Below are 144,179 nucleotides of genomic sequence, written 5' to 3' on the forward strand. Positions count from 1 at the left end.
TTGATTTTATTATGTACATCAATATTATAAATTACTATTTAAAATACATTAAAAAACAATCATGGATAGATAGCATAATAACATATTCGCTAAAACCGGTAATAATGTATGGTAACTTTGATAGACTAACTAAAAATCTACTAGACAATTTCCCTATTGTGTGGAATGTTTTTAACATTCAAATAAATGGTAAAATAAATCACTATAATATCCTAGTTTTTCTCAAATATTTTAAATGATTAATTACTAAATCAACAAAGTTTAATGTGGAAGGTTTGTGAATTGAAAATTACTAAAATAAGAATGGAGGTTGATATTATATGACTATTGAATTATCAATTCCCTGAGTAATGGCCCATTTGTATGAAAATATATTGTTCAGGTTTTTCAGCAAACATACAAGCATCTCAAATCCAAGGATTTGAAGGTGAGACCAGAAAAAATAACTAGTGTTTAATACTGGAAAAATATGATTGATAATGAGAAACTACCAAACTTAAGAGTAGTTAGAAACAAAATTGTCTCAATCAGGGTAAAATATTTGTGAGATTCGATATGGCTGTTATAGCATATTCTTATGAATATGATGCAGCCAAAAATGATTGAAATTTCAAAATAGGTAGATTATTGAATAAAAAATTATTTCAATGGGAGAGAAGTAATTATATGTGACATTAGATATCAGCATATGATAATTTTCAAAATGGGAATAAATAATTTATCAGAACTGGAAAGATGAAGCAATAAACTTCCAAGAGTAGAGAAATAGACTGAATTTGATCAAGGTGATTGGGAATATAGGAAATGGCTTAAATAATTCAGGAATAAGATTAAGATTAAGAATTATTGGTTTGAGGTTAGCAACCAAAATAAAACTGATCACCAAGTACGGTACGCTGAAATCTTATAATGAGTCCTAAAATGTGGGTCGGATACTACAGCATTGTGCTAATAAGAGACAAAGTGGATACAAAATGTACGATCAAAAAACATTAAATCATCAAAACATTCTTACAAATCTACTCTTCAATAGAAACATTTCAGCCTTAAAATTTCATCCATTAAAATAATTTAATATTTTTTATCTCAAAATATTTAGCAACGATCATGTGAAAAATATATTATATTATTTAATGATGCTACTACAGCAGTGATAAAGCTACCCACTTCAAGATGGATATTTTATTAAAGAAGCTTTGTAGCTTGTATGGTATATCCTGGTGCATTATTTCTTCCAAGCTATTCAAGTTTTTTTCAAATTTCAACAATAAGCTGTATATATTTTGAAGTTCTGCATTACAGAATCAAATTTAATCACAACTTATAGAAGTATTAATTCATGGTTACTGTTATCAAAAACACAGTGGCAGTCCCTTCTAGGATGTTCAATCTACAATAGATATAATTAGACTTTCTAATAAAATTCCACATAAATATTTAAAATTTTATCTGGAATAAATGTTCCCTGTCCCCTTAGATCCCTCTTGACTCAATCCTGAATCTGCCACTATCAAAAATGACAATAGTGATGTGCATACGGAAAGTAGAATATGATACTACCGTTACAGCCTGAAGTGAGATCATATATACTTGAATCATCAGATCTTTTTAATATTTTATTCCTCTATTAGTATCTTCCAAACTGTTTCTAAGGCAACAACTGTTTTATGTGGATAATAATCTCTTTACATAAAACTTTAAATTTGAAGAAACACTTGTAACTTATAACAGTAGATCACAGTTATTGATAGAAACTGTAATCGTAGCATAATCTTCAAGTGATGACCAGAAAAATGTGACAACATGTTAACCTGAAGTATAATAGAATCTAGATTTTAGTTGGATGAAGATCTTCAAGAGTGATAACCATATGAACAAACGTGACAACATGGAGTGGAATAAAATATTTGATAAGAATATTGGATGTATAGTTGTTTGATTAGCTTGCTCACAGAAAGTGCAAGTGGCTACCAACTCATACAGGTGATTTGTGACCACTTTACCAGACATCACACCCATGTATTACCTATTAGGCGGATCACCATATTTATAATGCACAAGGGTGAGTTGGAACATAGAGAAAAAATAGCGTAAGAAGATATTCTATGGTATAGGTCGTTTATCATACAAATTTCAAGCCGATTACTGTCGACTACTGTCTATTATTACAGTTTTGGCCGATTAAAAGAACGATACAGTATGAGAGACTATCAGCGTCACATAGCTCCACGAAAGTTAACTACTAGGACTACCGGCTTGAGTTAACAGGGAAATTTGGAACATAAACTCCCTATACCATGAGATATCTCCTTATGCTATATTTTCTCTATAGTTGGAAGCACTTTACCAGATATAACACCCGCGAATAACATTATTTTTGTCACACCATATTAGGCGGATCACCTAGTTTATAATTCACAATGGTGAGTTTGGACTACTTTACCAGACATTACACCCAAGGATCACCTTATCTTTGTCATACCTTATTAGGGGAATCACCGTATTAATGATCAACATTCGAAAACCCTCGCCATCGAATCATAGATTTCAGTTTGATAAAAATATTGTAGACAGTTGTTTGATTAGGTTGCTTACAGGTATCAACAGTCGAGTCCCTTTCCGAGGCCAGTCCAACGATCAGGCACGGGCAGAAAGTACTTGTGCATAGCTGCAATGAACCGATCACGGTATTCGTCAGGCGACACAATGGTGGGCTGCTTGCCCTGCCCTCCCAGCAGCCCGCTGCGCTTCACCATGGTCTCCAGCTTCTTGTCCCAGGTGAAGGTGCGGATGTAGTCGATGATGCCAACCACCAGCTCCTTCTTGGTCTCGTCGAGGCCGACCAGCAGCGAGTAGTCCATCACGCACTGTGCGGCCAGGAACTGCGTGTCCTGGTGGATCGCCTGCATCAGAACGGTCTTCGCGTGCGGCTGGATGTAGAGTGGCGAGTCGCAACTGCCTGAAACACAATTCCGAGCTCGTGAATAACGATTACATTACATCAAAGGCAAACGCACACCGCAGCACCTTATCACTTGAATAAATACTTATATTATCATCCTTAATTATAAAGTTTGACACCTTTACAACAGAACTTGAGTTTTTGGCCTAAGCGGCTTAGGCTAAGCCCGACTTAACATTAAAAACTGGTGTGCCTTTCCAATACTTGCTACCATCGGACTCCCCAAACACTCACTAAATACTTTATAGTACTCAGTCAAAGAAGGGCGTATGTAGACATACGAAGGAAAAATCCCTCCCCAAGTGTTCGAATGTTGCAACGCACACAGAAGTGCGTCTGTCTGCATATGTCTACTCACGTCTGCAATCAGACGTTTGATTTGTTCCGTCTGACTGCATACATATGTCTGTTATTATAGTTACTATAATGATGATTATGAGTATGGATGATAATCATATAGTTTATTATAGAATTGTGTTTTATAGTTTTATAATTATATTAATATATAATATTAATAATATCGAGTGACCTGGCTGGCTCAGGTCTGGTTTTCAGTTCTGAGTTTTCAGGTCGCAACTGATCAATTTTAGGGCCTCTGACATGACCTGACGACTGCTTTTTGGAAATAATAATAAGGTTTCACTTCCGTGAGGTTGCGCTTTTCATAACCAGTAATTTGTTATAGCACTGTAGAAATGAATAATTCAATGCATTATATATTATTTATTTAATACATTCTGATTTTATTGAAGTAATATATGTTGAAATACTAACGATTGAGAAGATTCTCGTCGAGCAACACAATCTCGCCCTCCTGTTCGTTGGGATTGACCAGTCGATTTCTGACTGATCCCTTGAGGTCGAATTTGTGCTTGACAGAGCGCGCGTGGAACAGGTTCTCCATGACTAGCAGGTTTGAACGCAACGTGTTGCTGGAGGTGGCGTTGCGATAGATCACGCGGTACACTCCGACAATCTTGCCCAACAGGGTGGGTGTGTTGGTCGCCACGCAGCCCTCCATGTACTCAAAGTAGTTCGACGCCGACTCCACGAACAGCTGTGTCTCTAGTCGCGTCATCTCTTTCAGGATGAAGCGATCGTCTGCATAAGAGATAATAATGAAAATCTTCATCACATAAAGAAATAGAATGGCTTTTCGTTTGATGACGTGCCGAGTTTTGGACATTAATGTCCACTTTACCACTTTGCCAAAACAAAATTATTGAAATAATAATTGCACATGCAAGAAAAATAAACCAATCAACCAGAAATATAAATAAGCTTTGAGTCCAAAGTGAGAATATAGAATGTCCTTCAAAAATTAATTTCACATCACTAATACTGTAAAATATATATTCAACAAAGGAAAATAGGGAGGATAACACAGAATCTTCTCAGTGGAAAGATTAAAATAAAGCAATAGTTGAAATGATTTATAAATCTTCTTCAAAACACAGAGCTGTCAATGAAAATGACGGGAGGTTTATGAGAAATCATGCACAAATGGCATGGACATAACACAATAGCAATGACAATTGACTCAATAACTCAAGTCTATAATAATAATTCAAGCCTCTTGAATTTAAAAACTTACTTAAAAGTTTCCACACTTTAGTGGGTGTATAATGTCTTCGCGAATTTACAATGTCAATTGGCTGTCATTCGAGAATGTTACAATTATTCTAGTTTTCCATGCTCTAACCGAAATAAGTTGGGGCTGACAACTTAAAACCAACAAGAAGAGGAGGTAATCGTTTAATAACAGTTTAAAACAGGAGGAAAGTGAAAGTTGTAGTATTATTGATTAAAGTTTTGCCAGGCGTCACAACATTGCACTTGGACTTGGAATAATAATTTATTATTAAAATTCTGATTTGTTGTAAAATACACATGAGAATTTAATGTAGGTATAATTTCAATACTTGAAGAGATTTGTCTGTCCCAAGCTATAGTTTGTAGAACTCTTTAAAATATCACATACTTCATTAATTGAAATGTAAAGTTTGAAATGAAATTAAAATTTCGAGTTCATGTGAAAGTTTAGAAGATATTTCCAAACTTATGAAGAACGTTCTGTGATTGAATTGTAGATGAGTCGTTCCTGATAGAAAATACCTTTGGTTTTGCAGAAATTAGATCCGGACTTTCCGCCTCTAGCTGCCCACTGCACACACCGCGACAGAGAGCGCACAAACGCCTCTTCGCCCGCCGGGAATACGGCCGCTCTCAGTCGAGCAAACTGCTCCGCAAAGTACACTTTCACTATAAAGTTGGCACAACTGTCCGAAAATTGAACCTGAAAAATAAAAAATATTAATCTATTTGAACTGTAATCTCGATGATAATATGCTTCTATTTCAATGTGTTATACTCCTTCTCAAATCAAATCAAATTCATTCACTCGAAATTCATATAACATATTCACAAAAGTATAAAACGACAAGTTACAAGTGAACAAGATACTAGTCACAAAAAGTACAGTATGTTACTGGACTTTGTCCGCGAATAGTCAGATACAAAGTGTTATAAGTAAGATTATTTACTTGATTTATCACTTGATATGGATGGAGGTTTAGTAGGAGAAGGAACAAATTAATATCAATTAAACAAGACAATATAATAGTTTCCTACTCTTTTTTAATAATATAGAATTAACTCGAACCTACTCCAAAAAATTCATCAATTGGAAGAACATTCAAACAAAAGTAAAGCGCATAATTCTAACCACATTTATAGTGTGCATAATATCTTGGAGATTTACTCTACATATATCTTACTTCATGTTCAATAGAAACAAAAATAATGTATAACATCGCCTAAACAAAACCATACTGCGTAGAAAAATAATGTAAGGAACTGAAGGTGAGATATTTCTCGTTCACCCATGACCTTGGAATTTTATCTCGTATAACAGTGCAAAACATTTAATAATCATCTTTTACATATTTGTACAAAATAACCCTGTAGTAAGCTCACTATCAAACAAGAAAGACACTCGTATATTTTTATCAATCAAGGAATAGTACCTACAAGATAGGTGATTATTTCTCTGTGTAAGTCAGTTTTTCGTTAATAAACTGATTCCTATCAATTCTGAATGTACTTACTACGGAATGGATTTGTTGCATACTCAAACTCACATCAATTTATGTAATGAATTGCACAAAAATTGTTGCTTTAATTAATTGTTATTAGAAATCTATTTGAATTTGGATTTGCAAATCGAGCATGGATTAGTTGCACACTTGTAAACTTACATAAATCTATTCTATGAAATGTTGCTTTTGAATAATTGTTATTAATTTTTTTTTCATATTCTAGAGAGGTCAAAATACGGTGAGAGGTGAAATCTAGAGAGGAGACATGTCTGAATGGATGGAAATTATGTTTTTTGACCATAAATAACAACTAACAGCAGAAATCATCATTTAAATACAGGATATTTTATAGATTCAAAAACATTCTAATACCTCCAAGTGGAGAGAAGAGAGTGATTTTGCTGATTTTGATTTGTTGCTTTCTGGTTCAGCTCGATTCTCATCCAATTCCTGAGGTTGTGGTGATGGTCCCTCGCTGGGTAAGGCACCACTGCTGCTTTGACCGATCTCTGAATTTTGACGACTGATACTGGTGCCGCTATTGCTAAAAAAAAACAGATTTTTCATAAAAAACGTTGAAACAGATTTTTCATAAAAACGTATCATGTAGAAAAATGTTATCATTATTATTGTTAGGCTGACCACTAACGGTAAAACATGCATGATACACATGACGTCATACATTTTTACGTCATCACAGATAAAGGCTTCGAGCAACATTTTTTGAGGTTGGATTTTTGTATCTCCGATTTTTTATGTTTATTTTTTCTTGGCTGCTCTATTTGAGGTTAAATTATTTTTCTATTATTATAATTTGTAAGTTTCCAGAGGTTTACTTACTGTTATTGGTTGTTTATTTTATATTAGAAGACTTTCACTGATTAGAAAAAACCGCTATTGCCCAAAACTTCTTCTATTTCCTCATTTTGTCTAAAATCGTCCAAATATTATGTTGGTTTATGTTTTTGAAGGGACGGTTTGAAATATGCAAAGGTTCAAAGAACCTCACACGTCAAGCTTATTGTGTGTCCCAAGTATGTTATGTCCCATTACGTCCATTTATTATGTCGTATTATGTCCATTTCAATTTAATGTCCCATTAAGTAGGTTATGTCCATTTCAATTTCTACACCAAATCATCAATCTGAAACTATGAATCAGAATAAAACAAACAATTTCAAATTTAGGTAGATTGATAATGAAACTTTTGAGAAAAGCATGAAACAGAATGTAAATTCGCAATTTAAATTCATAATGAACAAGCATGATGTTTATGTGCATGATAAACATACATGTTTAACTGTTAGTGGCCAGCCTTAGACTGACAATGAAACCCAAATAATATAATATGAAGAACAGAAGAGAATACTATATAAATAACCAAATAGGAAAGTATGGTATAATTAACACTGAAAACAGATAAAATAAGACAATATGGATCCATTAATTTTATTGGTATATCAATCTATTACAAACATATTACGAATTATTGATAGATACTTCACGTTTTACGAATAGATACTGAATACTTAATGTGTTAATACAAAACTGTTATGAAAAAATGTCATAGCTGCTTGCACTGTTGAATTTTCTGAACAAATCAACTTCAACTGAGAATACTTACCCCAGATTGTTGTTTGAAGCGGCCGCTCTAAGGAATGACAGCATTCCGGATCCGGTGCGCCTGTGCTCGTGGGTGGACGGCGCTTCCGATATCGACTCCCTCATCGATTCCGATGTTCCGCTTTTTCGCTTATTCACAGGACTGACAAAAATAGGAAAAGTGTTCATGACATGGTATGGCAGTGTCAATTCTATAGCAAATATGTATATCATCCATTGAGGTAATTTTTAAAATGGTATTTCAAACATGTAATGAGATGCGATAAACATACCATACGTGTCTACTAAACATAACTTTAAAAATACCGTACAGTATTTTTACTATTGATGGACTAAAATCTTAGTTTACAGGTCCGTATTGATTTTTATTATAAGGTTTTCACAATAATATCTTAAACAAAAGTTAATAGATGTTTAGTCCAGGCAATGAATGCTCAAAAAAGAATATAGAAGGAAAAGTTTTTTTTTTTCAATTTATTGAATTTATTTTTACACACACACACATACAAGTTTAATACAGAGATTAACAAAAAGAATACATGCAAACAACAACAACAAAACACATTAAAACAAAATAAAAAGAAAGTGGTGAAAAAAGGGTAGAAGATTGAAGGGTTTTTCCAACTATGGATATCCATGTACTAGCAAAACCTTCAATCCTTGAGAAGGCGAAACAGGTATCAGGAAAACTAAATAGACGGTAGATATGAAAGGATGGGATGGGGGAAGATTAATAAAGGAAAGGATGGAGAAAGAAACCGAAAGTTTGGAAGACAATTTTTGACCCCGCAGTTCTGTTTAGGGTAGTAAGGAGGTAAACATATCTAAAGTCCCACCCCTACCCCCTGTTCTAAGGAATCTCCAATTTTGCAACAATAGACCAATTGACAAAGGAATTTGGAGGGAATGTTTTGAACACAATTTTTGACTTTGCAACTTTGCTGGGACTATTTGGGAGGAAAGTATATCAAAAGCACCCATCCCTACCTCATGTGCTAAAGATATGAGGGTGGTTTATAAGTTGCATTTCTCAGCTTTTTGCTTCCACGCAAATCTTGGGAACAATGCGTTCAACCGACATGACTAACTATTCAATAATAAAGCTTGATAAATTCTCTACAATATTTGTTTAGTAGAGTTTTATGATGTTTTAAACAGTTTTCAAGATATTCGCTCTTGAAAGTGTGAAATTGTAAAAATAACAAGTTTTTATCCAATATTTTGCTCTTTCAGGGCTTATAACTATCCAACAAATGCATCGGTAAAATTCTAGAGCAATGTACTACAAGTTTACAATAGATTATCTCACCTTGGACTAGGCTGTTCTGAGGGCGGACCTTTATTGCTGTTTCTCAATTCTTCGAGATCTATCCTGTAGTCGTGACAACTCAAGGCATAGGCTATTATAGAGCTGGGCTCCCTCTCATACACAACAACCGGCACAGACACACCCAGAGGTAAACAATGGTGTTCTTGTGGACTCATTGGAGACTGAAATACAACATCCATCATAAGATAACAATTAAAATCTAGTGTAAATCACAGTTTTATCAATGTGAAATAAAAAGTGACAATCAGAAGTTTTATGAATTAGTGTGAAAAAATTTCATTCGAAAAATCACACTCTTTATAATTACGAAATAAAAACCAGCTTGGATTGAAGATCAAATGTACAGAAACCTTACACTGATGTGATCTTGGCATTATGACAATTTATTTCAGAGTAAATAAAACGAGAATCAGACTCTTCAAAACAGTCTGGCCTATCCCACGTATCATTTTTGAGGAAATTCATCGTGAATCTCCAAAACTTTCAGAACTCCGAAAATTCAAAACTGATATGATCAGATTTCCAGCTTTGACGAAACATTTTGAGTTATAATATTTACTAAGTGAATCTTTCACGTTTTTTATCTGTTTTGAACCTCGATACCGTGTTTTTAACATAATAAAGTTAGGTTTCCACATAGGAAATAAACGAACTAGAAACTATCAAAAATATTCAATACAGTTGAGAATGAAACGTACTTGGATAGGAGCTGCAATTTGTTGAGTAGGTAACAACTGAGATAGTATTGTTTTGACAGTCTTTTTGTCTGCTTTGGAGCCATGTTGGGCATTAGCTGCTGCCTCTCCTGTAATCAAATAATAATTATAAACCGAATGAATTAAATTTAGAATTCTATCAAACGAGCAAACACTACATATTAATTCAGAATATCATCTCATCAAATCATCCCCTCACTCTCCATTGCCCACTCACAAGCATAAAGCTCATATGGACATCATTCACAATTGAAAAAATACACGATTCTTATAATGAGAAACATGGTCGATAACATTGAATTTATTTTTTTTTCAAGTTGCAGAGTTGAGAAAAATTTAGTTCCGAGATTCGATCTGATATAATTTATCATTGGATTGAAAAATTTGAATAACTCGATTTGAACCACATCTTATATATGAATTGGAATGGTGGTTCAATTTCGCTATTTTTATACTCCTAATAATATTCGAGGAAGATAAAAAACCAGATATTCCATCTAAAATACTAATCCTGTTTTCTCATACAGGTAGTTAGAGAAATATATAAATAAATTGGAAAAGAGAAGCTCTTTGTTAGGTGAATTGGTTGGATGAGGTCTAAGATGAGATTCTTTCTTTCAAATTTTCCATAACAAACATGAGGTGCCACTTGGAATTTCAATACTTTAGTAAACTAGAAACACAGATTGACCTATATGGGAAAAATATTCACAATGTTGTTCCCGTGTATTTTTGTTCCTTGACTATTGTACTCTGTTCTTAATTGTGAATAAAATTACATTCTATTTGATCTTTCAAAAATGTATAAAAGTCAGACTTAACTATTTTATTTATTCAATCATGTCATGGAAAAGCAGACTCTGCTCATTTTCTAATCACTCTGCAAAAGGAAACCTAAGAAATGTTCTTAAGTCAAAATCGTAAAAGTAAATAAATTCGTATGGCTTTTTGTTGGTGGGGAGTCCCTTGCGGGAAGGTCCCAACGCCTGAATATATCATTTAAGCCGTCAATGGGCCTTACGACTGTCATACTTCAGCCGGGACCGACAAATTAACGTGCCCATCCGATAACACGGGAGTGACCTGGTTAAAAAACGTTTGGTAATGAGAGGGTTTGAACCCGGGATCTCTATGCTACTAGGCATAATCGTAATGCGATTTTGAATATTTGTTATAAATAGTGATAAGTAGTAACTATACTCTTAAGTATAATCTATAATCTATAGTTATAACACTATAACTATAATCTTATAAATAGTAACTGAATAAGACAAGGAATACAAAATTGGATGCACTATAAACTATGAGCCGGAAGACACAAAGACTATCTGAAAACTACTACATAAACAAACATTCATAAAAAACAGATTCCAAACAAAATAATACCATTACTAAGAATGAAGCCCTACCTTCATCAGGTTCGGCGGGACTTTCATTGACCTCCGTATCGATCGTTCGATCAGTTTGCACAGTTGATACTTCCTTCAAAACATCATCCATCCTAGGCACTTTGCTTTCAGTTTTCACCACATTACCATGTGACTCAACCAGGTTCAGTTGAGCATCACTTTCAGCAGTTGACTCTCTGCCGGCCGCCGCCTGTCCCTCGGTTAGAGTGAAGGCCGGTTGATCCTCTGTGCCATCATCATTGTCAACAGCAGCAGCAGTAGAGGTGGCATCAGCAGTCTGCAGTTCGTCCGTTTCCATGGCAACCTCTGGCTCCGAACACATTGACGTCGACATGCTCAACTGACTCGGATGCACGGTCTCCTCGATCGGAATCAGATCGGCCTGCGTGTCGGGGAAATGTGACGTTATTACCTGCAAATATGAAAGATCAGTCTTGAATTGTTATCTCATATATCTATCCTATTATAAAATCACTTTGCTTATATGGGCTACTTGATTCAAATAAAAACTACATATAAAAACTTTTAGTACCCTTTTATAAAAAACTTTAAAATATTCTAACAACTAGTTTCGACCATCACTTTGCTTATATGGGCTACTTGATTCAAATAAAAACTTCAACAAAAAAGTGCTCCACATTGTGAGTAAAAAGCTATTGAATAATTACAAAGCTTTAATTACAATGTGGAGCGCTTTCGGCCCTTCTGCAACACTTGTGTAATAATGGAATTTGTTCAAACAGAGTGTTGGAGATGGAAATGGCATCCGAAATCACTCCACATTGTAAGTAAAAAGATAGTAGCTATTATTCATAAATAAAGACTGCTATGTCGTATTTAAAGTTTTGAAACAATCTGCTCTATCTAAACCATCATGTTCGAACAATGACCAAGTGGCGTAGCCTCATAACTTAACTTGCGCTATCTCTCCTAGCAAATTAACCCCCCCCCCACATTAATTTGAGGATTATCTACATTTCAAAAGTGAAACGCCATCATTTTACGAGTCATAGTGCCGGTTGTACAACAACGCCTTCTCTGATTGGTTCTAGTGAAAGTGATCACGGTTAAAATTTAACCGGCTGTTGTGCAACCGGGCCTTAGGCGTTAAGTCTAAGTCTAAGTGATAACTTGGTTAGAAAATTCATCATACGCTTATTCAATTTTTTCCAAAAAGATTGTGAAAAATAAAACATACTTGTAAAAACACGCTAAAACAACATCGATCCAAAACTGGCAACATATAAAATCAAACAATAACATTCCAGCATTCCAAGCCTGCATTACCCTCGCATCGGCGTCAATCAGCAGTTGTCGCCAGTATTCAGACGGTAGCTTGCTATCGCATGAGCTTTGGCTCAGATTCACTGCAATGAAATAGCAGCCTACTCACTCCCCACCACTCCTCGAGAATAACATTGTCATTATAGGCCGCTAGACTATCGATCAGAATGAGATAGCTTCGCATCGCGAACGCTAAATTTGAGTTAAAACAGAAAAGTGGAAGTAGGAAAGTAGTTCCTTCAAAAGTAGAAGGAATTCATTCTCTGTGGTTAAAACTTGAAGTCACTACTGCTTTAAAAAACGTTCTACTTCTTTGAATGATACATGTGCAATATTTTTTATTTCTTAAAACTACTTGTGCTTAGCAGCTAGCCTAGCTTTGAGAATTCGCCACTGAACTGACCCCCTCAATGATGTCGGTGAGGCCAGCAGCAGCGGTGACTGACACCCTCTGCTCAGTGCTGTTCTTCTTGGCCCTCTCATCGCGCCTGCGCACACTGCTCTCCAGGTCCAAGAGGCGCGCATTCCAGTCGGCCACTGACTCAGCCACCAGGCGCTTCAACAGCACCAGTGAGTCACACAGCTTCCACATGCTCATCTTCACCATGTCTGAAACCATCATCACATCACATCACATCACAAACAAGCAACCAATCAACTTCACAACCAACTTTCATCTCCCCTTTCAACAATACGAAAAAAATCAATTCACTAGTTTCAGAATCATACTATCTGGTCCGAGAGATATTCTATCAACATGGAGAGGAAAAACCAGTTTTTCCTTCCACAGTTTGTAGCATGGACAGAGTAGTGTGTAGTGGAGAGGAGTAAAGGTTCGAACCCACTAGAACGTATCAGACACGGACCGTGTCAGACCATGCCAGGCACGTAAAATAACAACTATGCCCACTACACCGGATCAACAGCGGTCTATGCCAGTACATTACGCGTATGGTACGCGTATGATACGGGTATGATACGCGTATGATACGCGTATGATGCCCGGTCAGAAGTTGTTGGGAACGCGTCAGTTAGCAAGAGAATGTAGCGGTGAACTGGTTACCAACGCGGTGCATACGCGGTTACAACGGGGTTTGCAGGCGTCACGTGCCATGCAAGGAGCGTTCCGTCACAGACAAAATATACTGGCTGACAAATGTTGACCTGGACGTGCATGGCACGCTCCGTGCTTGGCCGGTGACGGAACGGTCTAATGGGTGCATTACATATCAAATGATGCAAAGAATATTTTTTTGCATGTGTCGGTACGGGCACGGTCATGGTATGATACGTTCTAGTGGGTTCGAACCTTAAGCATGCTGCGCACAATTGAATGCTGACACAAAAGTAGGGAGAATGCTTTTAGGTAGTGGGAGTGATTAGTGAAGGAAAGATTATCGGCCTCTCTGTCTTCGAGTGAAAGCCGTGTTGAAAGTAATATCTCTCGGACTAAAGCAGCAATTGTTTGTAGAAGCTCTTATTCATAAATATAGACTGCTATGTCGTATTTAAAGTATTGAAATAATCTACTATCTAAACCATCATATTCGAACAATGACCAAGTGGCGTAGCCTCATAACTTAACTTGCGCTATCACTCCTAGCAAATCAACCCCCCTCTCCACATTAATTTGACGATTAAGTACCTTTCAAAAGTGAAACACCATCATTTTACGAGTCATAGTGCCGGTTGCACAACAACCGGTTAAATTTTAATCGTCTTTTCAAAATCGCCTTCTCTGATTGGTTCTCGTGAAATCGATCACGGTTAAAATTTAACCGGCTGTTGTGCAACCGGGCCTTAGGCATTAAGTCTAAGTGATAACTTAGTTAGAAAATTCATAATATGCTTATTCATTTTTTTCGAAAAGGATTATGAAAAATAAAACATACTTGTAAAACAAGCTGAAAACAACATCGATCCAAAACTGACAAAATATAGCCTCAAACAATAACATTCCAGCATTCCAAACCTGCACTACCCTTGCATAGGCATCAGACAGCTGCCGCCAATATTCAGACGATAGCTTGCTATCGCATGAGCGAAGCTTTGGATCCGATTCACTACAATGAAAAAGCAACCTACTCACTCCCCACCACTCCTCCAGAATAACATTGTCATTATAGGCTGTTAGACTACCGATCAGAATGAGATAGCTTCGCATCGCGAACGCTAAATTTGAGTTAAAACACAAAAGTGGAAAGTGGAAGTAGGAAAGTAGTTCCTTCAAAAGTAGAAGGAATTCATTCTCTTTTCAACTCTTTCATTCTCTGTGGTTAAAACTTGATGCCACTACTGCTTTAAAAAACGTTCTACTTCTTTGAATGATACATGTGCAATATTTTTTATTTCTTAAAACTACTTGTGCTTAGCAGCTAGCCTAGCTTTGAGAATTCGCCACTGAACTGACCCCCTCAATGATGTCGGTGAGGCCAGCAGCAGCGGTGACTGACACCCTCTGCTCAGTGCTGTTCTTCTTGGCCCTCTCATCGCGCCTGCGCACACTGCTCTCCAGGTCCAAGAGGCGCGCATTCCAGTCGGCCACTGACTCAGCCACCAGGCGCTTCAACAGCACCAGTGAGTCACACAGCTTCCACATGCTCATCTTCACCATGTCTGAAACCATCATCACATCACATCACATCACAAACAAGCAACCAATCAACTTCACAACCAACTTTCATCTCCCCTTTCAACAATACGAAAAAAATCAATTCACTAGTTTCAGAATCATACTATCTGGTCCGAGAGATATTCTATTAACATGGAGAGGAAAAACCAGTTTTTCCTTCCACAGTTTGTAGCATGGACAGAGTAGTGTGTAGTGGAGAGGAGTAAGCATGCTGCGCACAATTGAATGCTGACACAAAAGTAGGGAGAATGCTTTTGGGTAGTGGGAGTGATTAGTGAAGGAAAGATTATCGGCCTCTCTGTCTTCGAGTGAAAGCCGCGTTGAAAGTAATATCTCTCGGACTAAAGCAGCAATTGTTTGTAGAAGCTCTTAGTTTTCTGTTGAAATAAAAATGCATTTTTTTGTCTTGTGTATGATACTAATGAAAATAAAAATCAACTTTGTTAGCCTTTCAATACCAATAGTCTAGACAACCTATTAGTTTCAGAATTTATACTAGCGGCAAGGGTGACATTCACTTCATCAAGTTCTCAGTCAATCACGAATGATTGATCAATGAGTAGAAGCGTCGCAGCCATCGAAAACTCAGTTCCTCAAGGTCCTGTTCCTTTCAGAAAGTCTAGTTGATGCAGTATCATATTATATTTGAATGCTTAAAGCTGACAAAGCATATAAAAATGTCCTTTTCCTGCAGTTACCTTGAAAAGTGACCATTCCTGCACTGATTACAGAACGCAAAGAATCACTTTTCCGCTCTAGTGCGCAAAGTATCACTTTGTGTACTCTTAATACTTTGCGTATTATCTTGCAGCCATCCCAATTTATGTTGTTGACATTGTTGGCGTGTATTTTGAATGCGAATTTGTTCTATCTAATTTTTTCTGATTTTCAAATAAATAAAAATGAGAACTCATTAAATTATACATTTTGAATATTATTAATTTTTCATTATTTCAGATAATACTTTTTTCATTCATAAATTGATTGGTTGAAAAATTATTTAGAAATAAATTAACATTTACTCAAAATTAATCAAATTTTGAAATTAATTGGATTAATTTAATTTTCAATTTGAATAAATTATCGATTGTTAATTTTCGATTGGATTATCAAATTAGAAATAAATTAAAGTTGTTATTAATAACAAAATTATACATGCAAACATTTGATAGATTTCAGCCATCATTTTACCCATAATCAACCACTTCTCATATTCAATGGTAACTGTAGGAAAAATTTAATGTGAAATACGTGCGCAAAGTTCCTCTGCTGCACTCAAGAAACCATTCCGCCCTCGCCTACGGCTCGTGCGTGAACGTTTCTTTCGGTGCAGCAAACTGTCACTTTGCGCACTAGTTGCACAAATAACTATTTCTATACGTCAGCAATGTTACAAAATCGTTTGTTGCCTATGAAGAAACATGATGAACTACCAGAGTATTGTATCTGTATTATGAAAAGGAAGCCTATTGTAGGCTATTATCATGAGAAAATACTGTAGATTTCCTTGAAGAATAAAATATATTTGAGATAAAAATCCTACTGGAAGTATCATACTCAAAACATTATTAAAATCATAAAAAATTTGAAATAATACCAGCATATTGCCATCTAAAAGCAAAAGCCTAACCCCTTAACCTACCCTTTTACCTTTGAAACATTTATTAAACATAACCTTTTAGGTTATACTACTATTATCAATAAATCAGCGATGCAACGGTGTAGCAAACTTAACTTAACGAACTGGTAAGCTTCCTGTGTATCACCCTGCAACGTAAACATAATGCAGAGAGATTCGACGGAATGAGCAGCTCAACTTCCCACTTTGTTCAGTTTCTCAAGAAATGGCCGAAATAGACACTTAATGAATCGAAATCGTGATGAACTGAGACCCTCCCTAGCGGCAATTGTTCATAGAAACTCCCAGTTTTCTGTTAAAATTAAATCCAATTGTTTTTCTTATGTTGTTTTGTTCACTTTGGAAACTAAACCCTTCACCGAGCCACCCCAGGTAAAAATGATTGTACTTATCATAACTTAACAGGCTCGCCTTTGAGTATCAAATTTATTTATCTATGAAATGTAAATTTGTAAATTTAGATTTCTATAATTAAAATCGCTTAATCATGAACAATGATTGAAAGAGAATATAGAATATTTGAATTGATTTACTCACCGCTATCAGTATCAGGAGAATCTTCAAGTGTTGGCGAAGTCATCTTCATCTGTATCTCATCAACCCTTGACTTGAATACTGTTTGGTCTTTCTGTAGTTGTTGCTTCAAAGCAGCTATTGTGATAGCTGAAAAAATCACATTTATATTATAAATTTTCAAGAAAAAAACGTAAATCTATGTAAAAAACAAAAATGTATATTATATCATGATGAGAGTATCAAGTTGAAGAGTTAGATAGACTATAACATCTATCAAGGTGTGATCTAAAATCAATACTTATTGAAGTTTAAGAAATCTATATAATAAGAGAGAGTAGGGTTGTGTTTGTTCGAGTGTTCGTTTGTTCGCATCAAAACATATCAACTTGTGGTTGCATACCGGAAAAACGGGAATGATTTAGATCTCCAAATTTTTAACATGGATTCTAAAAATATCAATGTCGTGCACCTGGAAGCCCAAATTTCAATTTTCCTTCTAGATTTTTCAGAATTAATGTTCAAATTCATCTATGCTACCGTACATGAAGTTTCATAGCCCAAAGTGTGTTTTTTTATGAGGAGGGTATAATGCTGTTACAAGACTAACATTTTCGAACAGCAGTGTAGCGCAACGGTAAAACGCTAGCTTACGGAGCGATGGTTCCTGGATTCGAATCCTGATGCTTCCCAATTTTTTTGTTCTTAATTTTTTTCCCTCGAAACGTATTATTATCAATTATTTTTTGAAGGAATTTGTTTTCATTACAATTGAACTTGGATTTTATCAAATAATTATTTTTAATGTAAAATTTTGCCACCAGTACAAATTAAATGGACATAGTCTTCATGCTGTAGGCCTATCATTGGCCTTCGTTTGTAGCATTCGTGATGTAGGAAAATTATGTTGACACATCATCACGTCTGAACTACTGGACTGATTGATTTGAAATTTTACATAAAGATTCTTCATAAACCCAGGATGGTTATAGGCTTATTTTCAAATTTCAAATTTTTTATTACGTCAAGTTTTCATTTTGCAGTTTTAAAAAGACCCTTGCGAAGCACGGGTTACCTACTAGTGTTCCATAATTAAAAACCTTTCAAGAAGTAAGAGTAATTACGTCTAAAAAACCCATTCATATAGTAGCCACGTAACATTTATGTGTCATACACTTAACTATATAATGACAGTACATGATTCAGTGAGAATATAGAATATTTGAATTGATTTACTCACCGCTATCAGTATCAGGAGAATCTTCAAGTGTTGGCGAAGTCATCTTCATCTGTATCTCATCAACCCTTGACTTGAATACTGTTTGGTCTTTCTGTAGTTGTTGCTTCAAAGCAGCTATTGTGATAGCTGAAAAAATCACATTTATATTATAAATTTTCAAGAAAAAAACGTAAATCTATGTAAAAAACAAAAATGTATATAATATCATGATGAGAGTATCAAGTTGAAGAGTTAGATAGACTATAACATCTATCAAGGTGTGATCTAAAATCAATACTTATTGAAGTTTAAGAAATCTATATAATAAGAGAGAGTAGGGTTGTGTTTGTTCGAGTGTTCGTTTGTTCGCATCAAAACATATCAACTTGTGGTTGCATACCGGAAAAACGGGAATGATTTAGATCTCCAAATTTTTAACATGGATTCTAAAAATATCAATGTCGTGCACCTGGAAGCCCAAATTTCAATTTTCCTTCTAGATTTTTCAGAATTAATGTTCAAATTCATCTATGCTACCGTACATGAAGTTTCATAGCCCAAAGTGTGTTTTTTTATGAGGAGGGTATAATGCTGTTACAAGACTAACATTTTCGAACAGCAGTGTAGCGCAACGGTAAAACGCTAGCTTACGGAGCGATGGTTCCTGGATTCGAATCCTGATGCTTCCCAATTTTTTTGTTCTTAATTTTTTTCCCTCGAAACGTATTATTATCAATTATTTTTTGAAGGAATTTGTTTTCATTACAATTGAACTTGGATTTTATCAAATAATTATTTTTAATGTAAAATTTTGCCACCAGTACAAATTAAATGGACATAGTCTTCATGCTGTAGGCCTATCATTGGCCTTCGTTTGTAGCATTCGTGATGTAGGAAAATTATGTTGACACATCATCACGTCTGAACTACTGGACTGATTGATTTGAAATTTTACATAAAGATTCTTCATAAACCCAGGATGGTTATAGGCTTATTTTCAAATTTCAAATTTTTTATTACGTCAAGTTTTCATTTTGCAGTTTTAAAAAAGACCCTTGCGAAGCACGGGTTACCTACTAGTGTTCCATAATTAAAAACCTTTCAAGAAGTAAGAGTAATTACGTCTAAAAAACCCATTCATATAGTAGCCACGTAACATTTATGTGTCATACACTTAACTATATAATGACAGTACATGATTCAGTGAGAATTGAAGCATTGTGAAACGGTATTTGCGAGACAATGGATATGAATCATCACTTCATAATCACACAAGCGCAAACGTTATTTTATTGTTGTCTCTCCTTTCAATAAATAGACTATAGTATTTGAAAAGACCCTTAGATTCCTCTTCAGATTGAAAACATAATTCTATCTTTCAAATAATCCAATACTTCTTTCTTTATCTCAATACTTTATCTTTCTTCTCCAATACTTCCCTTTTCTTCTCCTCTTCACCCTTCATTCCTTACTTTTATACCCTCTACCTGCCTATTACATGGGAAACCATAGTTGGCTAGGTATTTTTCCTCCTTTCTTTATTTCCAGCACACCCCGCCATGAAGACTGTTTTTGTATTTTATTAGAAATTTATTTTTGATCGTGATTTTTTTGTTTTGATTTCTTTTATGTATATTGTATTGTGTTGATTTGAATTGAATTGATTAAAATTGATATAACTGCTTACCATCACCACCATTCTGGCCCATGTTGCAAAGCCTGTTCAAAATTCCGCTGAATACTTCGTGACCAGCTACTGCCCACTTTTTCATCTCATCCAGAACATAGTTTTGATGATAAGGCTCTGATTGGGTAAGCAACAACGATGGGGGCAACGATATTTCCCACACAAGAATTTTTGTATACCTGAAAAAGGAACATCAGTAGTACTAAAAACAAACACAATGGGTTACATTAGGTGAGTTGAATTTCAACTTGTAAAAAATACTATATTAAATACTGTAGCAGGTTCAATGGAGTTGATAACGGTTGGTCCAAGCCTTGCTCTCTATTGCATACTTCGATTCATTGTTATAACAAAGTAATAAAACGTGTATTTATTGTAGAGTCCATATTTTAAGAATTTTAAGGTTAAATTATTTAATGAATTGAGGATTTTTATGAGATAGCATGAATATCTATAATGAGAGATGGCATGGACATTTGTTCAATCTATCTTAAACTATCTGCCGGCCAGATAGCCAAGTTGTATAAGGCGTTGCATCCTTGAGTCTGTTAGTGCAAAATAGTCGCGGGTTCGAGCCGAATTCCATCGAATAGGCATGGACGTTTAATCATCTCATAATTCACCCTCGCATTTCCCATTACCCATGCACAAGCAAAAAGCTCATGTGGGCATCATCCGCAGTGAAAAAAAATAAAAAAATTATATGTCAGAAGGGATTGACAAATAAGCATTGTGAATCAAGCTTCTAGAGAATGATTTTTATTACAGAAAGTGGGTATGACGTCCATAGATAGCATTTGGGTTTGCAGTCCCTAGCCTACCATTTCTATAGGAAAATGGACCATATTAAAGTCAGATAATACAAAAACTATTTAATGGTACTATTCAACCTTTAATAAGATGCACACACAATAATAATTTTGTCTATAGGTACAACCGAAAATGTGCTAACACACGGCAAACATTGTATAGTATAACCTCCAAGAGCCCAGCAGGTCCTTACTTATGTTTGGTAGATTGAAATCAAGTGAAGTGGATTTAGTAATCTAGAATTATTTTAAAATAGAAACTGAACCAATCTTGCTGTACGGGAGTGAAAGCTGGCCCAAGAGATCGGCATGAGCTTGCCATGAAAATAAAATAAGAACGGTGGAAATGAAATGTCATAGAAAAACATTGGGAAAGACAAAAAAAGATAGAATCCGAAACACTAGAATAAAAGAGGAAGTTGGCATGAGAGATGTAAGTGAGAGGATTGAAATGAGGCAGCTTAAATGATATGGACATGTAGTACAGCGGATGGATGACAGTAGAAAAGCGAAACAGTTAGTGAATTTGAGAGTGCAGCGAAGGAGAAGTGTAGGACGACCGAGGTACTCATATGAGGGCAGAATTGAGGAGATTGGAAGGAGAAGAGGGAAGACTGTTCCGGAGATGAGAAGGATGACGGACAGACGGGTATGGAAGAACTGGGTCGAGGCTACCCCAACGCTGTAAAGGCATAGTGGGGAGAGACAAAGAAGAAGAAGAGGTACAACCGAAAATGTGCTAACACATGGCAAACATTGTATAGTATAACCTCCAAGAGCCCAGCAGGTCCTTACTTATGTTTGGTAGATTGAAATCAAGTGAAGTGAATTTAGTAATCTATAATTATTAAAAAAAAGTATTATTATTTCTATTAAAACTAGTCACTAGGACTAACCATTAATTTTGTTCTCTTATTTTTCTTATCCTAACATATTAATTTCTATTGCTTAAGTCTTCCAGTGAAGCCTAAAGTTCTAATCTATAATTATTTCTCTACTTTAAATTCTTTCGCTACACATTTATTTAATTTATACTTTTTTCACTTCAATAGCACTGCACCAACTCGAAGGGCTTTGTTCTCTTCAACCTCCTTGTGAGTTCAGTGCTGTCTAGTAGTTATTTTAAAATCGAAACGTTTAAATAGTACTTACTTGAAAAATGCTACCATGTTTTTGTATCCGAAATATTGTATATGGTTGTGATGCAATGAGTGATCGCACTTGGTTTCCATAGCTCCACCTCTGGGCGTGTACATGTCACCGTGGAAACGCAGCTCCAAGTATTTGGCAAATGAGAACGCCCACGTATCATTCGACAATACCATCACAGGAGAATCCTGAAATCAGATTTCACAGTACATAAATATTCTAAATGAGGTGTACAGAAAACCAGTAACTCAAGAGGAATTTCGAGCAAAGGCTGAAATGTGAAGGAAAATTTTAAATTCCAATCTATTACTAAATTTATGCAGTTGGATTGATATAACTAAATATAACTAAAATGAGACATTTTGAAATTTGAATGTTTAAAATATTCTATTTTTGAAAACCACATTCCAAAAATGAATATAATTATTATATTATCAATTAATTAATTATATTATTGCATAACCCTCCATCAAAACAACTAAAATGTACATCATAAACGAACATTTAAATTATAAATATGTTCCTTCAAGTTCTCTATGCTTTGTGAGACCTCAAGATATTATCAAACTTGTAACGCATGGAAGTCATGGTAGAAACGATAAGCTTTAAAGCCCACGGATTAAATGATAATGGTCAATATGAAACAGCCCTACTCCTTATTCCTATTTTGTGAGAATCCTCAGAATAGCTGCCTTGTTAAAGTGGTCCAAAGACTGATGATATTGAGAGTCTACTATTCTTTACAATGGCCAATTGACACGTTCTGTGTAATTATTGAACTATGTAGGAGGACAAGTTAGTGATAAAAATTAAAATTTTCAATATTCTTGTACCAAACAATATTTTAAACAACAAAAAGCCATATGAATTTACTCTACTCAAGGCCATAATACCACATCTCATCTACCATGAGCTTCAACTCATTTTTATTCACAGACAGTTGGCAGAAAAACTACTTGTATTAAATCTTACAATGAAATAATTATCAAATATCACATTGAAAGTACCACGATTGATTCACTTGACGAGAAAAATGTATATTACTGTACTTACCAACTTAGTTATAGGACAAGAGTTCCACATGAGAATATTTTCGTCATCAGTGGGCGCAGTCTCCAGCTCTTGGAGAGCTATATGCACAGCTCCGCCCGAGTGCACAAACCTCCTTATATGCTGCACCATCGGCGTATCACACGTTTTCGAAGGACAAAAGTACGACTTTCTAAAACAATACTTTTCTAGAAAATCGCCCAAAGGTATGTCGTTTCGACCATAGAAATCCATGTGAACAACCCTGAAAAAGGGAATAATTATTTGGATTTCAAGACACTCAAGTTTCGAGACAGCCAATAGTGAGTAATTACGTCATCAGACCAATAAGGGCGAGACCACATTGGGCATTTTTCCAGTACGATAGGACAGGAAGCTCTCTGATTGGCTGATTTGGTTGCCGTCTCGAAAAAACTTCCTGTTCAGCAAATCACAGAGATTCCTGTTCTGTCGTGCTAACTGAAAAAAACCCTAATGTGGTTTCGCCGTAATTGTCACATCAAAATACTATACCTTGTTTAGATTATTTAATTTTTCTAAAGCTGGAGGTTCATCTAATCTATTATTTCAACAAATTCAGATATATTTATCGCATTCTCCATAATAGTTGATGCATAAAGACCTCTGACTAGTTTACACGTAATCCAATACATGATCCGATTGCTACACAATGCAGCCATATTGTGTACACGACTGGACTCAATACGCATGCGCGTATTAAACCGAAGTAGCTCCGTAATCTGCATAAAAAGTTACTCTTAATGGCATAAGCATGTTAAGTCAAAGATCAAATTACTTAGCTAATAGTTATGGCAGTTGAAAGCTGCAGATTAATGATTTCCTAGCTTCGGATGTGGTGGGGGGACTGTCTCTGTGCTCTCTGTCAAATGCTCTTGATTTCTGTGATGTGAAATTGATGAAGGCAGGAACCGGTCCCTTATATACATTATGGTACCAACTTATAACATGATACCACAGTATCTATGACGTGTTTATTCTATATTTGAGAGACCTGATGTTCCAAGCAGGTACTGACATTGTATATTGAATGTCTGGGAGCGGTTAGTTATATTGTTCATCATAAACTGAATTTTAAGCCAACATATTGTATTATTGATGAGTAGAGTGGAGCTACTTTGATACGATACTCGTACATACCATGGGTTAACACAGAATGCAGGTGCATTGTTGGAGTGATGCGAGTAGCTGCAGAAGAGCATGGCCAACTTCTGGTGGTTGGAGGGGTCGAGGGCGTCGAGCAGGGGAGGAGGGAGCACACTGGCCGAGGGGGGTGGCGGGAGGACGAAGGTGTTGGAGGTGGAGTGGGATGAAGAGGAGGAAGAGGAGGAGGAGGATCGAGGTAGACGGCCGCCGCACGCGCGGAAGTTGGCAAGCAGCGTTTGAATGTCGGCCGTGTCGGCTGATTGCGTCAGTTTGGCTGTCGTGAACGGGTGCTTGGGAGCAAGCTGAAAAATAGTCATTAATGAATGGAAATTGCCTCGTTTCAACTGGGGGAATGTAGGCAAGTTGATAAATATTTCTAAAAATAGATGTCGTTTTTTGCCTAGGAGTGTGAGGTTAGGGCGCAACCGGCCTTTGTGACAACTATTGATAGAAATCATCATTTATATCTCATTCGGTGAATCCTTAAAGTCAGACATACTGTAGAAAAGTATATAATTCTTATGGATGACCGGGGGTCATGTGTTTCTGATGCAGCTAGTTTCACTTCAAGTTGTGAGCAATATCTTAATTTATAAAACAGTACAGAGATTAGTTGTCCTGGCAGCAAGACCATCGTATCGCTCAAATTGAGATAAGTGCCATACGAAGCAATTTATTTTTTGGGACGGTAACTGTCTATGCCTAGATCTAGATCAGATCTAGAGGTTCAAGAACACCTTCCGGTTTTCGGAACTCACTTTAAAGTGTAAGTATATCTCAACATCACAATATGTAGATCTAGATACATAGATTTATCTAAACAATTGAGATAAATCGATTAAGACTCATCTTCGAAAACAGACACCATAGCCTATGTGAAAAATATTCTTCCTCTGTATTTTTGTAACTATTATTCAAACATGTTTGTATCACTGAAGAGGAAATAAATGAATTTGAATTACATTATTCCTCCCATTAGTTCCTATTGTAAACAACATCATAAACAAAAAATCGAATGATTTCAAAACAAAATATAAATTTACTTCACATTGACTGCTAAGCATTCTCTGTATTGAAACTTGGAGAAATGTTCCAATCACCTTGATGCCTTGCAATCTATTTTCTGCGCTTTGAGAATCAGATGCCGTGTTTTTCTGAGAACCAGACTTATCGTCAGAAATCTGGGCCGACCAAAATATTTCTTCCGGCAGATACTTCCTTAGCTCACAGTTACGGCCAGTTTCAGTTTCAAGATACGGCACAGGCACCTACAAAATCAAATAAGTGGTGTTTATCGCATTGATAGAAATCTAATCATTCATATATATGATCTGATAATACTAGGATGACACAGACCTCATTGGTAACAGAAAATGTGAGGATATTTTTCCACATTAATTTTTAATAGTGGGCTTACGTGATGAGCTGACAATAAAGGAATGTCACATAGGTAAACTTTTCTGACCACATATGATGCAGAACTGCTGAAAATATTCTCCATATTTTATCAGTCTTCCAACGTTACGAAAGTCATTGTGAAAAATATTGATATTGTATACTATACAAAAAATATTCATAGTTTTGTATGATTTATGCTTAGTATTCAAAGTTATTATTATTATTATTATTATTACTGTACACGTCTATTGCCTTCAAAAGTAGAAAACTCAAATATTAAGTTGTTACCCTATCTAATAAATGAATAAACATTCAATAATGGAAATTTCAACATGTTGGATTTATAGGTATGTTTATTAGGTATAAGCAAGAAATGGAGTGAACAAAAAACTTACGAAATGTACGAATTAGAAGTCTTGAGAGTCTTTATCCATTTCAAAGAGCGAAATTCTATAATTCAAAACTATTATGACGATTTGAAAACAATGTTTACATGAAAAGGATTCGAACGCTGCGAAAGCACGCCACTGTCATTGAATAAATTGAATATAATTTTTTCCAATTGAATAATGATGAATGAGTCGTTAAAGGTGTTGTAGTAAATTTATGTACAAATTGGATTGAAAAAAGTTAGTGAATTCTATCTACAATAGATCCAGTGTAATATGTATTTTTTAAATATCTAATTAAATATAACAACAAAAGATACAAATAAGTGAAAAACAAGAGAATGATAATTACAGGAACATGCAATTACCTTGATGAAAGGAGAAATACACAAGATCGTGTCATCCAACGCCTTCCGGAATTTATTAACAACAGGCAGCTCAGCCACAGCCAGCGCTTGACTCGAGTTGTCTCCGAAAACCTCATCCTCGAAATTCAGGTACAAATGAAGTGGATCACTAAAATCACTCACAGATTCAACATTTATTTTCCTATCATCACTAAACGACTTGTCTTTTGAGCTAGACACATTCGTAGTTTTCAGTTTCACAGAGCCCAACTTACTATTATCTAGGGGTGATTCACTAATAACGTTTGTTGTTAAATTAACGCCCAACTTACTACTATCTACGGGTAGATTAGCAACGTTTGTTGTGAGGTTTTCTTTGTTTTCGATTGGTGACACTGGGTGATCTACACCGTGTTTTCTCACCCGGTTTGTAGTACTGGGGACATTCGAAGCTGCGCTATCTGTTAATGGTAATCCTTCACTATTTTTTTCACCTAGGTTCAGATCTTCTTCGTTTCCTTTTTGGTTTGATTCGTCACCAACCACTGTTCCTTCCACATTCAGTTCAGCGGGTGGTTGGGAAGTAAGTGCGGTGTTGGATTCGTCGAAGAACGTGTCCATGTCGGGTGGTCGGGGAGGGTTGGCGAACTCATCCATGAGAAAGGACACCTCGAGCCGCCAGTTGTAGAGCGAGAATATCATGCGGTTGACGACCCGCTTCAGCTTGGCCATTTCGTGCAGAGTTCCGCCTCGTAGCAGCACTGTGCAGCCGTGATGAGGGACTGGGCAGCCTTCCATGAACATCAGTGTCTTTGCTCCGCCTGTAGATAAACGTGCGAAAGAATTACAATGTATCCAAACAAGTAAGCATAAAATTAGTGGATTACAGTGTATGATGGTATCATTCTCCATGAATTGAATTCTTTATAATTAAACGAGTGGAATAATATCTGGTCAACATTTTGGTGAATTTCAATGTATAGTGAGTTTAATTATGTTATAATTGAACGTGTGGAGAAATATCTAGTCAAAATATTTTGAGAAACTAACTTGCTATGTAAGTAAGTATCTTATGGTGTGATTAATTCATAATGAATGTTCATTTATACTCAACAAAATGTTATATTTGTCATTTGAGAAGGGATTATATTCTGGTATCTCCCTATGAAGAGTTCATATATTTGGTTTCCATAAAGCCTTTACTGCTTTAATATTGTCAATAAAAGGAAACAAATTATCAAAGTCAAATCTATAAGTTATAAGTAATAATATAATCGACGACATCGTTGAAGCCTTTCAGACCTGACGACACCGATATTATGTAGTAAACATAGACTATTATCTTTTATAAAGGATGGGTGAAAAGTCCGAGAACGGCTTAATATCTCATACACAAAGGTTATTTGACAGTGGGTGTGATTGGGGATCCTACTCAAATTGAAAATACTACTTTACTATGACTTCAAAAAAATGGTCCGCTATCTTGGATCCGCCATATTGAATGCAACTTAATTTTTTTAAATAGGAAGGTGGTTATGCGATACATTATTTCGATCGAAATTTTAAGAAAAAATGAATGGTGAAAACCGCACATCGATATCTCAAACCGTTCAGAAGATATTCACATTATTAATCAATACCATTCAAAGCAGAAAGGAGAGAAAAAAGTCCGAGATCGGCTTAGTATCTCATGAAAGATTGTGATTCCAAGGTGGTTGTGATTGGGGATCCCTCTCAAATTGAAAATACTACTTTACTATGACTTCAAAAATCTGGTCCGCCATATTGAATACAACTTTATTTTTTTAAATGGGAAGGTTGTTATGCGATACATGATTTCGATACGAAATTTCAAGAAAAATTGAATGGTGAAAACCGCACATCGATATCTCAAACCGTTCAGAAGATATTTACATTATTAATCAATACCACTTCATACCAAGTCATTTTGTTCTCAATAACCATATACTTGTTCCTTGAAACTTGTAATTTGCTACCAGAGTATGCTGCCTACCCTCAAACTTACAAAATTCTGTTCAAGACTCTTGACGACAGAGTGATAAAGCTGGTTTCCCACACATCAGTATCAGTGACCGTATGCGGTACAGTGAAGATATCACACCCCATGAACTCTAATGGGACTGTTCCCACTCAGCCTGGCCGAACGAGTATCAACCATAACCCATCAACTCATGAGAATATTATACTATAATCGGTGAGTGTGAAGATGGCTAATGAAACGATATCTGTCGTTCAAAAACCAGCGACAACGTTCATGTCTCTGGAAGCTACTTCATTTGACATAATGTTATATCGACATGATGTCGTCGCGAAATCGTTGTGTGTGAAAAAGGCCAATGACACGATATATGTCGTCCGACAACCGGCGACACCTTTCATATATGTGGAAGCTACTTCATTTGATATCATGTAATTTCGACATAGTTTTGTCGCGAAATTGGTAAGTGTGAAAACGGCCAATGACACGATAATTATATATCGTCCAACAACCGGCGACACCTTTCATGTATGTGGAAGCTACTTCATTTTATATGAATTGAATTCTTTATAATTAAACGAGTGGAATAATATCTGGTCAACATTTTGGTGAATTTCAATGTATAGTGAGTTTAATTATGTTATAATTGAACGTGTGGAGAAATATCTAGTCAAAATATTTTGAGAAACTAACTTGCTATGTAAGTAAGTATCTTATGGTGTGATTAATTCATAATGAATGTTCATTTATACTCAACAAAATGTTATATTTGTCATTTGAGAAGGGATTATATTCTGGTATCTCCCTATGAAGAGTTCATATATTTGGTTTCCATAAAGCCTTTACTGCTTTAATATTGTCAATAAAAGGAAACAAATTATCAAAGTCAAATCTATAAGTTATAAGTAATAATATAATCGACGACATCGTTGAAGCCTTTCAGACCTGACGACACCGATATTATGTAGTAAACATAGACTATTATCTTTTATAAAGGATGGGTGAAAAGTCCGAGAACGGCTTAATATCTCATACACAAAGGTTATTTGACAGTGGGTGTGATTGGGGATCCTACTCAAATTGAAAATACTACTTTACTATGACTTCAAAAAAATGGTCCGCTATCTTGGATCCGCCATATTGAATGCAACTTTATTTTTTTAAATGGGAAGGTTGTCATGCGATACATGATTTCGATACGAAATTTCAAGAAAAATTGAATGGTGAAAACCGCACATCGATATCTCAAACCGTTCAGAAGATATTCACATTATTAATCAATACCATTCAAAGCAGAAAGGAGAGAAAAAAGTCCGAGATCGGCTTAGTATCTCATGAAAGTTTGTGATTCCAAGGTGGTTGTGATTGGGGATCCCTCTCAAATTGAAAATACTACTTTACTATGACTTCAAAAATCTGGTCCGCCATATTGAATACAACTTTATTTTTTTAAATGGGAAGGTTGTTATGCGATACATGATTTCGATACGAAATTTCAAGAAAAATTGAATGGTGAAAACCGCACATCGATATCTCAAACCGTTCAGAAGATATTTACATTATTAATCAATACCACTTCATACCAAGTCATTTTGTTCTCAATAACCATATACTTGTTCCTTGAAACTTGTAATTTGCTACCAGAGTATGCTGCCTACCCTCAAACTTACAAAATTCTGTTCAAGACTCTTGACGACAGAGTGATAAAGCTGGTTTCCCACACATCAGTATCAGTGACCGTATGCGGTACAGTGAAGATATCACACCCCATGAACTCTAATGGGACTGTTCCCACTCAGCCTGGCCGAACGAGTATCAACCATAACCCATCAACTCATGAGAATATTATACTATAATCGGTGAGTGTGAAGATGGCTAATGAAACGATATCTGTCGTTCAAAAACCAGCGACAACGTTCATGTCTCTGGAAGCTACTTCATTTGACATAATGTTATATCGACATAGTTTTGTCGCGAAATTGGTAAGTGTGAAAACGGCCAATGACACGATAATTATATCGTCCAACAACCGGCGACACTTTCATGTATGTGGAAGCTACTTCATTTGATATCATGTAATTTCGACATAGTTTTGTCGCGAAATTGGTAAGTGTGAAAACGGCCAATGACACGATAATTATATATCGTCCAACAACCGGCGACACCTTTCATGTATGTGGAAGCTACTTCATTTGATATCATGTAATTTCGACATAGTTTTGTCGCGAAATTGGTAAGTGTGAAAACGGCCAATGACACGATAATTATATATCGTCCAACAACCGGCGACACCTTTCATGTATGTGGAAGCTACTTCATTTTATATGTAATTTCGACATAGTTTTGTCGCGAAATTGGTAAGTGTGAAAACGGCCAATGACACGATAATTATATATCGTCCAACAACCGGCGACACCTTTCATGTATGTGGAAGCTACTTCATTTGATATCATGTAATTTCGACATAGTTTTGTCGCGAATTGGTAAGTGTGAAAACGGCCTATATGTAATTTCGACATAGTTTTGTCGCGAAATTGGTAAGTGTGAAAACGGCCAATGACACGATAATTATATATCGTCCAACAACCGGCGACACCTTTCATGTATGTGGAAGCTACTTCATTTTATATGTAATTTCGACATAGTTTTGTCGCGAAATTGGTAAGTGTGAAAACGGCCAATGACACGATATTATATATCGTCCAACAACCGGCGACACCTTTCATGTATGTGGAAGCTACTTCATTTTATATGTAATTTCGACATAGTTTTGTCGCGAAATTGGTAAGTGTGAAAACGGCCAATGACACGATAATTATATATCGTCCAACAACCGGCGACACCTTTCATGTATGTGGAAGCTACTTCATTTTATATGTAATTTCGACATAGTTTGGTCGCGAAATTGGTAAGTGTGAAAACGGCCAATGACACGATATCTATCGTCCGACAACCGGCGACACCTTTCATGTATGTGGAAGCTACTTCATTTTATATGTAATTTCGACATAGTTTTGTCGCGAAATTGGTAAGTGTGAAAACGGCCAATGACACGATAATATATATCGTCCAACAACGGCGACACCTTTCATGTATGTGAAGCTACTTCATTTGATATCATGTAATTTCGACATAGTTTTGTCGCGAAATTGGTAAGTGTGAAAACGGCCAATGACACGATATCTATCGTCCGACAACCGGCGACACCTTTCATGTATGTGGAAGCTACTTCATTTTATATGTAATTTCGACATAGTTTTGTCGCGAAATGGTAAGTGTGAAAACGGCCAATGACACGATATCTATATATCGTCCAACAACCGCGACACCTTTCATGTATGTGAAGCTACTTCATTTTATATGTAATTTCGACATAGTTTTGTCGCGAAATTGTAAGTGTGAAAACGGCCAATGACACGATATCTATCGTCCGACAACCGGCGACACCTTTCATATATGTGGAAGCTACTTCATTTGATATCATGTAATTTCGACATAGTTTTGTCGCGAAATTGGTAAGTGTGAAAACGGCCAATGACACGATAATATATATCGTCCAACACCGGCGACACCTTTCATATATGTGGAAGCTACTTCATTTGATATCATGTAATTTCGACATAGTTTTGTCGCGAAATTGGTAAGTGTGAAAACGGCCAATGACACGATATCTATCGTCCGACAACCGGCGACACCTTTCATATATGTGGAAGCTACTTCATTTGATATCATGTAATTTCGACATAGTTTTGTCGCGAAATGGTAAGTGTGAAAACGGCCAATGACACGATATCTATCGTCCGACAACCGGCGACACCTTTCATGTATGTGGAAGCTACTTCATTTTATATGTAATTTCGACATAGTTTTGTCGCGAAATTGGTAAGTGTGAAAACGGCCAATGACACGATATCTATCGTCCGACAACCGGCGACACCTTTCATATATGTGGAAGCTACTTCATTTGATATCATGTAATTTCGACATAGTTTTGTCGCGAAATGGTAAGTGTGAAAACGGCCAATGACACGATATCTATATATCGTCCAACAACCGGCGACACCTTTCATATATGTGGAAGCTACTTCATTTGATATCATGTAATTTCGACATAGTTTGGTCGCGAAATTGGTAAGTGTGAAAACGGCCAATGACACGATAATTATATATCGTCCAACAACCGGCGACACCTTTCATATATGTGGAAGCTACTTCATTTGATATCATGTAATTTCGACATAGTTTGGTCGCGAAATTGGTAAGTGTGAAAACGGCCAATGACACGATAATTATATATCGTCCAACAACCGGCGACACCTTTCATATATGTGGAAGCTACTTCATTTGATATCATGTAATTTCGACATAGTTTGGTCGCGAAATTGGTAAGTGTGAAAACGGCCAATGACACGATATCTATCGTCCGACAACCGGCGACACCTTTCATGTATGTGGAAGCTACTTCATTTTATATGTAATTTCGACATAGTTTTGTCGCGAAATTGGTAAGTGTGAAAACGGCCAATGACACGATATCTATATATCGTCCAACAACGGCGACACCTTTCATATATGTGGATTACTAACCGGTATCAGTTTGAAATGTTCAAATCAGTTGATTACTGGCCGATATCAGTTTGAAATGTTCAAATCAGTTGATTACTGACCGGTATCAGTTTGAAATGTTCAAATCAGTTGATTACTGGCCGATATCAGTTTGAAATGTTCAAATCAGTTGATTACTGACCAGTATCAGTTTGAAATGTTCAAATCAGTTGATTACTGACCGGTATCGGTTTGAAATGTTCAAATCAGTTGATTACTAACCGGTATCAGTTTGAAATGCTCAAATCTGTTGATTACTAACCTGTATGAGTTTGAAATGTTCAAATCAGTTGTTTACTGACCGGTATCAGTTTGAAATGTTCAAATCCGTCGATTACTGACCGGTATCAGTGGTGTACGTCTCGATGTGGAAGTATCGACAGGTGCCGAGCTGCGGCCGACCGACGTGTGCGTCCACACTTGTCACGATGTCGGCTCGCGTCACCTTGGCCACTCGCTCGAGCACGCTCGGCTTCACGTTCAGCACAAGTGTGATGCCGAGTGCCAGCAGCGACTCCTGTGCCAGCCGAGACACGTTCTTCTGCACCAGCACCAGGGTGGGGCTCATCGCTGCGATACGTGTCACAACGTGGCGTAGGTATTCTTGCTCCTACACATGTCAAAACAATTAGAATAATAATTATTCATCTATTGGAATTCATAACATGGTATTCATAGTATTGGTATCTATAATATTATTCATAACTTGGTACTAGAGCACAAAATAATGGGAAGGGAAGCTATCTAAGCTCAAACTGACAAAATTCTGTTGAAAACTCTCTATGACAAGTGATGTTGGACGATAAAGCTGGATTCACACATATCTGTATCAGTATATTCCCACCCAGCCCGGCCGAATCTATGTAATATCATCTAAAGAATCTATTTCATAAAAACAAACTAAAAACTTGTAGTACCCTTTATTATTGAAGACTTTAAAATATTTCAACGACTAGTTTCGACCTTAGGTCATTTTCAAGTTAAAATGTAGAAAATAATAATAAACAAGTTGATACTACATTTTAACTTGAAAATGGCCTATGGTCGAAACTAGTTGAAATATTTTAAATTTTTTAATAATAAAGGGTAGTACAAACTTTGAAATATTTTAACGACTAGTTTCGACCTTAGGTCATTTTCAAGTTAAAATGAAGAAAATAAATAAACAAGTTGATACTACATTCCAACTCGAAAATGGCCTATGGTCGAAAGTAGTCGTTAAAATATTTTCAAGTTTTTAATAATAAAGGGTAGTACAAGTTTCTATATTGTTTTTATTAATTTGTACAAAAGTAGCCCATATAAGTGAAGTTTTTTTATAGAATCTTTTTAATATAAGCGCAAGTGGTGCAAGTACTCTTGCTCCTACATGTGTGAAAAATTAAAAGGAATATTTATTTCATTCATAATATCGGCACAAATCATATTCAATGGGAGAGGACACCAGGCTTAATAAATGATATCAATAGATAAAATTTTCCAAATAATAGGTTTATGTTTTCACATGGGGTTATGTTTTTGGGTTGCTGAAAAAAGAATACAATCATTTCGTCGTGAGTATTAATAAACTGTCTTCAAAAGTTCTTAATGATAATATATTTTGGTCTAAATAATTACTGTAGCCTACATATCCAAGAACCAAGAGCATTTATTTAAATTTCCACCACCATCCAAATGGTTTGGCATATACAAATAATTGAAAAAATAGCTCTTGTACTAGTATGTATGTTCTATAAAGTTGGAGTGATTTTTGGCTATAAGATTTCAGGTGAAGTGGAAGTTTCAAGTATTGTTCAATAATTTGACGTGTTAAGTGATTGATTAGTGAAGAAATTCAGAATTTTTGAAAATGATTGATAAAAGGTCTTGAGGGGAGCAACGTATTCTATTCATGAGTTTATTTGATTATAAATAGATGAGAATTCGTTTTTCTCATATACGGCCAACTGTAGTAAATGCTTTCAATATAAATTTTACTTCATTAACATCTAGTAAACACCAATTTGAATATCATAATTTGAGTAATAAACTAATAAATAAAATTCCGGGAGACTTGAAGGATAAAATAACAAAAACCAAATTGAGATTAATAAAAGCGTGGGTAGAACAAAACTATTATTTTGAAATTAAGAATTGAGTTGGCTGAATCACCAATTTTTGGCAATATTAATTGTGTAAAAATAATTAAAACTCGACAATTTTTATAATATTTTTCTGTGCATCTATATTTTGTTTATCAAGTACTTGATTATTGATAGAATTCAACATCCATAGATTATCATCCATCAACAGAATTGTATCATTTGTACTGCTGTTATTAAATTAAAAAACGTATTTCTTGTTCTTAGAACTCGTGGCTGGAGCTCAAGGCTTCTTTTTTCAATCACGCCATAACTATTGTAATTTAATGATTATTTTATTTGTAAAAATATTTCTTGTATTTGGCAATAAATTCATTATTCATTCATTCATTCTTTACTATCTTTTGTATTTCATGCTCAGAGGCCAACAATGAAAATGGGTTATGATACGCTACATTAACAAACTCTGAACTTAAAACTCCATGGTTCAAACACTAAAGTAATATTAATAGGTCTATTTCAGTTGATAAATTGTTTCACATCATCTATTTGTGATTTCATGCCTATATTGAAAATGCGTGTTATATCAAAGTTATACCTGCAGCAGAATAGGTTCAAGTGACATGAACCGGCCTTCGACTCTCTGGTACATGATGGCGCAACTCAGCAATAGAATTCTGGGATTGAGGAGTTTTGCGTTCATTGACCTGTGCGCCACGTTTTTGGAGCAGACCACGCCTCCAACAATGCAGCACTCGCTCCTTGAGCCTCCCGGCACTTTCTTCAATTGTACATACCTGCCACAAACAATTCTATTCAGTAACAAGAAAATTTATAGCCTATTCAGTATTAATTGATATAAACAAATTTATATTAAAAATTGAAGCATGTGAAAATTTGAACTCGGCTTAGAGCTAAAGTCAACCACGTACCCAGCAAACGGTAATGCTAATGTAATGTAGATTAGCGGCTAGCCTAACAGAAGAAAGACATTCTAAAATATTATGTGTAACATTATAAGCTTACTTATTGGAAAAAGTTTCTCTTTTAAAAGGAGACGTAAACATACTGATAGCAAGCTGTATCAATTTGAAGCTTTAAACCTCATCCAAAATGTGAATACATTTACAGGTAAATCATTTACTGTACCTAAGTGAAGGAATCACTTGATACAGTAGACTGAATTCATTATAAACTATAATGCTCTTCAAAAAAGTTGAAAAGTTGATACCAAAGGATCTCTAATAAAATTATTTAAATATAAATAAATAAGGCACTTTCACCTCCGAAAAATGATAATTATTGTCACCTCGCGAATATGCTATTATTTGAGAAGTTAATTGCTATGTCCCAGATGAGAAAGCTTAAAATTAAGCGTTGTAGGCTATTCATTCTATGAATCCCTTGGCAGATGAAACTATACACCTTAGTACCATTTTTGAAATATTTAAATGTGTGATTAAATATTTCAAAAAGGGTACTAAGATTTTTATTTTTCTTTCTATTTCTATAAAAGTAGCCCTATACAGAAAAGAGATAAATATATACACCTGATGTACAATCGTGCATAAAGATAACCTTATCAGTGATAACGATATTCAATATTACTGATATTGTTCATAAGAATGTTACTTGTTCATGCCCTTATTGAAAAGAAAAACATTTCCGAGACCTCAAATGAATGTCACCAAATCCAATAAGCCTGTTATCATATTCTTCGTATTCTGTTTTTGATGTCTAATTGATTTCACTCACTGCCTAATATCCATGTTTTCGTCGTTTCTGAGATCCGGCTTGATGGTGTCAACCACCTGCTGTGCAACTGGGATGACAACATCGGCCCACGATTGTGAAAGGCCTTCAGCATTCAGCAATTGCTTCAGAAAATTCTGGTTATGTTGTTTAAATGCAGACCTGTGAAATTTTATTGAGCGTTAGACAAAATAAACCTCAAGATTATCATACACAGCTATAGTGAGATTCACCTTAAACTATAGCATTGACGTTGTTTTTAATATATAATTTTATTATTTTAAGATAATCTCACTAAAGAATTTCAGATATTTTCAATTGAACTATTTTCATCATCCCCAAATAGCCTAAACATATCTAGTCATATGACTTTCAAAGTGTACTTTGGTGATAAGCTAAGTTTTTTTTAATAATGCACATTACAAATCATATTTATACATAAATAAATTATGTATCATGCATAAATCATCATCATCATTATCATCCTCAGATAAACGTATCTAGCCACATGAATTTCAAAGTGTACTCTAATGAGTTGTTTGAATAATATACTTGAAAAATCATATTTATGCATAGATTATACTTAATTTTATAACAAATCAAGCGTACGCAACAGTGGATTAGTTTAGTTGATAAGACTACTTGACTGTAAGTTCAAATATTTGATTTGGAGAATAGTTGATAATGATAACAATTAAAAAACGTTGAATACGTTTTACTCAAGAATTATTTTCCGACATGGCAATGATAAGCAAAACATTGAGGAAGTGAGAGATTTATCAACAGCAGATTTGGAGCTTGATGTCCTTTCCAGTGACATCCTTCCCATTATATCAATGCTTTATAGTATTCAAGTTTTCTTGTTAATGTAGTAGCACTATATTAATGCTGGACACACCACAATTGACTGTACAGTATTTGTTGACAAGAATCGGGAGAAGGATTTTCCATATTCAGTATTATTGAAAATTATAATTTGAATGCCAATACTTACGTTAATGTTTCGAAGACCTGTTTCACACGACTATCATCTGATTGGGAAGATGCTTTGTTCCAATTTACAGCTCTGAATTTATCATTAGATGAATTTCTGTACAATTGAACCACATCTCTAATGTAATTATCGGCAACGCCTTCAGCTTTTGGTATATCAGTCTCTGTCAGGAAAAGAAAAACAAATGATCACTAAATTTTAAAAAATTTCAAAATCGCGAAACATGATTCATGCAGTTCAACTATTTCTCTACTATCAGTTAATGCTTTGCTTTTGTTTAATTTTTATCATTAATGTTAATTATGTTTTGATTTTAAATAAATAAGTTAAAAATCTCAGCAATATAGAAATAATTAGGATGATATATTCAAGGCATTGTTAGAGTTAGCCTACTTGAAAACGAGTAAAAATTATACATTTTAAAAATGAATATAACCGTTATTTTTGCAATTAAAAACCAATGAAACTCTTTAAAATACTTCGCTTGTATATCAGATTGATACTTGATTTGATTTGATAAATAAGTCAAATGCATTGTAGATTCCAAAATATAAGTAGTTGAATTCCAAGTATCCTACGCCCGATTTCTAAGACACTTGTTAAATCGAATAGACCATTAAATCTATCTCATATATTGAATATTGGTTTGATGATCCATTATATTTAATGAGTGACCTAAGAAACCAGGCCTTATTTCATCATCCATCTAATATTATTGGTATGAATTCTCAACATGGCAGCCAAATAGTGTTTTGTTCTCGACTTACTTGAATTTGATTTGGATCGTTTTGTAGGTCGAGGAGAAGGCGTGGTGGGATTTGGCCGACTGATGTGGACAGTGTTCTCTTCAAGGTTCAAGTCTAGGTGGAAGAGAGAGGCTGAAGACGGCAGACTCATCTCAGACTCTGAATCTGAAATATTTCAAGTCATATTAGATCTGGGCGATTATTTGCAATAGAATAATAGATTTTAAATTAAAAAAAATACTAAGAAATTGTCAAAAACCACAGATTTATTGATACTTAGAAAGACCTGAACTTGATCTCTCTGATATCACTGAATCTCTGATTGTTTATCAGAGATTGACAATGGGGTAACAACCGAAAACGGTCTTTCTGTGAAAGAAATAAATAAATCTGTGGTTTTAGACAATTTCTTAGTATTTTTAATTTAATATGAATAATTACCACAATATCAACTTCTCAACTACACAAAAAAAAATTTTGATTGCCCAGTCATATCTATATTATTATTTGTAATTTATTGTATTGATTAATGAATGAATTAAGGTGGCACATTACTGCAAAAACTAGGCTCAATTCACTTTATGAATGAATAGTTACACACAAACTCATTCTATTTATTAAGTGTACGATTAAAAAATACATTACAAAGTTCAATTTCATTTTCATGGTTCAACCTTGAATTTTCCAATCGAACTTAAAGCAAGTATCAAATTGAAATGTTTTTATAGTGGCATCAAATTTTAATAGTTAATTGTTCTCTGCAAAAGTGTGAAGTCAACTAAATCAAACAGCTTTTAATATCCTACCAGTCTAAAGAGAAAATTATGGTTTGAAGCGCATTTTAATCACACAATGACAAGCATGTATAGTATTTCAAGTTTTTGGTATTTGGCCAGTTGAACATAGAAGTTACATATAGCCAAGTCACAATTCACATTGAAGAAACATATTATTTATAACCATTTATAAGCTGTTAAAGATGATTTTAAATTAAAATTCATTGCATTTTTCCTGGTTTCAACTTCCTTAAAGTTGAGAAAGGTTGGATTCGCAGGTTTTCATCTTGGATCGGCCTTGAAGCTTATTAGATAGATGAAGAATTTTTATTTGCACACTAAAAATTATAAATGATGTAGGCGAGATTGAGACATGTAAGTTCCCTCTTCCACTTGACCCACTAACCTTGTTTTGGGTGATGAAGTGGTGCATAATATTCTATAGCCGATGTCACCTACATAATTAACAATAATCTAGGAGGAAAACAGTAAATTGCTTATAAGTGCGATTGTCGGAGACAATTGACTCAACAATTTCACCTTGCTGATTGAACAAACTGCAAAACTTGGCAATGCATTCTTCATTATTATCATCATCATCATCATCAACATCATCATCAACATCATCTTCATCTTCATCATCATCAAGATCAGGTTAAGTAATGATAAATCGTCGACGACCTGAAAGTATTAATCTAAAATATTTCCTGATCACCCCCGCACAAGTTGTGGAGTTATAGATTTATAGGTGTTTAGTCATAACCAGAAACAATAAGATGATTTAAAAGAACAAGTGACTATGTGTTATCTAAATTTGAGAGAGGAATAGCACAAGGTTACCTTATTTTTCCTCTCCCTATCATTTTTATAATGTACGCATTGTATAAATGAATAAAGTAACCAATAAGCTCTAGATCTCAAATAGGAATACAATGAAATATAAAACAATATTGCCGTTTTCTACAAAAGTAGTACTATTTATACAAAAACTTAAGTTCCTATTTTCATGGCATCATCATAGTAACCAGTTATAATTATATTGAGCTGAGTTTTTCTATATTGTTTACACATGTCATAGGCTATTACAAAATAGCATTGAAAATCGTATTACAACATTCAAAGTTCAATACTAAAACAAACAATACAATATCGTTTTTGATTTAAAATAACCTTATTTTCGAAGATAATGGAAAATGTTGTATTGTTATTTCATTAAGGAAACATTCTACGACATATGTAGATAGTCAATTTGCATAAGAAAATCGTGAATAGCATACGGTGTGTCTCAAATTAGTTTGTGTCCCAAAACTAACAATACAATATCATTTTTTGATTTGAAAAAAAATTATTTTCGAAGATAATGGGAAATATTGTATTGTTATTCATTAGGAAACATTCTAAAACATATTATGTAGATAGTCACTTTGCATCAAAATCGTGCATAGCATACGTGTGTCCCAAATTGTCTACAACATATTTGACAACAATCTTAAATTCACTCTAATGATATACTTGGCCTATTTGAAAAAATCAAATACCTGTAGTCGTAGAATCCTGCTGCGTGGTTTGTGAGTACCACATCATCTCCTCGCTATCAGGATCTCCACTGGACTGTGACATCGGTATCAGAGTGGGAGTGGGGGATATGTCTTGATTCGGTTGATCGAGATACACGCCCTGCTGATGCTGATGATGCTGCTGATGTTGTTGTTGTTGTTGTTGTTGATGTGCTGAATTGACAGATGGCGAAGGGGAAGGGGGACAGGAGCGCAGCCTATACAGGGTGTAGCCGTCACTGAACTCCTTCAGTCCCATGGTCAGCGACTCCAGGTAGCCGGCTTCCAAAAGTGCCTGGCCAAGAGCTCGCCCTTGTTCCCTAAAATTAGGAAGATCACTATAACCACTTCCAACTGCATGACTTACTGTGAAGAAAGCTCAAACTGTTTAAAATTTGGCTTTCAACTCAACGAATTTACTTTTTTGAGCGCTCATAAAAATTTCCAAAGCGTATATAGGCCTCATGGGCCAATACAGAAATTAAAAACATTCAAAGAGTCAATAACTTGTTCGGCCTATGTAGCCGGGAGACATTTCTGTGTCCGGCCTGCAAAAACTGAGCTTCAAATTGAGAGTTCAAAATCCACTCATAACGTAATGCACAATAACACTTTCATTTTAAGGTTGGAATACATTTTTATTCTTGCCTTTGAAATTTCTACATGGGAAATTCACTTCGAAAAAAACTTTTTGTTCTTAAAACCTAAAATTGTTCCAAAGCCTCAAACAAAGGAACAAATTATATAAATCTTAATGGAAATTTCTTCCTCTTTCTAATGGTATTCTTCGAATTAGATTATGACAAATAATTTTCTAGTTATTGCAATTTTTCAAAAATCTCGAAAAATCTATAAACTTCGAGAACTAAGGTCGATATAAGGAAATTTCACTGGTCATTTTTTGTTGAAAATTTTATGTAGAATCTATGATCTTCGCCTGTTACATCATTCGTGGGACACTCTGTATATATTTTTGGACGGAAATTGAAACTGAATTTTCAACAGTAAAAACATAATATTTTTTTGACATGTTATTCATTATCAAAATTTAGAAGATTAATAGTTTTGGGCCAAGCCTGTTGTACTTTCCCAATCATATTCATATGATTTGTAATTGTATGGCTACTAATAAATAGAATAAATAGTTATAATGACACTGTCAACGCCATAGTTATAATAATGAGCAACTTTATAGTATTGTATTCGATAACACTATTCATAGTACACAGTACATTCGATAAAAAATGAAGACTCATCATTGTACAGAGAGGAACTAGTAGTACTTTGATGGTGATTACCTGACAACGACTTTGTTGTGTTTGAGCAGCCATTCGACGAGTTCGCTGCCGGAGAAGCAAGTCTGGTGGACTCGCTTCTGAATGGTGAGCTCGACCACCAGCCCATTGCACGGGTTGGCCAGTTCCTCGTGTAGCAGCCGAAGTGATCGGGAGCTCTGCAGGATCCGACATCTCTCTTCGATCGCAAGGCAGTTGCCAGAATGCACCCTGGAATTAAATTTGATAATATGAAAAATATTATGTTAAATTGAATTGAAGTTGATATGAAATAAAAAATGAGAAATAGTTGAAAATGTTATTTCAGCATATTAATCAAATCGCATAAATGTATTATGGAAGAAGAATATAAGTAATATACAATAATTAATAATTAATGAGTAATAATTGTATGTATGTGTATGAGTAAATTATTGCTTGTTTTCTTTTTGGCAATAAATTATTTTGATTTGAAAAAAATACAGATTTGATGCATGGAATTCCTTATAACCTACACATTATTTATTAGGTTGAATAGATTATTTGAATCAAATGCAGTAGTGAAACGATGCTTCTGTCAACATTTTCTTGTAATAGATCAAAGCGATAATAATATTCGCATGATGTGGAATTTTCAAGGCACTACACATACATAGTATATTGTTAACTTTTTTGGTGAGGGCAACTCGTATTTATTTGTAAATTAAAAAATCAAAGTAGCCTTTTTAAGCATTATTCTATTACTGACAGTATATTGTATATTCTTTGACAAGGCTTATATATCTTTTGATACTAATAGTGTCAATTTTTGTATCTCAAGCCGATTACTGTCGGTTATTACTGTTTTGGCCAGGTGAGAGAGTAAGAATGGCAAGGAATCAAGATCTATAAATACAGGTCATGACACTCGTGTTCCTTATGGAGCGGCCATTTTATGGGGTCTTTATGGCGGTACATTTGAAAATCCAATCTGCTCTTAACAAGATCATGCATTATGCTTTTTAAAAACAATATTATGGTTCAGATAATATGTAAATTCAGGTTTTCGATTTTTTAATAATGAAATTTAATAATAAATGGTTCAATAATTCATTTTTTCAGTTCTTATTCTTGTAACATGTTATGATTCATGAGGAATTGGGACAAAAGGCAAACCTCAAAAAGAGTTTTAAGTTCCCAATCTAAAAATCAACAATTCAGTTCAAAGTTGGAATCTAAATAATAATAATAATATTATTATTATTATTATTATTATTATTATTATTATTATTATTATTATTATTATTATTATTATTATTATTATTCTGTGGAAAGAATTTATTGTACAATTCAAAGCCTTCCTTGAACAGTATAACAAAATAACACATCATGTTGTTCAATCTATAATAATAACAGCTGAGAGATTTGAAAATTGGTGAACTAGAACTTCATAAAATGGCGATTTTGCAATGCATCACTGGATTGTGTCGTGACCTGTATTTATAAACCTTGCAAGGAATGAGAGACTACTAGCGACACATAGCTTTACGAAAAAGAACTACGTGAACTATCATTTTGAGTTAACAGTGAAATTTGAAACATAAACGCCTTATATCATGGGATATCTTATTATGCTATCTTTTCTCTATGGTATTGCTTAGGAAATATTCACATTCATGATATCAGTAAAAACCGTATTCTAATCATATTCAATATTAAACATATTTTATTCATGGTTATACGGAATAATAGTTGACATTGACCTTGCTTGAGCAAATCTCTCCTCCTGATAGGCAACAGAAGGCTTACGCCTGGCGGCATCGGCCTGCTCGCTGTGAGCCAAGGCGGCCGAGTTGGCCAGGTTGACGCCCAGGTCACTCGCCTGTAGCTCACCACCGAACTTCACCTGCAGGTCTTCTTGCAACGCCCTCAGGTCGGCTGACAGGTCTGCGTTCATGTCTGCCGACTGCAGATAGGAGAGTACCACCTTGCCGCAGTATGTGCATACTCGTAGGTCACCTAAAACAAGGATTACGATTGTGATACTGTTATAACATTCTCGACAAAATACATTGATAAAAAATATAAATAAAAATCTCAGTACCCTTTTTTGAAATATTTTATCACAACATGTTTCAACATTCATGCCAAGTGATATAAAGAGACAATACATTGATAATATATTACTCGGAACCAACTTGATGTTGACAAAATCAATGACTTATTAAAACAATTTGTCGACCCAAACCCAAATACAGCATCTTGAATGCCACATGGGCGATTAACAAATGTTCGTATATGCTTGTCTTGTTGAATAAATAATTTCAATTTAAGATACAAATTTAGTTTGTTACACCATTATAAATATCCAGTAAACTGTTCACTAATTGTTTCGTAGCAGTCTAGGAAGCAGTTTACTCAAATTATTTTACAATAGAATTACTATTACCTTTTTGTAATACTAAATAATGGAACTTCCAAGTAGCCCTTTTAAAAGAAATGAATAATGAATAAATAAAATACATTTTTTACTAAAGCTGTGCTTTTAGTACCTAGTAGATTTATGTTTCTTTTATGGTATCAAATTTTCTTCAATAACCCAATATATTCTTGTTTCAAGTGATAATTGAGTAGAATATTTCTTTTTTTATTTAATCCATCAAAATTCAAAATTTATAGTTGTATGATTTTTGAACTCAAGATTGTGTTCAATTTTTTTTTTTGTAATACTAAAGTTTTTTAACAATTATGAGATTGCTATATCTCATCAAATAACAATGAATTCTGTCTTGAATAATGAAGTGAATGCTATACTAGACAGACCTGTGCAGCCCATGATTTTGCCGGGTATTTCCTGATTGCAACACCGTGAGCAGAATATCTGACCGCAGACGCGACAGTGATGTCGCCTCCGGAACGTTGTGAACTTCTCGCCGCAGTCATAGCACTCTTTGCTCACTGAGTCCGGCATCCAGTACTGCTTCAAATCCGTGTCTTTGTAAGACTGCAGACCCTGTTCAAACAGTTATTGCTTTGTAAATTAATCTCAGAAATTGGACATGTTGGCTTTCAATTATTGTGGACTCAAATTTATCAGTGAATTGAAACATCAACATGACACACCATCTGGACTGACTGTGTACTTGAATTTGGAAATTGAACTTGTTCCGGCAAATGTCTGTTGAATCCTCTCTCATTTTACATACTTATTGTTAATAAATGCATAAATTTGAAGATCATCCTCCATGTTTTGCTACAATAAATATTGCATTGAAATAGACTCCTCTTGGTAATATTGGAGAGTGGATCAAAATTAGCATTTTATGAGAATCTGTGGAAGTGCATGATATTCATGATTGTCAATAAGTATTCAAGAGTGAATGAAGAGTGCTTGAATATCATTCTAATCTCATCTTCCATCCTAGGCTATAATTATTTAAAATTTAATAATTGTTAATTATTTATACTTTATTCTAATTTAACGTTGTGAATAATTTTGTTTTGATCTGGCACCTACTGAATAACCCACGGGGTTTACCAACAATGTAAAAATGTTTTTCTGAAAAATTGATTGATTATGGATCTATCAAGAATCACTAAAATTTATGATGTTTAAAACTTGATGAACTTGTCTAAACTTTATAGAAACAATAATTATTGTTAAACGAAAATCCAAATTAAATGCTGTAAATCACCCCGAAGATTTCTGCTACCGGTACTGCAAATATTGACAACAAGGTGAACAGCAAGATGGAAATTCTATAAGCATTTATATAAACCTTTGTAATATAATTAAATTGTGATTAAGATGATTACAAATTGTTTGTCAATAAAGTAAATTTATTCCTTTCATACATTGCTGCTCAAGTGGTGGAAGGGAATATATTTGCTACAGTTCATCCATGTCTTTTTGATGAGTGTAAAAAAGACATTAAAACGTCTCATCAATCTACCTATGACATTTGATTACTTGAAAAAGTGCCTTTTCTAGCAAAAGGCCTAAAGCAATTCTAACTGATTAACCAAGTTAGTAACTAAGGTATGATGTCATAGGACGTGCATAAATTTGAAATACGTACTGAATACTTGAGAGCCAGCAAGTTGCTAATTCGTTTCAGGACATTCGGCAGGCTACGTCCATCTTTTGCAACCACGGCCAATTGATCGCTGCTATTTACATTCAAATTTAATGGTTCATTAGCTGGTTCCTGAAACAGAACACAACGAGAATAGATTATGCACTTCGTTTCATATAAAACTAAAATATCAGAAAAATACTCTAGAAACTGTTAGAATCTTACCTCCTTATACACGCACAGACTTGGATACTTATAAAAATTTGTAGGCAACAAAAACTGGTTGATTTTATTAATTCAGAAAACACAAAAGAACCAAGTTTTGTGACTGAATCTTAGGATCATGTATAAGAGTATATAAGAGTAGCGTTGTTGAACTAACTCATCTATAAGAGCAAAGGATCCTTGATTATTGGTGACTTGGCTTTAAAATAGTAGCTTTCAATCAGAAGCACATTTAATTAGACTATGCAATATGAAATTAATATGTCGGTGAGAAATAAGATGAATATAATTAAAATTTCTCAATTCTCGAAGAAGTATTTTATAAACATAAAGCTCTCATGCCTAGAATCTGAAATATCTCAGTTTCTATGTACCTCAGTCAATCAGAGTCATTGTTATATTGCGTCAGTGTCAGTATGAACGATTTTATTGTATACTATGATATAGCATTGTTTTTATCTATGACGATATTGTATTAAATAGCCTTTTAATGAGAAAAATATGTATAAATAGTTGAATTACCGAAGAATCCCACTTGGCTCCAGAAGCGGAATTTGCTTCAGCCTTATTTTCCACGGGTGCATTGGATGCAGTTTTAGAGTCATCTGAAAAATTAATATAAATTTACGTTTAATTTATATAATATATTAATTTTATCTTTAAAAAAATAAGTATTGGAAGATCCGGATTTTTATTTCGTCATTTTGAAAAATTCGATGGTTTGTTTTGGATGGATGTGTAAAGTACACAATATTTTATAGTACGTATGTTGTATGACATTTGTTCTACATTGTATGAATCACGTTAATTTAAGCTAATTTAGGCAATACTGAACATACTTGAAAGAAGATGAAAAATTATGGAAAACTTGAATAATTCAAAAATGATTGAAAGCAAAAAACTTCTATCTATAAGGTCTGAAGAGTTGACATCTCTGTATTATTAAGACGGCTCAATAATATGAATGATGATTTATGCGAAAAGTACGGATGAATCATCAGCAAAAATTACAATGAAAGTATTAATTTTCTAATAAACATGTTCGATAATCATCTTTCCTCGCTATTCGGGTGATACTCCTCCATCTTAGGATGATAACTATAGGCTATACAGGTATGTTTATAAGCGTAAGATACTAAACAGTTTAAAAATAATAATAATTATTATTATTATTTGAATAAAGACAATAGATGATAAGAAAAACAATTTATTAGAGATTGACAATGGTGTAACAACCGAAACCGGACTTTCCACTTTCTATAAAATCGGTGATTTTGACAATTTCTTATTCTTTTAATCTATTATGAATAATTATCACAATACCCGCTGTACTAATTATATTAATGTACAATACCCGATACCCGCACAATCGTGGGTTCGAGTCCCGCCAGATACATGAATCATTTCTCCATCTCTCATCTCATTAGCCATGCACATGTGGGCATCATCCAGCAAAAAACAACTAGGCTATCTAATTTGGAAAGAGTTTACAAAGACAAGAGCACATATTTATTTATTTATTTATTTGTGGATACAATATTACAAATCATATAAAATAATAATATGATTGGGTAGGAACAACACGCTTAGCCCAAAACTATTCCATTCCCAAATTTTGATAATGTTACATGTCCATAAAAATATCGACCTATAGTATTCAGTCAAAGATAATTAAAGTATTATTAAGGAAAGATTAAAAATCATACTTACTTCCACTTCTTTTGAAGAATCTCGAAAGCAGATGAGTGAATCGCGGGGAATCTTCTGGTTCAGGAGAAAGTGGAGCAAATTCAGTAAGTTCTGTAGTTGAATTCAAATTTTTATTCATTCTGGTGTTGTTTTGTTTCTCTTCCTATCAGAGTTGCAAAGGAAATCTGAAACTTATAAAAGTTTCTAGTTTGAAGTAACAAGACAACTAATTGTTATGGATTCATACTTAATTGATGGGTCTATACATAATCTATTCTAACCTATTCTAATAATCGAATTCCCCTTAGACGGGATTAGGTCTAAACTATTTAAGTTATGAAAGAAATTAAGCTTCAAAAACAATTAGGAATATTCCATTCAGTAGGCTAATATTGTTGAGTGTTTCCCTGTTAGTTGAAAGTCTCCAAAACTTTTCATGTTTTTAAAAAGTGTTACTCATTTGATCAGACTGATTATAGACCTATCTCCATTCTGCCCAATGTGTCTAAGATATGATTGAAATTGTAATCTCTGAGCAGCTCCTGAATTATTGTGAGCGGTGCAGCCTGTTTGTAACCAACCACCTCAGGAATGGAGTATTATATGATTTCCCTCTAGTGAAGCTCCTTGGCTTCACTCTGGACCGTAAGCTGGGCGGGCACATTCAGGTAGTCTGTGGCAGGTTGAGCAGGGTGCTGTTTTTGCTCAGGAGCCTGAGACGATGTGTACCGGAGGCCCATCTCCGCATGTGTTACTTTTCTTTCTTTCAAAGTGTGATGGCATACGGTATCACCTTGTGGGGTGGTGCCTCTGAAGTAACAGATAATTATACTGCTGGTGCAGAAGAAGGTCATCCGGATTCTTTGTGGGGCAGAATTTTTATCATATTGTAGGCCTCTTTTTGTAAGTGAAAAGATTCTCACTGTATTCAATCTTTACATTTACAGGTCAGCTATTATAAAGGATTTCCACATTGTCCGTACTTTGCCTACCAGGGGTGATGTGCATGACCATGACACCAGAAGCAGGCTGAGGCTGGACCTGCCATATTGTAGATTGGGGAGGATCCAGAGCAGCCTCATCTACCAGCTAGCTAGAATTTCGAACAAGCTGCTAGTTTCAGCCAGGACTCTGCCAGAGATGGTCTTGAAGAGAAGACTGAGGGCTTTCCTTCAGGAGAACCCCTTTTATTCTATGAGGGAGATTTATGATTGTGATCCTCAGACTGTGAGTAAATACTTCTTGCATTAGTCTTGCTACTTCTTCTGCTTGCTGCTTTTTGTGTTTTGACGTGTATCTTTGCTCTTGACCTGTCTTATGACAGTTTTTTATGTTCTTGACTTGTTCACTTGTGGCCATACTTATGACCACGCCATGAACAGAGACTTATTATTATTATTATTAGCCAGTTTGGCTTCAAAAGTAGAGATGGTATATAGTTGAATTCAATCTTAGACAAATGTATGAGGAGTCACATTCTGTGACCTCAGCAAGGCTTTTGATACCCTTGATCATGCTGTATTAATATATAAGCTCAGATACTACGGTGTTGTGGGTTCCTTTCTAACTAATTCGATCCTACCTGGGGGGTCACAGACCGATTTAACTGGCAAATTATGTGCTCTTGGAGTTCAGGGACTGTATTAGGTGTGGAGTTCCCCAAGGCTTTGTTCTGAGGCCTCTTTTGTTTCTAATTTCAGTCAATGACATAGAACTTGTGTTCTGATAATAAATGAATCTTGATGCAATAAGTGTTGTTTGCTATGCTGATGACACTATCTTCTTTAATGCTGATCACAGTGCTAATGTGTTGAGGATAGCCATAATGGAGAAAAGGGTGTGGCGGGCTTTTTTGCAGCAGACCATTTTATGTCAACCAGAACAAGATACATTCTATCATTTTCAGCCTCAAAAATAGAGGTAAATTTGGCTTTGCCCCAGTGAGGTTTTTAGGGTTCATCTTGGAAAGGAAACTGTCATGAGCATATTTATAGCCTTTGTTGCAGGTTGAGCAGTGAGGGTTCTACCTTCTCAAGAACTTCAAGTGCAGTATTCCATGTAAATACCTTAAAATTTGCTACCTTCTCGTTTTTTCTATTATAGGTTAATTTAGAGATTTTATTCTATTTACATACCGTACCTGATTTACCTTCCTCTTTACAAATAGGCCTACAAGGCAAGATCGGTTATGTTAAAAGATATCAAGATTAATTAAGCCATGAATCAATTTGGAACCTTACTGATTTCAGTAACCCAATTCCGATTTTGATTACCAAATCTGATTAAATTCATCAAGAATCTATTATTTTTAGTGAATGAGTGAAATTAACAAAATCAAGGCCAACATGTTTTTGCCGTTTTAATTTAATAATAATAAAACAGTTTCACATTCAAAAATAAATTTAATTTTCTTAATTCAGATTTAGTTTTTAGTAAACATAATATAACAACTTACCTTCGAATGTCAAATAGTAACACAGAAGAGTTCAGGTTATATAAATTACAAATTTCCAACACCAACAACTTCTAAATTCAAAAAAAATCCATTCCATTGAAGAAAAATAATGTCGGAGGAAAACAACAATTATTTCTGGTTCCCATATTATCTTCTTATTAAATATAAAATAAACAGCCGAATGACACCTAACCAAAAATATTTAGCTTTTTAGTTTAGGTTTTCACTTGACGATGACGACTTGACAGGATCAGACAGAAAATACAGAATTACAGAACAGATGATCGCAGACGGTTGATCGTTTGTGGTTTGTAGAAGCATAGCGCACATCGAGAAGAGCCCTGACTGTGTCAAAAAAAACATTTGTATAAATAGAAACTACGGACCTTCTCGTGATACGCTTGGTACATTCATTGTCCTTGACTAGAAGCGATCAGCTGGTAATAAACATCTGTTTATGAAACAGCTGATTGTTCTTGCACTTTTCGCGTTCTCGGATTCAATTTCAGTCAGATTCAGGATGCAAGAATCAGGATGAATTTAGGAATTGAGATGGACTTCTGCCCTCATTTAATTTTGAATCCTCATCTTAATACTGTTTTTGTATTAATAAATTGTGCGTAGTAAACTTGTGGAAGTCGGAAACGTTTTGTTTGTGAAAGTGTCGGGATGTTTCAAGTTTTCTAAAAATCTGCAAGATTCCTGTTGTTAGTGATGGCGTCTGCTCCTTTATCAGCGAAAGAACAAAAGAAAGGATTTTGTGTTATGAGCTATCTTAAAAACTACTTCCTTCGTAAAAGATCGTTACGTAGCTGCACTAGAGGATCCAACCTAACTTCAGAGCAAGAAATACCGTCAAGAGAACTTAGCGATGATCGGATCTCAGTGCAGTTGAAATGTATAAACACTATCAACGGGTCTTGTGCAAAACCAAAAGAGTTTGGAAAATTAAGCTTTTTCCAATCACAAACTGAAATAAAAACAAAGTTAGAGCTTGAATCGGAATCGATAAATTCCAGCCATTCTTTGCATCAAGAATTATCCTTGATGACAAGTAGTCCTTCCGAACAACTGCCTAATTTGACTAATTCTAAAATCTGTGAATGCAGTGACAAAACTTCTAATGAGAGTTCATTGCCTCAAGAAGCTCCAGTTTTACAGAATAGTGCGGTAACTGAATCTATCGATCCTAACATGTGCAATACAGAAGAAAGTAATCCAATTGTAATTAGTCAATTGCCTTCAGTTTGTAACTCTGCGTGCCTTACTGAAGATTCTACTAACCAAGATGATAAAAAGACAATCGAATTAGTCGATAATGCGACTGATCCTATAAACACACAGTTGAAAGTGGAGGACACTCTTTCTCCGTCCTCGGATCTCAAACTTCCTGGTGTGGGTTCAGAGTTATCTAAGCTGTCAAAATATGGCTGGTATTGGGGACCAATCACACGTCGTGATGCCGAAGAAAAACTGAGGAACGAGCCTGATGGTGCTTTTCTGGTCCGCGACTCCTCGGCTGATCGCTACCTTTTCAGTCTCAGTTTCAAAAGCTCCGGTAAACTACTCCATACTCGAATTGAATATAGTCAAGGTTTGTTCAGTTTCTATCAGCAACCGGAACAAGAAGGGTTTCCCACAATTTGGGAATTGATAGAACATTCGGTATCATTTTCAAAATCCGCTGTATTTTGCTACTCTATGCCAACAAATTTCAATCACCCATCATTCCCAGTGCGCCTGACAAAGCCGATCTCAAGATTTATGCACGTTAGATCACTTCAACATCTTTGCAGATTCGTCATTCGGCAGTGCACCAGAGATGATAATTTACAACATCTGCCGCTACCAAACGTTTTAAAAGAATATGTTCAAGCTGGACACTATTAACCTGGACATTGAAAAATAATCATACTTTTTTATTCAATGATGTATTTTTACTCCAGTAGTTACCATGAATTTGGTTCGAATCTATTTCTATCTGTATATGTACTCTAAAAGATGTTTTGCTCTCAAAGAGATTTTATTAATATAATACTTTGTACTTGAATACTTCATTATTTCATATCAAGTACCTTAACGCAAAATCCGCCGCCTTCAAACAATACGTTTGAATATTGTAGTCTAGTTGAGATGACTAGTGTGCCTAGAAACTGTTCCCAGATTTTTTTATTTTGAAGTCATAAACATGATACTATTAGTTGAGATTTTTTCACATAAACATCGAGTGAGATGACTGGCGAAGGACTGAGAAGGTTTACAGGAATGGGAAAGTACAGAACAAAAATGCTCATTTCTGCAACCTTTTATTGACATTAAACTAAACACGCACTGATAATCACATGGCGATTGGTAACATAAAGATAATCATATAAACTAATTACCGATCAACTTACAAAAACCAAGAAGCTTTTCTTAAAAATTCACATAGCAGATCTCACGACATATCTAATTAAATGAATTTTTGATTTTCACTAAACTTGTTAGAAAGGTGTTAATTCATCGCACCATCCAGGTTTGTTTGACTTGCATCATTCTTGAATCACTTTGAAATGAATAGTTGATTCATTTTCATTTCAGAGGCAAATATTGATCAATTTTCCCTTAGGATGAGAAAGAAAAATTAACTTTTACTAGAAGGAATAGCCATGAAATTGAACCATTAAATTGAATCCTGTTTCATTATAAAAGTATTACTCATTGATATATATATAAAGATTATGTCAACTTAACCACTGGTCTATAATGATTCAAACGTGCTAACGCAACTCAAGACAAAACAACTGTCAGATAAGAAAAACAAAATCTCAAATCAGGTACGGTACAGTAGTGAATTACAAATTGAATAATCAATAATCTTTGAAATGGAAATGCAGTTCATCCACAGCCAAAATTGATGAATTATTCAGTTCGATTTAATGTATTGTAAGTATGACTATTATTATTAATTAGTCCATTATAATTTGTACCAATTATTTTTAGATTGTTCACAAAAATATTTAATTCAAAGCCATAGATTAAACCTAATAGACTAAAATAGCCAATGGATTGAATTGTCAATAATTTCAAAATATAAGTATAATCTGTTCATTTCATTAGGATATATTAACAAACGTTTGCACACTTGAGATTATTTTCAAAACTATAAGTATTAAGATCTGTGAACTTACATGGATCATGATTGTAATGACATTACCTGCAACCTGGTGATGTACGGTAATTATAATAAAATAACTATTGATAAGCAACAGAAGACTGAAGCTTGTTGATTGGGTTGTTGAAATGAGTTTTGTTCTTCTAAGTTGTGGCTCTTGAATTATATCAATCCTCCACAGGGATGAATTAACACTTTTCTACTTCATTGCTCGTATCGCTATCTGTTCCAATTCAAGCCAAGTATATTCCTAGCCTGAAAAAGAAAAATACAGTAAAAGGTTAATCTACAGAGATTACAAGTTGAATGGGTTTCATGAGAATTGAATGAATAATTTATTAGTTGAATATAAGTGTGTTGCGTTTTTCTTGCGAGTTTTTGTAATAAATAAATAAGTTTATAAAATAAGATTTATCTCTAGTTGGATGCCCCGGCCTCAGGAGAATGTAACCATAGAGAAACGATAGCGTAAGTAGATATCCCATGGTATAGGGCGTTTATGTCGCAACTTTTACTGTTATCCCAAGCCGATAGTTCACGTAGTTCTTTCCCATGCAGCTGTGTAGTCTCTCAAATTGTGCCGTTCCTACACTCTCATCCCAACAAAACAGTAAAAATTGACAATAATCGACAGTAATCGGCTTGAGATAACAGTAAAAGTTGCGACATAAATTCCCTATACCATGGGATATCTACTTACGCTATTGTTTCTCTATTATGTAACTTAGCATAATTATTAACTAGGATCAGTCAGCTGGAGTTGAAAGTAGTGAAAAGCCAGAGAAAAGTACAAACGTGCGTACAGACTTTGGGTATGATCACATTAAATGCGTGCAAGTGCACGTCAGATCAACCATGGCAGAGAAACAAAATTTGGAAAGAGCCATTGAAACACGTTGTGACTTGTTCAACTGCTCACACTGAACGCAACCAGCAAGTGCACGCGTACAGTGTGAGTGTTCCTAATGCTCTTTCCACATATTGTTTCTCATCTGCGCGCTTGGTCATGCATGCATGAACACGCGTGCACTCGCACATATACACAGCCAATGAAATTCATGCGTATACAATGATATTCATCCGCACCCTTATGCGCCACGGAAATGCGCATTTCACTTTTCATCAGCTGATGCTATGCTTATTACTTATCTTAATGTTTCTGTACAAATACAGATATAATAAGCTGAGAATCAGCTGATGAGTAGCGAAATGTACGTGTTCGTGGCGCATAGGTCTGTACGCACCACAAGATGCAAGCCGTGCGTGCTAAACATAGGTAAAAATACATTTTACGCAATCTAGCTAGTTATCAGCTATGAGAAGTGCCTCCAAAATTCAAACTTTTCACTCTGCGACCTTCAACAATGTTCAACTAGTTTAATAAATTATATTATAGATCAATTAATGCAAAATTTTGAATGAAATTAGAGAATACTGCAATAAAAAGTCTTGGATTTCAGAGAATTCTCTGCGTTAGAAAATGGTCAAGTCAATAAAAAATAAAAACACAAGTTTAGACCTTCAGCATTATTCAACAATGTTCAACTAATATGATAAATCAATAAATTACATTATAGTTCAATGACAAAATATCACTAACAATGACGCTACGTGGAAAGGAATTTGAAAAGACTTGATGCCGGTTGCACAAAAGCCGGTTAAATATTAACCGGGATTAATTCCACGATAACCAATCAGAGAAGCAGTCTTTTCAGAAAAGCCTTCTCTGATTGATTCTCGTAAAGTTAATCACGGTTAAATTTAACCGGCTTTTGTGTAACAGGGCCTTAGTCTTCATGCGATCAGATAATTTACTATCGTTAAGAAAATCAATGAAAAGTAAGAAGCGTTTACAACGAGATCTAAGAAAACAACTTTTACGTTTTTTAAATAGCAATAACCATAGAGAAAAGATAGCATAAGTTTATGCACCGAATTTCAAGCCAATTTTTAATAACTCACCTGACTACTGTCTATTATTACTGTGTTGTTGGGGTGAGAGTGTGAGAAAAGCACAGTAGGAGAGACTACCAGCATCACATAGCTTCACAAAAACAACTACTGTACTAGGACTATCTGCTCGAGTTGACAGTGTAATTTGGAACAAAAACTCCTTATACCATGGGATATCTTCTTATGCTATCTTTTCTTTATGCAATAACTTAGTAATGTGAGAGAATAGGAAGTAGCAGATCAGATAATTTACCATTGTTAAGAAGGACCCAAATCAATGAAGAAAAATAAGACGAAGTAGTTCATAACGAGATCTCTGAAAACAACTATTTTTTTTATTACTTTAGAAATATTCAAATGACGTGAGAGAGAATTGGAAGTACTGACTGTAATGAAGGTGGCAGCAGCAATATCTTTGGCAAATTGGGTGGCTGACTCGCCCTTCACTAGGAACGAGTTGATCTGCGACGCCTCGTCGAGTCGCTTGTGCAAGAACTGCCACGTGTTTTGGTGATCATGTGAGCCGTCTTGAATCATGTACAGTTCTGTCATTTTGTATATTCCAGCCAGAGCTACTCTCCTGCTATACCAATTGAACTGGAGAGAAAAAAAATATTATTCATCCCTACTTATTTATCACCAAGGCTTAAAATACTTGTAGGAAGTTGCTTTTGTAAATAAATAAATAGATGAACAGCTTTCTATCGTAGATTCATTAGCATCAATTTGAACTATATAGTGAGGTCCACGTTAAAATGGCAGTGGAGAAAGATAGGAGAAAAACGTTGCCGATTCTCTGTTTTGTCAATGTTTTCAGTAGACGGTAGCTGATACAGGTTTATTGATGTAATATTAACGTTTCATTCTCGTTTAAAATAATAAATTATATTTTACAAAGCAAAAAATTATATTTTTCAATAATTTCATATTGAATTTTCATAATTATGATGAAATATTTTTTTAATTAATTATTAATTCTTCATTGTTGAAGACGATCTGGAATCAGAGCAAAGTGAGAAAGAGATAGCGCTATCCGCTTTGTTGAATGATAGGTTAAGATAGCAATACCATTGCTAATCAAACACTGTCATTATAACTTGGATCTCACTATAGTTAGAATATGGCCTTACTCCTAAATTTTAACAACACATCATCAAAGTCGAATTATAATGAAGTTGAGGAGGAGAACCCCTGTATCGTTCAAACTAAGTATTCTGGGTAGATAATTCGTATGTGCGCTACACTACTACAAAATGAAAGATTTGCAATATTAGATTATTAAAGTGGCAAGCAGTGGCGAATATAAAATATATTTTTGGAGGGCCAAGGTTAATGTAAGGTCAAGTGATTTCAAGTAAACACAAAAAATGTCACATCTGTAAACACTTATCCGTATTGAAAGGAGAAGAAATATCACTGTCTGCTGCGGCAATGCCTTAGCACATGATTCATTAATAAATTCATATTACTGTACTTATTTTTCTTTATATTCATAATTTCGGGAGGGTCCCCCCTTATATAAGCCCCTGGTGGGTAACAAGTATAAATGTCGTCTTCATGAAAGTGCAATGATTAGTCGCAGTTGGTAATGTTTTTAATTTATCGTCTGATCATCTAAAACACATCAATAAATATATTCTAGAACTTGAATTTCAAAACACTTATGAAGTGAAAATTGCACTATTAGCAGTGAAGATCGTTTCGATCTGGTTTTGAAAATTCAAGTTCTAAATTGATGGAGTGAATCAAGTATGGATATGCAAACAGTAAATAGATGCTGCTCTTAATCACTAGTTTTGTGATCTATGATGTGTAAAAATTCTAATCACCAAAGCTGTATGAATAGTGCATATTCAACATAATCGCATATCAACTTGTGCTTGGATAATGCGATGAGGGATAGAACAATAAATGTCGAATGAGAATGGAATCTAACTCATAAACGTTGCAACGATAGCAGAATGAAGTTGCAATGCTCTAAACCAAAAAAGGCTCGAGAAATCAAATTCTAACAAATATTAATATTTCGAACTCACATCAACAGATCGATCTCCAGCATAGTACCAGATATCATCCACAAGAGTGAGTAAATTGGCTAAGGATGTTGGTACATTTGGTGGTAGGGTCATGATGGCTAGAGCTTGAGGCCAATGATTCAGGTACGGTTCAATCATACGCAACCTTGTTTCAACAGCAAATGATATCACTGTATTTGTTGAATGATCTTTCCTGAAAAAACAGACATTTCATTATAATTTGTAGGTTTTGTTAAAAATAAACAATAAATAAGCTAAAATAAATACAGTCGTTATCTAAAAAGTAATAATCTAAAAATAAACATTTACGTCTCCGAAGAAATCTGCTTTGCAGTTATTCAACTAATTTTTATTGAAATACAGAATAATTAGTATCAGTAAAGAAATATTAGTCCAATAAAGGACTACACTTGAATTAATGAACCTTTTGTATTGGAACATCATGAGAAACAGCCATATTCAGTTTCTAACTCCACTTTTATTAATTCAATAACATGACTGCAGTTTGGTATCGAAACCAACACATCTTCAGCTGTACTGTTGGTTTCAACATGATACTGCAGTCCTAATATTAAATTAATAGAAGTGGAGTTGACAAATGAATTTTTTTCCAATTATGGAGAAGTTCCACAACATCAATATATATCCAACAAATTTTATCCTGTTCTAATACAAATGTAAGGAAGAATTTCAGGCTCAAGAAACTTTGCCTGATTTAGGTGTTCTAATGATATAGTAATAGTTTTAATAATATTTGAACATAGAATCCTCTTTTGAACGGTTAAAAATTAAATATTGAATCATTCTCATTAGAACTGAATATATCTAAACACTATCATGAATCATCACAATACCATTATATTATGAACAGGGGAATATGATAATCATTGGGCTTCAACATAACAGTATTAAGGCGAAAACGATTGCCTATAAGTTCCAAGATATAAAATAATTGCAAAATCAAATTTATTGCCATATCAATAGAAATTTACAAAAATGAAAAACAAAATTCAGTTTTATACATAATTGAATTCTGAAATGTTCAGTCTTTAGTACCTTTACTATCATATTAAGCTAAGGAATTGAAAAATGTAGATTTTCTCATAAATTTAAATTCACTTACCTAGAATTGACTGCATTGGTGGCCTCATTAGGGCTATTTGGATCTTCAGATGTTTCACCAACAAACTGCTTCAATATCTCCACAAGTTCCTGGTTTGAAGAGACGTAAAAATACTGAACAAGTTCGGCACCACCTCTGGGGAACATACCATGTGCAACTCCTGGGTAACCTAGAGACTCGGCTCCTGTTGCAATAAAAAATATATTACATAAATGTTTTATCAACAGGCATGCTTTGGAGGGTTTCTATGAGAACACTAGTTGAACGTATTTTCAATACATTTTAGCGAAATTATAACTTTGCTACAATACAGCAATTTAAAACGCTAATTCTAGAATATATAAATATAGTTGAAAGCATTTATAGTTTTATATAAACTTCAAGAGCTTGTACATGAGCTGTCACTTATATTTTGTTGCCATGAACATGTACAAGACAGCTCAAAGATTCAATTTTTAGTAATATGATTATGAAAAGAAAAAATAAATGAAAATAATTGAAAGGATTTAAAGTTTTATACAGTATAAACTTCAAGATCTTGTACATAAGCTTTCACTTATATTTTGTTGCCATGAACATTAACAAGATCACTCACAGATTCAATTTTTAGTAATAAGATTATGAAAAGAGAAAATTTACGTTGGATCCAATATCAAGAGGAAATATTACATGCCAATATTGTTTCCATAACATACTTTGATTGGGAAATAATAAAGAGGCAACATCACAGATAAAGACTAATCAACAATGATGGTAACTGATGTACCTCTATGAATAAACGGTAAATCATTACTATCATATTCATAAATATGTGTCAATTCAATAATGCATTGTCTATTTCTTCATGTCTGTCAGGAGTTTTCGAAATGTAATGTCAAAACATGGGATTTTTATCAAAGATTGAAAATTGTGAAATTAAAAAAGGTTAACACAACCGTCAGCCTGAGACCCCATCTTCAAACATGGTCTCTTTCTTTGAAGAAATTAGTTGCAAAGTTTACTAATTTTCATTTTTTTACTATATCCAAAACATAATTCATTAATCAAGTACTGTGCTTAAATCTCCAATAGTCTTGACAAAAAATAATACAAATAGAAAAAACTAAGATCTGAAATTCAAGACGTTTCAACCTATTTCTGCACAATCATCTAAAATTTATTATTTGTGTAGTTGAGAAGTTGATATTGTGGTAATTATTCATATTGAATGAAAAAGACTAAGAAATTGCCAAGAGTTTATCAGAGATTGACAATGGTGTAATAACCGAAACCGGTCTTTCTAAGTATCAATAAATCTGTGGTTTTAGACAATTTCATAGTCTTTTTCATTCAATAAAATTTATTAAAACATATTACCCTAATATTGAAAGCATTTTTTTGATAAATGGTAGATTATCAATATTGTTTGAATTATCATTATGATTTTCGACTCACCATGACTTATAGTCTCCTTTGACCACCCGCATTTCTCAACAAATGGCAATGAGGCTTTCAGAATGTTATTTTTTATGTTTTCCTCATATTCTGAATGTTCAGCCTCCTCTTTCTGAATCAACGAATCTGTTTTTGCCTCCTCAGTGCTATTTGCAACTGGGTCAGGATTTGAAGAGCCTAATTTGTCTCCATTTGTCGAGAAATGTTTACGGTTACACTGGTTGAGAAGGTTACAGGTGATTCCTGAAATGAATAGATTGCAGTAGAAAATATTTTTTCATCAGAAGTTTATGAAGAAATTAATGCATTAGGTTAACTGTTCCATGCAGTCTTCTTAAAGTGTCAATAATTAGTGGACAATTTTAGAATTGAAAACTGTAACTGGATCAAATAAAAAATCCTATTTGCCACTATAGTGTTACTAACGAAAGGAATACATTGACTAGTTCCTATTAGTTTGAGATGTAGATAGCACTTTATTGCAAAAGTATAGTTTGACAATCATTTAGAATCTAGCACAACATTTGACTTAAAAAGTTGAAAATTGAAATTTTAATTAAAGGATTAGAGTTTTATTTTGAGAATAAATTTCATTCTCAGTAGTCGCCTAGTGGACTTATTGCAAAAACTCTATTTGTAGTGGAGAATCCTCAATTATATTATTTATTGAACCAATGAAAGTGATCAAAAGGAATTAATAGTATAATGTTTAGCAATGCGATTTTGAGTTTAAAATACGATAGCTCAGCAATAAGACACATTAATTAGAACCGTATTGTACTACTTTCTCATTGAAAATTCACTCATTGTATTGAAATGTTTTTTTTTAAGAATGATTAACATGGATTGAGTTTGAGATTAAGATTAAGTTTAATAAAGTACAGGGATTCTAGTTTGAAAAAATGAAAAATCATTAGAAAACATCGAAGAATAATTAATTAATACAGTTTAACTATAGAATAAATTAAATTGATAGAATTGATTTTATAGCCAATGCTAATCCATACCTGGATAAAACAGAATAAAGTGAACATCTAACAAAATTAAAAAAATACTGGGTTTATTATAGAAACAAGTTTCGGAAATATGAAGAAAAATCAGTACATGAAAATTAAGTTATTGTGTTTTGTCAATTTTCATTTCATGTAGCCTAATATCATGCTTGAAATGATACATAAAGTAATTGAATTACCTTTTTGACGAACCAAAATTTTGTATAGGTTCGATTCTGTTATTCTGAATTTATGTTCAATGCGCCATCCTAGGCCAAAATAGTGATAAACACTTGTAGGCCTACAGTAGCAGGCCGGGCCACAACACTCATCATACAGTGTTCCGATACAGTGACACATGTACGATATTTCTGGGGGTGGATTGGTGGAGGTAGTGGTGGTAGGATAGATCACGTGACGGACAAGTGTGGCATGCATCATTCCAGGCCATCCGTGATCGTATCGGAGTGGGATCGGAACGCTGCATGATAATTACAGCCTGGGATTTACAATAACGTTGACTGGACTTGAGACAATCTGCACCCATGCAAAAAGTTGGTTTTTTAGATAGAACTCTTCTGAGTCTGCACTGTTCAGTGTTTTCATGGTATGATATCCTAATATGCTCCGCTTATTTACCAGAACAAACTACAATAGTTGAATAAATCTTTCTTAGAACGTTCACTTATCTAAGTTAGATCTCCACCGAAGAGTACATAAGTCGTATTTAACTCTCTGGAACAGAATCCTAAAGTACGGTAGGAACATTACCAAAACTACCCTATTCAATCAACATTTGAAGAAATCAGCCATCAAATTTCATCATTTTATTAGAATTTCATCACATAGGTGATTGAAATCGTTTAGTCGAATCTGAACGTATCTTATATCATTCAAGGACGGAGATAGTTACTGTAATATGGTTAGAGATTATGTTGAAGCGGGTCGCCGCCAACCTGTCTCCCCGACAACTAGTATCCTCGCTATTTTGATCACAGGCGTCAGTAAATCCCCTGGCAAAATATACCATTGCCGTCAACTAGTCTCCCCGACAGTAAATCCCCTACTGGAATGGAGGAGCCTAGTTGTCGGCGACAACTAAGCTCCTCACACGCTCACGACTACTTGTCTCCCCGACAAGTAAATCCTTGCTGGATAGGCCTATTAGGGGTCTGGTTGTCGTGATCGTGCCCGACAACTAAGCTCCCCGACAGCTAATACCCTATTGAACATTGAAACCAGCTTGAAGCGGGCGGGGAAGTAGTACAATCACAGATACTGTTGTACACATTCTATGAATTCGATTATTAGAAGAAAAGCTTGTTGGAGTTGTCATTTCTATCACTGCAAACATAAAATTAAAAAATAAACTAAACGAATTCAACTGACTTGGAAATGTTCCTTATTGAATTAGCAAGCAGTTTCAGAATGGGTTGTACGTCTCACAAGTGATTCCTGCATGTATGCATAGAATATAACATATATATCATCAAGCGAAACTCTGATCTACTGTTTAGTCTTCAACTTATGACATTCAAAACTTCAGATTGAAACTTTATACTCTTATATTTTTGCTTTTCCATGTAATATGAATTGTAGGAATAATTCTACATTGATTTGTCACTGTTCTCTTTTGAATAACTATTCATCAATTTGTAACTATACTCTTTTGATTAATTATGATTGATCAGAGTTGATCTTGATTTTCTAATATAGTATTTTCTTCTAATATGAAATGTAAAGGGTTGTGTGACAGCGAGTCCTGTATTATGTATTACCTGTTAGGCCCGCCGCAAAGTAGTCCCACGCTAATATACGAAAAGCAACCCACGCCGTGGGATGTTTTGTAAACCATTGCTATAGAATTATTCACAATCAATCAGCTAACTAGTGGAATCATATGATTATGGGCATACAAGGAAAATCCACTAAGTCCATAAAAGTACATTTTTCAGGAAATCAATTTCTAATTTTTAACATCAATCATAATTTCCTTATAGTGATTTTTCACAAAATAGTTTCGTGAGAGGAGCTTGGTTGTTGGGTTCGGTGACAACAATCAAGCTCCTTGCACGCTAGCGTCAACTAGTCTCCCCGACAGTAAATCCCCTACTGGATCAGAGTGGACTAGTTGTCGGGACCGTAGACGACAACTAAGCTCCTCGGACGCTGACGACAACTAGTCTCACCGTCAGTAAAGCTCCTCTCTCAGGAACTCAGTTGACGCCGTCAGTAAATACCCTCGAACGTGGTTTTAAAAGGAGCTTTACTGTCGGGGAGACTAGTTGTCGAGGAGACTAGTTGGCGCGTTCCCGTTGAAGCGAAGGATCATAATGAAAAGTTAATCTAAATATTGCTATAAATATATGTGAAGGTGGAAGAAAAATGTTGTCTGCATCACCCGACTTGAATACTTTTCCTCAACCAAGGTGAAATTTTCACCCCAAGGGGGAAGTTGTATTTGAGTCCCCTGAAGCACAAGTAGCTTTCCTTTGCTTGAATAAAGATCAACTCTTTAAATCGTCACTTCTTGTAGTTGAGATGACATTTCGAGTAGAAATGCCTACTTGAAGTTATTTCCAGAAATGCATGGTCGTAATAAACTTCAACCTTGGGTCCGATTACACAAAAGCCAGTTAAATTTTAATTATGATTGGATGCCACTAGATACAATCACAGAATGGTTTTTGAAAAGAAGGCTTCTCTGATTAGTCGTGGCATTTAATCACGGTTGAAATTCAACATGCTTTTGTGCAACCGGTCCCAAGGCTTTTCATTCAATCATGATTTATAGGATCAAACATAATTATATAGTATACAAACTAATCTTCAGTGGTAATTTTCTTCTTCATACTGTATTATCTTATACCCTAATTCCAGCGCCACACTCTTGTGCGTACAAATGACGACGAGCGCGAGAGTGTGGATGGCTACTATGCCAGCGCTCGCCTTCACTTGTCTTCGCTACGATTTTTGTCGAGACGAGGCGTGCCCAGGCCAACCTAGTGAATGGGGAATGGCGAGCGCTGGCATAGTAGTCATCCACACTTGATCAAATGATCTTAGTAGAAAAGATCTACAATACTCAAGTGTTTTTTTTTGTGTCTTTTATGAAGTATTCAGAATTTATAAACTGGATTCAAGGCTCAATTCCTTTACAATTGTATTACAGTTGTATTATTGTAATTATAAAGTTACATTAATAGGTGCACTACTATATAAGTAATTGGAATCAATAGCACGATTCTAGGAGCAACATCCAAGATGTAAAGCCATCGATTTACATTGGCGGCTGCTCAGCTTTCAAGTACTGATAGTGATGATTGAATAGGAAAGGCATATTTACACTTGAAAACCCTACATGTAATTTTTTAGAAAGATTTTTATAGGACAGGGAGAGATCTGAACTAGTTTCTGAAAAAAATATTCACCAATAGGTCTAATAAATTACCAATAGGTCTAAGTGAAAAGTAAAAATAAGTATGAAGGCGTTAAATTAAATTCAAATACATTTATTCAGCATAATAAGAACAGTTATTATATAAATTACGACTGATGATGATTAATGATTTCATTTACACGCGAAAGGACACTCTCAATCAAATCGAATGTGTTGATAGCAGATTGAATAACGGCTAGTTTACCTGCAGGTGGCATATTGGGGAGGACCTCGTTACCAATAGTAATGGACACCACCGACTCTGCAGGTTTACTTTTATTTGATCTACCTTGAACGATTTCCTTATTCAAGTCATCAAGTTTCACTTCGTAATGAGCACGAGATAAGTTAATGCCATCTCTCACAGGAACTAGAAAATTATCGTTGAGTTTATTTATGTAGCCCCATATTCCAAATCTATTTTCAGTATCTCTCAACAATAGGAATCTAATCAGATTCAAACTTGAGATTATCTGATCGGAGCTCTCAACCAAATCTGTGGCTGCTTTATGTGGCAAGTCACAAAACTTATCGAGCAGGTACTTGACATTTCTTGAATTGAAAAAGTTCTCATCATCACTTTCCTTCTTGCTAAGGATTCTATTCAATAGAGTTTTGTACAAAGTAGCTAGGTACCCAACTAATCCTGCATGATTTGCATTGTCCACCATTTTCACTAGCAAAACATATTGACCTCTGGGCCCGAATTTGTTTAGAAACTTTCCAATCGTAGACACAGCTAATGTTCTATTATCCTTATCATTGCAATAAACAGCTGTAAGAAATAATCCTTCAATGAAATGTGAATAGATGTTTGATTCAAGAATATATCTGGGTGCACTTGCGTCGTAAATTCTGTCCAATACAGAGTTTGATAACAGTAAGCCCTTTCTTTGTATCAGTGAAATAGATGACTTGAGGAGAATCGAAGAAAGATACACACATTTTTCTAATAGAAACAAAGGTGAATAGACCATAGGAATAAAATCCAGCTTGATTTTCTCCGAGAAAACCAAATAATACAGCAATCCTAATGAAATAGGAGAGACTTGTTCATCAGTTGAAAATGAATCGCTAGACTTAACAGACAACCTGAGTTGTTCCAAAATTTCTGCCACATCCTCGTTATTGAGATTATCTGTATCTAATTCTTCTAGATGACATAGTAGATTCTTGGAAAGATTAATTATGTGTGCCAAAAGTTTTTCACAGATAATATAGAATTGGCTTTGATACTCTTCACTACTCTCCAAGTCCATGTATATGAGTGGCTTCCCGAGAAGTCTGAAACAGGATCTCAATATAGCAGTTCGAATGCTCAACTTTTGTTTCTCATTCAATTTAGAATCCTTATCCACAACTAAATCGACGAATGGCTCATAAAATGGCATGACTACTGAATAGATATTCCTTACTCTGCGTACAGATGGATCAGAGTCCAATAACTTCCTTTCGTCACCTTCCAAATTACGGTCTTCAGGTATCGGTAGTAAAAGAAGATGTCTGTAGATTGAATTGAAGCACCACTCGACTGACACATCCAATCGTGACTTGAGTCTGAGCAGGGTTTTCTGAATTGGTTTCAGCAGTGTTATTAGTTTCACATCAACAAGCTTTTCAGCCTCATCAATAAGTACAAGCAGCATTTCTTCGGGAGGCGATTTCTGAGCTATCATATCAACTATTTCTTCGCAGCAATTGAACAAGTCGCGTTTATTCCTTAGAACATCATCGCTGAAATATTTTGTTACAAGCGGTATTAAATCCCAACTGCAAGTTTCCAAGCATTCCTTGAAACACTCATCACGACAGAAAGTCAAAGCTGTTTCGGTATTTGACTGAGAGAGACACTCTTCAAGAAAAGCAAGCATTTCAGAAGAGGAATTGAATTTTTTTGACTCCATGTTCAAAAGCACTGAGTCTATTTTAAGTAAGATTAATCACTTGATCACAGTATCTTTGTGCCTACATTGACAACATACAGGCAGATCACATTGCACACACACCACCAATGTTCCATCCTGTAACACAACACAATACAACCACTATCACTTCCTCAGTCGATATCCAAATGTTCAAACAAATACACTTATATGGTGTGGAACAATAAAACTATCATCCTCCTTCATCTTCTTCTTTTGTTGATAAAAGCCACTACAGAAGCCAACATTTACAGATTTAATGAGAAATGTCTGTTAGAAAGCCTTTCTCTACAACACTCATTCTATCACACAATGAAGAAACATGGAAGTCTGATAAGTCGCGGTTAGAATACACTGAAACATGAGTTGAGCGCGACTTCTTTCTTTTAAAATGTTACCGTGAAAAAATTGACTACTCAATTAGTCCATTGTCTGACAATAATTATTTTTTTTCACAGAAAAAGAACCAGAAACACAAATAAGTCCCTCTTCTAATTATTTGTGTACAGTTTCGTATCTAGTGTAAGCTACGTATTATCGATATTTAAATAATGGAATGTAGCACCATTATAGATAATAGCTACCGTATTTTCTGTATTTCAATACCGAAATATTGCATTTAAAAAAACCTAATCTCCCTAACATACCCTTTTACCTTTGAAAAATTATTAAGCAGAGCATTAGGTTCCAACAGAGGTGTGTTTTGATATATCTATAATTTTAATATCGATAATATGGAACTATACCCGGCCTGTAGGCTATTGTTTCTTTCTGCAGACGTCTACCTATAAGTTATTATAAATTGATGACGCCTTTCAAGTACTCACAATGTTTTATGACTAGTAGATGCCTTGATTATTGATGGTTGAAAAATCAATTCATATTCATTAGTAATTATTATTAGATTGCTGATCGCGCAGGCCAAAATAAATGAGACATATATAACAAGCTGAGTCAATAAGCATCAAACTATGTTTTTAAACAGGATACAATTTTATTCTTACCATGCCAAGACAATTACAATTTGTATGGTATTTTGTTTTTAAACTCTAAGGTACAAAGAAATCCAATTTTTATGAGTTGATGTAGCCTAGTATTGTTGCATAATATTACCACTCACCACTAAAGACGGTTCGTTGATGAATGACACTCAATAGGATCTTGCACCTGCTGACAGCCATTTTAGATAATAATTCTTTTTAATACTAATTAATCATCAGATATCAGCATTTATAGAAGACTCTAAATGCCTATATACAAAATTTCCTAAAATTGACCATAACCCCAAAACGGCTAAGCTTTTTGATATTATGCTGCTGCCTTCTTGATCTCATGGAAATGGACGCCTTCACACATCACAGCCTTTATTGACAATCCTCTCAGAATAACTAATTTATAAAATGTATATAAATGTTAGCCTGCATTAATAAAATTTGAGCAAATAAAACAAACATAGATTAATAAATTCCCAATATTATAATTGATCGATTGAAGTATTTTTGTATCAAAGAAGGATGACGACAATAGAAAAACTCTATATGGCCTTGGTTGTCGTTGAATACACCGACAAGTTGGGACTTGGAGGTCCCCGCCAAACAGAGAGCAATCTTTGATCATATGTTTCATTTATTATCTTTATTTCATATCGCTTTTAATAAAATAATAAGAAATCTGGTGTGGCGCACTCACACAACTTTCCTTGCCGTTATGAAAATTGATCACCTGACGCTAGTGTACACGCGCATTATTTTCAAGTCTACTATTCAAAGATCTGAGCCAGCTGGTGACAGGACAATAACACTGGAGACACACAAAGTCTGCTATCTCTTCATAGTGAATGATTTAATAGAATCATCAGTTTGCAATTGAATAATCACATTTTCTCGAACTTCGAGCTTATTTTCAATTTTAGTGGAAATGTTACTGCTCATTAATTGTAAAGATTTTTATGCTGAATCTTTTCCACTTGATTTTTTTTGTTTCAATTGTATCTGAAGAATAAAGAATTGTATCTGATTCTCAATTGTTTCAATTGGGAATCTAAAATCAAACTTTGCATAAATGGGGCGGAGCTCCTGAAATATTTTTACAGATATAGGACTTGTGACAATTGATAGAGCTTATCAATCATTATTTTAGGTATTTTGATTTTTTATTTGATCAAAATCGTTGAAGCCGTTTTTGAGAAAATCGCGAAAAACCCTGTTTTTGACAACATTTTTGCCATTTTAGCCGCCATCCTGAATTGCATTTGATCGAGATTGTTTGTGTCAGATACTTATTGTGAAAGGACCTTAAGTTCCAAATTTCAAGTCATTCCTTTAATTGGGAGATGAGATATTGTGTACACAGACGCACATACACTAACACACACACACACACACACACACACACACACACACACACACACACACACACACACACACACACACACACACACACACACACACACACACACACACATACACATACAGACCAATACCCAAAAACCACTTTTTTGGACTCAGGGGACCTTGAAACATTTAGAAATTGAGGTACCTACCTTAATTTTTTTGGAAAGCAATACTTTCCTTACGTATGGTAATAGGGCAAGGGAAGTAAAAATATAGTTACCACATTAAAAATATAGTGAGTTCCACGTTATAATGTCAGTGTTTGATTAGTAATGGTATTGCTATCCTTGTTTATCATTCAACAAAGCGGATAGTGCTATCTCTTTTTCGCTTTGCTCTGTTGCATCTTTTAACAATGTAGAATTATAAATAAAATATTACATCTTAATTATTGAAATTCGTTATGAAATTATGGAAAAATATAATTGATTATATTAAACGAAAATGAATAGTTAATTTTAAATCAATAAACCTGTATCACTAACGTCTATTGACAAGAAGGCATTGACAAGACAGAGGATCGGTAATCTTGTTCTATCTTTCTCCACTGCCATTATAACGTGGCCTCACTATAGCTCACTTATCGCTCTCTGTGTGGCTGGGCCTTAAAGAATCAGTTTACTCACAGAGAAGAAGATCATTTGGAAGAGGACCATTAGAAGAGGATCTGTTTACTCACAGAGAATCCCTTCTCTGTGGTTTACTCTGATGCTGGCACTTCACTCTCCAGCTGAGTAGCTCGTCCAATGGCTAACGTATTCTTCTGCTGGCTCTTCATTTATACGAGCTTAGCGAGAGTGAAGCACCGGCAATGGCGAGCGGTGACACAGTACCCATCCACACTCTCCATTCTGTTCCTCATCATTCGTACAGACTCCCCGAAAATGAAGTGCCAGCATGAAACAAGCAACATTTAGTCATTGTAGTTGACAAAACTCCTACCGGGGCTCTAAAGAGTACCAACACATGCACAAAAGGAAACACTTTGGAATGGCCGTAGTAGAGTAGATTAAATGTTGGCTTTCGAATCCCAGCCCGGGCAAGATATATTCTCCTGCGACCCGTGTTGCGGTTGGACAAATGTAGTACTGTCGGTTCCAGCTGCCTAAAAAGCAGTCGTTGTGTCATTTCGAAGGCCTGAAATTCATCAGTTACAACCTGAAAACTCTGACACTAGACCTGAGCCAATCAATTAATTGATGTTTTTTTTCATGTCAATGATGATTTGTTTCATGAAATCATGAAACACTTTATAATACACTTGAATTTTTTCATAAATTATAATGACTATCAGTCTATTTTCGACAAAAGATGACGAATGGGTCTATCTGAGATGTTTGGACCTAAAGATGGTGAACCAGCCAAAAGATCTATAGTGTGGTCCACGTTATAATGGCAGTGAATAAAGATAGAAGAATAGCGATGCCAATTCTCTGCATTAATTAATTATATTTCTACACCATCAAGAACATAATTGTCATCGTTGTGGACCTAGAAAAGGATAGTACCACCGGCTTTGTCGAATGATAGACAAGGATAGCAAAACCGAAGTTGATCAAATACTGTCATTATAACGTGGACCGCACTATAGGTGTCGAAGTGAGTGACTTAAAACCTAGAAGTTTGAAAAAAGACCACTACCTACTTAATAAAAAAAATCAAGAGGTTCAATATACTTGATACTATAAACATTAATATGATGTTCTATTCGATTTTTCCTCAGTGAAGCTCCCTGGCTTTGCTTTGGATTGTAAGCTTTCCTGAGGTGGGCACATTCAGGGAGCCTGTGGCAGTTTGAGCAGTGTGCTCTTCCTGCTCAGGAGTCTGAGAAGATGTATACCAGAGGCCCATCTCCACATGTGCTATTTTGCCTCCTTTCAAAGTGTGATGGCATATGGTATCACCTTGTGGGGTGGTGCCGCTGAGGTAAAATATGTACTGCTGATGCAGAAAAAGACCATCTGGATTCTTTGTAGGGCAGACTTTTCAACATTGTAGGCCTCTCTTTGTGAGTGAGAAGATTCTCACTGATTACAATCTTCTCATTAACAGCTATAAAGGCCTTTCACCAGTGTCTATAATTTGCCTACCAAGTGTGATGTGCATGGCCATGGCACCAGAAACAGGCTGAGGCTAGACCTGCCATAGATTGGGAAGGACCAATATTGTAGATTGGGGAGGACCCAGAGCAGCATCATCTACCAGCCAGCCAGAATGATATGTCGACCAGCTGCCAGTTTCAGCCAGGTGTCTGCCAGAGACAGTTTTGAAGAGGAGACTGAGGGCTTTCCTTCAGGGGAAGCCCTTTTTTCTCTGAGGTAGGTTTATGATTGTGATCCTCAGACTATAAATAGATACTTCTAGCCTTAGTCTTGTTGCTTGATAAGTCTCATTGCATGCTTTGTGTTTTTGACTTGCAACTTGACTTACCTTATGGAATTTTTTTTATTGTTCTTGACTTGTTCACTTGTGGAAATGCTCATATGGTATTACCACGCCATGAAAAGAAGCACCTTATATTATTGCTAATAATATTAATTTACAGTTCATGATGGAGTCCAAAATTTATAAACTTCATGATAACTCTGTTGTAGTTTAAAAGCACAGTGTCTGAACTAATACAGAACTGAAATGTTGAAGGTTTTTTGTACAATAATTAGCCCTACTCAAAATAGGGCAAACCCTATTAGGGTCAAAACATGGTGGAGCAGCAAAGATAGAGGAGGGTCGCAGAGAAGGTAGCTGAGAGTTTTATAAAGTAATGCATGTATTCAAATTTGTAAAACAGCAGAGAGGGAAAGGTAGAATGGAGCAGAGATATTCGAATAGGGTAGAAACGTAGTGAAGCAGACAATGTAGCTCCAAGATTGAATGTTGAATGTAATGTAATGTATTAGATGGGTTGAAACATACTGCTCCACTTTTCCACCAGAACACATCACCACCTAACCACATGGAACACTCTCTAACTTTAAGCTAGGTACCTGATCACTATTTCATCATTCTTCTACAAAGTTCAACATTCTCAGCTACCTTTCCCACTATCCTGTACCTATAAAACATAGTGAAGCAGCAGTAAATAATGTAATAAACTATGTATGGTATCTTAATGTCTACATTTCCTTCTACTCCACCTTTCCCTTCCCATTCCACTACATTTTGACACATTTTAAATTTGAAATATACATTACTTTTCAACAATCACAGCAACTTTACCCTTTACCTTTACTGATTAACTATGCAGTGATCATGCTTGTATTACATTAAACCACCAGTGGGTTGTCAAGTGTTTGATTGGGTTTTAGTGAGGGGCAATTCTTCTTATTACACTCATTCATATTTTCACAATAATGTACATATGGAGCCAGGTCGCGCAGTCAACCACTGCATAGCTGTAAAACTGAGACTGTCACTCAAAAAAACGTTGTGGTCCTTAAATAGTTGAAGAGCTCAATTCCAAACGGGCCTAAGTCCATTTTTGTGGAAATCGAGATATCAGCTGATTATCGAACATTATACATTATTATTCATTCCATTTCAGAGATTATTTCACTGAATCCTTCCAACATCACCAATCTTCATGCAGTTGAGACTGCATACAAAAATTGTAATTTTTTTATGAGTGTGATGCCCACATGAGCCCTTTGCCCGTGCCTGAGTAATGAGACGGATGATGATGAAAGGAGAATGTAGATCTACGGCTTTAGGTGGGTTTGACCTACTCTGTACCAACGGGAATCCAGGGGTGCCCAAAAGGCAGCGGGGTAGTTGGACGCCTACTGCCTGGATTGTGTGGTGGGGGTTAGCAAAGATCAAAATGACTACCGATGACCTTCTTTTAGGTTCCAATTTATTGGTTAGGGGGGGTGTGGTTGAGTATTTTTTTGCCACCACAGTGGATTCACTGGAAAATTGTCAGACGAGAAGCTGAACCTGCTTTTCAGGAGCTGAATTTTTCTAAATTAAGGGGAGAATCCCTAGACCCCTTATCATGTGTATGATAAGTTATGTTCAATCTAATAGAATCTATAAAAATTAAGTTATTAACATTTTGTTAATAACTTTGGTGTAAACGCAGCTTTAAAATAATTTAAGATCAAACAAGAATATGCTTGCGAGTTAATCTAATTATACCGGTATATTAATTAAGTTATATTGTAAAGTGGTACCGTATAGAGTATCGCTACCACGTATTTGAATTATAATAGTCTATTTATTTTTCAAATTTCTCATTCATTAAAAATCTTTTTCTTTTTCAAATACATCGAAATTTGAATTCATACACTTTTCAAGTGTTGATTTGAACGGAGTTTAGTTGACCCATTAACCTTATCCACGCTCCCATGAATTTGATTTTGAATTCAACCACTGGCATCCCGCCGAATCGCACTCCCACTCAGATGAGAGCAGCTGAGGCGCAAGTCGTCTGCGGGGATTTTTGAAGTCCCACCAGCTGATTGCAAATCTCACTGCCAAGTTGGTTTTGGTTCTGCTGCTGTGCTTGAATTTCACCAATTTTTAAAATAGATTTGCCCTCTTTATAGGATACTCGCATCGTATTTTTCTAATTCTTCAAGAAATATATCTTATCAAATATGTCGACAACTCGCCTTATCAGCTGCTCGGCAGCTAAGGACTTAATCGCTAACTCAAGAGGTGTTTTCAACCGAAACCGGTGTTTAAATAAGAGAAATTTAGTGTATAAGCAAGCCTTCCCGAGTACACTACTAATAACCCGAAAAATGGCTACTACGAAAACGAACGCTGCAGCTGCAGAATTAACTCCAAAATGCTTAACTTTGGGCAATATGAATCCAAATGTGAAAGTCATGGAATATGCTGTCAGAGGACCTTTAGTTACTCGTGCTTCAGAAATCGAAAAAGAGCTTGAAAAGGTAAGACAAAAGCAATGTTCTGAAATAACCTTGAAGATGTGACAGATCATCACGTAGGCTTGACTCATTTACTACTAATAAAACGTATTATGTACATTATTGATTCTATTTTACGATCAACATGCAAAGTTTGAATGAGCTGTAAAAATCAAATTTAGAATCTATATGAGAGAGTAATAAACATTGTACATATATATATTCTAACCTATCTTAGCTACTACCGTAACGCAGATAAGATAGTTGCTATAGTTCTATTATTATTCCAGATAGATGTTTACATTGTTATTGAATAGTCATTTAATACAGTTAGTGCACATTACTTTTCATCCGATTAAAAATAAAATTTTCTAAAGATTTATAAAAAGTCCAATGAAATTTTACTATTAGGCTATTCATTCAACAAGCCGAATGACACAAAAGGTTGATGATTTACATACGGCACCGTACTTCAAATATATTTTTGCAGTATAATTTTTACATAGGCCTAATTAGAAATTATGTAAAAATAAACAAACTGAACTGAATGATTCGTAACTATAGGCTAGACTAGGACTTGGACTTTCATGGTTATACTAGGACTAGGTTATGAGAAGACCGCTCCATAGACTAACCAGCCGTCCTACTATATTTACCGACGGCATGGACGGATTGATTAATAAGCCGGATTAGCCAGTCTCTACTGTATTAGTGTAATTTCTGTGTTAGCAAAAATGTGACCAATAGGTAATTCACATACTTGCTCCTCAGTTACTATATAGCATAAGGCAATGGAATCAGGTGGCATGTTATTAAAATTGAAAATGCGTTATATAGGGGTACTGTGGAGAATGAAGGCAACGTAGAAGATTATTGGAAACTAGATGTACAGTAGGCTTTTGAAAACCTATTTTTAGTTGGTAGATTTTGCTTAGGTCCCTGAAAACAAATTTTAGGGTATTCTGTATAGTATGGACTTTTTAAATACAAATACAGAACTATTTCGTGTTTGTGGATTATTACTTTGCCTTTCAATCCATTCTATAACTTATAGCATATTCAGAAGTCAGTTAGTTAACGATTTATCAAACTATCATTGAAATCACTGTTTGATTGGAGTGATCCGTGGTCTAGTGGATAGAGTGCTTGCGTAACAGCATAGAGATCATAGAGGTCAAACCCTCTCAATACCAGAAGTTTTTTAACCAGATCACTCCCGTGTTATCGGATGGGCATGTTAACTGTCGGTCCCGGCTGAAGTATGACAGTCGTAAGGTCCATTGATGGCTTAAATTATATATTCAGGCGGTGGGACCTTCCGGCAAGGGACTCCCCACCAACAAAAGCCATACGAATTTACTTTTTTACTGTTTGATTGATGGTCACAGTAGTCTACTTAGCACTCCGCTCCGTATTTCTGAAAATTTCTAATTCCTATTTTTAATAAAAAAATCCAATGTTGCTTGATTTTTGAAGGTCACCTAATATCACATTTAGCCTCTTGAGACATATATTTGAAGAGTGTTGATAAATAATATCACTTGGCTGTTTGAAATGTGCTGAATCAAAGTGTTACGTAATTTTGTGAATTTGTTCCAACTCCTATCATTTATATCAGTAACATATTAACGGTTCAGCGTGTGAATGTGTTTCACACAAATAAACTAGTGATTTCAGTAGCTATTATCTTAGTAGAAAATCTCGCCCTCATTTCTGCTATCAGTTGACATAGTGCAAAAAATATCGGCTATTAATAGATAAACAGCTCTCCAAACTTGCGAAAGAATTTTCCAGTCCAATGAAGGAGTTGAATAGGTTTCTTATCTCAGAAAAGTGGGTTTAAAATGTACTGCTATTCCATTTGTGTGGGTTCTTACTTTGATAACAAATTTCCAATCGTTTTCGAATGCTCTTGAGGGATCTTTGTAAAATCAAAAACAAAAAAATGTTAGTCACAGGGATCATGGATTTATTTCTCTTTTAGATAATTTACCTTGACTACAGAAACACTATTTTATGTGAATAAATTTTAGACAATGACAAATTCTGCCAATAAAATGTCAATGCCCATCATAGAGAGTTGAAGTGGGTTAGAGGATACGGTGACCTATCAAAGTGAGCTGTCCAGGTAGCTCGTCAGTGGTAAAGATTTGTCTGAGGCTATGCAAGGTTTCTAACATGGCAATTTGGAGAAAACTTACATGAACCTTCGACAAATTTCTGTAGACGTTTAGACAGTCATATCTGGTCAAGAATCAATGATTCATAAAGCTTCATTATTTATTTATTTATTCAACTTCCAACCATAATAATAATCTTCTTCATAAACTTACTGTATCATCTTTATATTTATCAATTTGTCTTATCATGCAACCAATTTTATTACTTCTATTTTCTCATCTTTTATTAATTTATTTTGTCGGTTCTGGTTAATTGACAGAAGATTTATAGTTCTCATTCATTTTTGTTTAATTTATTCCATTTTCTGTGTTAATTTTTTATTGAACGATACAAATTGATAGCTACAACTTCTTAATCAAAAAATCTTTCAAATTTTCAGTGAACAGAATTTCTGAATTGCCAATAGTAGTTCTAAATTTTTATTGATGAAATCCTTCTACTGCATGAACCTTAAGGTAGTAGAGCCAAGATTTATTCATCATCATTGATCAGCAGGGCAATTTTTTTTATAGAACACAATCTTATCATTCTCAATCAAACTCCATGAGTATAGATCAAGAGAGGCATTACCCCCAAGGCTTGCCTACTTGTAGCTGGAAGTAGACATCATATTCTGAAAAGCCTTCAGAGACATATATTACTAACTATACTGCTTCCTCAAATAGTTTCAAGAGAATCTTCTGCCTTTTTTGCATGAGGGCCTTCTAATATTATTCTAAGGGGCTTCTATTATTCTAAATTAGCCGTTACCTCATGCCCATGTTAGGTAGAAAGTATAGAAAAATTCTATTCTCTTCCTGATGATGAAGAAATCCAATATAATCCAATGTTTAGTAGCCTGATTTGAAGATAAATAAATGAATTAACATAATTAGCTTCAATCATCATTAAATTTGGTTATCTGCCACCAAAAGTGCAATTAAAAGTGGATTAATGTCTTGGAAACATTTTATTGAAGGGGTCTTTATGAGATGTCAAGTACAGTACACTCAAAAAACCTCAGTTTTTCATATTTGGTACAGTAATAATGTATTTTGGACTATGTCAAATTTCGACACTCACTTATCGGTGTTAGAAAATTTCTGACACCATGATTCATATTTGAATTAATCTTATGTTTTTGCAATAAATAATTTTATCTCAAATCAATACTAGGCGCCTTTATCATTCTTATTCTCACTATTCAGCATTGTTTAACAACGTTCTATTATCAATTGATTTATCTTATTTGATCTATCAACCGAAACAATGCGCCAAACATTGGGCTATATATTCATTTGTGCAAATGCCACTCCAAACCTTATAACACTTTTGTGATTTATTGCCACCGATAAAATAGACAACGTCGACGAACTCTGATTAAAGTTCAAGATGAATCAATAATGAATGTTTATGGTAATTATTCACTTATTACATAATAATTGACATAATCACAAACACTGCATTTTTTATATTCACCAGTATACTAGGGGGTGGATCTATCAATTAGAAAACAACTGAGCTGATGTTGTTAACAGATCCATGACTAGAAGTTATTTGTAACAAATATAGGCTACCTAGAAATTGTATGGCATGAAACTTGAAAACAAAAATAATTCTGCAATATTAAGACATTCACCGTACCATGATTGATTTTTCTGCGATATGATATTAATAGTGTGGTAAAATAATTTGGAAAATAGAGAAAAAGTACGGGTTCTGTTGAAAAGTTATAACAGGCCTTCTCTGATTTTGATTAAGAATGAAATACTATAAAATTGAAAAGATTCATTCAGGATTAAAATCTTAAAAGTCTTACTATTGAGTTTTAGGTACAGATTCACACCTTTTTTGTTCTACCTTGTGATTCAATTATTCCTATTGTAATTATATAGTCAATATTTCTCGAATACTGATAGTGTGGTTTTTATAAATTGTAGTTCACTTATGTTTGTATTCCATTCACTTCACTGTATTTTCTAACAAAATTTTCTTGTGAATATCTTTTTGATAAGAAACTGAGACTGACTCCATCACTGACTTATTCTTCATAGAGAACCTATTTTAAAATCAAATGTATCAATAATTTCTGTCTGTTCTGTTATCTGGCTCTTCTTTTCATGATGCACGCTTGGTATTCTCGTTGGAAGGATAATTTTATTCCCAGGGCTAACAAATATAGTATTTGCTTTAAAGTAATGTGGCACTTGAGAATGATCATTGTAGGCTCATTTAGAATCTATTCACCCCAATAACGATGCCCAATTTATGGGCACCATCATCCACCAAAAATCAATGTTATAAAGAATCTAAAATCATGTTTCTACCCATCAAATAGAAATAATATTCATCTGTGTATTCAATTGACGTGATTTTGTTCATGTTGCCGTTATTATTCATTTATGAATTGAGTTGAATGACTCAATGAGTTGAACACACTTTTGTATTGATCCGTTTACAGTCTTATCGGATTATTCCATAGAACTGTATTTGAAGAGTATATTTAACTTGGTAGAATACAGTTTCACAATAATAATATTTGATAACCTGCCTGGCTCAGGTCAATTTATGATACTTATCATATCATAAAAGCTCTTCATTTTCCTTAGAAAATAATAGTCTGGTATATTTCACATGCACTTATCTCATATTTCACTTGCACTTATCAGATAAGTGCAAGCAAGGCAATAATATTGCGGAGCAACCTCAATTAAAGTCCATAAATTCCAATAACATTGTCTATTTCGCTCACTAGAGTTATACCTACTACATATTTAAAGTTCAACTAAATAGTTGGAAAAAATGCTTTGAATTAGTGTTATCAGTCGTCAGTTCAAGGATCAAATTGGCATTGACACACTAATTATGAAAAAGGGACGGAGTTTCGAAGTTCAGCGTTCAGACGAGGTTTGACGTCCGTCCGATTTGGTGATAATCGGCTTCGGTTCAGTTGGATTGAACTGTCTAGTCTAGTAGCAGGCCGGATAGTGTCAGTGTGAGTTGTGATTCGCGAACATGAGTGTGCGAGTGATCTGTCGTCGGTCGCTGTGGGGCGGTGTTCGCGCCGCCTCTGAACTGCCCCCAAGGTGCGGCAGCCGCCTCAAGAGTGCCGCTGCTGCCGCCCCCAAGGTGCTCACCCTTGATACCATGAACCCCGAAATAAAGGTGATGGAGTACGCGGTGCGCGGGCCGCTTGTCATCCGTGGCACTCAAATCGAAAAGGAACTAGAAGAGGTAAATAAGAGCGTGACAACAATTCGACTCTCACAACTCTAGTTCATAATACAGTAGGCTATGAAGATATAATTTTAATAACTATAATATATTTTCTATTTCTTGATTAGCGTGGAACAGTTAATTACCATTTTAAATAACTAGGTATACTAACCGTCCCCTAACCGATATAGTTATATATATGATCAGAGAAAACTTCTATAATGTATTCTGTGATATGATGTATTGATATATCTAAGAAGTGATATGAAAAAGAAAGATATGATAAGAAAAATACTATGGCTAGAAATGATGTTACCATAGCCACCTCTAATACAGGCTACTTACTTTATTAGAGGCTATGATGTTACTCATCGATATAATGCAATAAATAAAGTAGACTATGCTTCACTATACCACAGAACCGCTCTTTTCGAAAAGAAAACATATTATGGGCCTTAAATTAATTAAAAAACTTCCTACTCATTTGAAAAATTGTTAAGATGTCGACGTTTTTGGGAAGGATTTGATAAAGCTTTTTGATGGGTGAAATAATCAAACCACGGAAAAGAATGTGTGTGTAGAAACGTTTCCTTTTATGTGATTTTTTATTTATTTTTCTGTGTCATGTGTTATACATTTTGTGAATTCCTATATTCTGATGGAAGCTTTTAAAAACAAACAAGACAAAAGTAGAAAGTAAGACATACAGGTGTAAATTAAAGAATCTCTCCTCTTATACTACTAAGCTTAATTGACATATCGATATACTTGACCGATTTATACATAAAATATTTATGTAGGTACCTACCTCAAATGTTCTATCAATCATGTTTGTACGATAAATTATTTTAATTTTGGACTACCTTTAATAGCAATCATTTTATAAAAATTGAAACATTGAGAGTACAGTACTGTATTTCTAAAATGTTCAAGGTAAGGGTAAGCTAGAATTCGATGGTTTGTGCTGACAATTCTACAATTATTATTCGAGCTGTATTACTGGTGGCGATTCTCATATTTCTCTCAACTTGCAATAATTAGCAGCTTATTTCTGTACTGTTGAACATATATCGAAACCTTGAGCCTTGAATCATGTCAGTGTAGTTTACACCTATTATTGCTAGGTATTGAATAACTCAACTAAAATATTTGCTGTTGTGCTTTTACTCCAAAAATAGAATAAAGTGATAAATTATCGTTTTTCACAGCTCATGATTCTCAATCTATTGCATGGTTGAAGTTATGCTGCTATCAATAAAACAATTTTGTAACCGTATATTATTATTTTCTAACCACATTATAGTTATTTTTACAAAATCAGTAAATTGGGATAAACCATCAAAGAATTAAATTACAGATAATATATTTTAAATTATTAATAAATGTTCATCTATTAAGTCATACCGAACCTCTGAATGCCTACTGACTCATGACAGTCTACTTGTATGGTATCACCCAAATTTGACCCAATCAATCCTTATTGGACTTCGGTTTACAGTCGCTTTTAATTATCTTAAAATACGTTTCTGACCGTAAATAGGGCCTGCTTGACCTGTGCTAAGTAAATTGACTTTGATAATAGTTTCTATGGTTTTAGTTTGTCCACGATTTATTGTTGAAGTTGGTATAGATTAAAATTAGAATAGGCTGTATAGACTGTGATAGAATTGAAGTTTAGTAATTGTTTATTGGTATTTCTGTATTTTTTAAAATGAAAAACCGAATAGCTTTGAAGCCTCCTCTTGCACTGCATGTTGTGTATTATCTTTATTTATGTATTGTTATTGTAATTCTGTTAGAAAATTTATTGTAAAGACATGGCCTAGTGTACTGTATGTATTTTCTGGCTGTAATAAAATCATTGAATCATTGTGTTATTTCAACAATAGCCAGAAACTGTCAAACCAGAGATAATTTTCGAGCTGGATTTTGAAGTGCCTGTTGAATATTCAATTTGTCATGAACCAGACTGAAAATATCATTACTTTTAATTATAAATTCCAGTCACTTGATTCTACAATAGGATAGTACAAAGCTTTGACTTTAAATTATTGTATCATATAACTATGTGAATAATTAGGTTACGAGTCAACTTAGTTGTAGCGGATGAAACCAATCAAATTTATAAATTGAATAATCTACTAATAATTGTAAGTCATTCAGTTCAATATACAAATAAACGTAAAAATAAATTTAGATGAAGCATTTTTATAGTGTTCAATGATGATAAAAGTAACGGTGCTTATGTTATCTTTCACAACCATACATCATTCTAGTGATTTATCCAATGGATTTCTTCTCTCCCAATAATATTCTGACTATATGACCACTGTACTCTTTTTAATAGGCTAACCTAGATGCCCTTGATTGTTTTTTGACAATTATCGTTGTTTACAATTCAAGAGAATAATCTAAAACATGTTAATTAAAAATGTACCAAAATAGGTTGAAAACTATTATTCGAATAATTTATGTGATAAAAACTGATGTGAGCGTTTGTAAACAAATCTAATATAATTTTATTTTTTCCAGGGTGTGAAAAAGCCTTTCAATGAAGTTATCAAGGCGAATATTGGAGACTGCCATGCCATGGGACAAGTCCCTATTACGTTCATAAGACAGGTGAGTAGTTATTTAAAAACTATATATTGATTAAAAACATGCAAACTGCTGAGCTCGAAAGGTGAAATTCCTTAGAGGCGGCGCGTCTTCAACGGCCCGTGTCGAGCTGTCTGCTTATAGTCTCGACAACCCTGCTCATAGCTGCGCGTCTCGACACGCCTCTAAGAAATTGCACCTTGATAGTTATTGGAGATTTACATCTTCCATTCTTGAAATATATTCTAGTAATTAGGTGCTCTAAAAAAATTGATATTTCCTCACTCATATTTTTTTAGGATTGGAAATGATAAGTGGAAATATGGTTAAATGATCTATTCAGATCATTTATACAATGATATATAGATGTTTAATCACCATGCGTATTATGATTTCATTATTATTATTATTATTATTAAACGAAAATTCAAATTAAATGATGTAATTCCCCCCGAACACTTCTGCTACTGCTAATATTGACAATAGGGTAAACAGCTAGATGGAAATTCGATGAGCGCTACTATTCAAAAATTATTTGTCAGCCCGGGAATCGAACCCAGTACCTCCTAATTGCCGGTCAGGAATGCTTACCCTTACACCAAACTGGCAATCTCTGGATAACAGCGCTCATTTTATACGACGTCATAGCGGCCAGCCAGTCAACAGATGGAAATTACTGAGATATTGCATTTATTCAAATGCTAAAATGAATTAATTATTATCATTAAACGAAAATCAAAATTAAATGCTGTAATCCTCCCCGAAGATTATTCTGCAGAAGTCTTCGGAGTGAATTACAGCATTTAATTTGGATTTTCGTATAATAATAATAATTAATTCATTAGCATTTGAATAATTACAATATCTCAGTAATTTCCATCTGTATTATGATTACAATTTTCAATCGCCGAAATTTTTGTTCATTACGAAAAAATGTCAAACTATTTTATTAGAAATATGTTTTCTGGCTTTTTCGAATTATCATGAGCTCAATAATTATAGATTCCTTAGATGGAGTAAATCATAGTTTATCAAATCAGCTAAATATATGATGACACAGATTTATTGGCATTGTTCATTCCACAATCAGCTATTTTTCAAATTAGAATTCTATTAATACTCTTGAGACAATAGCCTACTAAGTATTTTTACAATTAATAAAATAGAACTTCAATGGAAAAACAAATATGAACAATTTTCTATTTTACTATTTTCTATTTCTATCAGATTTTCATGGGATATAGCATGTGAATTATATTATTATTATTTATAATTTTACAAAGGCGACTTTCTAGAAGTATTTTAAGCCTAGGTAATGATGATGGGATGACTGATAATACAATGAAGTTATGAATGAATAAAAATTATAGGTTATGCTATCCACTTATAGGTTATATATCCACCTCAGAGTCTAGTAAAGAGCTAGATAAAACATAAATGAAATGAAATGAAAAATACATACTAACAATCAATAAATTATAAGTTGAAAAAGCTTATTCAGTACTTGATTGAAGAAACTTCTATTCCAACTCCTCAATCGAATTGAATTTACTACCTAGAAATGAATTAAAACTCAAGAAAATGAATATATGCGATGCTTTATACAGTATTATAAATTATAAATTAAAATATTGATTGAATAATTGCAAAAAAGGCTGAATCCTTGGAGCTATTTGACAAATATCTTTCTATCCCTTTCTATGACTCTTTTTATCCATCGTGGTCGATTTTCAGGTGTTGGCTCTTGTATCCCTACCTGAATTATTGGAGGATCCGAGATTTCCGTCCGACGTGAAGTCAAGGGCAAAAGCAATTCTCGCTGGGTGCAGAGGTCAAAGTGTGGGTAAGTCTAGTCTTCGTTTTTCGTCTGTTTGCATTCCTATGCCGTAACATTGTTTGTTCTGAATGAAATGTTGTAAACGATCAAGTATTTTATTAGAATAAGATTCATATTGAGTATTTTTAAACGATTCCTGATAACTTTGTCAGCTAAGGATGAGAACGTTTAAAGAATCGTTTAAAAATTCCATTTTTATGCTAAATGAATACAACAAGTTGTGTTGAATACTATCGTATTTTTGCAAGAGATGTGTTGAATACTATTGTATTTTTGCAATAGATATGTTGAATACTCAAGGTAAACATTTATCAATCAACACAATAAGTTACAAGCCCAAGTTCTAGGCTCAAGTCTGTTGTGCCTTTCTAAAAGATTTACAATTTTACTCAATGAAATTTGTAAAGCCGTGACCACACTGAACAAATGTTCGACATACATGTTCGGCAAACATATTTGTTGAGGAGCTCATTGTCCAACATTTTAAAAAGTTTTGACAGTCGTTGTTTGTCAAACAAAAAATTACTGTTTTTCCATACATTTTCTGGGTTGACAGCTGTAAAACATAAAACCTGTTCTTCCCACTTACAAATATTTTGTTTGGTGACGCATCCACACTGGCTCCGGGCAAACATTGTTTGTCAAACATAATAAAATTTGCCCAAACTTTTTCAACAAACATGTTTGTCGAACATTTGTTTAGTGTGGACACGGCTTTACAAATGAAATAATAAATAATGGAAATGGAATTAATAAGTGAAAGTATATCGTTGCTGGTTCTATGTCTGGTGATCACTGTTTTCATAGATATGAAAACGTAGAGGCTGCATTCTAAAACAAAATTAATCTTTCAATGCATCTGAATGTCATTAAATTTTTTCGAGTGCCTAATTTGTTTGTCATAAAGTTCACGTGATGCTCCGCTGTATTATCAATGAGTTTCTCAACGTTCTCAGTATTCAGTTATCATTGGTTACTCCAAGAAGACAATACAGTATTTTGCAATTACCGATTTTTATGGTTATCATTTCATGCTCAATATGAGAATGAAGTAGACTTTCCTTTTTTTATGCATTGAAACGTTCTTTATCTCGACATCACCATTCATCATAAACATGATATTGCAGTAGTATTTCTAACAGTAGTATTGCTACAACAATAATATTTTTATGTATTTTTGGTTATTGATAAATAGGCCTAATGATGTTTTACGACTTTTTTGCTAAATTCCATTGATAAGAGTTCAACAGTTTAGTAATTCTTGTTGCAAAACTAGATCGTGTCTATATTAGAGCCATGTGTTGCTTTTACGCAATTCTTCTTGTACCCTGATCACTTCCTGAATTGACAAATTCCTAAACTACTCAATTCGGTTTTAAATGACTTTGAAAACAAAACAAGAGTAGCCTAATTTGATAAGACATTGAGAAATATTCACACCAATAATTCAACTTTGAACTTTAGTAGTTGGTCAATTATTTTCCAATTATTAAAACTCAATAATTATTATAGATGGTATTGCAATATTAATGAATATCTCTTTTGCAAGATATGGCGAAAGAAAGGCTGATATGTTTGTTCATGGGCATAGTCTAAGACTATCTCTCATCGTTTTTCTTACGTAACTAAAATGTTTATTAAAAAAAAACTCTTGAAAGTCTATTCCAAGAATAAACTAAAGAGCTCGTGTAGGCATCATCCGCAATAAGAAAAAATAAAAAAAGATAAGATAATTGTTTAATTTTAGTTTTAAAGAGTTTGATTTCAATTTGGAAATATGTTTCAAACTAATAATATAGCCTACTGTAATTGATTATGTATTGAATTTTAAAAAATCAATATGAACCTTAATTTGAATTAGATGAGCTGAAGAATTTGCGACATTACAAAACTAATATTCATGTTACTATTAAATTTTGTAAAACTTTAAAGTGAAAAAACACTCACATTCTTTGATTTGGCGACGTCCGTTTCGTGTTGGTATCGCACATTTTCAAGCCAAACAGAAACTGAAGTGTTTAAGCAATATTCATGGTTCTTACTCTACTTCTCATTCTATTTCTATTGATTCTACTTCTTAAACAACTTGGTTATTGTATTCTCTGTAACCAAGTATCCTCGACTTTATTTCAGTGACTACCAATGGTGAATATAAACTTGCGTGTATCTAAAAATCATTATGTTACTTGAACTGCGTACCGTACCAGTTAATTTTCTTGTAATTAATACAGAAACCCAATTCACCCTTTCTTAAAACAACAAGTTTCGTATTAAAACACAGTTTTTTCACCAATTACCATTTAATACTTACAATAATAATACATTGATAAACTAATCAATTATGTAAATTTATTCAACTAACATCATCAATATTCTGTATTGAAATGTATTGGTAATATTTAACATCTTTTTTATTCGATTTATTCCAGGATCATATACGGATTCTGCCGGCATTGAAATAATAAGAAAACATGTTGCCGAATATATTCAACGAAGAGATAACATTCCCTGTGATTATCAAAATGTTCTTCTCTGTGCTGGAGCTTCTGATGGCATCAAGGTAATTGAATGCAAAAATAGTAATAGCCAATAGCCTAGTGTAGAAACTTTATCTACAATAATGCTAATTGTATCTATCAATGAGAAACTTCCGAATCCTTATAATTCAATCATAGATAGTTAGCTCAAGATGTTACCAATTATTTTAAGATGATTTGTTCAGCTAAGTTATTAGTCAAATTCTACTTTCTTATTTCATTGCATTTTAGCCAAAAATATTTAATTCTACATGTGTGTAGTAAACTAAATAAGTATAGTAATCTACTCCAACGTACTTCAAATTAAAAACTTAATTTCTATGACGATTTGGTTATTTTTAATTTTTACTTTCCTTGCCCTATTACCATAGGTAAGGAAAGTATTGCTTTCCGAAAAGAATTAAGGTACCCCAATTTTCAAATTTCTATACGTTTCAAGGTTCCCTGAGTCCAAAAAAGTGGTTTTTGGGTAATGGTCCGTATGTGTGTGTGTATGAGTGTATGTGTGTCTGTGTACACGATATCTCATCTCCCAATCAACGGAGTGACTTGAAATTTGGAACTTGAGTTCCTTCCCACATAAGGATCCGACACGAACAATTTCGATCAAATGCAATTCAAGATGGCGGGCTAAAATGGCAAAAATGATGTCAAAAACAGGGGTTTTCGCGATTTTCTCATAAACGGCTCCAACGATTTTGATCAAATTCATATTTAAAGTAGTCATTGATAAGCTCTATCAACTGCCACAAGTCTCATATCTGTAATAATTTCAGGAGCTCCGCCCCATCTATACAAAGTTTGATTTTAGATTCCCAATTATCAGGCTTCAGATACAATTTAAACAAAAAATTTCAAGTGGATAAGATTCATCATGAAAATCTTTACAATTGATGTTCAGCCTAACATTTTCACCTAAAATTGAAAATAAGCTCAAAATTCGAGAAAATGTGATTATTCAATTGCAAACTGTTGACAACTGTTGATTCTATTAAATCATTCACTATGAAGAGATATCAGACCTCGTGTGTCTCCAGCGTTATTGTCCTGTCACCAGCTGGATCAGATCTTTGAATAGTAGACTTGTGATGCGCGTGAACACTAACGTCAGGTGATCAATTTTCATAACGACAAGGAAAGTTGTGTGAGTGCGCCACACCAGATTTTTACTCTACACATTTCAATTCATTGTACTGTAAGATAGATATTATCTATTGGTAAATATCAACAATAATTAATTTTGTTTTCTTTTTTAGTCAGTGCTGAAGTTATTGATCGAGAAGGTGGATGGAAAAACACCAGGAGTTATGATTCCAATTCCACAATATCCTTTGTATTCCGCATCTTTGGCCGAATTCGGTATGGAACAGGTGAGTGGTATTTCACATGATCTATCATAATAGTTAACGAAATTATAGTTATCTTATTTATTTCATTCATCATTACAATTACAAATAAAAAGCTCTTTATTTTTGTTCTCATGCTTTGTGAATTTTTATTGATTTGGCAATACATTCGATTTGATTTTATATAGAAAGTTTTTTTAAAGTTAAATTTTCTGTCCTTATATCTCAATGCTAGAATAGTACTCTTGAGTACTATTTCAATTGTAAATTCAAATGTGTTTTTTCCATCTAGAAGGAAATATCTATTCATTGCAATGTGGTGCTAGTTGAAATTAATATACAATACTAGACTAATCATTTTAGCGATAATAATGTGAAACATTTATTTTGTTTGGTTTTGAAACATCTAAATTTAAAAATCTACTTTGTAAAAATAATTAAGGACTGAAAATTTTGTGAAGTGAATAACAACAAAACTTGACCTATTTCGGACTATGTGTAACTTTAATATCTAATTTGGGAGAGGAATAGTACAAGGTTACCTTTTCTTTCTCTCCCTATCATTGATGTACTTATTGTATGAATCAATCCATTATAAAGAATCATGTGAAGGGCATTGTAAATCCACTTTAAACACTGCGTCTTATACCAAAGCCTGCTGATTTTATATTTTTGAACGATATGAAGAGCATTTAATATTTTTGAACATGAAGAGCATTTAATCAAGTAGCTATTCAATAAAGAGGTCTTGTTTGAGTGTATATTACTTCGCTTGGAGGCAGTGTATTTTGATTTCGCCATCTGTATGTTAATTTTATTTTTAATTTTGACCTAATACTCGAACAGGTGGGTTATTACCTGAACGAAGAGAAAAATTGGTCTCTGGACGTCTCAGAACTCGAGCGATCGATTGCCGAAGCGAAGAAAACGTGCAATCCGAGGGCGATTGTCGTCATCAATCCAGGAAATCCTACTGGTATGTAAATGTTCGCTTCACAGATAAACACCAGACTGACCCTGTAAAGAGCCGCTTGCTTTAAAAAAAATGAATGAATCATTGTCAAATCATGAAAAATTTCATTAAAAATGTTTTAAGTTAAATAGTAATAAAAATCATAAATTACAACCAAACCCTCATGATTTTCAAATATTTAGTGGTTTAAAACTAGAATACCAGTATCTTAGTCAATTTTATTTATTCATTTGTTTTTGGACAATTGAAATTGTTCAATTGTCTTTTTTGGATATCAGTGTTGATTTACCTTTTGCTGAAAAGCACCTTTGTTTTATTCTATTAAACATAATTTTATGTTCACCTTATCTCTCAGTTTTTCTAACCCAATAAAATATACATATTCTTCAAATGAAATAATACTCACTTTTGAACAATTAAATTAAGACATAGCAGTATCAATCACACTATCGTATTAAATCACACTCAGAGTGCTGAGGAAGGGCCTGGTGTCATAATTATAATTATAATTAAAAGTCATAATTATACATAATAGGAAAAATGTATAATAGGAAAATTCATTTAAAATGAAGGATTTATTGCAGCTGTTTTTCAATGTCGTTTAAGAAGTTAATAATTTTATTTACTTCCATCCCGTTTTCATTTTCTGATGTGTAATAATTTCAATTGCAAAATTACAGTGTGAATAATTTTTCTATTTTCAGGACAAGTCTTGGCCAGACAAAACATTGAAGACATCATCAAGTTTGCCAACAAGCATAAGCTTTTCATCTTTGCAGATGAGGTAAGAACAATGCATTATTTCAAGTTCACATTCTTCTCTCATTTAAATACTTCCATACTGTTCAAAGCATTTTTTACTTTCCTTGCCCTATTACCATAGGTAAGGAAAGTATTGCTTTCCAAAAAAAATTTAAGGTACCCTAATTTCATGTTTTCTATATGTTTCAAGGTCCCCTGAGTCCAAAAACATGATTTTTGGGTGTTGGTCTGTGTGGGTGTGTGTGTGTCTGTGAACACGATAACTCCATTCCTAGATAGCTATTTATAAGCCCTATCAACTGAAATGAGTCTCATTTCTGAGAAAATTGCAGGAGCTCCGTAATATTCCTGAGAAGAATGAATTTTGTTAAATTTCTATCACGATTTTCTCAAAAATGACTTGACTGATTTTTTCAAATTCATACTCTGTATAGTTATATATCAGCTCTATTAACTGGCATGAGTCTCTTCCCTGAGAAATTAACAGGGGGTCCACCCCATCCTTGAGAAATTTACTTTGTAACCTCCTTCTCGTGCGTGAGGTAGGTAGGTAGAGCAGTTTATTCAAAAGAACACATGTCGATATTTTATTTGTAGAACAGCTGCTTTGACAACTTTTAAAAAAATCCTCAAATTTCATAATTCAAACAAAGGAAAAATGTACTCTGAACACAATCACAATAGTATAATCGTAGTTTTAATTATTTAGCCGCCAATCGGCATAATTTTATTCCCTAAATTATCCTCGTTAATGAGGCTTATAGATCAATGAGCAAGGAAAGTTGTGTGAGTGTACCACACCAGATTTTTTATTATAGATGCATCAAAATCATTGTCGGTTCCTGACTAGTAAATTACTTTCTATTTCAATCGTCATTATGTATTACCTGCAATTTACTGAATATAGAAGTTATATTGAACTGATCAAGCTGTGAATTTCATATAGGCTAGTATGATGAAAACATTTAAGATTAGAGATTAAAACATGATTTGTCATTGCAGTAGATCATCATGGGAAATACTTCGAATGTAAAACTTCTTTCACGTTCAATTGAATTTGGATGTAATTCTCTTTCATCTATAGTGAGGTTCACGTTATTATGGGTTCACGTTATAATGGCAGTGAAGAAAGATATGGGAACAACGTTGCCGATCCTCAGTCTTGTCAATGCCTTCTATAGACGGTAGCTGATACAGGTTTATTGATGTAATATTAACTGTTCATTCTCGTTTAAAATAATTAATTATATTTTATTGAGCAATAAATTATATTTTTCAATAACTTCATAATGAGTTTTCATAATTAAGATGAATTATTTTGTTAATTATTAATTCTACATTGTAAAAAGACGATCTGGCAACAGAGAAAAGCGAGAAAGAGATAGGGCTATCCGCTTTGTTGAATGATAAACAAAGATAGCAATAGTATTGCTAATCAAACACTGCCATTATAACGTGGACCTCACTATAGTTCAATTAATTTAATGATTTGTGGATACAATTACAGATAATATTATGAATATGATTGGGTTAGAACAACAGTCTTTGCTCAAAAATATTCTACTCCCGAATTAATAGTTATTAATTAGTTATTTTAAAGTCTCATTCTCACATTGCAGGTATATCAAGACAACGTGTATGCCGAAGGTAGCAAATTCTTCTCATTTAAGAAGGTCCTTGTTGAAATGGGTGAGCCATACTCTTCAATGGAATTGGCTTCTTTCATGTCGTGTTCCAAAGGTATACTTTATAAATTCTATCTCAATCTTATTTATTTAATATTGTTGATATTGTCTATCTTTAACTCAGCTACTTCTCGTTATTTGGATTTGGATAAATGATGAAACTTCATAAATGATTGAAAAATCCATCACAATAAAGCTCTGAATTAGTTGTAAATGGTGTGTCAGAGAATCTTGGATGAAAACAAAAGTACTCGTAATATTTTTTACTTTTACAATATCCAAATTTCTTTTGCATTTAGTCAAGAAAATAACTCGAAGAAATATTTCTTACTTCATACAATATCCAAATTTCTTTTTCATGCAGTCAAGAAAATTACCTTGATTAAATGGTAACCTTTAAATGAGTTCCTCTAGCGCACCCGTTGCTTCTTCAACTGCAGAACTTGTAAAAGTTTTCAATTATAATTCGTTTGTACTGCTTCACTGATATACTAAGTTATCTACTGCACTACACCGTATTTTACTACATTATCACACTATTCTTCCACATTTTATGTTAGATTATTTTGCAAGGGATTTCCCGTATACAACTTTCATTTCACAGTACTAATGATGTACTAAGCATTGTACTGAACAATTTTTTCTCTATTCCTGTCCTAATTTATTCAACACGGCCTTCATGATTCTTAGGCTCTCTCAATAAATGATTGAATGATTTTACACAAATTGAATGATTTGAAAATCATTTACAAAAATTAAAAATATTATTGAAAGATTTTTACACAAATGAGACTTGGGGAGTGTCTCTTCTCTTCTTGAGAAGTGTAAACTTTAATGCTAAATTCAATCGAATAATTGAAATTTTGTTTATCACTGAATCTACATAAAACATTAAGTAAATTTTCCACGTTTTCTACTTATTGTATTTATATAATTTAATTAGCTTTTACTTATTATTTTCAGGTTACATGGGAGAATGTGGTTTGAGAGGAGGCTACACCGAAGTCATAAACATGGATCCTGAAGTGAAGGCTATGCTTCTGAAAGCTATCTCTGCTATGCTGTGCCCTACAGTTTTAGGCCAGGTATGATATCACTCATTCACGATTTTCAGGATAAAAACATTTTGCTTTATTATTACAATATTATTTTCATTGCATCCACTGACATCCTGTAAAAGGGGTGTTTGAATATTTGTCAGATTGTTAAACAATCATGAAATTATGTTATCTATCATCTCGAGGTCCATAATGTTCTCTGAACTCCTCAACTGAGTGAGCACATTTGCAGAGCAACTCTTTTTTCATTTGGATACCGAAATGTTTACTGGTTATTTCCTTTAGGGAGCTGACAGTAAATTAGTTATTTACTAGAATAGATTAGAATAGAACTTTATTCAACAAAACCAATTTAAAATAGTTTTTAATCTAATAAGAAAAAAATTGAAATAATAAACAGTTCATCAGACTTGGCATTTTGCCGTCAGCCGAAGTTGAGTCGAACTCGATAATAAATTAACTCTTGAGGCAAGAGAAGCATTCATATATTATAGAATAATATACAAAATAAGCTTGGTTTGCGATTCATAACAAAACAGACTGTCTTTGAAAGAATTGATTTTAAATGTCAAAGTATTGAACTCTCACCTGATTCATATGAGAGTTAAGGTAGGCGATCGTCATCGGACGGACGGCACGCATCAGACGGATCGGACGATTACATTTTATACATTGTTTTCAATTGGAGTGCGTATACCTATCCGCATCTATAGGTATGCGCACTCCAATTGGAAACAATGGATCTAATCTAATCGTCCGATGCGTGCCGTCCGTCCGATGACGATCTGTGTGCGCCTACCTCTAAACTCCTATTTATTTACTACAATAAGTACAATCACTTTTGGAAAGGATCAACCGAGTCACGCCAAAAACTGTTCCTATTCAAATTTTAACAACACACAGTCCAAAAATGAAGGTTATAAGAGTCACATTTTAAAATGAAGAATTTACACCTCAATACCAAGAAAACGAACAAATTTTGAATTTAGAATAATAGTTCATACGCATGTAGAATAAGAGAGAAATAAAAAACAAATCAGTAGGACCGACATACCACAGTACAATACGACTAACACAGAGAGACTTTCATTTCACACTATATTCGAGAAAACGCTCATTAGTGCAACAGTTTTCAGATGTTTGTTTCCATACTCGGGTGTTTCAAAGTTCCACAATCTTGAATCGGTCTTTATTCAATTTCAACAATACAAATTGTTGAAATTGGATTTATACTTGAATTACTTGAAATCAAAATCTAAAAATTTAATTCATAATTTTAATTTTAAAATTAAATTTTATTCCTGAAATTGAAATAGAATTTGTACTTCATAATGCCAGAATTTGACACAATAAAGTACCAATTACAATATATATATGCATATGCATTCATAGGCCAAAGTTAGAAAAAACATAATTTTACACTTAATGTGTTAAATACTAATGGAATCTAGTAAGTTGTGGAGCCTCTTCTCCAGCATCATAAACTTATGTCAGCCCTCCATGATAGGAGTGTTGTGGACACTCAGATATTAGGTGATTCATTGATTGAATTCGTCCACATTGGCACAGAGGATCAGAGGTGTATCCCCATGCTGTCATCAGCTCAGCACACCTCCCCACCTGCGTCCTGAACCGTTTAAGGCCACACCACTCTCTACGTCTCAGCTGGGTGCCAGGAACAATGTCATTAAGGTCATCAACAAGGCCTTTGTTCCTGACCTCTCCCTGCAACCATCTCAGTCTCCATAACTCCCTCGCACTTCTTTTTTCCCCCCTGGACATCTAGTCTCACGTATCTTCTTGACTTGAGGCGCCTTGGTGGAGGGTTAGCCTCTGAATGTGTTGCAACTGGGAAATGAACTTGTTCTTCTTCTCCAACCTTCTCCAACAATTACAATTAACACTACATTCGAGAAAACGCTCATTAGTACAGTAATGTTATGTAATGTTCAGGTTGTAGGTTATGTTGAGGTGACTTCATAGTGTTTTTATAGAGATAAAGTTTGTAGAACAATATATTATTGATATTGTGATATCATTCCATAATTGAAAAAACTATTTAAACTAGTCAAACTCCACTTTCATAAATACAAAATTTAAACGTGTTTACTTTGAAACCATAAAACCATGGTCCTGTAAGCTTTGTGTTTATTAAAGTGGAGCTTGACAATTTCAATAGTTTTTTTTCAATTTTTAAAGTGAGTTTTCATATATTTTCATACAGTGATTACTATTCCATACTCTGGTGTTTCAAAGCCCCACAATGTGGGTCTTGATTCAATTTCAACAATAAATTGATCCGTGTCAAATTCTGAAATTATGAAGTACACAATGAAGTACCAATTACAATTAACTACCGAACTATCTAATATAACCTACAAATTTGAGGTAAAATTCGAGGAAACACTATCACAGCGCCTGCGATTGTTGTACAGAAGCTAGGGAAGTGTGGTACTCATACCAGTGGTACCACAATCGCAAGGAAAATAATCGCTACAACAACGCGCAACGCCATGTGGAATTATCAGTGCCACTGCCATGCCTGCCAATGCATTCCGTATGCGCTGCGTTTGTGGTACAACAGAAGGAAAATAGTATCTCCCAATTCCCACATGCGATTGTGGTTCGTCTGCAACCGTCCTTAGCCTACTTATAGGACTGTATCAAAAACCACACAGTGTTTTGCGCACTTTTTTGAATGTATAGTGAGTAAGAAGAGGAAACAGTAGCAGTTGGTGTTGACTGAGGTGCTAATATAACTAATTTAATGCCGCATCAACATGTTGGTCCAATGTCTGCGAGCGCTAGTGTGTGGATGGGTGGTTTGACAGCGCTGGCCATCATTGGCCTTCGTAAGGAATTGCACCTTCACCTTACCGGGCCAACATGTTACTGCGGCATATATCAAGGTACAACAGTACAATAACAATAGGTTATTGCTTTTCAACTATACCAATTATTGCTACTGTCATCTTTAAAAAATGGAAAATATAATTTTTAAACAAGAAAAACTTGTTGGTGTAGTGTTCTGTATCAAGAAGTAAAATATAAATATGAATTTTTAATCATTTAGAAGACTGACTATTCAAATCACAGGCCACAAGTTTTGTACTCATTTTAAGATTTAGATACGAGAGCCTAAGGAGACTGTTATTAGAACTCGCTAGTATTGCATATCAGAAAAAAGTTTCCCATTAGACTCAAGATTAGATTCGATAGAAATTTTTCTTTTTGCTAAACGAACAAATAATTTCATTTTATTACTACTTCTATGAAGAATTAGATTATATTAATTGAATAATAATTAACTTTTTTGTAGATTAAACTACCTCAAAAGGCCATTGAAAAGGCGAAGTCATTGAAGCAATGTCCGTCTGTTTTCTACGCATTTCAACTTCTCGAAAATACTGGCATTTGCATTGTACCAGGAGCTGGATTTGGCCAGAAACCTGGCACATACCATTTCAGGTAAAGTTCGACTCAAAAATCTTTCTCATCTTAAAAGTTATAATTATATTATTTTTAGTTTTTCACAAATTTGATTCATAAAAGTACCCTTTTGAATCTAGTATCCATGAATTATTGAAAATAAAAATAGAATTTAATCTTCACTTTAATAGTGAACGTTCAAAATCAAACTAAAATAAAAATCGAACAGATGGAAATTACTGAGATATTGAGAATCTACGGAAAATCTATTGAGAAATTACTGAAAATCCTACCCCTCCTTGTGACTCCACAAGTTAATGTACAATTCAATTCCTGAATAATAATTCTCGAAGACTGTAATCATCAGAGCGGTTCATCTATTTACGAAGTTCTCTGTTTTTATGAACGCATTAGTTAGATGCAAGAATTATTATCAACATTATCAACAAAATAAACCTACAGATTGAAATTACTGATATGTTGCAATTATTAAAATCCCAATGAATTAATAATTATTATAAAACGAAAATACTAATTAAATACTCTAATTCACCCTGAATACTTCTGATACTGAAAATATTGACAACAGTGTAAACAGCTAGATGGAAATTCGATGAGCGCTACTATTCAAAAATTATTTGTCAGCCCGGGAATCAAACCCAGCACCTCCTAATTGCTGGTTAGGAATGTTCACCCTTACACCAAAATGACATTCTCTGGATAGCAGCGTTCATTTTATACGAATCCATAGCGGCCAGCCAGTCTACAGATAAGCTATGTTAGCCGGACTGACAAATGATTTTTGAATAGTAGCGCTCATCGAATTTCCATCTAGCTGTTGACCCTGTTGTCAATATTTGCAGTAGCATACGTCTTCGGGGTGAATTACAACATTTAATTTGGATTTTCGTTTGATAATAATTATTAAAAATTGAGCATTTGTTTATGAAATTAGTACTATTGATACTATAAAATTAGACCTATACACTCAAATATTCACTGCTTATTCATGCTATTCAGAAATTAGTATTCACAGGGTAGTTTGAGAACTCACAAAATATAATATTGATAGTATACATTCCTCTTTGAGGCATACCCATGTAGAGTAGTGGCTTGTTTCATAGTAGTGAGTAATCGTAGTGAACCGAATGATTATGCAAAGTAATTATACATAGACCCAGTCTTGATACTGTTACAGTATTTTACATTTTAAAGCAAAGAAATCCTGAAACTAGAGACATTTTTCATGAAAAAAATTGCTTATTTTCAAACAGGTTAAAACCTGTCATTTTTAATTTTGTATCTGAGGAATAATAACCTATTGTTTTCAAAACTATTTATAATTCTTTCAACTGAATTTATTTTCACAGTTCTTGATTTTTTGAACATTTCTGTTGACAGATATCTTGAAAAATATATCTATGTTATCTGTACACAGAAAAGTCCTTATATAATGAAAAATTAAATTCATGAAGTTTCTTAACTTTCTATTGTAATGAAGTGTGACGTCTTTCTAATGAATATATTTCTTTTCCAGGACAACAATTTTGCCTCAACCAGAAAAACTGAAAAGTATGCTCCAGAAATTCAAGGAGTTCCACGAATCATTCATGAAGGAATACAATTGAAGAGAACTTTTGGTCGATAGGTAGAGGTTTAAATTTCATCAATATTCGTCATTGAACTGACAATGGTAGAACTGGCTCATAAATGTATGAGTTTGATCACAGTATTCTATACAAACTTGAATGTGCACCCGAGTTGAAAAAATCATAACAAACCCTAAGAGTTATGTGATTTATACTAGATTTTTGTAAATAGTGATGTAAGTATGATATTATTAGAGTTATTTATTTATTTAATTTTGAAAATATTTTGAGGACTATATCGAAAGTTTTAGGATATAATTGATTTTTTCATCATCACATATTTTGTTTTAAACAGCAAACATTCATTCATTTTGCCAAGTATTATATGGTAATTTGAAAAGTAACTTGAAATAACAATATTCAATTTTATGATCTCTTGACTTTGTACTACATAACAGATAACTTTGTACTACTCGATCCTGTGTAGGTATAAAAATAATACCATCTCACTGACAAAATAAAGATCAACCATGAAACTACGAACGAGAGTTTCAATGTTTTCAAATTATTTTATTTTACAGTTATATTAATTTTATTTATTCTTATTTTATTAGTTTGTAGGAAATGCGCAATATCAATATCTATTATTATTTATGAATTTTATAATATTTGCTATAAGCAATAGATAATCTATAAGATAATAATAATGATAAAATTAATATGTTTTCTTTGTTCAAATTGATACACTAATCACATTTTATTTTTATTTATGGATGCTCCTTATTTCTAATTGTAGGCCTATGTTTCTGATCAATCACGACCATTTAAAAAAATTGTTTTACTATTATTTATATGAACAAATAATGAAACATTATCATTTGAAACATAAATTAAGATTATGAGAAACATTTTCTCGACAAGACATTTTTTGTTTAAAAATGTTAGTTATTATCTTCATAGAAATGTCATCGACCTTCATTTTTCGATCGTTATTTTATTTTGATACTGATTAACTTGTCTCATCTAAGTATATATTTATTTAATGTTAATGAACATTCTACGCAGCTGGAAATAAATATATAGTTAACATATTTCCTGTGTATTTGATTTAATTTCATTCCATTTTAAGCATGTGGTAATGTTAAATGTTATGATAATGGTAAAAACCTATATTGGTCTCAACTATATTGTTGTTTCAACAACTGTCATTTACGAAACAAAAGAGGTCTAATATTATATTTTTATTCCAATCTGTTCTTGAGATAATGAATTTTTAAGCCTTTTCAAACCAGGTATGAAGCCATGCTCACATAAGCTTTTGATTTTGTCACGAATATTGTGAACGTGATCGGTTTTTCTCACAGGCAAGACCGTCTTATAGCACAGATTGAGATGAGCGAATTCCTAAAGTTCCTTGGAAAATTCTCCCTTTGGAACAATGTCTGAATTATGAAAGTTGTGGTAACAAACCGTTATGAGCAGCAAAAGCATTACCGGATGGCGCGGTCAAGCATTACCATGTGTCACGAACTTGAAGTGGACCCTAGACATTCAATATTATTGCAATATATTAATTATAACATGAGGCCACAGGACTAGAATAAACACGTCATAGACACTGTGGTCTGATGTTATAAGTAGGTAGCCTACTATATTGTACAAATACATTGATCGTCTAAAAACGCATTTAGGGAGTCTTCTCATGCATCACAATATTTCTTGACCTTTATAAAACATCCCCCCACCCTCTTGTTGTAAAATACAGTAGAAATGGTGAATATTTCAATAAGTTACATCTTACAACATTGATCGCGAATGAATAATACAGATTATGTATTTTTCCAATCAGACGTCACTATACCGGGTGCGGCAGCAAAACTTCCTTTTCTAAAGTGAACGCCATTCAGTCAGCAGATGTCGTAGTACAGCAAATTTGGTCTCCTTAGAGAGGTCAGATCATGAATTTCTCTTCCCGACGATTTTCAGTAGCCATTGGAACAATGTGAAGCGTGCATTTGCCGTTGAGACTTATTTTTCAAGCGGATGTTCTGTGATCACAACCCAGCGCGCATTTCGAAATCGCTTTTATTCAGCCCCTTTGGTTACTGTCCCGCACCGGAAATCGATTGTTACGTGGGTCACTATGTTCAGACAAACTGCAAGTGCGACAAGACAAAGAGCTGAAGTCCTTTGGCCCATTAGGTCACCTGAAAACATTGGAGCAGTGAGAGTTTCAATGTTGCGATCACCACAGCGTTCTGCGCGCAAATATGCGTCTGTACTTGGACTTTCTGATCGATCTGTGAGACGAATTCTTCATGATGATCATCATTTCCATCCATACAAGATCAAGAAAAAATTGCCGCTTTTGCGAGCGCCCTCAGGCAGAAAACGGCCTCAACGCATGCGCAGTACTTTCTGTTTACGCGTTGAAGGGTTTCCGCTTTCTATATGATTCCGCGTTGTCATGGCAACCTTATCGGGATGCTGTTGCGGGGAGAGGGATTCGAATATCAGGGGAAAGATATGAGTTAGATATGAGTTTGTGAGTATAGGAGATGGTATTTGAAGAAGAGAATACCTTGGAGTAGAAAAGAGAGAAAGAAAGAGAGAGAGAGTGAGAGTGTGTGAGAGAGAGAGAGTGATCAACTTCTATACAAAGAGATAAGAATTAGATTTTAAAAAAGAATTGACTAGAGTATATTGCGGATGAAGGAGCTTGTTAAAACAGTAATAATGACTGGAATCGTTAATATTTTCTTAATAAGATGATTGACATTGGAATAGATTTCATGAGTGTATTGACAGAATTATTATTATTATTTTGCTATCAATGTAATAGTTTCAAATTATTTATCTTGTTGTACACTAATCATTTTTGTTGATTTCAATGCGATGCTTCACAAAGGAAGGTCTCTCACGCATCCTGTGTCTTATTATCAGATCTTCTACAGTAGATATGTGAAATGAATTTCAATTTCCAATTTGTTTATAGAGGGGTACTTGATGGTTTTATTGAAAAACTTCGCTAGCACTATTTCTTCTTAATCCAATAACACGACCAGTTTCGAGTATCCATCATCAAGCCATAGAATCCATTGATATCATGTCATGGTAATGAGATGAATACCCAAAACAGGTCGTGATTTTACTAGTCGGTGTGTGAGCTCGTTCGATAGGACTGTGAGTAAAGTCCGGCTGTTCTGGTGAAGGGGATAGATTTTGTTCTTGTTTTATAATACAGTTTTCCTGTCACAGTTCGGGCAGTTTAAAGAGAATTGTATTATTGAATAGGAAGGGATCTGAACCCACTTCATTAGATCAGTTTTTTTTTATTTTATTTTTCATTAATAATTAACGTCGCGATTAACCAGTGGATGCCAAATTGGGGGCCATTTTCATAAAGGTAGGTGACTACTGAGTCATTGTTTTAAATTTTCCATAATCACAACAAAATTTAATCTTCACTAGCAGCCAAGCGAGTAGCCCTTGAAATATTCATATTTTTATTGTTATTCCATAATTTATAATTATAATTCTAATTTTTTGTACAAATAATTTATTGTTTTGTTTTAATTATCAAAACCAGTACGATCATTTCTTGTTTTTCATTTTCCCACCCTTACATACTCGGTGAAGGCACATATTGCTTACATATTTAGTGGAGGTTTATCTTGCCGTCCATATCACCCTTACAGATTGTAGAGCTTCATCTTGTTCGAATGGAAGGAGAGTCATGCAATCCAGTGATTTGGAATCCATTCAGGAATTGGATCCATTGCAATCCATCCATGGAAATTGCTTTTCTATTGATTAATATGACTATCATTGGCAGGAGAGTATGGAGTCTGCTATTATGAATGCTGGCTAATGCTGCGTACATCTGAGTGGGATGAATGATGGAAAGATTATCTCTCTCACAGCTCGCGTCTCTCTCTCACTCTCACACTCTCTCTTTCTCTTCCTCAGGGTTGTGTGGCAGAGAGGACCTGGAGTCCTAACTCCGCCCTCAAAAAAGGAAATCAATCTCTCTGTCTATTCTCTTTAATTCCCTCTCTACCACTTTTTTTATTTTCACCCGTGTCTTTTTTATATTCGTGAGCTATTCTCCACTTCTCTTCTCATTCAACAGCCAATTTTCATCCATAATCTATAAAATTATATTCATAGATTATATCTTTGCTTACTCCTCACGTATGTTACTTCAAGTATCTTTCTCAATAATATTATGTCAGTTTTCTCCTCTCTATTTAATTCAGTTTTTATCACTCCCTCTGTTATCATGGAAACATTGATACTTATAGCCTTATTCTTCTCCTTCTCTATCCCTTTTTCTTTCCCTCACCGTCCTTCTACTCACTTTCTTCTTCTTGACCTCTTCGTCTTATTTTTCTCTCTTCTTCTATCACTTTTCACTTAGTAGTTCTCCAAGTTCATATCACTTTCCATCTCTTTCTACCTCTTTCTCCGCCATCACACTTCGATAGACGCCCTAACGACTGTATTGCGATTCAGTCGTTGAATAGATGCCTACACCCACGAGATGACCTATACTATACTGTGTCTCGCAATTGAATGCTTTTCTATAGGAAACAGATTTGCCATTGGAACTGTCTGTTGTCATATTTGATCTGTTGATTCTCTATTGGGGATAGATTTGCAATTGAATCTGCTGTTGCCTGCTCAAACAGATCTCATGCCTTTACAGCAAACAGATCCCTTGATATCCCATTCAAAGCATACGTGAATATTTTCCTCATCTTCCATGCAGTTAAGTGACGTAGAGAGATAAAATATGCTTTTTGTATATTTGAAAAGTTGATATTGTGGTAATTATTCATCTTAAATAAAAATACTAAGAAATTGGCAAAAACCACAAATTTTATTGATACTTAGAAAGACCGGTTTCGGTTAATACACCATTGTCAATCTCCGATAAACTATAAACTCCAGATAGAATATGGTTTCATATGGTTGCTTGGTTGGAATTCTCTAAACCTTTCTTTTATTCTATGATACATTGTTGTGATAGGACCATTGGATGAATCATTGAGCTCATTCTTGATAACGATGTCCGTGAAAAAAAATCCACAACAATATTAAATTCCCAGTTTGCACTATACTACTTTATAGCAGCAATAACGCAACTGGAGACAAAACTTTCCATTATTCCTGCTATTGATCAAAGTAGACTTCTCACATATAATGAAGTCAAACAATCAAATTGAAATTCGGACGTGTATAAGTGTAAATTATATTGCAGCAAAATGGCATCTTGATCATCATTTCCATCCATACAAGATCGCCATTGTGCAGGAACTTTCTTATGTGACTTCAATATTAAGGGAACACTTTCCAGAACGCCTCATCTTAATTAGGAGCTATTTGGAGTAGCCAGCCCGATCTCCTGATTTGAACCCTTTTCATTTTTTTCTATGAGGGTTTTTGAAATCCCTTGTTTATGTGAACCGTCCAAGGACCCTACAAGATTCTAATACCAATATCAGGGAAGAAATTGCTAACATAAAGCCTGCACCAATGCTAGCAGGAGCTATGCCAAACACCAGAAATCGGTTTACTCAGTGTATGGAGAATGGATGACGTCACCTACCTGATTTGATATTCAAAACTAATTGAAGCAAAACGTTATGTGTATATATATTACAAGAAATAAATAGGTACCAACTTTCTGATGCATACAAAGAGTTCTATTTACTTTTAAAAAAATCTGGTGTGGCGCACTCACACAAATTTCCTTGTCGTTATGAAAATTTATCACCTGACGCTAGTGTTCACGCGCATCTTAAGTCTACTATTCAAAGATCCAAGCTAGCTGGTGACAGGACAATAACGCTGGAGACACACGGAGTCTGCTATCTCTTCATAGTGAATGATTTGATAGAATCAACAGTTGCCAACAGTTTGCAATTGAAATTATCACATTTTCTCAAATTCTGAGCTTATTTTCAATTTAAGGTGAATATGTTACTGAACATTAATTGTAGAGATTTTCATGCTCAATCTTTTCCACTTGAAATTTTTTGTTTAAATTGTATCTGGAGCCTGATAATTGGGAATCTAAAATCGAACTTTGCATGGATGGGGCGGAGCTCCTGGAATTTTCCAGATATGGGACTTGTGGCAGTTGATAGAGCTTATCAATTACTATTTTAGGTATAAATTTGATCAAAATCATTGGAGCCGTTTTGAGAAAATCGTGAAAACCCCTGTTTTTCCCAAATTGAATATAATATTTTTTTCAGAATGTTGGTTGCCCATGGTGTGACGGTGTTGTTGATCTTGCTGGTTTCAATTCTTTTAATACAAGCACCTATCGCAACCAGAACGATGGTGTATTGATTTATGTAAATGAGCGAATATCAACGGTTGCAAGGGAGGTTACTCTTGGAGATGTTTATGGGTTAAGTCTTGATTTTAATTATTGCGGGGAAAATTATAACTTGCTGGGGTTGTATAGAACATTCTATAGCAGTATTGATAATTTTATTACTGAACTGGATACATATTACAGAAATATTCCACGAAATAGAGAATGCATCTTGATAGGCGACATAAATATAGATTTACTCAAAAATGTTGTCACTGATCGATATCTTAACAGTTTGTCAGGAGCCGGTCTTGTCCAATGTATCGATAAGCCAACGAGAGTGTCAGGAACTGGTGGAGCATGTCTGGACCATGCGTTCCTGAGGCATTGTGATATGTCGGCAGTAAATTCAGCTGTTCTCCATACCAGTGTAACCGATCATTATAGTATCACCGTAACTATCACTTCCCCTATGCAGCCAAATATTCAGTCAGGACATGAAGCTAATACCACTAATAATACCTACATTTTTCAAAATCTCTTCTCAGTAATAATTTAGCAAGTATCGACTGGCAACCCTTCTTTGCCTGTCAATTCCTGCGCTCAATTATTTTGTTCCAATATTAGAATATGTACAGAGAAGTCAAAAAAAAATTTAATTACCGGTATACATCCAAATCTAAAAAACTCAAGCCGTCGATCACGTCTGGTCTTGTTGCAGCTATTCGAACTAGGGATAATTTGAGCAAACTAATCAAAAGACAGCCTTTCAATGATGTTCTAAAAAATCAATACCGCACTCACAGAAACCTATTGAGTAACCTATTGAAACAGACAAAGAGAGATTATTACCGATCACAATTTGATGCAAACTATGGCAATCCAAAACTTTTTTGGAATACCGTCAATGAGATAGAAGGCCGTACAAAGAATAAAGAACAGTTCCCCCTACAAAAATTTCTAAATACGAGTACACAGAACCTCTCCTTGAACTCCTATAAGGATGTATCCAATGAATTCAACAATTTCTTCTCTAGTGTAGGCAGGAGGTTGGCTAATACTATTGTTTCAGGTGATGAACCTTTAATAGATGACTATTTATACAGAAGTCATACTAACTTTGTCTTGAGGCCTGTCACGGAGCAAGTTATCTTGCGACACGTGTCCGGCTTAAGAGGAGGTTCTGCCCCTGGTTATGATAATTTCTCTGCATCCTCTCTTAAATATAACATTCATCTTTTATCAAAACCCCTTCTTCATCTAATTAATCTTAGTCTGTCATGTGGTGTATTCCCTGATCCTTTCAAATTAGCTAAAGTGATACCTCTATTTAAATCTGGAGCATGTAATGATATGAATAACTACCGTCCTATATCCCTTTTGAGTGTTTTCTCTAAAATATTAGAAAAAATTGTGAAAGAACAACTGATGAGCTATCTTCTAGCAAACAATATTCTTAGTAAATCTCAGTACCTATGGGTTTAGGCAAGATAAATCAATAACTGATGCCCTATTTGATATCAATGTAGAGATTAACAATTCTATATCTTCTAGCCAAAAATCCATCATGATCTTCTTAGACTTGAAAAAAGCTTTTGATTCTATAGATAGGAGAAAGCTCTTAAAAAAGTTAGAATACATAGGCAACCAAGGTACATCCTTGTCTTGGTTCAATAGTTTTCTTTCAAACAGGAGGCAATCTGTTTCCATAGCGGGTATAGTTGGTGATGAAGCTAACGTGGATTACAGGGTGATCCAGGGCAGTACTCTGGGTCCCCTGCTTTTCCTCGTCTACATTAACAATATTTCGAGACTTGCCCTGAATGGAAAGATTTTGCTATTTGCCGACGATACCCTGATTTTTCTGAGAGGTGCTTCTTGGGAGGAAGTAAAAGATAAAGCAACACATGATCTTGCACAGGTGAAAAAGTGGCTTGACCAGAACACCCTTTCTCTAAATGTAACAAAAACAAAGTTTATGCCAATATCTCTGCGCCCCATTACTGACTACAACCTTGAAGACATCAAAATACATAACAGAACTGTGATGATCCCCAAAGCAATGTATGTAACTGTGAGCGTATAGAAAGAGTACACTCATACAAATATCTAGGTATTTGGGAATAGTCCAAAATAGAACTCATGGGAAGAATAACACTATTGAACCTTAGCCTCCACGGTCTTTGATGATGATATTTGGGAATGAATACAAGAAATAATATGCCAAATTTGCCAAATACAAGAAATATTTTTAAAAATATAAAGAGTCAATAAAATACAATAGCTTTTGGCGTGACTGGAAAAAGAAGCCTTGAACTCCAGCGACGAGTTCTAAAAATCTGGTGTGGCGCACTCACACAACTTTCCTTGCCGTTATGAAAATTGATCACCTGACGCTAGTGTTCCCGCGCATCTCAAAGCTACTATTCAAAGATTTGAGTCAGCTGGTGACAGGGCAATAACGCTGGAGACACACATGAGGTCTGCTAGCTATCTCTTCATAGTGAATGATTTAATAGAATCAACGATAATTTGCAATTGAATAATCATATTTTCTCGAATTTAAAGCTTATTTTCAATTTTAGGTGAAAATGTTACTGAACATTAATTGTAGAGATTTTCATGCTCAATCTACTCCACTTGATTTTTTTTGTTTCAATTGTATCTGAAGCCTGATAATTGGGAATCTATCTGCATTGATGGGGCGGAGCTCCTGAAATTTTTACAGATATGGGACTTGTGGCAGTTGATAGAGCTTACCGATGACTATTTCAGGTATGAATTTGATCAAAATCGTTGGAGCCGTTTCCGAGAAAATCACGAAAAACCCTGTTTTGACAACATTTTTGCCATTTTAGCCGCCATCTTGAATTGCATTTGATCGAAATTGTTCGTGCCGGATCCTTATAGTGTAAGGACCTTAAGTTATGAAATTCAAGTTATTCCGTTAATTGGGAGATGAGATATCGTCTAAAAAGACGCACATACACTCATACAGACCAATACCCAAAAACCAATTTTTTGGACCTTGAAACAAATAGAAATTTGGAAATTGGGGTACCTTAATTTTTTTCGGAAAGCAATACTTTCCTTACCTATGGTAAAAGGGCAAGGAAAGTAAAAATAAGAAATACATTTTTTAATCTAATAACCGCTTATAGAATCCAGCTTAATCAAGGGCGATCCTAGTCGACAAGATTTTATATCTTTCTAAAATACAGTACATACGTGTATTCACGTACTTGATTAAAAAGTTCGAATTGAGTGAAAAATACAAATCTCCTAGATTTGGTTGATATTCGGGCTATGGATAGAGGTTGACCTAACAAGTGTCGTGCTATAAGAAACGATTGGCTACAATACAGGGTGAGTCATTCACTGAAACATATCAAATCTCACCTCCACTCTCAGATCAGAAAAATCACTCATCTTCAAATGCTTATAACTCTTGAATAGAAGTGAATTTGGCCAATGTGATGACATATATTGTTCCTCTCGTCAAGTACTATTAATTACTCCTGAGAGTTTGATCGATTTTATTTTTTGACCATTTTTGCAAAAATCCATGATGTATTCATTGATTTCATGAAAAATGCAAATCTCCCCAGGTTTGGTTGATATTCGGGCTATGGGAAGAGGTTGACCTAACAAAGGTTGTGCTTTTTTGTACTATAATATGAGACGTTTCGCTACAATACAGGGTGAGTTATTCACTGAAACATAAATTTTACCTCCACTCTCAGATCAGAAAAATCACTCATCTTCAATTGCTAAGCAAATACTGCCATTATAACATGGAACTCACTATAGTGTAGTACAGTATCCTACTTTTACAATATTTTTCCGCACATTACACTTGTTCCATTTCATATTCAATAGTACGGTATTAAAAATAATGTTCTATAATTACAGTACCCGTATATGAAATAGGCAATCTAAAGTTGGATCTCTCAAAATCAGACAATGGATTGCTTTATTTAATTCTGACAGTGATTCCTTTCATGCAGGCTTCGTCTACAAGCAAATACCAGAAGTGAATATGCTTCACTGCTGCAGATGTGCTTGCGAATGGGGATGAGGTGGCGGTAATGCGTGATGAGGGGTGTGGTGATGCGGTGGAGCGGTTAGTCATGTATCTAATTCTGTAACAGGCCATATGAGGAGAAGTGTGCCTTCAGCCAGTATTTTGTCTGTGTTTGTGCATTCCACACAGAATAGCGCTCTATTCCTGGCGCATCTGCCCAGTTTATAGTCCAAGTCTAATTTTAATTCAGCTTGGGAAATTTCAAAGCAACAGATGCTTACAACGGATGCTTGCTTCTGAGCGAAGTGTGCTGTACTTTTCACTTTCCTACAGTTTGAATATTATCAGAATCAAATAGAATGTTTCAACGGATTCATACGAACAATAATTAATATTGGCTGAATTCTTCATAATCACGCCATATAGATACGTATCAATTTGTTGTATACTATATCAATCAATCTGTATCCTACTGTATCAATCAATGTTGTGTTCAAACAAATAATTGTATTTATACAAAAATACATTATCTACTTTAAAGTTAATCAAACATTTTTAAAAATGGATTATTCTGAGCAGGTTTCATAAACAATGAAGAAGTTTTGAAGTACTGTACATACAAATGACACTTTATTGATAACTATAGATACATTTATACACAAACTTAACATACCTACTGTACAGAAAATAAGTAAGTTCGAGTCTATAGAGTAAAAGAGAAACATGGAAGTTTTTTTTTTGGAATTTATCAAATTCTAATACTGAATGGTTTTATGATAAAAACACTAGTAAACAAACTGTTATAAGTAACAGTCTGAATGAGCAGGCCATATTATTCACAAAAATGTAATGTGTACGATAACACGTCAATAGATAACATAATGAGGCCCTGCTCTCGAGATAAAACAGCGATCTCCACAATTAGAAATTATTTTATTAATTTAAAGATAGAGATAGATTTTCGCTGATTGATGGAGATAGAAATAGTTGTAGTCCAGACCAATAAATTGTGCAACAGATCAAAGGTTTAGATCCATCTCAGAAAGTTTTTTGTACTGAATCCGTAATAATTAAGTTCTTTATTCTCATTCGTTAAAGAGAGATTTGTTTGTTCTTGCGGTAACAGGATAATATGAATCACCACATAAATCTTCTGATCAACTTTTTAATAATTCAAAACATAGTTTTTCAAATAAAGTAGTAAATTAGCATCTACATTTCCAAAACGAAATGCAGCAAACCTTCAGAGCCTTACTACTAAGATAACTATTTCTCCAGTCGAATCACTCCAATGAAGGAATTCTAAATGTACTTTTAAAAATATAATTAGACCAGTTTGTTTCAATCATAAAACATTCAGGAACAGTAATAGTTATATTGCATTATTCATTCAAGAGTTTACAAGTAATCTGCTGTTGAATCGTTAAATTAAACTGCAGTAATTTTTTCAAAGTACGGTCAGCTAATTAGGTAAATTATTAAATAATAAGACAATTATCAAGTAATTTGCCTACATAACAAAACCAATTGCATATTGAAAATGGTTAACACAACATCAAATCTTGGAATTACACTAAAACAATACGTGATGGATAAATAATAGTACTTTAAAACTAAATATAGTATTAATTCTTACAAAATTTGACTTCCAATCTTCCAAATCATTCAAAAATTTACCGACATCAATAGTTTATTTTGGCAGTAACAAGTCAGGCATTTATTGAAATTAAACAATAATATGCGCAAAAATCAAATTTACATCAAAGCGGCTAAGGCTAATACAATTTTCAACAGAATAATATATAAATAAAAATGTGGAGGAGTACAATATAAATAAAAATCTTTAGTTACAGTAAATAGAATAGAAAAATGATAAGTATGATGTGCCCGAAAGCAAAAATGAGAAAAAGTGAAATTGAAAAATTAGGCGATTAGAGATTGCATCAGAGCTTATAATAAACAATTCAAGATTATAGATGAAGGGTTTTCCCCAATGAAATGATGATAGGAATCAATTGGGAATCCCAATTGATATAATGTAATAGGAATTGTTATTACTGTAATAGGAAAAAAATATATAAAAATAACTAGTACTCTTTTTATATATTTTTTTCACATTAACATTGATAGTTTCAGCACTCATGCCATTTTCAAGTGTCCTTGGTGTGTTCATGTGAAAAAGTATAAAAAAGGGTACTAGTTATCCCAATTAAAAAATAGAAAAAAAAATTATTTGGCGGAAGCAAATAGAAAAAATTCATCACAGAAGAGTGAGTCTCAAACTTCAGACATTCAGAGGGAAACAAAAGTATTCCTTATGACGAAATATCTTGGAAAAGTGTATCGGATCTCAGATGTACTAGGTATTTCCGAAGGGGAACTGAGTCCAAAAATGTAAATATTGAGCATAAACTAGAGAACAGTTGTTATGCTTCAACTCACGTTTCTAACAACGCAACAATCTTCACTCTATTCAAGTATTAATAATATTCAAGTACAGTAGTTACAACAACTTTTACAGACTGAAGCTGTAATTTGACTTATTAATATTGCCGGAGTAAGTCCATACAAACAATTATCTATTAATTCCACTACCGCATTTTAGTACATAACAGAATGACCAATGCATATAGTGGTCCGACTACGGAAATTTTGATTCTATCAATTTATATACTTGGAATATATCAATGTAACATGGAGAGAAGTAACGTGAATAGTTGATATTATTGATTCATTGAAATAAGCGAATCAAGTTGAGGATTTATAGAAATATGAAAAGTTTTAGTGGAAAGTATAACTGGCCAAGTTCCTAATAGATACAGAGAACCAAAAAATAACTTCTGGGTTATCATCAAAGTGAAATTATCTTCAAAACTGAAGAAAAATGCAAATATACTAGAAAACATTAGTATTTACATGGTAGTTATATTATGGTATACATTAAAAAAAATTCTTGTCTGGCACTTTTCAATCATTGGTCATCATTTTCGATCGTCCATTAATTCTACACAAGGCCTGACAATCAAGTCTGACAATAACTCGCCACATCACTTTGATTGATTATTCAGTCTTCATCATAATCAGTACATTCCTAGCTTCGAACCTAACAATATTCGCTCGACACAATACTAAAGAATAATCGCCTAACAATATGCATATCATGACATTCACTTCAAACTGTGAACAATCCTCAACAACTCATTAACTCATCCTCATCAACCTATGCTGACAGTCTGAAGTAAATCTCACTACAAACTAGAATATTTACAATCACTGTTATTTGTCAGAGAAATCAACAGTATTGAGTAGTATCTATACAATGAGTACTATTCAGTGCTTTCACTGTCGCAGCAAACGTTCTATGCACTCACATTTATAGCACCATTTATCTTCGACTGGGTCAAGCCTGTGTGATAGCTGTTGTTCACCTCCTCCTGTAGAAACGAGAAATCCAAATTAATAAAACAAAATAGATGTGCAATTGATACACAATGTAACCAAGTGTAACAGGCTTTCGCCCAAACCGGTGACTCTTCTAATTAGTTTTAAAATATCAAAATTCAAGTTACATAAGATGGATATTACAGTTTTAAAATATTCAACATAAAGTGTCAATCGAGCTCCTGTTTGAAAAAATTATTTTTTAAAGAAAAATCTTCAATATTACCGCACATTTGTAAGTAATATTAGGCAGCAATGATTTTAGAATTAAGATTAATTTATAAAATAGAGATAAATCAAGGGTTTACAATCATCATAGGTAAGAGCTTATAAGTTGAGCTACTAAATTTCTGCTCTAATTTGTCACTGACTAGCTTGAGAGAGTTCTTAGCAAAAGAGCCTTGCTTGCTTGGCAACTAATAACAGAAACCAAACAGAAAAATTACTCTTCCTTGCGATTTACTAGCAGATTCAACTATTCTAATTGATTACCAAAGCAAGCTTCGTTAACGACGTTCATACATTTTCAAATATATATTCTAGCAACTGCTATCAAATCAACCTAAAGGCTATTTGTTGGTGCGGCCAAATATCGTCTTCGAAATAGATGGCCCTGGAAGTAAGTAACTGTTATCAAAGAATTGAACAGAGAAACCCTACTCTATAAAAGATGACCTATTATACAATCATCAAATATTTCTTGGACACCCAAGAATCGTACCGTACTTAAATACGTCTTTTCAGTTATTACACCTATGACTTTATACTTCAATTACTCGACTAAATGACTTTTCATTTAGTTTAAAAAGTCGAATGCCTTATAAAATCGAAAGTGAAGAAAAATCGAAACTGAAATTGATAGTGATAAAAATCGAAACCAAATCGATAATGATGAAAATGTGAAACCTACCTCATCATCGTCCTCTTCTTCGCTGTCTTCGTCTATGGGACAGTTGTCGGCGCCTTTCTGCAGCAGGTAGTGGGCGAGCGTAGTGGAGTTCTGCAGGGCGGCCAACTGGAAGGCGGTGAGGCCGGCGTACGTCTGCTCCTCAAGGTCGAGGTTCTTGCACTGCGACACCATCAGGTCAATCATCTGCTGGTCTTTCAACTGCACGGCCAGGTGCAGAGGTGTCATTCCTGACTTCCACTCCTAAAACACACCAACACTTCATCAATAATGGATTAAAACAGTTGAAGAAACTAATAAAAGTTTTATTTCAACTAATAAAAGGTTAAACCTTTGTATTAGTCAAGAGAAAACTTACAAAATAGTAGTTTTATACCAACAGCTCACTGGTTATTTGCAATCATCATTCATGAATAATCATCAGTGTTGTTCACTGGTTAGTAACAACTATCATTCATGGGAAAACATACTGAATCATAGTGTTATTTTGTTTAGATTTCATTCATTATTATCACGAGATTTTTCCAATCCGACAAGGAGATTTCTCCTTCCCGTGCTGTAGTAAAAATGATTTTGTGGAACATATTCTTATTGAATGAAATGACTAAGAATTGTCACAGCCACTTATCCATTAAAAATTATATGTTAAGTATCTTAACACATCTACTCTAGTACATGGGTTTCCCATAGTTGAGTAGGTTAATTTCCAATAGAATTAAAATTCCATATTTTTTATAGACCTATTGTATTGTATTTTAGATATTTTGTACTTTTCATTTTTTAATAGCTTGTTTGTATTTTTAAAAGAAAATAAATTTATTATTATTATTATCTTCATTGAATACTAACAGGTAACTCGCGCTATGCACTGGAGAAAATGTTGTGTTTAGAAATATAGTCTTCGTATGTCCAGGAAATATAAAAAAATAGAATAAGTATTTATTATTTTGTCAAAATCAAGTGGATAATATTAATAAGTTTAAATTCTTCAGCAAAAAAATGAGTTTGATTGGTTTCGAACCCGTAACCTTTCATTCATGAGTAACGCGTGCTACCAATCACGCTATGGAATTACTTGGAGAAAGCTCTGATTGGTTGAACTTTTATCTTAGCTTTTAGCTTCAACTTGGATCATCACAAATTAAAGAAATTTATTTTAATTATAAAATTAGATGAAAATTAATAAAATAAAAGTTTAAAATTAATAAGATAAAATTTTATTTTAATTATAAAATTAGATGAAAATTAATAAGATATTGCAATTGGATTTTCGTTTGATAATAATAATAAAATTAGAATTCAGAGATCTGGAAATTGTGAATTGTAAACTGGAGACTAGTTTTCTAGAAATTATGGTGTAGCAACCAACACTAGTTTCTCAAGCATATTTAATAAAAAAATGAAAACTAGTTAAGATGACATTGCGTTTAATCTAAAGAAAACTTTACGGGGTATGTGACCCCAAAAGATACTGGGAATCACCGTCCAAGCGTTTAACCGCTTCACAAGCAATAATCAACACGAGATTTATCTTTATCGTTAATTCAATAAGTTGCTTCTCCACAAAAATCAATACCGGTTTCTTTCTAAAACGACCAGTTGAAGTTAAAACCAAAAATTCCAACCAAAGTTGGGGTCAAAAACCCAGTGATGATTATTGTTAAGCAAGTATAAATTTTTAGCTGAAGATTTGATTTTAACAGAACATATTGTAATAGTTTCAACTTATACAGTAAAGAATGGGAAGACATTGCATCATTTTTAACCGCACAATAGCTATGAATTCAAGTGCATTGGCCATGCAGTTTGAATATTTTTATGAATAGTTGTTTGTTAATGTCAGGAGGCCCTAACTACTTTGAAACAAGGTCTTCTTTTGTATAACCTAACAAAAGACCGGGGTTAAAAGAGCAGTACTTCATTTATAACATGATGAAATCTGCAAACTAATATTACATTGACGCAATTACAATACCAAGAGAATATAGAAGTATTTTTTAATTATTAAATCACAATTTAAAATTATTTCGAAATATAGTTACTGGAATGAGTACTCACTCTCGAGTTGATGTCAGCCCCGTGCCAGAGTAGTAATTGAACAAGTTGAATGGAGCGCTTCATAACAGCAATATGAATACAAGCTAGACCTGGAAAAATATATCAGGGATATTAGAATGCTGTGAGTTTAACAAAAAATATACGAAGTTTCCCAAAAATGAGTAAAAAATTACAATATTCCTTTACATTTCTTTCAAGAAGTGCTTCAATTACATAGATACATTGACTAGTAACAATGAATAACAATTTATGATTATACTTTGTTTTTTGTAAGCTGCATTAAAATGAAAAATGAATTACCTACCTACTGTTATTGTTTCTCAAGCCTTTATTATATTTAGTTTTCATAAAAACCAACAAAATGAACCAGATTTGAAATAATTTTGGAGAAAAGTACACCTGCTTCTCACTGTATGTAAACAATCAGCATGATTATTTACATACTGGACTTCTTTTTTATAGATCTACGAAGCAATAATATTCACTATGGCCAACAATTATATTTTCTTGTTACTCAGTATAAGTATCATATTAATAATTGGTTTCATAATTTAAACAGATTTAAACTGATTATAGATCATATATTATGATTTCAATTGAGACATTTCCGAAAAGTACAGTAATGTTTAGATGAATTTCAATTTTGTTATCTATATAAATATTATTTTCAATTTATTGCTCTTTTACATACTATTTTTTCAATTACATTGTATTATTACAATGACATGTTAGATAAATTATAACTTTCATATCTAGTTTGACAATATTCCATAAAATTATAAGAATAACTTGAAAAGAATCTTTTTCACTATGAATTTAAAATGCTTCAAAATTTAAGAAGCCTACCTAGTTTCTATGTAAGTTCTAATAGACAAGGCTAACACCGTATTTTTTATTACATTATAGGAGACGACGTAAGAAACGACTAGAGCTTTCTACAGCGGAAGAAGATGCTTCCGCTGGAAATACCGAAAATACTTTCTCTTTTTCCATCTCGCTCTCTTCGTAAGGAGAGAAACTCTTCTGAATTGAACAGTGCAATTGTTCGGATTTGAAAGCTGTCTCCTGCCAGATAACCAATGTCGGATGAGAATTTCAAAGGATGCAAAGTAGACCAGTCGGTAGAAGATGATTAGATTAAGGTGTAAGAAAGAAGCTAAACCAAAAGTTCAATAAGACACTTTACGTGAACTAGTATTTCTCGATTATATTACGAGAAATAACTTTCAAAACATTTTTTTCCATATTATATGCTAATAGAGGAATCACATAATTTATAGTTAATCAATTTGTTAAGTCTCTAAAAAATATTACTTCTCTTATTCTATAGTTCAAGCTCGTATAACTGAATATCAATATTATTATAATATAGGACATGATTCCGTAAAGAAAAACTCGAATTTTCCAAGTTAGATCGTTTCAAATCAATATACATTTACCATAATCAAATTGTTTGTTTGTACGAAGGTTGTGTCGTTCTTTATATTATTTATTATACAAACCAAACAATCATTTGAAGGAAATTATACAATACTTATTAAGGTGGAAAATATTACTCTAAAATCGTCTATTCTAATCTTATTACTTATACTGAATCGTTTTGGATATTTGGTAAAGTGCGATTAATTCATTTGTTTTTCTTTTCTTTTGTATTCTCATGTTATCACTTATGTTAATGAGGCTTGTACTGGACTTGGTCTATGAGTATTTTATTTAATTATTTGTATCAAATGAATAAATAGATTAATTCAAAAATAAAATTATATAATTTCCATGAATAACTTGAGCATTATTTGCCTCAAAAGCCAAACCCAAGTTGATAAATATTTGATGTAACCTTTGAATTAACTTTAAACTGTCAACAACAAGAAATTTATAAAATATTTTTAAAAATGTATATTATTAGTCGTAAAACTCCGAGGTGGAAGACGCTAAGCCAAATTTGTTTATTTTTGTGACATCGTGTTCTTCATGTTTAACCACAAGCTTTTCATTTTCCGAGATAACTTTCTTCTCTTCATTTCATATTGTTTTCACACTCGTTAGATTTTTTAAGGACAGAAGTACTAAATGGTAAGAATTACAGGCAATACATGATATCAAAAATCAATTATAAAACTCAAGGAGTATTCAATATCATTGTCTTTGAACTCCCTTCAAGAGTTTACAGATCACACTATAGGATTATGACTGTTGTTTACTACTTTTTATGTTATGTTTGTATTAAATTGATACTGTTCCTGATGTAACTGTACATGATTATGAATATGGTAATACAGTCTATAATTATTAAATTAAATTGTTGACTTACCATCATAGTTGTGTCGGTTGATGTTGACGTGACGTTGCAGCGCCGGCGAGTACTTGAGTTGCGCTGCAACGGCCTCGGCCGTGGTTACGGGCTGCAAGATGGCGGCGGCCGAAGCGACGTCGACCTGTTCGACGGCCAGATGCAACGGAGTGTTGCCCTGCATGTCTAACAAGTCGACCGACGCTCCTGCGCACACCAGGCGGCGCACAATGCGAGGCTGGCAAGTGAGCACGGCAAAGTGCAGCGGCGTCTGTCAACACACAACATACAATCTCAATTAGTGAAATGACATAGACAATGTGGAGATGGTCAAGTAAGTAAAATAATTAGTACAGTAACCAACATATACTAGCAATTCAAAATAGTTCAAAAATTAATACTATAATCTGTGCAAACCTTGACATCCAATCTCAATTTGAAAAATGGCGCAGTCAATAGTCAAAAAATTAAAATAATTTATTCTTAAAAAAATTTCACAATACATTACTGTACATACAAACTGGTTTAAATTTTAATCATTTGCAGAACATATAATCATAGAGAAACAATAGCGTAAGTATATATCCCATGGTATATGGCGTTTATGTCGCAACTTTTACTGTTATCTCAAGCCGATTACTGTCGATTTTTACTGTTTTTACCGGGTAAGAGTGTATGAACGGCACAATATGAGAGACTACCAGCGTCATGAAGCTTCACGAGAAAGAACTACGTGAGCTATCGGCATGAGATAACAGTAAACGTTACGACATAAACGCCCTATACCATGGGATATCTACTTATGATATTGTTTCTCTATGATATAATTTAGTAACTATGACTAATAGTGAATTTGCAGTAAAATAATTAGTACAGTACTAGCAATTCGAAATATTCAAAAATGCGTACAATATTCTGTGAAAACCTGCAATTGCCGCATTGCGTTTATAGAGTACCGTGCTGCCAGATTTCATAGAAGCCAGAAAGTCTGTGAGCTAAATGTGTAAGAGAAAGAGCGGAAAAGAGTGCTCGTTTATTTGATAGGAACGACATAAATACGACAACAGGGCGCTCCTATTCTCGTAAGAGAATAACATGATTACGATATTGAATGTCATGGATCCTTAAACTTCACAATGTACTGTCAGAAACCGGCCTATGACTATGAGTATTTTTAAAATCTCACTTATCCACTAGGCTTCATGAACTTGATAATAGAATAGAAGAAAATCCATTATAGATATAATAGGCATAATATTATTGATAAATTATAATTGATAAATTATTACACCTATTCCATGACCAGTATCAGATAAATCGAAATTATTCGAATCTCTATTTAAAAAAGAGACATGGTGAAAATAGTGACAAGAAATTTGAAAAAAGTGTTATCTAATTTCAAACTATTGTTGACTTGTGAAGTTTAGCATGGAAAAATCCCGTGCATTATGCGTGTTATGTAAATTGGGATAAATTATTGTTGACATATTGAGAATCCTTGAGAAACTTGTCATTTTTATCTAGATTTGAGTATGACTAATACGTGAATAAAATTAGCATCATGTTGACAAAAAAGTAGTAATTTTGTTGAAGTAGAGAATGTCGGATAATGTATGAATTAGTTCAATGATGTCGGGGAAGTTGTGGGTTTTATATCAGCAATAACAGGGAATTCAGAATTTAGCTTTTTGTTGACTCAGAGCATCTAATAATAATCCATAAAACTTATTATACACACTGAAACTGGCACACAAAGTATTCCCTATTCTAATGTACACTAGATATTTTATCATATCTAATATTTATAATTATTACCAAATTATTGGTAATAATTTGGAATTTCAATTTTTGAAATACCATACAACGAGCTACTAGAAAACTTTATTTATTCATAATTCATAATATCATAAAATTTTTCAAGTTTTCTTTATCAAAGATTAAGATTTTATGACCTATATCATAGTATAATTCAAAAACGGTTGACTGAAAAATACCGTATATTCTAATATATTATTAAGAGGAATATATGAGGAAGAGATTACTTCCTCAAAACATTACACAATTTACAGTTAAAGTTAGCACAAGGCCAGGTCAGTGCCAAACTAAATTACTGTATTATGCAAATAGGATTCTCTGTATCGAAATCCATCGCAATTAGCAGATTGTACATTAAACAATGAAGTACTGTAGTAAATACAATCCATGACAGTGAGTTAGCATTTTTCAAAAATATTTTTACGTCATTCATTGTTAAGAGATGTTCTCCAGCCAACAAAAAATATTTAATCTCATGGATCAGTATTTTTTTATTCATCTGAAAACTTTAAATAATTCAATAATTGATTATATTTTTATTTACCTGCCAGGCATCATTGCGAATATCCAAATATCTTGGATCAGGCACCATTGTGATTAGGCAGTACACAACTTCGATAAATTTACAGTAGATTGCTATGTGGAGTTGTCTGTAACAAAATAAATAGAAAAATACATTAATATCGTAGACATAAATACACAGAGAACTTGAAAGGGTTAATGTTAATTTAAACTATCCAAATAAATTTAAATGTTCAGAATGATTAAGTTCATTTTAGAAGCAGATGGAATTGGAGAGAACTCATTTCCCATCAGTAACCCATTCAATAAGTATCTATCGTTCGAGACAACATCATGGCTAAGCGGTCAATCACATCACAATTAATCTATGAATTGAATTTTCAATGAAAAACATCAATCATCACCGACCTAAAAATGAGCTCAGATACTACGCCTTATCAGTCATACGCATACGTATGTACAATTAGCGTCTAAAATTGGATAGCTAAAAATATTCACAATTAACGGGAAAATATTTTAATAATATTATTTGTCAGATATTTTAGAATTAACGTTTTTTACAAGGAAAACAATATTAGGATTGAATTAATCTAATCTTTACCGAAAATTTGCCTATACAGTAATTAGTTGGAACTTGAAAAATTGCTTTTAAACTATTCAAAGAAGTTTAAATGTTCAGAGTTTATTTTAGAGTAAATTAGGTGCAATTAAGTTGAACTGTAAATAGAAAAGATTTGATGGAATGCAAGCAATTGGAATCGCCAAATAAGGCCACAGTCTGATGAACGTAATTTTGTTTATTTTTTTATCCCGAATCGTTCAACTCTTAAACAAAAATAGCCTGCTAGTAAAAATATCTTTCGGCCGATAAAAGTAAAGGATAAACGCTGGTAGAACGGATCGCTAGAACCATGAGCTGCATGATTCAAAGGGAGTCCACATTGCTTGCCAACTAAATTCAAACACACGCTATTTTTATGCACAGCTTTAACTCAAATTTAGAATTTTGATTCGGATATAGCTCTAGCAGATCAGAGAAGCTGCAAGCTAGTTCTCTGAATCTGTTGAAGAAAACAAGCAGTCAGTCTGATTCATGAAAAAATAAGTAGATCGACACTAAAGCAATGGAAAATACTTTGTTGATGCTATTATGACTGAACAAAAAGGGAAACTCCATGAGTCAAACATAAGCATGCTTCAACACAAAGGTATTTGTGACTTGGCAAAAGTATTTGAATGCAGTCATAGTTAAATAATTGTTGTCATAAATCTTGTTGGTCACTTTTACAATAACCGGCCCTACGAAAATAATCAAACGTTTAAAACAGACTGAAGAACACGTTTCTACATTTTAACCCAGACACCCATCTATTTTTAAATTATATCTGTACTCCATTTTTTCAAATTACTGAGTATTTTTAAAAACATTAAATTTCCTAACATTTTATAAAATAATATCCAAAATGTGTTCTAAGGTCTATATCGTAACCGAATATTACAATTCATTCATTATTATAAGGTCATTAATTGAATAACTACAAAAGCAATTAATTATTATAAGGTCATTAATTGAATAACTACAAAAGTTCATCACAATGATTTCTCACAGACTAGTAAGTAGGTAGCCTTTTGGGCTAGTCTACCAGACTTCACAAGGTAGTAATATTTTTCAAGCGTTAGAAAAATGTAAAACTTTTCCTGGTTTGATAATTTAGAGTTAGAATGATGAAATCTCATTTCATTCAGATTGCCTCACATCAATTCACACATTCATCTGTGGGAAAAAATTGAATCTTTACATTCTATTGATATATCACTTTAATTGAGTTGGTTGATTGTTAACTTGGTTTTGAGTAGTGGAATTATTTACTTATTGGGAAGACCAAGCTGTCAAGGACCGACTTGCAATGCTAAAATAGTTGGGTGTACAGTATAGTGTGGGTATTGTGTACAGTTCAGTATACAGAACAGTATTACGGTAGTGCTTCAGTTTGGCCGACTTCAATTTTTCAGGCACCGACAATTTATTGGAGTCTTGTTATGATGAACGGTGTCATAATTACGAGCATACAACAAATAATCAATCAGTATCCGTTCTCTGTGATAATAGTTATTGTTACACATAAACAGATTTTCCAACATGGAGTCACCTAGATTTTAGTCTCGACATACCTTCGAGAAGGAGCTTAAAGCAAGATGAGTAAATTAATCAAGATTTAAATAATACGATGGAAGAAAGTTTATTCTATCATGCCATAAATGAAAATTACACCAGACAGCAACCAGAGATAAAATAATAATTTCTCAAAAACAAAAGCAGATGATAAAATAAAATTTAATTGAACTGGAGTTGAGATTATGTGATAATTGCGAATAAGAAACTAAAATTACAAGCAAATAAGAAGAAAAATAATAATGAAAAAATAACGTTTATTGCTGAAAATTTGGATAGAATATCCAACTGTTCAATCGAATTGGATCCAAATATTTTTGGCATGTTATTGAACAGTAGAATTACAATCTGAACCTATTGTGAGAAATATATTTTCAATAGAAAAACAGCTTAAAGATGAATTGTTAATTCAGTTGAACACAAATATTAATACAACAGGATATATGTGATACTTAGGTAAGAAAAGCTTCATTAAAGAGCTATTTTCACGAGGAATTTAGTTCCTTTTCATTTTCTCTTCTAGTAAGCAATGCAATCAATAGCACCTTAGGTATAGTTAGCTAGAAATAAAGAATGGAACTAGAATCAGTCAATCAACATAGCATTGGGATTTTCCTGCCATTAGCGGATCTCACACTATCAAACACCCTCACTCAATAACACCAGCACACACGTCTATGTACTACACTCACGCAAACTATCTCCTGTTAATCGCCAATGCAGTTGTAAGAATGTGGCTAATTTGAAAGATGATAACAGAAATGAAAATATCGAGATAGAAACATTTGTTCAATAAGTTCAATTAGTTTGTTTGAGCACTGGAAAATAAACTGGACGTCATAGACTGGGAGAATTTTCGTGCTATTTGAAAACAGATGGATAAATACCAGATTTCTTGAGAAACGTTGATTATTAAGCTCAAAATCCATTTTAATTGATTGAACGAATTATTTATTGATTGAATAAATACATTTTTTGTAGGTAGGACCGCTAATTGACAATAGCTTATGTTAGTTATTAGTCTACTCTACTGGATATTCCACGTTGCTTTTAAATAGACTTTATCAAAAGATTCTAGTTCTGAGGATTTTAACAATAATGTTTTACTGGCATGAAAAGTGATTTTTGAAAAAAAAACGTGAATTTCAAAAATACGATAGCAGTAATGTGAATTTCATTGAAATTTGTTCTATTTGGGCTGCTATAGTTTTGGTTTGACATCAGGGCTTTCAACACTCAAGATAACAGAGTTCTCTTTCAAAGTTTATCAAGTGGCTCATTGACCTCGAGATATCATCACCTATAGTGAGCTCCACGATATAATGGCAGTGTAGGAAGATAGGAGAAAAAAGTTGCCAGATCTCAGCCTTGCCACCCAAACAGCTGATACTGGTATATCTGATCTATTAAACTGTTCATTATTGTTGAAAATAGTTAATCATATTTTATTTTTCAAGAAAATATATTTTTTAAAGATGTAATAATAAATTTTCATGATTGAGATAAAATATTTTATCAATTAGTTGAATTTTTATAATGTTGATAAACGATGTGGAAACATCGCAAAGCGTGACAGAGATAGCGCAATCTGCTTTGTTGAATGATATACAAGGATAGCAACACCATTGCAAATCACTCACTGTCATTATAACGTAGACATCTAGAGATCGTAAACTGCTCATTACCAAACAACTACTACTCAACAGACATATATGTGGAACCAAAGAGGAAACTCATTTGTTGAATTAGAATTTTAGATGAATTGAAATGACTTGGTTAGTAGCGTACTGTAGCTAGGATTTAAAATGCCAGAAATGTTGGCCCCCTATAGACTTTATCTAGAGGAATTTGATAAGGTGGGGAGGGTGTTGTTATCGGGCTCATAGTGGGGGGGGGGCTGTAGCCTGGAACCCCTCCCCCGCTTTGCCACTGCGGTTAGTTTTATTGATACGTGACTGGAACCATTTATGTTAATTCTTAGTATCTAGTTAGTTGAATATAATTTTGATAACTTACGTGTCGCCATCTTCATCTTGTTCAAAGTAGATATCGACAGGCAGTGAAAGAGGGTTGACTATTGTGGTAACGTCTAATGAGGACTGTGTGTTGGAAGTCAGTGATGCTGAAGACAATCCTTCCGTGTACTCGTGGGGGGCATTCAAGTTGTTACGTCTACCAACACTGTTATCGTCTATTTTAAGGTTAGTCAAGTCCCCACTAAGACCAATGTCAACAACACCACTGTCGAGCGCGGGACAGCTTTTCGAGTCACTCTGTATACTGTCACTTGAGTCTAATTCTTGTGACCTTTGAGAAGAATAAGATGGTGATGTTATTTCGCCCGATAAAAATTGTTCTGATTGGAATCCAGAGTCGATATGGCCCGAATCGAAGAACGAGCTGTCAAAACTATCAGTTCCCGGAGAGGTTGCACCACTCATGCCACTGCCTGCTGTTGTGCCGTCATAGGCCGATGCTGAGCGTTCGTGCCCTTTCAAGCGAGCTGTCAACACAAAATTCATCAAACCTGATTAAGAATTCCCAATCAATCTTCTAAAATACCAAAACATGAAATTTGAGCTTAAATCAGTACTACGTGAACATAGAATACTTTACCGTATCTTTGAATATAAATAAGTTAATTGTAAGTGAATAACATTCTCTTTTAGTTAAAGATGAATAAACAAATGGAAAAGTATAAGGGATAGAGATTGCAAACAGAGATTAACATATTCAGATGATGTAGTAGTACAACCATTATTATCTGATAAGTAGCCTAATGTTGTTGGGAAAATAACAATCGTGCTGACTTCTATTTGTTTTAATTTGGTGTAAACATAACCTATAAGTTAATATTACAGAACTCATAACAATAAATATATTTAAATATCAGTTTTCTTACAAATTTTGTGCGCAGTACTAATACATGTCTTAAATAAAAGCTTTCTAGGTTTTACTAGTTGTTAATTGGTTAGATTTTTCTAAATTACACTAGCCTAATCAAAATATGACGTAAAAGGGTTCAAACAGAATACTGAAATATGCGGATGTTGAAAATTCAATTGCCAGCTCTTCTCAATAATTCAAGGTTAGAAACTACCTTCAGGTCCTATAATATAGAGCTGAACAATGAGATAATACCTCGATTAGGACTTGGGGAAATCCAAATGTGGAGAGAACTAGCATAATATAGGTAATTGCTATAGACTACAAGAATTCAGCACACACACAAGTTCACATCTACAAATACATGTCGTCAGAACCAATTGGAATTTGATTTTGTTAATTTTTCATACGGATCTCATTTAATAACATTAATTGTTGTAGCATATCAGTAGTATTATAGGTCACAACACTTCTGCAAGAGTGTAAAGTGTAGAACGAAGTTACTCAATGTCTAGCCAGATAGATCAGGTTAGAAAATCATCAAAGTTCTGACATCAAGTAAAAACATTGATAGTTCTTAGAAAATAGCATTATAATCAACTTTATAAATAATAATGATGTACTCACGTTGATTGAAAGGCTCCTTGCCTTTCCCACTCATTATGACAATAAACTACAATATTTTAACAACGAAGACACCCAACTTAACTCGTGGATTATATTTGAACAAGACAAATACTAATCAAGAACTGGAATTTTACAACTCGAAATGTAATCAATTCAAATCAAACGACCTTCATGGCATAGCCATGGACTACGTAATACACGATAGACAGTAGACACGATGAAACTGTTGAAAGTTGAATGTTGTTCAGACTTCAGACACTACAAAACGTCACTCACTCACTTCCACATTCGTTTCGTTCTCGATTCTCCACTCTCGACTTCTCGTTGAAGACGGAATGAACTCGGTTTTCAAGAGTGGGGGAACAGCTATCTGCGCATGCGCTTTCGAGCAGGGAATTCCCGCCATAGAGTCCTTACCTTTTTCCTATTTAGGAGCGCTGAGTACAAATGCAGCGCAAAAGCCAGGAAGAGAAATCTTTTGAAGGTGTTGCCATAATAAAAATAATAGCAGTATAGCAGATAACAACTTGGCTTTCATTCACCTTATCATCTGCAGTAAACCAGTTCCTTGTTCTCTTAATCCTTTGATAGATCATTCTTCTCAATCGAGTTGAATAATAATTATGAAACAACTTGATAATTAACGTAGTCAGTCATCATTATCCTGTTACTATACTAATAAACATGAATGAATATACGAAGTACAGTATTTGTGAAAAAATTTCATTCCTGACAAATTAAATGCTGCTGTATTACTTTCTTTATCAAATTGATAAGTGGCTTTCCTTCGTTGAGTTACCGATCAATTCCATAAAACTAATATTGCAATAGGTAGTTTAGATTGAAAGGCATTTGAATACAAATATTTCTTGATCTGGATCTTTTCGAAAAATAAATGGAATTTCAATATATTCATCTTGGATAAAATTTCAAAAATATCACCAATAACTTCTCAAATTTTAGAATATGATTTACCGTAGTGAGGTCCACGTTATAATGAATGACAGTACCGTATTTGATCAACTTCGGTTTTGCTATCCTTGTCTATCATTCGACAAAGCCGGTGGTACTATCCTTTTCTAGGTCTACAACGATGACAATTATGTTTTGACGGTGTAAAAATATAATTAATTAATGCAGAGAATTGGCATCACTATTCTTCTATCTTTATCCACTGCCATTATAACGTGGACCACACTATAGTCAAAAATATTAGAATGATTCTTGGAAACATGCTTGTCCTCTCTGGTTATATGGGTGAAAATATAGATGATCATATTGTAAAATAATAATTCACATAAATATGCAAGCTATATTCATTGAAGTTGGAAGTTGAATTATTCTGGACAAATTTGGAAATTAAAACTCATATTTACTTACTTTAGGAGTATTTAAGGTAATAATATACTCACCTATATGGTACGGTAGTTGCAAGTTGCAGCTAACTTTCGGACCTCTTTGAAATACAAAGCTATGAGATCAAACTGTGCAAAACCGATTTGATATATTGTTTTTAAGAAACTGATTATAAATTCATGAATGCTTGTAGTTTGGAAAGTTTCTATAGACTATTTTGAATTTGAAAAGGCTCGCCTTAATATACTGATATGAAAGCATTGACCCCTTTTTGTTGAGCAATGATTTTGTAAAAAAAAATTGTTATACTATTGTATTTATCGGTGGAAATTTGATGGCTAGTGGGTAGTTCCATATTTATGACTGGTTTTCGGACAAGGAAATTTCACTAAAAAAGTGAAGTCATTGAACTTTAATATTATTCCCGATATAACTTACTATGTTATTGTATTTCATTACTTTTCCCACTTTGCAGAGTCCTTCGACAATTCCATTCCTATGAAGACTATCATTGTATATTTTTTCTGTATTGTATGAAGAATATCAATCCATCAATCCTTGGGTACACGGGTGCGAAACGCATGACGGCGACGGCAGTTCGAGTATTTCAACCGTTTAAGCACGGTTTGAATAGTTTCCCCCTCCCGTCGACGACACGCTGTCCGCAACGGTGTAAGAGAGTGTGTTAGATCGATCTGTAATAAGTAATTTTAATAGTACAGTATCTACTTTTAAAAGATCTACAGTTACTGGTCAGGCGGGATAATAGTACGGGATAATTGTGAGATGAGCAGAGAGTAAAGAATGTACTCGTAACTAACATAGAAAAAAATACCGTTAAACCTTGCATTATTCGTCTCTGTTACAACACTCTAGAGTTCAATTTATATTTATCATTCTTGACGGTTTTGAAAGGATGAAAGGTCATGATCACCTCGCCTGGGTTCCTAGGAACCGTACCTGGAAGTATTCACATTTTTTCGAGATTCAATTCCAATAGATCTGTTTAGAGATCCAACCAAGAGATTTATACCTGCCAGAAAGTGACTATACTATAAAAGCAACTCGTTTTCTGAAGAACAGCACGTATAGAGAAAGGGCGTCCAGGCGTCACGAGAAAGTTCTCTACACAAAGATTTTGTCCAGTTATTGTTGAAGTTCTTTCTACCAGAACTCATTCGATTCTCGTTATTTTTCTGGAAGAAAGGCGTCAACAGGAGTTATGAAAAGACTCAACGTGTTCCATTCAGAGTGTAACATTCTATACTCACTGGTTCCATTGTAGTAAACTGGTCAATGTTTAGAAAAATGTGACTGATTCCACGAACCATACAATACTATGAAAATAATAAAGGTTTGACACTTCTCTTGAATGTCAACAATTCTTCCCTGTTTGGAAGCATTAACAGAACCCACAACTTTATTAAAATAGGTACTTGCTTTTGAAATAACATGGGTTTGAGTTTGACAATTCTCTGCAAATATTTCTGGCGCCAGTATTGAACTTCATAGAACTTTGATTGGAGTTTGTTATGCCAATTCTTGGAAAGGTACTGTATGTGATACTGTTGCTTTTCATGTAACTACCAAAAAATATGTATACTAAATAGATTTTGGTTATTTTTATTAATAAGATGTAATTATTGTATCAGAACATATTGATATTGCAATACCGCAAATCATTGCATAAACATTGTGGAAATCCCGTGGCACCATTATTTGACATGGAAATTTCCTTTAAATGAGTTCAATGATCGTGGCGTATTTCATTGTATCTGAGTTCAATGAAAAAAGGGAGAAATCCAATTGTCGTATTAAAATGGGTAGAAAAATGTCATTGCCAGCGCATATCTTATCAAATTCATCTTCAGTACAGCTAAAAATAACTAGTACAAAATTTTCATCATCCAAATGGATGAAAATCATCGAAGAATTCTTATTACGACTGTTTACAAAACACAATTAAATTGATTTATTATATTACCGTACTTTTTCACATTCCTTTAAAAAATCCATTGCCTCGGAAATCTTAATATATCTTCTGAATTTTACAAAGTGTTTTCCCCGTGTAATCTCCACTTCATTAACTTAATCAATTCTAATCAATGTTTCCCTAATAATTTCAAATCATATTACAGTTCTTAGAAGATTATAAGTCTATTATGTAATAGATCCAGATAAAACAGTGCATAAAAACGCATATTGTTTGACGTGCAGCTTCTGATATCACTGTATATTAAGTTATTATAGGGGAGTTCTGAATTACATCAAAGTATGATAAGCTATCTCATACAATGAGAATGTATGTCAAATAACGCACATTGTTATACGTCTGAGGAGTACAGTGATGTAAAGTATACTCTTGTTGTGAGGGGAAATTTGTAAATGTTATTTTTTTTGAGAAACACTATTTTTGAAATACATGAGAAATCTCTGAGTCCCAAATAATTTCCTTAAATTGTGGCCTACGTCATCACATAAACCATCAGTCGATTCTGAGAGATCATTAATGACGCCTGAGTCCTCCCATTCATAGCGACTGGCTAACTTTATTGTTATCCCAAACAATGGATCGCACACTGGACTACTCCGATGATCGCTCATTACATCGGAAATCGCTCAGTGGACGACACCATCTCCGAGCTTGGATGGCAGCTGCTTTACTGACAGAACTAAATGGGGTTGAATACCATCTTCAAGAAACGATGAAGCTCTGTGCCTGACCATAAACTCCAAATGCATGGTCTGACTGCATAAGTTTTACATCTACATTGCACAATTTTGCTCGCCTCTATAGCCCAGTTTCTGCGTCCAAGCCATTTATGGTTCAGAGAGCAAAATAATATTGATGTAGCCAATTTTGTGTCTGAAATAAATGTGATTAGAAACTATCGTAAGTTTAGGAAGCGATTGGCTCCGTGGTCGCGATCATAAACAATCTCTTCGTTGCGTTAATATTCATGCTAATTCCGTTGGAGACCACTTGTAGAGCCACTCCTCTAAATATCATATGAGTTTATTATATTATCTAAGTTTATGTATTACATGAGTTTAAAACACGCTTCCAGTGGTTGGGAATCTTCCTGAAACTATAGGTCCTTAGGTCTAGCCATCTCCCATCATTCTGTTGGGACTCATCCTTGTCTGAGCGACTGCAGAGGGCTCAGAATTATTGCAACCGGTTCATGTACAATCATAGAGAGATGATCATATCACCCCTTTTTTCCAGCAACTACAAACAAAGCTCAAACATATGAGGGAGTATCACATTCTGATGCTGCTTCATGACCTATTACATTTAAAAACCCCAGGTTATTTGGCTAATAAATTTATTTTTATTGGGGATCGTAGTGTGAGAGGTACTAGGCAGGGATCCCAACTATTAGTTATTCCAAACCATACATTTCATGTATCAGATTGCCGGATCTGAAATTTGTTGCCTCCAACGGTGAAGAGAATTGGCAGTCGAGCTCTGTTTGGCGTGGCGGTATTGAATTGGCTGGGATCTGGCGGCGCGGATTAGGCTTGGGTCGAGTTGAGTTTTATTTTTATTGTTCTATTTACATTATCAATCTACCTGAATTTTGCTCCTTTTTACTATCTTATGCAAACCATAAGATATCTTATGTTATGTTGTTTTCTGATAATTAGTATACTTTTTGAAATCTTTATTTTCAGGGTGTTTTGTGTGCGTGTGAGAGTGAATGGCAACTTGTTTAGATCATCATAATTCCTTATAGGTTCTCTTATAGGATTTATCAAGTGAAATATTCTTTTAAAATATTGTTTTCCAATTGTATTAATAAATTGAGTTTAAGATTCTCTTTTATTTTATGTGAATGTATTCTTATTAAGAATTTTATTTATTTCTATCATTAATCTTATATAATCTTATTACGTAATATGAAATCAATTATTTTTGTAATCTATTTATGTAATTTTTTTCTCATTATAAAGGGTTGTGTGGTAGAGAGGACCAGGAGTCCTAACTCCGCCCTAATAAAGGCAATTAATCAATCAATCATCATATCGATTCCATTACCCACATACAATCCTGTAGGATGCTCATGTGGACATCACCCTCAGCAAAATTACACTATGACTAGGGGGTTCATGCACGTAATGTTGTACTTACAATCAATTCCCTGCACCACAGAAGGAACAAGGAAACACTGTAGGCTAGTTCTTTATTCTGTGCTGTGCGTACCGCGGTCTGCAGCAATGCTTATGAAAATTGTCATTATCGTCAATCAATTATTGTTATTGCTCCTGATACAGTATCGCAGTCACGCAGTGCCTCATGCATGTTCGTTTTTCATTATTTAAAGGCGAATTGGTGAATCCTCCAGAACCGTTGTGTTTTGCTATATAACTTGCTTTCTTGATTCATCTGGTATTGAATCTCTTTCAGAAGATTAACTGTATCTTTTATTACTTATTATTAATTGATCATGGAATCATAGTCTTCGATTTGGTAACTTGTAAAGATTCAGCGAAAAATCTTTCAATATTATATTACAGTAGTAGAACCTTTATATCAACTATTGAAACCCCCGAATTGACGAAATTCCTATATAATAAAGGTTCTATTGCTTCTCAGCTATTTAGGAATCTTCCAGAACCAATGTGTTTTGCTGTATAACTTGCTTTCTTGATTCATCTGGTATTGAATCTCTTCCAGAAGAACAACTGTATTTGTAATACTATTATAATTGATCATGGAATCATAGTCTTCGAACTTTGGTAACGATCCAGCGAAAGGTCTTTCAATTACAGCACAGTAGTAGAACCTTTATATCAACTATTGACTCTCAGGATTGACAAAATTCCTAATTGAAATTTTATTGCTTCTCAGATATCTATTTAGGAAGACGTTTATTTGAAGGGAAAGTGCACGTATTTCCCACAAAGAATGAAGTATTTATAGGTTTGTTACAACTAGAGGAAATCCCAAATAAGAAGAAATTGGTAAATTTATCCACTTATCACAACTGCACTCAATAAATAATTTCACGCTTTTTCTGCTCCGTCTATGGCAGCTAGTTCAAGATCATCTTTGTGATTTGTGATAGCATCAGACCAATTATCCGCTTCCGTCAGAAAGCGGGTGTAGGCCATGCATCACCCGCATTACAGCGAATTTCAAGTGGCAATTCCTAATACTTATTGCAGCAGAGTAAATTGAGCGGGAATGCCCAAGCCCGCAGCTTTACGCGTGCATGGTCTGGCATAATAGCCTAAAAGCTACAATGCACTTTTCGACATTCTCAATTGCATGCCATGAAGGTGAAGAGGCGTTTGCAACAGCTGAGTGATGCCTGTTACCTATTACTGATTTCTAAATTGAATAGACTGGGGTAGGAGTAGTCACTATATAGATGCTCAGAGTAAATGTGTTAGCATAATACACTGTATCCTAGAAAAAGCATACAAAAGCTAGTATATTATGCTTATTCCATGATTATATTTTCATGAAGTGAAATAATGTTTACTGTCTACTAACTGCCTACAATAGCCAGGATAAATAATTAAATCTTATGGATTGTGTCTTCAATTTACACGGACTCATGAGGGTGTTATAATGGTGTTATTATTGGAATTTGGATTAATCGATAATAAATTCTACCAAAAATTTCGAACACATGGGGGTGTCATAATGATGTCATTATTGAAATTTCGATTAATCGAAAATTCTATTTCTTATACACGTATGCAAATAACATAGACGGACAAATTGAAGTAATTGATACATTCTTGAAGTAATTGGCAAGATGTTGCAATTTGCACCCGCTCAGGTAGTAAATAATTTATTATAGTCAAAACTATTCTTGTAGGCTTCCAGCAACAAAAAAGATTTACACTATTGATGGAGGAAGAAAGAGAAATAGAAAGTTTTGACAATATGGGAAGCGAGAGAGAGAGAGTGAGTTGATAGTGAAACATATCTGTCATAATACTTTCCTTCTGTAACTTTTCATAATTCAAACTAATTGATTCATGGAAAAGACCTATCCTAATTCTTATGAATTCCTAGCTTATATCGGGATATCAGTTAATTGAACGTGTAACATTATCAATGTGAGTTTAGTGAGCAATCAATAAAAAACCCGAATGACAAATCTTCAGTTACAAAACGATTGAGATTCAAGAGCTTGTGGCCTGCTGATAAGAACAATGGAAAAATATGAAAGCAATCCTCCGTCTACTTCTTGTCACCGATTGTTTTGTGTTTTTAGGCTTGTCAGTTTACAACACTTGAAACAGTAACGTTGATGGGAATCCCCATGATAATACATAACAGTTATATGGCCCACACATGGAAGATATGAGTGAATGAAGCAATATACTGTACAAATCTAGCCATGTAATCTTGTCATAAACTTGATATAGATTATAGTATTGTCAAGAGTGATTTTTCAATTGCAATGAGATGATCTTTTTTATCATAATTAACAGGGTTTTACCTGTTACAAAACATACTCGTGTATACGGCACACAAATATTTTCCACCATTGAATAGGTTCTACTCTATTATTATATGATCAAGAATTATGTATTCACAGTTTAATTATTAGGCTTTTGAAATCTTGAAAATTGAACTTAATTATTAATAAAATAGAATTACATTATTAATCTTTTTTTTTGAAATTAATAAAACAATACATGAACATACAAAAAAGTAGTTATAATTTCTATTTTCTATCTATTATTTTATTAATTTCAAAAAAGTGTACTATAATTCTATTTTATAAATAAAAATAAGTAGTCCTGAATTCATACATTTCATGAACTTAATTAATATTTGTATTTACAATTCAATTGTAAAGAAACTGTCTCAGGTTCATGATTAACGAACGCTTCTTTTTTAGTACTTCCTTTAGCTTTGCGTCACCATCTATTTGGCCTACTATTACTGGCTGCTTCGAATTCACGACCGGGAAGTTTATCTAAAATGTTGGTCCATTGATTTCCAATTGGCATATTTTCTCTCATAACCATGAACAAGATTTGATGTAGTAAGAGATCACATCAAGTGATCTTTTCAACTGGGCATATCTCCCAAGTAGGTTGGAACTCTGGATAATTGAAGATTGAATAAGATTGCATTCGAGGATAATGACTTCGCCTCAATCCCTCGATCAAATCCTCGTTCACCAAAATCACTCTCACAAAATGCAATTCTGCGAGTCAACGAGTCTCTTATATTGATTTCAGTGTACAGTCCCAGAGTACAAAATAATAATAATACTGTGCATTGAAATCAACTATCAAACAAGCTGCAATCAAGCTATTAAGCAGCAAATTAAAATTTCGAGCTAGTAACTTAGAGCTCAGGAATGATCGGTTGTAAAATCCACTATCAATACATATATGACCAATTGATGATATTCGAAGTTTTAAATATTATTGGAGCCTTCTGTAGATTTTTTTACTAGCTTACAATAGTAATAATCTTATAAATAGTGGAATCTCAATGCAGAACACAACCAGACTTGCAATTTGCAGTAGCTGTCAGAGGCGACAGAATAAACATTTCCTGTAGTTCTGTTGTATTTTTAGTATCTTGGTGGTTGTTTAATATTGTAGTGAGCTTGCTTTAATAAAAAAGATACCGGTACAAATTTATGATCAGGTAATCTATAGTGAGGTACACGTTATAGTGGCAGTGTTTGATTAGCAATGGTATTACTATCCTTGTCTATCATTCAAGATTCAACAAAGCGGATAGTGCTATCTCTTTCTCGCTTTGCTCTGTAGCCTGATCGTCTTTTAACAATGTAGAATTGATAATTAATTAACAAAATATTTCATATTAATCATGAAAATTCATTTTGAAATATTATTGAAAAATATAATTTCGTGCTTATTAAAAATATTAATAAAAAATCTGGTGTGGCCCACTCATACAACTTTCCTTGCCGTTACGAAAATTGATTACCTGACTCTAGTGTTCCCGCGCATTCAAAGTCTACCAATTAATAGATCTGAGCCAGCTGGTGTCAGTACAATAACGCTGGAGACAAACGATGTCTGCTATCTCTTCATAGTGAATGGTTTCATAGAATTAACTGTTGCCAACACTTTGCAATTGAAATAATCACATTTTATCGAATTTCGAGCTTATTTTCAATTTTAGGTGAAAATGATACTGAACATTAATTGTAGAGATTTTCATGCTCAATCTTTTCCATTTGAAATTTTTTGTTTAATCTGTATCTGAATTGGGAATCTAAAATCAAACTTTGCATAGATGAAGCGGAGCTCCTGAAATTTTTACAGATATGGGACTTGTGGAAGTTGATAGAGCTTATCAATGACTATTTCAGGTATAAATTTGATCAAAATCGTTGGAGCCGTTTTCGATAAAATCGCGAAAAACCCTGTTTTTGACAACATTTTCGCCATTTTAGCCGCCATCTTGAATTGCATTTGATCGAAATTGTTCATGTCGGATCCTTATAGTGTAAGGACCTTAAGTTCCAAATTTCAAGTCGTTCCGTTGATTGGGAGATGAGATATCGTGTACACAGACGCACATACACTCATACACACACAAACCCACACACACACACACATACAGACCAATACCCAAAAACCTCTTTTTTGGACTCAGGGGACCTTGAAACGTATAGAAATTGGGGTACCTTAATTTTTTTCGGAAAGCAATACTTTCCTTACCTACCTATGGTAATAGGGCAAGGAAAATAAAAATTAAAATGATATTAATAAAAAAATATTAATGAAAAATATAATATGATTTATTATTTTTAAGGAGAATAAACTGTTAATATTACATCAAATAACCTGTATCAGCTACCGTCTATAGAAGGCATTGACAAGTTAGAGGATCGACAACGTTTTTCTCCTATCTTTCTCCACTGCCATTTTAACGTGGACTTCATTATAACAAAAAACATTCACATATACCGTTTAATGTCTTAGAGCAACCTATTTAGGAGTGGAGAATCGATAAATTGTCCTGAACTCTTCTGACTTTCCCCTTCAATATCTTAGTTATACTCAACGCAAAGCATTGAAATGCGCTATGATTCTCTACAGTACTAAGCTCAAGGTCAGTCTCCAGTACATGTGATGTATTCTAAAGAATGGAATTATTAGAATTCAATGAATAATTATGTAATTCTGGGTTAACGCACCTGAATTCAATATTACAATATAGTCTTATCATCATCGCTACTTAATATTTTAATACAATAAATTTCTTGAGAATCGTACATCTATGACTTTGAATACTGTAGATCATACTGATGATCTTTATCTATATATTATATAAAAGCGAAATGGCACTCACTCACTGACTGACTGACTGACTGACTCACTCACTCACTCACTCACTCACTCGCAGAACTAAAAATCTACCGGACCAAAAACGTTCAAATTTGGTAGGTATATTCAGTTGGCCCTTTAGAGGCGCACTAAGAAATTGGCAATATTTTAACTCTAAGGGTTGTTTTTAAGGGTTCAAAGATCGTCTTTCAGCATGTATTTTCTTCTTCTCCCAATCTCTTAATTATAATTGAAATTTCAATATCATATGTTACTATAGAACTATAATCTAGATAGAGTACCTCTTCGAAACAGTTGTTAACTGGCAACTAAATTAATAATTTTCTCAGGTTGGCATTAAGTTGAGTTGATTTTGTTAGGTTGGCACCAAGTTGAAGATTTAAATGCATTTATCGCGGAAAAATTGATTGGGCACTGCTACTTCAATCCTGGAATATTATATTACTAGCCGTCAGGCTCGCTTCGCTCGCCATATCCGTTTAGCCAGACGTTTAGTCTGGACCCCCGACTGGATTGTCCTAACATATGATAAAAATGCTCAAATGAAAAATGCAGGCGAGCGAAGCGAGCCTGCTGATCTCATTCTTGGGCGACCCAGTCGGGGGTCCAGGGGGCGGAGCCCCCTGGCTAGACGGATATGGCGAGCGAAGCGAGCCTGACGGCTAGTAGTACAATACATTTCTTGAGAATCATACATCTATGACTTTGAATACTGTAGGCCTAGATTATGTTTTTTGTAGATTATGTTTTCTTTATTTGATGAGTATCCGAATAGTTTTCAAGAGAGCTTTTCATATTTCATGTCCCTGATTATCATAAAAGAGACTGGGTAGTTGTGTTTTGTCAAATGGACAAATGCTATCATTCATACATAGAAGCCTAGAATAGAGTCGTATACGCCTTGGAGCAGTATATTTCACAGTTGTAATAGGTACTGTTTAATTTTGTAGTAGGCCTAGTAGTGACTAGTGACTAGTAATGGAACGTGACTAGTTACATAATGAATGATGAGTTTGTAGGTTTCATTTTTCATGTCAGTAAAGTGTAAAAGAACGTTGTTTACTGGTAAAGTTTAGTACTAAGTTATTTCTTAGAAGGGGGAAATCCGAGCATTTTATATTCATTACTTTGTTTACGTGAGGAACACTCAAGACAGTTTGTCAACAACACTATTCTTTGGCGCAAACTACTGAATAGTTTTGTCATTATTTCAAACCATTAACACTGATTCATTATGGATGATAGTTTTATTGAGTAATGTAGAATTACTCACTATTTTAACCGGTATTACCCTCTATCGCTTTGTAATAGTAATTACAGTAATTATCGTTAATTACCCGGTGGTTCGGAACCCATCTGAATTAGGTCTATAATTTATATTTTATCTTTATCGATGTATTGATGTAAACTCAGGATGATGCTTGGGAAACCTCCCAGATCGCCGTACCGACAACTGTTTCGATACGCAAGAATTCTCACTCTTCCCTGCTTGAGTGCTTGTTCATACTCCGTCTCCACTGTCTTTTTTCTTTAGGGCTACATTTAATATAAATAGAAATATAAATCTCAGTTCCCTTTTTAATTATTCCATCACAACATGTTGAAAATGGCATTAATGTCCGAAACATGTTGTGATAAAATAATTTAAAAGGGTATGAGATTTATATTTCCGTCTCCACTCTACGGATGGAACTTCGTAGACAAGAGGATCTGATCTTCATGGATATAGTACAAGTTCGAAAAATGCTTCAAGAATAGAATGTCATAAAATGTATTTTTTTAGGGTAGTCCAGATCACAAAATTAGAAAAATATTAAACTCTCTGCAGTATAGTTTATTAGCAACGAGACCCTTGTTTTGTTTAGGAATACCTACATTAAAAGACTGGCTGCTCGAAAAGTGCTTCTACAATGACTGCAATGTTTAAAAAATAAGTGTATAATAATAATAGTAATAAAATGTTACTTTGTGATAAATTGTATGCTTCTATTGTGAATTTTATTGTTATGGCCACTGTAAAACATACTCAGTCAAGTACATGCAGGTACATTAATATTATTATTGAACGCCATCTCCACCAATGAAAATACGAGGGTCATTCAATAAGTAACGATACAAATTACTATTTTTCAAAAACGGCTAAATTAGTCCATATAAAACTTTCAGGATATGAAGTTCGCATCCTTGCGATGACATCTGATCAGTTGTTCCATTGTATTTCGTAAACATAATCGCAAATTGCCTCAGTTAACAATGGCGAGTCCACTTGAGACTTGCACCGTGGAAGAACAACGTGCTGTGATCACATTTTTAGACGCAGAAGGTGAGAAAGGTAGTTGTGCCGAGCACTCCTTTTAATTCAGGCCTTTTCCCAAGTTATAATAGTAAATTTAATACGCAATAGACTAGAGCCATTATTGTAAGTGAGTTAGCGAAATAAATTATTTTCTCTCTCTATTATGAACGGCCATGACTTCGAGTTTCCCATGATAGATATTTAAAAATTGTGGCTCCGAGTCGTCGAGGAATGTAGATTATGGAATTATCTCTAAAACTTAGCCTTCTTGTCGCGACATAAAGTGCGATAAGTTGGAAAACAGCAAGCATTGAAATTATAACAAACTACCGATTTTGCAGTTACTATTTGGTCCAAAGGCTCTAGAAGCCACGCGACGATTGGTCAAATTGATTCCTTTCGCCCAATAGGAGACCTGTTTCTAAATACAGTAGTGGGGGGATTCCCCTACCGCGAGACCAGATTACGTTTTGGAGGACACTTTGCTAGGAGCACTACGAGAGTAAAGATGTAGTCACTATGTTTCCCCCTTTTTGGGCAAGTTTATAAGTTTATACAATTAGTTAATGTAGGAACTAGTTTTTTTATTAAAGTTTAAATTTACTAGTAGTGCCATGTCCTGAAAGGTTTAATTGTGTTTCTTCTTCATGTACGAATAATGGTTTCTTCAAATAACCGCTAAGCGGTTCATGTGTGTCCCCAAACCAACTTCATGTACTACCACCACTTTGGTTCCGCAATTTTATGTAACACCGCTTCAAGACACCCATTCAGACGACAGGTCTAGGGACGTAAGAGGACGTCGCCGTCAAGCCAAATTCAACTGGTAAAAGTTCACCGCCAAAAACAAGGTACTGTAACCCCGACGATAAAGCAACGTACAGACCAACGAAAGTGCAGTGTAGTGAAACAAAGGTTCATTCGAGAATGTCAATCAAAAGTGGGGATTCAAAATTATTATGAAATGGGTTATATGGGTTACTATCGACGAAATTTGGGTTCAACGGGCTTTTCTTTCTTGAGTAATTTCATGTTGAAATTAATTTGTTATTTTATGACTGATATTATTTGGTTTTGTGACGTATTGCTATCTAAACGGGGATAGTAATGCGCCCCCGAATCAGATGAAGAATGTCAACAAAGTAACATGAAATTGTTGTTTCTGTTGTTCGATTTTAGTTGCCAATGTTTATTGAAGCTGTTTGTATTTTTTAATTATTTCAAAGTGTAGTGTTAGTTTATAGTAGAAACCTAGTAAATCAGGCATGGCAAGATTAATTGAAGTTTTCTTGACTCTAGCCCGTTCACCTGCATGAATTAGGTATAGACTCAGGTATTTTCTAGATGTGTCGGCCCATTTCTAAATTCTAAATTTTATTCAAAATTATCTTCTTTATCATCTTTAAAAAAGGTGCAGGCACATAGTGAAATTCAAAAAAGAATGTTAAAAGTGTATGGAGACCATTGTTTGAATCATTCAAACGTTTACAAATGGGTTGAACAGTTTTAAAGTGGCCGTACAAAAGTTTGTGACAATCAACGCAGGAGACGACCAGTCAAAGTTGGGGCTTCCTCTCTCGAATCTCGAATTTATTTGTTGAAAATTAATAATTTGACTCGTTACTTATTGAATGACCCTCGTAATTGTATTATAAGGCTATTTTACTACCTACAATCATTAAAAAGGGGATTCTCATTGAAATTTAAGCAAAATAGTACCACAGTTTTGAACCAAACAAAGATTTTCAACTGAATTCAAACATGATCTGAAGTTGTGTTCAAAACATTCCCTCCAAATGTCTTTGTGAATTGATCTATTGTTGCAAAACTGAAGATTTCACAATCAACACTAAAGCTGCTGCAACAGTCGTAGGGAATTATTATTATTATTATTATGCATCCAATTCCCTGGTATGTAAATCGCCAAGTATTTACTTATGCTGATGCTGTACTAGATCCTTATTTCTTCGATTCTCCCAAAAATGTTTTCATTATGGCTGATATAGCCTCTCTTCTTTCTTGGGAAAAGACTACATTTCTCCTCTCAATTTCCACTGGGCGTATTACCCACTTTGCAACAATCCTTCTGAATTGGTTTTTGTCAAGTATTATGTCATCATCAATTCCTGCATCAGATAAGTCCTTCTGTACATTTTTAATCCAATTTCCCCCAGTCTTTTTGCTCCTCACAAAAAGTAAGATTCTCTTCATCATTTGATCCCCCGGCAGTCTCATTAAATAATGTCCAAAGAATTTTAATCTCCTCCTTTTGATATCGGCAGATACTTTCGAGTATTTCTCCACATCGCAGCTCTTTTGTAGCCTATAACCTTCTTCCGTTTTCCTTGGGCCAATTATTCTCCTGATGATTTTCCTCTCCACACGACATTAATCCTCAATATCCAGTTTGGTGATCAAGGCTAAAGTTTCACATCCATAAAGAAACATGGGTTTAATAATATACTGTGTTGTAATGCAGTACTTTGGATTTTAAATCGAGAGACACTCTTTTTTTGTAGATGTTCTGTACTAAGCCAAATCCCTTTTGTGCTTGATTCCAGATTTCTGATTTCCCAGGATCACTGGGTCCCAACCTCCTGCCTGCTTCAGTTCCTTCTCTCATTCTCTCATTACTTTGTCTAGAGCGATGTTGAAGAGAAAGAAGGCAATCCATCCCCTTGCCTTATACCAGTTCTTATATCAAAAGCTTGCGATATCTTCCCCATGAACTTAACCTTGGATTTAGTGTCTGTTAAAAGTCTTCTAGGGACTTTCTAGGGTCTAAATTCGTAGGGAATTATTATTACAGTCCTATAGTATTGTGAATTAAAAACCAAATTTGAGATGTGATACTCTACAAGCTCATAAACAGCATGGATTTCTTCCATCAATTTTCTAAAAAAATGTTAGAGCAAAATTATTATCAACACATTGGTGGCAAATGATTTTTTTTTAAAAATGTCACACCTTCAAAATCTCGAAACCTAAGATATAAAAATAGTTGTGATATAAATATTGTATAAAATTCTATAGAATGGTAAGTATTCGATTCTGTAAAGAATAGTCATGTCCGTAAGACGCATAGTTTTTGAGATATATGCGAGAAACCAAAAAATGGTAACTTTTTACCACCCGTGGACCCGTGCGTATCCTCTTAGCAAAGAGGGTAGGGGTGGGGACTTTTGATATGTTTACATCGAGCAAAATATTCTAGTCACCTCCTTACTATTCCAAACAAAACTGCAGGGTCAAAAGTTATCTTCCAAACCCTTCCTTTACTGGACTATGTATTTTTATGAGCCATTCATTCATGACATACAAACGGGCTGCAGTTGAAGCAAAATGCATATGCCCTGCTAACAATATAGTAAGTGTCTAGCTTTCAATACATTTCAGCAGGGTTAGGAACATTCTTCGGCTAGTCTACAACCTACAACAATCGATAGTTACGGATGTCTGCTCTGCAACTGTGAATAGTGAGCATTGTTTTCATTGGGGGTGAGCTCTGTTATTTATTGTTGAAGGCTGACTATTTCGCTCTTTCTACTGATGTCTAGTGCTTTCTCTCTCCCTCTCTCTGGCGCTCAAAGGTTGAAGTTGCTGGCACTCATACAAACACACAGACCTTCTTCAGAGATTTCGTACTTCTTTTAGACCGAACCTAGTTTGTACAGGAAATGACAGCCGATTATGAATTTTCCTGGCTACTTCAACTACTTTTCTATTATCCTGATGATGCATAAATCATATGAGTGTGAGATATATTTTAAAAAATCTTGTTTCGGTGCTATTTACTATTTTGAGGATTATAGTGTAGGAATAATCCGTTCTGAAAATTTATTTGAAATTCTCACTTATTTCATCATTCTCCTCTCACGAGAGTCTGCTCATCTACTACTTCTGGTGGCCCTTTCTAGTTGCTATCACCCAGCTGCTCAATCCCAGAAAATCAATTTTCTATTCAATGACCAAATTGACAGAAGAAAAAAAAATTTGGCGTTGAAAAGGTAAAGTCATTAATTTGTTGAAGACTATTACAACAGTCACTCGACAATCATAATATTAGTAAAAAGATAAAACATTTGAATCATTGATGAGTAAAACATTTATGCGGTAGCATAAATAGGGCCTGTTTGAAGTTTAAATCTTGCTTGAAACTTTGAAACACCATCGTCAAAACAGATCTAGAATAAAAGCTATACTAGTTTCATTGAACTACCGTACTAATATTTTAAACTCAAGATAAGTTGAAAACGGTTGATGTTAAACTCAAACACTGTACTCACATAATACTTAGTAACAGCTCTTTCAGCCACATTGGCTCTTTCTGATCTGGTGACTTCACACACTGAATAATACTAGAAGAAAGTAATCGATTAATCCTGATCACCTTTTGATGCTCACTGACATTCCAAACGAATAGACAAAAACTTTTATCCTGCATTTTATGGATTTCCAGGGGCGGGTCATTCATAGGGTGGTGGGGGTGTCTCGCCTGGAGGCGGGAGGATGAAAGGTGAGGAAGGTCAGTGACATTGTCCGATCCCGAGGTCTAGATCACGAGGAAGAAAGGTGAGTGAGTGAGGCGATCTTACCTTGTGTCCGGCGACGGAGGCGATTCAGCGACGTGTTCAACCGCCACAACACCAACATCGCGACTGTCGACGTCGACTATCGAGTGTCGACTCTTTCTCCAGCCATCAACCTTTGCGGGCTTTCCCGAACGGCGGGAAAACCCAGATCGAAGTTAACACACACAAACACCTGTCACTACTAGTATGGCCTCTAATCCTGAGATAGTATGTTCGCACACACGCGAATGCACCCTGTCACCTGCCACCCAACGCGTGCAGCTCACAACTGAAAAGTCCTACTACTTGTCCGAGAGCAACTCATTCCACATCCCATACTTTGGCTAAGGTCGTCCCGGCCAATCACCGATATCATTAAAATTTATTATCCTTCTCCTCCTCACTCATCCACAACTCAGCACCTTTCGTTTCCTCATTGCCGATTGCGCTGCTCATCCAATTCCCGCGCAGTCACATAGTTTATGATTTACTCATCACAACTGATAATTTATTTGATACACGTGTATGACATGGGAATTTGATGAATATTGATCGCATTTTCTTCTCCACGTTCACATGAAGTTCCATGCATACTTTGGAAGGCCGCGAATTCTAGTCACCTTTCACAAAGGTTGACATCGAAATGCTCATGTGCTGATGTGACCCTTTGGGAAGGAAACTATTTCGCTTTTAAAAACTCTGATTAACATCTACTTTGTGTAAATAATAAAGGACTGAAAATGTTTTAAAGTGAAGAACTACAAGTCTTGACCTATTTCGGACTATGTGTAACCTAACCTAAATTTGGGACAGGAATAGCACAAGGTTGCCTTATTTTTCTCTCCCTATCATTTTGATGATGTACTCATAGTATTATTTAATTTATTTGAATTCGAGTATTCAAAAGAGTCACAAAAACATATTTATAGACATCTGCTTTATCGCTCTGAACTGAGATTTTTCAAGTAGGGGTTCCTCAAGGCTCCATATTGGGTCCATTGCTATTCCTGTGCTACATCACAGGTAGGCCTGGCGTGGTCCACGATCAAGCCTCAGTTTGTCTTTATGCGGATGATTCAAATATAATTTTCTCTGGAAAATCAGTTGAGGATGTGGAGGTCTCATCCACTATAAGCCTATCCGCGATTAATGATTACCTGAATGGCTATAATCTTGTCCTGAATACAAGCAAATCTATGGTTGTTTCATTTTCAACAAGACAGAGTAGGAACCAGTCAGTGTGTCCAAATGTAGCTATAAATGGTGAAATTTTAGAAACTAAAAATAGTACGAAATTCTTGGGTCTGTTATTGGATGGCAATATCTCATGGGATAGTAATGTTTGCCATGTCATGAAAAAGATATCTCCTGGTTTTTATGCTCTGAGACAAATGTCCAACGTGTGTAGTATCCAAACACTAAAGTCAGTATACTATGCTGTAATATATGCACATTTAGCATATGGCCTGTGCATATATGGCAATACGAGTAAAAGAAATTTGGATAACGTTCTTAAACAACAGAAGCGGGCAATTAGAATAATGCTTAATCTTAGAAGAAGCGACTCAGTAAGATCACTGTTCTCTCAACTTGGGATTTTAACAATTTATGGTCAATATGTATTCGATGTGATCATGTTTTTCAGGAAGCAGTCCAATGTATTAGAGTTAAGAAAACAGATTCACAACTATAATACCCGTCTTGGCCTAATTATTGAGAGACATAGATTGGATCTTTTTGAAAAAAAAAACAATTTCCAAAGGAAGAAATTTGTTATCAATTTACCAGGCAATTTAAAGTTAATTGAAGATATCAAAATATTTGGTAAGAATCTGAAGGAATATTTGGTGAGCTTATCTCTGTATTCTTTGCAGGAGTTTGAATCAACAGCAATCGTTGATTTATTTGTGTACCAACAATAGTTGGGACTTATATGTAATTTCAAACTGACGCAATTCATATGTTTGTACATGTCTGATGAATAAAGATTTTTCTATTCTATTCTAATATTGAAGAAGACCTTTCATAATTGCATTATTTTTCTCATGAATAAATTTAAGTAGGCTATTATAACTATATTGTTCCATCTTAGGTGCTCTTTTTGATCACAATTATATGTAACTCAACTCATGAAAAAGAACCGAGAATAATGAGATCAAGAAATGTGACGGCATGAGTGAATTGAAGACAATTGGGGTGAGACCATATTAGGCGTATTTTTCAGGCATTTCCAGAGTCGGCAGGGGAGAAAGCTCTCCGCGATTGGCTGATGAGTTAGCGCATTTAAAAACTCCTAATATGGTCTCGCTCTTAGAGACCATACAGAAAAATTCAACTCTCCAAAAGTAAACTAGAGGAAATGATGAACAACAGGAATCATAATTTGGATCCAATAAACAAATTAAAGAGTCGAGTGAAAAATTTAAATTTTTTTGGAATGTGTT

The 144,179-nt window shown here is 34.3% G+C and overlaps 5 protein-coding genes and 1 long non-coding RNA gene across 13 annotated transcripts; 3 read left to right on the forward strand and 3 right to left on the reverse strand.

Moving 5' to 3' along the window:
• Positions 1-496: 496 nt before the first annotated feature.
• LOC111044261 (putative 1-phosphatidylinositol 3-phosphate 5-kinase) lies at positions 497-50,884 on the reverse strand. Its single transcript, XM_039428887.1, has 29 exons — positions 50,626-50,884; positions 48,192-48,361; positions 47,004-47,086; positions 46,260-46,388; positions 45,004-45,193; positions 43,944-44,199; positions 42,226-42,432; positions 40,910-41,247; positions 38,617-38,760; positions 37,850-38,012; positions 36,859-37,017; positions 35,702-35,900; positions 33,365-33,632; positions 26,440-27,239; positions 25,385-25,552; positions 24,279-24,586; positions 23,124-23,364; positions 22,074-22,258; positions 20,113-20,291; positions 18,447-18,572; positions 14,833-15,038; positions 11,139-11,550; positions 9,712-9,818; positions 8,993-9,174; positions 7,685-7,825; positions 6,433-6,604; positions 5,078-5,258; positions 3,737-4,063; positions 497-2,959 (listed from the first exon to the last, which is right to left on the reverse strand). Exons 2-29 carry the CDS (start codon positions 48,307-48,309, stop codon positions 2,601-2,603), a joined length of 6,348 nt encoding a protein of 2,115 aa, XP_039284821.1. The 5' UTR covers positions 48,310-48,361; positions 50,626-50,884; the 3' UTR covers positions 497-2,600.
• Positions 50,885-51,088: 204 nt separating this feature from the next.
• On the forward strand, positions 51,089-52,677 carry LOC111044268 (suppressor of cytokine signaling 4). Its single transcript, XM_022329360.2, has one exon. The coding sequence runs from the start codon at positions 51,340-51,342 to the stop codon at positions 52,513-52,515; it is 1,176 nt and encodes a 391-aa protein (XP_022185052.2). The 5' UTR covers positions 51,089-51,339; the 3' UTR covers positions 52,516-52,677.
• A 237-nt stretch (positions 52,678-52,914) lies between these two features.
• LOC111044269 (ubiquinone biosynthesis protein COQ9, mitochondrial) lies at positions 52,915-68,019 on the reverse strand. 3 transcript variants are annotated; one of them, XM_022329361.2, is made up of 6 exons: positions 67,799-68,019; positions 60,326-60,568; positions 58,892-59,075; positions 57,769-57,961; positions 56,120-56,329; positions 52,915-54,034 (listed from the first exon to the last, which is right to left on the reverse strand). In XM_022329361.2, the coding sequence occupies exons 1-6, from the start codon at positions 67,857-67,859 to the stop codon at positions 53,999-54,001; spliced, it is 927 nt and encodes a 308-aa protein (XP_022185053.2). In that variant the 5' UTR covers positions 67,860-68,019; the 3' UTR covers positions 52,915-53,998. The 3 variants fall into 3 exon arrangements, with proteins under 3 accessions (XP_022185053.2, XP_039284823.1, XP_039284822.1); XM_039428889.1 differs by having other exon boundaries at positions 53,921-54,034; positions 57,769-57,963; positions 58,903-59,075; positions 67,799-68,014; XM_039428888.1 differs by lacking the exons at positions 52,915-54,034; positions 56,120-56,329; positions 57,769-57,961; positions 58,892-59,075; positions 60,326-60,568 and adding an exon at positions 64,814-66,777 and having other exon boundaries at positions 67,799-67,989.
• A 5,445-nt stretch (positions 68,020-73,464) lies between these two features.
• On the forward strand, positions 73,465-92,260 carry LOC111044270 (alanine aminotransferase 2-like). Of its 2 annotated transcripts, none has more exons than XM_039428892.1 (9): positions 73,465-73,966; positions 81,851-81,940; positions 83,651-83,759; positions 86,183-86,313; positions 87,547-87,660; positions 88,483-88,612; positions 89,314-89,393; positions 90,991-91,111; positions 92,020-92,260. In XM_039428892.1, exons 1-9 carry the CDS (start codon positions 73,667-73,669, stop codon positions 92,145-92,147), a joined length of 1,203 nt encoding a protein of 400 aa, XP_039284826.1. In that variant the 5' UTR covers positions 73,465-73,666; the 3' UTR covers positions 92,148-92,260. The 2 variants fall into 2 exon arrangements, with proteins under 2 accessions (XP_039284826.1, XP_039284827.1); XM_039428893.1 differs by lacking the exon at positions 73,465-73,966 and adding an exon at positions 78,858-79,336.
• Positions 92,261-95,265: 3,005 nt separating this feature from the next.
• Positions 95,266-98,224, forward strand: LOC120351449. The gene is made up of 2 exons (XR_005571406.1): positions 95,266-95,582; positions 97,081-98,224. It is a non-coding gene; the product is annotated as an uncharacterized LOC120351449 (long non-coding RNA).
• A 9,868-nt stretch (positions 98,225-108,092) lies between these two features.
• Positions 108,093-141,917, reverse strand: LOC111044271 (NF-kappa-B inhibitor cactus). Of its 5 annotated transcripts, none has more exons than XR_005571407.1 (8): positions 141,760-141,917; positions 122,707-123,193; positions 118,540-118,645; positions 116,202-116,451; positions 113,891-113,979; positions 111,836-112,075; positions 110,628-110,918; positions 108,195-110,575 (listed from the first exon to the last, which is right to left on the reverse strand). XR_005571407.1 is itself a non-coding variant. In XM_022329365.2 (7 exons), the coding sequence occupies exons 1-7, from the start codon at positions 141,815-141,817 to the stop codon at positions 110,844-110,846; spliced, it is 1,305 nt and encodes a 434-aa protein (XP_022185057.1). In that variant the 5' UTR covers positions 141,818-141,917; the 3' UTR covers positions 108,093-110,843. The 5 variants fall into 5 exon arrangements, 3 of the variants coding, with proteins under 3 accessions (XP_022185057.1, XP_039284828.1, XP_022185058.1); XR_005571408.1 differs by lacking the exon at positions 141,760-141,917 and adding an exon at positions 124,204-124,541; XM_022329365.2 differs by having other exon boundaries at positions 108,093-110,918.
• Positions 141,918-144,179: the final 2,262 nt, after the last annotated feature.

Source organism: Nilaparvata lugens, chromosome 5, assembly GCF_014356525.2.
Source record: "Nilaparvata lugens isolate BPH chromosome 5, ASM1435652v1, whole genome shotgun sequence".
Classification (NCBI taxonomy): Eukaryota; Metazoa; Arthropoda; class Insecta; order Hemiptera; family Delphacidae; genus Nilaparvata; species Nilaparvata lugens.

Coding starts and splice junctions, on each gene's coding strand:
- LOC111044270 (XM_039428892.1), top strand. CDS start 73,667: ATGTCGACAACTCGCCTTATCAGCTGCTCGGCAGCTAAGGACTTAATC. Junction 86,314..87,546: donor GAGCTTCTGATGGCATCAAG/GTAATTGAATGC, acceptor TTTCTTTTTTAG/TCAGTGCTGAAGTTATTGAT. Junction 91,112..92,019: donor TTTCATGTCGTGTTCCAAAG/GTATACTTTATA, acceptor TATTATTTTCAG/GTTACATGGGAGAATGTGGT.
- LOC111044268 (XM_022329360.2), top strand. CDS start 51,340: ATGGCGTCTGCTCCTTTATCAGCGAAAGAACAAAAGAAAGGATTTTGT.
- LOC111044271 (XM_022329365.2), bottom strand. CDS start 141,817: ATGTTGGTGTTGTGGCGGTTGAACACGTCGCTGAATCGCCTCCGTCGC. Junction 123,194..141,759: donor CCTCCGTCGCCGGACACAAG/GTAAGATCGCCT, acceptor TTGTGTTGACAG/CTCGCTTGAAAGGGCACGAA. Junction 113,980..116,201: donor CAACCGACACAACTATGATG/GTAAGTCAACAA, acceptor ATATTTTTCCAG/GTCTAGCTTGTATTCATATT.
- LOC111044261 (XM_039428887.1), bottom strand. CDS start 48,309: ATGAATAAAAATTTGAATTCAACTACAGAACTTACTGAATTTGCTCCA. Junction 27,240..33,364: donor GACGTACACCACTGATACCG/GTCAGTAATCGA, acceptor GTTTATCTACAG/GCGGAGCAAAGACACTGATG. Junction 25,553..26,439: donor GTATTTCTCCTTTCATCAAG/GTAATTGCATGT, acceptor TTGATTTTGTAG/GTGCCTGTGCCGTATCTTGA.
- LOC111044269 (XM_039428888.1), bottom strand. CDS start 66,660: ATGGAGTCAAAAAAATTCAATTCCTCTTCTGAAATGCTTGCTTTTCTT.